Source organism: Epinephelus lanceolatus, chromosome 7 (genome assembly GCF_041903045.1).
Source record: "Epinephelus lanceolatus isolate andai-2023 chromosome 7, ASM4190304v1, whole genome shotgun sequence".
NCBI lineage: Eukaryota > Metazoa > Chordata > Actinopteri > Perciformes > Serranidae > Epinephelus > Epinephelus lanceolatus.
Window position 1 is genome coordinate 20992333 of NC_135740.1, and position 144179 is coordinate 21136511.

Consider the following 144179-nt stretch of genomic DNA (forward strand, 5'->3'; position numbering starts at 1 on the left):
AAATTTCTTTAATAATATCAGATGTATCTCAACCGTAACCTGTCAACTCTGTAGCCCTACTAAATCAAAACTAAATAAGAGTGATGGTTTAAAATGAATATTTTGATTAGCATTAAAATAATTCTTAGCAACTTTCAAAAAACGAAATGGCTACTCACTACGACGGCTGTGAAATTAATAAATATATAACTTTGTATTTGAAAGACGTCAGCTCCATCAGAACTTACCTCTGACGTCCGTCATCAGATCAGATCACTGAGAGGTTGGCCCATTACAAGGACAAGAGTCAACTTTTTGATCTTTTAAAATATATTTCCCAGCCTAATTGAAGAGTAAAAATCAAATAAGGTTTTGTCCCAGTTTGTTAGAATGAGTGATACAGTTTTTTTTTTCAGTGCAGCAATACCATTTGCTGTGCTTCATGCACCATATCAAGGCTACACCTGCAGCACACAATGAGCACAGGCAGAGTAACTGATGATTGATGAGTAATCTAATGACTAAAAAAATTAAAATGTCCACAGTTTTCGTTCACTAAATAATTAAGGTTGTTCTAGGACTAAACTGCCCAGACTTTTAGTCGACTAAGGCCTTGTTACACAGACACCGATGCAAGTAAAAACAGATTTTAATTTATCTTGTATAAAAAAATTCTGGGTTTACAAGATCAGTTGTGAAAACGCAAAAAAGGCAGCTTTTTGCTGCAGTTAGCATGCCAGGCTAGTAGGTGGCGATACGCCATATGTCAAACACTATAGAAGAACATTCTGGGCATGCACAGTGATTTGTTTTCCTCTTGGCGGTAGTGATAAAAACAATGATAAACTACATTTTAACATTATGTAGCATAGTTAGCTGCTATGCACTCACTAATATTGGGCACAGCAGACGTCTTTGTGCGCCGATGTAGCGGTGATGTTGATGCAGCAGTGCTAAGTTCATCTGTCAGCTCATAAGTAGTCCCAAAAGTGCGAACAAAACGTAAACAATCTGGCATATATCCGCCATTGTTGTTGTGGTTCCCGGGCGCTTAATGGGCATGCACAAACTGGGTTGCAACGTCATCGCTTTCCAAAATCTCTGTTTATCCTGTTTCCACATCTCCACAGAAATGGATATTTTTAAAAACTTTCACTTTGGAACCGTTTTATAAAAATCTTGCGCCGGTTACGTGTAAATGATAGGTGCAAATGCAAAGATAAATACCAGTTTTCAGAAATATACAGAACCGTATAAACAGGCTCTAAAACTTGAAAAAAAAATGCAGTTGACTAAGAAAACTAAGAAGAGCATTTGACACAGGACTGAGACTAAATAAAACAATAGCTGAGAAAATTAACACTGAGCCTCACTCTTCAATTCTCTTAGCAACATGCCGTCTGCCCATGATATATAGGTTCCACTCAAATCTACTTTGTTTCTCGTATGACACCGGCACACTGCCAGCCTGAGACTGCAAAGCTGTGAAGTAATTTTTGAATAATTAGTTAATGGAAAATGCATGCATGTTTTCCTTTAATGTGTTCAATGAAGAAAACATGACCGTGACAGAAAAAATGATTTAAATTTCCCTTTAAAGTGCTTGTTTCCATGTTTTAAATTGAGCCCTGACATTCAAAGTGCACCCTGCTTCCATTTAATTTGCAGCAAAGTCCAGAAAGACATCTGCTTGTTGTGTTTGAGCTCTTCTCAGTTTAACTGCCTTCAGTGATGCTGGTGACCCGCTCGCTCTCTTCCTCACTTTGCCTTTTGTGTAGCGCTGGAAATGGCTGCCAAAAACTCAAACCAGACACTTTTCCGTCAATGGCTGAAACCTTGTTGTGGGCTCATGCTTCATTGCTTATTGATCGGCCATCTGTGCATTCGTGTTGACAATAAACTTCTGTTGCCCTCAGACAGACAGGCAAACAGACAGACAGACAGACAGACAGACAGATGTTTCCTGGTAAACATAAATCAGTAAAGTGACAAGTTAAGTCCTGCACCTGCTTGCTCTCTCTGTCTCTCTGTCTCTCTCTCTCACAAACACACACACGCACACACACAGGGGAAACGCAGCAGACTGAGGAAAAGGAATTAAAAGAGAGTAAGAGGATGGACAGTAGACAGGCAGCAGGGTGTGAAATAAAGTTCTAGACACAAACAATCACAAATTAACACATGTCCACTCACACACACATGTACACACACACACACACACACACACACTGACATCCACACGTCAACCTGAGGCACACACACACACACACACACACACACACACACACACACACACACTTGTTTTTCCTACAGTCATGTCTCTCTGGATGATTACCTCTTGATACACAGCAGTAGAGCAGCGGTGCGGCTTCACTGCTTCACAGCATCTTGGCATGGCTGGAGTGGTGATGGTGGTGTTTGTGGCTGCCAGGGAAAATGTGTGTGTGTGAGTGTGTGTCAGACGGCTTCAAGCCCAGAAGTCATGAGCAAAGGTATAGAGGTAGAGCACTGTATAACATGTGTGGATGTAAAGAGCTATATGAATGGTGAGAAAAGCTGTGACAAGGATGAGCAATGATGTACGGTGAAGGAATACTTCACGATCATTTGTATATCCAGTGATAATGATAATAATACATTTTATTTATAGGCGCCTTTTACAAAACTCAAGGTCACCTTACAGGCGAAGATAGAGAAAATGGCAGCAGATTAAAAAGTCAACATAACAACAAATAAATATTCAGCAAAGAAAGTCTGGGGCGGGATTTGAAAGTAGAGAGAGTTGATGCTCTAGACCCCATGGTGGACAGGTGGGCTGGCGGGACAGTGAGGTGGATGGAAGAGGAAGACCTGAGAGTGCAGGTGGGGGTGTGGATATGCAACAGTTTGGAGAGGTACAGAGGTTGTGGATGGCCTTAAAGGTGAGGAGTAAGATCTTGAAGTCAGTGTGGTATTGAATTGGGAGCCAGTGAAGCTGCTGAAGGACAGGAGTGATGTGGCTGATGGAGGGAGTTCTGGTGATGATACAAGTCTGTGGATGGACTTGAGGGGGAGACCAAAAAGGAGCGAGTTACAGTAATCTATATGGGATGTAACCAGGGTGTGGACATGAATGACAGTACAGTACTCACCCTGTTGCACCTTGGATTCATAAAGTAAACTTTGTTTGCCATGCATGCCTCAACGGTGAGCGAAGAATCCAAAAACAGCAAACATTCTCAGTGAGTTAAGTAAAGGGGGACCGTGTTTAACAGCAGCAAAACTATATCAAAAATCGGTTTAAAGACTCTCATACAACCAGTGCAGTATAATTCAAGCCTCACTTATCCAGTCGTGCGCTCAATACATCCCAAACACATGCATTTTAAATAAAACCATACTACTCAAAGTACTTCCGCATCCAGACAGTGTTGCCAACCTGACTTAATCAGACCATCAGGGTAATCACAGTCCACAGCTCTGCCGCCGACAGCCTGGGGTCTCTCACCCTCCCTCCTCGCTGTGTAGTAGGTCTGGCAGAGGCAGAAGGACAGGGGACGCTCTTGCTCTCTGGATTGGTGGCATGAGATTGTGGTGCACTATAATATAAGTGGCATAGCTCTTGCGCCATTCAAATGTTTTGTTGAGAAGTTTTATGCGGCATTAATGCACGATGATGTCACCAATATGCGAATGACTGCAGTGATATCATCTGGCAACTTTTAGCACGTTTTAGAGCTAGTGCTATCTACTTTTATCGAAAGAGGGGTGGCAACACTGCAACTAAGTATTGTGTGTGGGCAGTAGCGGATCCTGATATGGGTCGAATGGGCGTTTGTCACGACATGTGGGTGGGCGGCATGCTTGCTTTGGTGCGGCCCACTTGACATGCTGCTGTGTTGTGCTATGGCCTATTCAAGTGCTTGAGTTTGTTATTTATTATTTATTTATTAATGCTTGAACGCAACACAGGCTCCACTCCTTAGAGTGTTCAGTGCTGTGCTGTGCTGCTGTGCGAGCAGTGTGTTACACACTGTCCATAACAATAACTATGTCAGGTAACAAACTGCGTCAGACTTGGGTCGGGTTCGACAGAGGGGGGTGTCGCTCAGGGCGCCATTTAGGCTAGAACCGCCATTGTGTGTGGGCAAGCACATGTGTTTGAGCTCGTACATTTCCTTGAGTTTCCCAGACACGCTACTCATTCGTGTGAGACTGTTTATGTAGAAATGTTCTTGATAGTATGGTTTTGAAAATTACTCAACATACAACTGGAAAAATGAGACTTAGATTATACTGTACAAGTTGTGTGAGTTTATAAGTGTATGTTTCGATGTTGTTATGCTGCTGCTAAATGGCGACATCAGTTCTTTAAGAATTCTTCATTCACTCGGGAGGAATGTGAGAAAAACAAAGGTTTCCTCACAAATTCAAGGTAACACGGGATGAGTAATTGATACACAAACAATAATTTTGTGGGTGAAGTATTCCTTTAAAGATAAAAGTCAAATAGAGGAATGTGAAGTGAACCCAGGAAGATGGATGAGGTGTATTTGGGAACAATGCAGAAAGTAAACAACCATTCATTTAACTGCAATTTCTCCTCATTTTAATGCTTTAGAGAAAGAGAGCAACCCTCGTCTCATCCCCACAGCAACTTTTAGCCCGCTGGTCTGGATAGAATAACAGAATAGGGCTGGGGTCATTACTCACAATGGAGGACTCTATTAAGCGGCAGTGTACAGAGCTAAATGCACACACACACACACACACACACACCCCCTGAGGTGTAGAGGGAGCACTCTGACGTGTGTGTGTGTGTGTGTGTGTGTGTGTGTGTGTGTATGTACGGGTCAAATGTGTGGCCCCTCTGTGTGTGAATTATACTTATCTGCGGGGATATTTCCGAGCTGTAAAAAACCACACGCGCACACACAGGCTACGTGCGCTCTTTGTAATCTAGCACCATTACTGGCAGCTTCACGTACATTAGAGGATGAAAATGATGTAGGGCAGGAGGAGATAGGGCCGCTGAAGGGGTAATTTCACTGAGGGGGCATCTGAGGTATTTATAGCCAAACGATTGAAGCGTTGAAAGCGTGATCTGATCACAGATGTATCCTAATGGAAACAGGATAGCCAGGATGCAGTAATGCACAGTGTACTCTGGGCTGGATGTTTGAGTCTTCTGTATAGAAAACTTTGCTTGTCTCACCTTGTCAAAGCATTTCAGCGCTGAGCCAAAATTTTCCCGGGTTAAAGTTGGGTTATAGCTGTGGTCAAGGCTCATGACTTCACTTTGGCAGTAATAACCTGTCAACTGTTCCACATTAGGAAGCGTAAAAGCCTACATATACACTTGACAGAGCTGACAGATGCTGACATGCCACTGCATGCAGTCACAGGCCCTAAATGAGGACCTATCGTTGTGGATGTGACAGAGATGTGGCTATGCTCGGCTCGCCACAGCACACACTGCTTACTGTTAACTAGCTGTTAGGAGGGCAGACGAGGAGAGACAGACAGAGAGAGAAAGAGGAAAAGGGGATGGATGGCTTGGATTTATATTTGTATAAATCAGCAGAAAATTAGATCACATTAAAGGACTAGTTCGACATTTTGGGAGATGCACTTAGTCTGCTTTTATTGCTGAGAAATAGACAAGGAGATTGATGCCATTGTCATGTCTTTGCGTTAAATATGAAGTGGTGGATTTTGTTGGAAAGAGCGGGGCTACCACTGGTATCTTCATATTTACTCTATAAACATAACAGTGGTATCGATCTTCATCTAACAAGAAAGCCAATCCCAAAATGCCGAACTATTCCTTTAAACATCAGCAGACCCTTGGAGAGTGCTGACCTGAGAGTTTCCCCCCAAGAACATTAGGTATAAAACAAGCGAGTTGATGAGTTGATGTAAGTCATTTATACATGCGCTGGTGGACAACAGGGGCTCCCAGCAGGTATCCCGACTGCTCCCACCCTCCTGCTCCCCAGGCGCAGCACACTGATGACATCAGCTGGTGTGAAAGTGGCCATTAGTTCCACCTCATCACTGTGGGACAAATATAGCAGTGCGAGGCTTTCATCAGATGTGGAGGACAGCTGTAGTGAGGGGGCGGAAAAGGAAACCTGGACAGATGATGATACACATTCACCGTATCCCTCCGCCTCCCTAAATCTCACTTCTCCCACTCCCTTGCGATCACGCTGTCACCCCTGAGACTGATAACACCTTATGGCTGCAGCGTATAGGCACATGTGGCATACACACACACACACACACACACACACACACACACCTGTTTACCTAATTCTACATTCTGTCCACACAGGAATCTCCTATTTTTTTTTTTTTTTTTTTTGTATGTGATTATGGCTCAGCCTTTAAATGAGGCTTAGCAGCAGCCGGATGACAAGCGCTGCTTTTGTAATACCTGGTGCTGCATTATGAAAGCACAGCAGCGACAGTACACACCAGCATTGTCAGTGTGAGTCAAAAAAACTATAAAACACCAATACAAAGGGTGTCTCTTGCCACCGCTGTTAGTCCTGATTCTATTATCTTTGGCCCTGAACCAGTGATATTGTTTTTTCCTCTTTCAGTTGTGTGACTAAAGCTTCATTTCTGTGGCAGATTACATTAGTTATTATCATTCCACAGGTACAATCTAAGAAATGGGTTCAGGATTATTTTTGGCAGTACATAGACACAATGCAGATTGAGCTGTGGTCAGTGCTAATGTACTGTGGAAAAGCAGCGCACTTACAGGACTGTGTGTGTGTGTGTGTGTGTGTGTGTGTGTGTGAGCGTGTGTGGTGCATCTCAGAACAGGTGGCTGTGGTGTCGGATCAGACACCTGGCCTCCGCCTTTTGAGTGACAGGTGGTGAAGTCACTGCAGGGCACATCTGGAGGGAGGGGAGAGACACAAATTTCCTATTAGGTCTCTGCCTCTCTCTCCCTCTCTGTCAGCTTTTGATATATCAGAGTAAGACACAGGAAGCCCTGATCTGATCACGAGAGGCAGTTCGTTGGTTTTGTTTCAACTTTATTATTATAATCTTGTAGCTTCTCTGCATTCTTTATGATTTAGTGGGTTGGACATCAATGACCACTTGCAGAAAACAGCACTGGTATATTTTCTATCTGCAGAACAGTATAAGGTAAACTTCCAGCCTGTCTCTGTCTTAGCTCTGCCAGTTTTCAGCTACACTCCTCCAAGTGGTTGCTTTTTAATGCATCCCATCTGTTTTGGGGAAAACTGCATTTTCCCACGGTACACTTTAGGCATGGAGTAATCTGTAAAAAGATCTAAAATTAGAAACTTTTATTCATTTCCACTGATGAATTAAGGGCATCACAAAGAATGTGTTTTTTTTCTTGAGGCCACTGTTGTGAATGTTTGTATATCATGTTTTAATATGTTGTGATTTTGCACGGCTGCTACCTCAGCCAGGTCTTTCTTGTAAAAGAGATTTTTCATCTCAATGGGACTTCCTAGTAACCACCCTAGTAAAATAGAAAAAAAAAGCAGTGTTGCTTGTGAAAATATGCAAATGCCTCAGTGGCCAGGAACATGTAAATAAAGACCAAACTATACAGTGGTGGAAAAAAGTTTTCGGACACCCCATGCATTTGTGAAATATTGCATTAAGAATCACTCTTAGGTCTTCAAGTGCAATTTCTTTTAGTACAGTCACAGCCAAAATACTAAATAAATCCTAAAAAAGCCATTAAAAACTTAAAATTGATTGGTTCCATAAAAATACATAAGAAATTTTGAGTATTGGGTCATTTTGGTACCAGTGATGAAGGTCGTTCTTTTTATTAAAAGACACAATTTTTGTTGCCAAGCTTCGTGTCTACATAAAGCCAGCACATTTGAAAGTTCTTCAGACACAAAAATGGCTAAAACAAGGAATCTAAGGCAGGAAACACGCCTGAAGATAAAGATTCTCAGCCAGGAAGGGTATAGCTGCCGCCAGATAGCCAGGAAGTGCAGATGCAGTCCTTCAGCAGTTGGATACACTCTGCAGAAATACAGACGAACCAACAGCTTGGAAGACAAACCAAGATCTGGGCGTCCAAGGGTTTCTTCAGCAAGAAATGACCGCATCCTGATCCGCATGTGCAGGCAAAACCGCCGAATGACATCACAGGAGCTTCAGCAGCAGTGGTCAAACCAAACTGGTGTCCAGTGTTCCACCCGCACTGTACGTGGCCGACTTTTAGATCATGGCTTAAGGTCCTACAAGGCTATCAAGAAGCCCCTGATCAATGAGAGACAGAGGTTAGCCCGGCGTCGTTGGGCCCAGGCACACAAGAACTGGACAGCCAGGAATTGGAAGATGAGTCCAGTTTCCAGCTTTATCTTCCTCCTACTAATGAGGGTACGCAGAAGGCCAGGCGAAGCATTATCTCCAGCATGTACAGTACCTACTGTCAAGCATGGTGGAGGCAGTATCATGGTTTGGGGATGCATGAGTGCTGCTGGTGTTGGTCATCTCACTGTCTGTGATGGCACATTGAACTCTACCAAGTATTGTACCATTCTCAAAACCCACATGCTCCCTTCTGCGCGTACACTGTTCCGTCGAGGTAAAAACTGGATGTTTCAACAAGATAATGCCCCTTGTCACACATCCAGGGCCAGTAGAACTTTGCTGCAGGAGCACAGTATCCAGGTCTTAGAGTGGCCAGCTCAATCCCCGGACATGAGCCTCATTGAAAATCTGTGGTGGATTATCAAAAGGTCTGTTTCAAAGCATAAACCAAAGAATTTAGAAGAATTAAAAGCAGTAATTCAAGAAGAATGGGACAAGATTACCCCTCAACAGTGTGAAAGGCTCGTGGGGAACATGCCAGCCTGGATTAGAGCTCTACTACGTGCCAATGGCAGGACCACTAAATATTAATTTGATGATGTGATGGTTTATTTATTTTTTGTTCAGTTTTGAACACATTCTCTCTTATTTGTTGACTTTGATACCGACAATGTTGAGAACTGACATATTGAAACTGTCAAGAATTTAGTTTTGTTCGTTTTTCTTGTAAACAATAAACAAAAAAAATATAATTTGTATTTGTTTGTATCTGTCTAATGCAGCTACACCTTTTGAAACACAAAAAAGATTTTTCCACAAATATTTCATGATAATATTTGAGATTGTGTAAAATTTTAAGGGTGTCTGAAAACTTTTTTCCACCACTGTATATTGTAAATTTGGTTTGAGTTATATTCAGTCTCAGTGCCTGCAGAGACACACACACACATGCACACTCACAGCACAGCACAGTACAGCACAGCGGCTCTCACCTCTAATCTGGGCTGTTGTGACAACTGGGTGGTTGTTCTGAACTCTTGAACTGCAGTTCAAGCAAAAACCAGTGACCCTGAAATGCATCCTTACCGCTTCATGTGGAATAAAATGGATCATAGAAACAGGCAGATGTATGAGAAAACAAGCAGGACAAGCTATCAATGATAGTTTTGTAGCCAGTCTACTACTATTTAATAAAGACAATTATAATACCTTCTGTTAGCTAGTTTTTATACTCTGAATCTTAAAAACCTGTTAGACATCAGACCACCTGTCTGCAGGCCCTCCTAAGGTTTTATTTGATTATGTAATATAAACCACTGCTGTATCTGTTAGTATTTTAAGTGGTTAACTCATAACGACCTATTGTTTGAAAGCTACGCTCCTCATGGTAGCGTTCAACCCTAACCCCTAACCCTAACCCTCCTGACCACTACAAGATACAACCACCACATCTGGGTTAATATATGCCTCTGACAGACAAAAAACAAACAGTTATGACTCACCTGTGAAGCAAAACTTGAATCCACAAATCAATATCATCCAGACTTAAGTTCTCACACACTGCCAGTGGTCCAGATGATTTATATCCAGTGAAATATTTAGTCTGAACACATTATTACATACATAAATATCCGCAAATGTTCATATTTCTCCACATATTATCCATAATTTCTGCCGTTCTGCATGTAATCAACCGACATCCTGGATGCCAACATGGACGCAAAGTCCTGGCCTTTTTATTGACACCTCTCTTGAGCCAATAGGAGCTTCCAGTACTGTTGCTATGGCCTTGATAGCCATTGAGGGTCTCTCACATTCTGGGGTTATAGCCAATCAAATAGCTGGCGATTGGCATGATGGCTAATGGGTCTTGTAGTCAATGATACCTCAGAGCTCTTTACAGGCACCATAGACTGTCACAAGTATATAGAAATAAGGACAAAAAAAACAATCTTTCTTATCAATTTAGGTTTTATGAAAGTGTTTTTATATACGACAAGCTCCCAATTGACATTTTTGTCTGTGTTGATTCGTTTTTTCACTCATAATCACACATTCAGTAAATTGTTTTACTCTGTTTTTTGAAAAGCACATGGACCAACTTTTAGAAAAAACATGTGTCAAATGATTATTTTCTGTGATAGTGTTATCTTACAATATAATGATGAAAACTCTGTCTGTCTGTGTGTCTGTTCCACATTTTTCTCCTCACTGACTTGGTCAATCCATGTGAAATTTGGCACAGTGGTAGGGGGTCATGGGAGGATGGGAATGAAGCATTATTACATCAATTGGCCAAAGGGGGCGCTATAGCAACCGATTGAAATTGCAAACTTTGAATGGGCATATCTCATGCCCCGTATGTCGCAGAGACATGAAACTTTGCACAGAGATGCCTCTCCTCATGAGGAACAAATTTGCCTCAAGGACCCATAACTTCCGGTTACATAGATTTTCCACCATTTTTAATTTTTTGAAAAACACTTAAAATTGATCTCTTCCTAGGAAGTTTGACCGATCTGCATGAAACTGGGTGAACATAATCTAGGGACCAATATCTAAAGTTGCCTCTTGGCAAAAGTTGGAAAACTTACTAAAACTGAGCTTCTATAAGGCAATGAATATTGCGGAGGGCGTGGCTCATCACATAAAGGTGTATAACATCTCAAGGGTTTCACCGATCACCACGCAACTTTGTAGGCATATGACCACACATAATCTGAGGGGACCCCTCCATTTTTGACCCCATCAAACAAAATGGGGGCGCTAGAGAGCTAATTTCTTATCTAGGCCTAACCGCCATATGGATTTTTACTAAACTTGGTAGATATGTAGAACAGGACGCCTCAAGGTGGCTGGAGAAATTTAACTCTAATTGGTAACTGGGTGGCGCTATAACAACAGAAAAATGCTTAAAAATGGCTACAATGCGACCGATCGCTGTGGCTCCCCCTGTGGCCGAATGTTGGGTTTTTTTTCTAATTTTTGTTATGACTAAGTCATGGTATGGTATGCTGTACATAATCACAGAAACTGTCAGTGTGTCATTCTCTCAGTCAGTCATTCTGTCTGTTCCACGTTTTTCTACTCACTGATGTGGTCAATCATGAAACTGCACATAGGCATTGAGGATTGGCATAGGTAGAAGGTGACAAAGCTACCAATGGGTATGGACTAGTCTACTTTAAATTTGGACTAGGTGAGGCTTCATGATATGGCCCCATTGAGTTTACAGCTCATACCTACCAGTTTTAGACATTTGCAGTATCCTTTTTGAGCAAATATTCAGGCAAAGATAAAAAAAAAAAAATGTATATTTCAGTGTGCTGAAACGTGTACAACTCAATGACAGAAGCACTTAAAGTGAATCTGACTGGTGGGAGAAAAACTTCAGTGTTACCATGCATGTCCATGAACTAACAATGGGACAAGAACAGCATTCAGTTTACTTTGGGTGTGGCTTTAATAGATGCTTTAGTTGAATTTTACAGGACCATTAATTTAACTTGTTAGCTAGTTTTTATATTTTGCACCTTACTGTTATCCAGGTTTGTATTTATCTTCGCTTATCTTAGCTTAACTTAACTTATCGTATCTCGTCTTATCTCATCTTAAATATCCACCGTAATAGTATTTATATTTTTTGTGTGTGAATTATTGTTATATAGGAATTGATGTCTTGCAAGGTGCCGTCAGAAGCCTCTAATTTGCAGCAGGAAACCATCTGCCACAGAACATGCATCCCTCTGATAAAAACAGACAAGTCTCTGAGAGGCATGACTGCATTTATTTACCCAGCTTCAGAGACCCTGCTCGGGGATTGCATATGATAGGCAGACTCACAGACAGAAAAGAAAACAACTCGAGCCCACTTACTAGCCTTAACACATAAAGACTTATGAGGGCCTGTTTGCATTTCAGAGCCACCCAGGTGCCTTTTGTGAAGCTGTAGTGTACTTGATGCTGAGTTGAAGAGGTGTCATATTTGGAGGTACTTAAGCATGCACTGTTTTGTTGTCTGTTCAAAGCCATGTACTTCAAACAAGCATGGCTTATTAAGTCGAGCGAAAGTTGCCAGGACACCTGTAGATTATTGTGGAAGTGATACGTCAAAAAATCTCTTTTGTGTGCCACAAATAATTTCAAAGCTGCTTGTGAGTTGTGCTGCTCTCACATCTGCCGTGTTCTGAACGGGTACACAGCTGACACGCACGCAAAATATTCACACATCTTAACCCAGAAATGGAGAGCAAATTTGTGACATATCAATAATCTTTTATGTGCTTGTGTCTCTTTATGTGCGAAGCTCAGCATCTGTTGTTCTGTCTGTGTTTCATTTACAGCGTGAGGAGATGATTGGAGGGAGATGGACCGCTACAATTTGTCCAGGTTTGTCATGCTCACACTTTCTGACTGATGTTTGTTTCAAACCGTAATATGCCAAGCACGTCTCCTGATCGACGTGTCTGTGTAAATGTTGCAATCTACCTGAAATGTAACTGTGAGGAGGCTGGAAATCAAGCAGTTTAAATATAACCTACTTATCCCAAAAGGCTCAACAGGTGTCGAGTGCAAGGCACAGAACAGAAGAAAGCACCTGACGACTGTATCAGCATTCCCTATTGGCAAGATTTTAAAAAAAAAATCATCCCAGCGAGGCAAAGCGAGGCTCTGAACATTAGATCAATGGAGCATATTTAAAAGACATTAGAGAGCAGTCCTCCTGTCACATCCCTGTGATAAAGTACAGGAATCTAGCCTTCCAGCATACAGTACCATGTCTCTATGAAGGCGATTCTCCAGTGTCTTTCCTCCCGTGCTTAATCTCCATGTGGAGATGAAGCATGGAGGATGGCCAGTGGTGCCTACGTGCTAAACTGGGCTCTGGGTCGTCGCACCCGACACTGGTCCCTCCCCAGTGGCCCGGGAGATGTCAAGGGGTGAGGGCAGAGGAGAACGGATAGCTGCCGGCCCCGGAGCCCCTCATTCACTCTCTAACTTGCTCACATTAAAGAGATCTCTAATCACTGCAGGGACTTGGCCAATGATGTGCTTATCAAACGGCATATTTCAAAAAGGCATCTTAAAAGGCCCGAGGGCGAAGAGGCAATAAGAGCACATTTGTATGTGGATGAAAGGGAAAAGTGTAGACAGACCTTGCATCAGAATACAGAGGGGGTAGATCATTAGCATCTGCAGCAAAATATGCACTACCAAAAAGGGAGAGCGAGGTAGAGACAGACAGGGAGAGTGAGGGAGAGAGGTGGTAGTGGGGTGGGGTTGAAGGGCTGGGAGAGAGGGAACGGTTCTTTTCGCCATTCGTCCTTTTTTGTTTTACACAGTTCCCAAAAAGAATAAGAGAACAAATACATTTTTAAACAAAGGCAGGGCTCTTGAAGTGGAAGCCCGTTGGGGGTCGTGAGGTGGCTCTGTTGTGGGTTACAACAGAGTGAAGCCACGACGCAACTGTACTCCCAACTCCTCTCGCGCTCCTCTCGCACCTCCCTAAACAGAACAGGCTCAGTGCGCCAGCTTTGATATGCAAGGAAGAGCCTTGAATCGGAGCAGGAGATGGGCTACACAATTCCCTCGTACTTTGAGGGATATTGGTCGTCTGTCTTTCTAGCATTTGGGTTATGGACTGTGACAACACTGGTTGAAATATTGTCTCTTAACATGAGAAAGGGCTGAGAGAAGCACAGTCTGTGGTTTTCATATTGAGCAAAAGTGTTTCCTAAAAGCATGGCAGTTTGAGAAAGTTTTGATTCAAAAGCTGCTGAATGGCTCTTGATTTGCAGCCAGGGACCAAAATAATGCCGTAAACAATGACAGGAAATGACAGATTTCAGGATTTTAAGCAACACAAGGAGGTTTGAGATTTGCCAAGAAAAGCTAGATGTGGGACTGAGTGGAGAACATCATTTTTCAGACATCAAGATTATTTAAACTCGGAGATCTACCACTGTGCTGATTAGTGTTTCTCTGTAGCATATCCTCTTACGTGTGTGTGTTTGCTTTATTTATTGAATTGTAGCGGTGATGCAGATTCATCTGAGAAAATGGACCATTGTTACCTTCCGTTGCTATTTTTTGCTGCCTTTGCTGTATCATTTGGGAGTGCTTACACGTACTCAAGCAGACATGCACCCAAGGGCATAGATTTTGTTTTAACGTTGGGTGGGACACAGATGAAATGGGGGGTTTGTGGGTGCTCCATTAGAAAATTTGAGCGTCAAACACTTTATATCCTGTATTCTGGTGAATTTTCATCCACCAATTTTTGCCTTCTCTGCAACAATTTATGCTGTAAATTTCTAATTTTGTCAAAACAAAAGCTCCTCTGTTGGGACATGTCCTCTGTGTCGCCCCTGAAATTTACACCTATGCATACACCTGCAAACTGTGTCAGCAGATGAGAGGGTTGGTGTCCAGGTAGATTGTTTCACGGGGACGCTGAGCTTTAACCAAGGAAACGCAGAGCGGAACAACGGCTGTCTACACGGCAAATTTCACACAATTACAACCTGAAACATCTCCGTAGCAGCATGCAGACACACAGCAGGAAACAACTACATTAGTCGGAGTCTATAGACAGTCACTGTGTATATGGCACACAAATGCCTGCATACATGTGCGCACAAACACACACACCTCACCAGGCCCAATTTAGAAAGTCAATTTGGGATCAGGAGACCAATTATCTTAATTATTTTCCTTTTCCCTCCTTCACTCTCTTCTACTTGTTTTCCTGCTTTCTATTTTAGCTGTGTTTGCATTTGTGAGTATTTTGGTTTAGTGCATTTCACAACACAAAATTACTCCAAAGCTCCGAGAGAAAAAAAAGGAGGGTTCTTGTCTACATAGGCTTAAAAAAACCAAGCTGTTTTATTTTCATACTCAAACATGTAGCAAGAATTTCTTGCCTAGGGAACAGTGGCAGATGAATAATGACGGTGCAAAGAGGCTGTTATTATATTCTGCTTGAAAAACCAAAAGAAACAGCGGTTAAACCTTCAGGGCCAGTCTGCTCAGCTGCACCCGTGCAACAATTCAGCCTAACCTACACAGATATTGCCCAATTGTGTGTTACAGCTCATTCGCTACGGGGTGACAGCATCTCGCCAAGCACATTTGCAGAAAAGAAGGTAATTATCATGTGATGGATTTCACCTGCGCTCTGTGAAAATAACCCCGTGCATGTCTAAGCACAGTCGGTTTAAAATATCCCTCTCAAAAAAAAAAAAAAAGAAGAAGAAAGAAAAATTTTCCAACAGCTTACAGAAGAGGAGGGTTTTTGCCTAAAGATTAAATTGCTGGAAGTCTGTGCACTCAACAGTAAGGGCCAGTGTGTATCATGAAATCTAAAATGAAATGGAAATTGAGATAAGCTTAATATCTTCAAGAGCATGTTGGATCTAGATAAGAATTCCTCATCTTCAGTGTTTATAGGCATGGGAGTCATGCGTTAGAACAGTGATTGAAACGGAGGGTTTCTATAAGATCATGCTGTGCACATTTTCCTCAAATGAAAGGATGGCTCTCTGTGATGTGAAGTCGTGGTTTAAATCCACTGATAATCTGCATACAATTAACATATACGATGATGGGATATGATGTGCATGTATGAGGGATGTACATGATGAAATGAAGGGGTCAGATGTAATGTATGAAATGGTTTGAAGCACCAATGGAAATATTTGAAAACGCAGAAGTTGGACAATAAAGCATGAGAACAGATATACATATATATTCATATTTTTATTTATATTTCATTTCTGGGAGGATATCTTGTACACCAAATATCCCATTGGCAGTTAAGCGCATTCAATGTGTTTAGAAGCCAGAAACAGTCACTTGTTTTAACAAACACAAATACAAAATAAAGATAACCACAAAATAATGAACTGCATGTATATAACATACAAAAGAATCCCATGCCTACTCAGTAGGTAACTTCAACATTCCAGCTCTTGAAGATGTGGATATTTACACTTAAGTTTTACAAAAATATACTTTATAGTTTTTCTCCTTTTTTGCTTACATTCTAATGAAATGAAGCGGTGCCCTCGTAGCTCGTCCCTTTTCCTCCCTCTGAGTATGACTTACATTCTGTAACAAAAATATTCCCTCAACCCTTAAGGCGAGATGCAGTGCATCCTCTCTCGCGCGCAGCCGAGTCACAACATCAGCAAGGCTTCACAAAAAGGCACCAAATAACGGGAGCGTTTGTCTTGTTTAGTTTTTTTTTTTTCCTTTTTTGAATGTTTTTTTTTCTTTTCTCTATTTTTCCATATAACCGAGCGATATGTCACATGTGAGAAAGAGAGAAAGAGATAGTACCAGTGGATGATATTTACAAACAGAAACTAACATCACTCTTACTCATGCTTGAATACTTAAGTGCTTTTTTTCAAACAATGTCAAAACGTATCACAGCATCATCACTACATAATAGAGAAAGTATGTAGAAAATATGGCCCTGCTCACTTCAAATAATACAATGCAAATATGCAAATAATTTTTCACATCAATGGTACCAAAGAATGATAAAAACAAAACATGGCACATGTACAATATACATATATGGTAGCTTATGTATATCATTCAATGTCTTTTACTGTATGAGTGCCTGCAAGGGCGAACGTGCCTTAGCACCACAACTGCTGGCAATCTGTTTGTCTCTTGGTTTCTGTGTACCTAATAGTAGAGACCCGTCAGTGCTGGTTTCTACGCTCTATCTGTTGAGTCCCTTATGCATTTGAAGTGCTGCATTTGTTTTACAGAGACAGAAAGAAATCCCTTTTCATCTTCTATTGTCTTTGCCCAGTCCTTGACATGTGTCTTTTTCTCTCTTTCAGGTAAATCTCAAGATTCACCTAACACTGCACAGGGAGCAGACAGAAAAGTGCTTTTTGGAGGGGAAAACAAAGTCTTTTGATGCTGATTTCTTTCCCCTCAAAGAACCTTAAGGAAGGAGAAGTGCGGAGAGACTATAAAAAGTTTTTCTCTTTGCTCTTTCTTAGCAGATTTCGATTGTCCTTGGGGAGAGAGTGGTCTGCATGTCTGATAGCGGGGTGGGGACGGGGGAGCTGTAGATGTTGGAGGCAACTGAGGAGGGGAAGGAAGAGGCGACCTGGGACTGAAAGGTGCTGGACATGGACACCGATGGGTAGGTGGTGGCAATGGAAGGAGATGGATAGGAAGTGTGGACCGGAGAGGAGTAGCAGGAGGTGACAGGAGAGGGGTAAGAAGACACTGGAGAGGGATAGGAGGTGATTGGAGAGGGGTAGCTGGAGGCGGGTGAAGCGGCTGATACCGGCGCTGCCGTCACCACCACTGCTCCTGCCTTCTCTGCTTTCTTGTCCTTCTGCCGTAGGTGGATCTTTGTGTGCCTCTTCCTTTCGTCACTGCGGGCAAACTTGCGTCCGCAGATCTCACAGGCGAAGGGTTTCTCGCCGGTGTGAGTGCGGATGTGTGTTGTCAGGTGGTCGCTGCGGCTGAAGTTGCGCATGCAAATACGGCACTGGAAGGGTTTCTGGCCCGTGTGGATGCGGATGTGACGTGTCAGCTCATCCGAACGGGAGAAACGCCGATCGCAGGTCTCCACGGGGCAGGCGTAGGGCCTCTCGTGTGGAGGCGTCTTGCTCGGCCGGGTGGGGTACTTGCGCATGCGGCTGGGCTTAATCAGCTGAGACTGGTAGACACTTTTTAAGTCCTGGGAACCAGTCTGGGTGGCAAAGGCCTTGATGGTGGACAGAGGGGTGAGGGAGGGCTGGCTTGACTGACTCTGGAAGGGCTTTTGGTCAGGGGGCACCAGGCTGATCTCTCCCTGCTGCTGAGGGAAGAGGTAGTCAGGAATCATGGGCACAGGGAAGCTAGTGTTGCAGGTCTTGCCGTTGGGGTAGGCAGGTGGAGGGTACTGCACTGCTCCAGCCGAGCTGGGAAAAGCCTGGCCCTGGTCCGGGAAGATGTCAGAGTTGGGGCTGGAGTAGGTAGGTGCGGCTGAGTAGATGGGGTTGGGCTCGCTGTGGTGAATGGAGGAACTGAGGCTCTGAGATGAGGAGGAGGTAGAAGAGGAGGAAGTGGAGGATGGGACGGATGAAGAGGAGGACGTGGTGGTCTGTGAAGCAGCAGCAGAAGAGCTGGGGGCAATATTGCCCATCAGACCAGTAAACAGGCCCAAGATGGGCTCCGCCCAGAGGCTGTTGCTGCAGGTTGTGGCGGGCTCCAAGGTGAAGCGGCCTGTGTAGGAGATGGGGGGCAGCCTCTGGGTGGGGTAGGTCTGCTCTCCCACTGACTTCTCACAGTTGAAGGGGATATCAGGTAACGTATCTGCAGGGAGCACAGAGAAAGAGGAGACATTAATCAAACTGTCAATATCCAGAGGGAGGGAGAGGGGGAATCCTGCCAGAGCGGTGGACAGTGTGTCACCCCTCTCTTTTGAAACAGATCAGTCAGGTGCCCACGCAGAGAAACCCCCTCCAACAAAACTCTTTCCCCCTAAACTCTAAAACTGTCTCTTGCAAACCTCAACAAGAGCTGCTGTGCAAGCTTTCTACGCTCGCATTTTCCTCTGCTCACGCTCTCTCGATCTTTCTTTCATTCTTCCTGTCTTGCATACACACACACACACACACGCACAAACGCACACATTCTTGAAGCCCATCACAGAGCCCGAGGCAATTGATTACCGAAACTGCAGTTCAGCTGGTTTTAGGAATGCAATTTGAATTGAGCTGTAGGAGTGTCTAGAGGCATACGGTGACTGAGCAGTGTTTGAGTCCTCCGAGAGTCGACAGGAATACAGAGCTATCAATAAACTGATATTGAGTCAGTGTTGTTGTTTTTTTTTTTTAAATTTCCCTCTTTCTGTTAATTTGTAGAATTTTGTTGTATGAATGTATTGTGTCAGATCAGCTAAAATTCAAATTTACTTGTAGCCTGCAATTTCACTTTCAAATTTCTCATCACAAGCCATAATGAAGCAAATTAATATAGACTTGTAACTTATGTCAGCTGTTATATGATCAGTTACTAATGTGAATTAATAAGACACAGGGAAACATAAATAATAATTAAAGTTATGCAGCTGTTTAACTCTTTTCTTGGTTTAGTGTAGCTCAGCAGATGTGCTGTATCTATAGTTCAGTTTTAGGTCAGAAGCAAAAGAGGCAAATCTCCAGATCTTACCTCCAGCAAGGTGATCGTACTGTTCTCCTGGCTCTCCGGAGCCAAAGCCTGCACCTTCGGGTGCGGAGGCGGTGAGGAAGGGGGTCCCTGCAGAGCTCAGCATCATCACCTCCTCCAGCTTGGGGTAGTTATCCATGGGGGAGTGAGGGAAACTCAGAGGCTCTGAGATCTGCAGGGCTGGGAGGATCATCTCGGTCTTGGCTGCAGCCATCCTCTGCTGGTGCTCGAGCTGTGTTAGTGGCTGGTGAGGAGTGCAGGGAGGCTGGGTGCACGCTGGCAGAGCGGTGCCTCGCAGGTGGAGGGAATCACTTAGCCCAGCTCAGGGAGCGCTGCACACTTCTGCTGATGTCGAGGAAGATGCAGTTTTCTGTGTCGCTCCGTCTCTCTTGCTCTCCAGTTGTCCTGTTGTTTTCCTTTTTCTCTCAGAGATGAGTAAAGATCCACTTGTCTTTTCAGAAAAAATCAAAAGTGTCCTTTATACTCATTCCCTAAGATCCATCGAAATGAATCAACAGATCAAACTTGACTTTGTATCTATGTATTAAATGGCTTATCCAAGCAGGTTTTGACCCTTTTGGATGGATGTTGTTTTGAATTGACTTTGTACTTTTGTTGTGATATTTCTCAGTAAGGGAGTTCTATGTGTTTGTCTATCTATCTCTGCTCTAACAGTTGCTCTTGTGGGCTCTCAGGGCTCTCTCTGAGCTGAGAGGTTTCCCCGCTCCTTTTATACCCTCTTGCCGTGACGTAGATGTCCATATTTGGAGCGGAGGAAGCCCATATTTAGGCACTGCAGTGGAGGACACATGACGCTGGCCTGGGGGGAAAGCAGAGAGGAGAGACTTTATATTAAGCTCTCGCAGTAAATTGCGAAGACAACGCCGCTCTTCCTCTGCCCCGAATCAATGTATCTTCATAGCAGAACAGCTCCGTGAGACAGCAGCATAATTCTTGCTCTCTCCCCGTCGCCCCATAGATTTGATTTGGATTTCCCATCTGTGCAGCAGGCTGCGCTGCTGCCGGAAAGCCCGGCTCCGCCGTGCCTTATAAGGTCGTGACTACATAAGGACCTATTCCGGTGGGTTTCCATTTCCCTGTCCTTATTTGGAACTTCCTGAGGCAGCGCTGATCGCTGCTTGGCAGTGAATGAGAGGCTGGAGTGCAAATCATGTCCAGCGCTCACAATAACTAATGTCAGCAGCAGACTGCTTCTCTGTTTTAAAGCAGGGCTTCAACTCAACTATTAGGCTGTGGCAGACTTTGTGCAACAGTGGGACTGCGCTACATTTCTCATGTTAATGTTTTAAACGTGAGCACCGTGCACTTGTGCCCAAATACAAACGAAACACGTTTTAACTCTTCATGCAGCAGCTCGCTGTTTTTATGATGCACACACATCTTAAACTGAAACAAGCAAAAACAACTTAAAAGTGACCTTAAACTTTCTTTTTTTAGGCAGGAGTATAATTTTCTCGGTGTGAAGATACACTGACATACATCAGTCTATATGCTTATTGATTATGAATAATTAACTGCCATGTTAAATCAATTTTGTCAGTCAATGTAATATAATGTCATTTAATATAACCCACATAACATAGCTGAGTGTATTTCTAAGGCTATGAAAATATAAGGCTGTGCAAACTCTGCTGGCTGGTAGCAAACTTCCTCTAAATTAACTTTCCGTCTCTCCCGGCTGTGTCATTGATTAATGAGAACAGATAGCCGCGGATGCTGACGAGGTGCGGGGCGATCCGTCTAATTGAGGGGTGTCCCCGGCTCAATATTCGGGGAATCTCTCTGCCACTCAGCGGCCTAATGGGCCGCATTAACAACGCTGCGCACAGCTGCCAGGACGCCTGCGGGATACCGATGTTCCCCCCGGCTGCTCCAGCTTCGGCTGGCGCGCCAGCACTCCTCGGTGGATGCTGACGGGAAATCAATGTGTTTCCCTTGCTGCTGACTGGATCTATATGCGAACAACCTCATTGGGAAACATCGTGGGCAGGACACTTTGGGGTGGCCTGGGAGAGGAAGGAGAGAAAGAGAGACAGAGGAGAGATGCTGCTGATGCGTTGGAGAGGGCAGCGCAGGTGAGACTCACCGTTCTTGAAATATCATTTGATTTAGGCTCAAAATACTGATTGCATAGCTCTTAAATCATATTCAACTGCTCTCCACCTACAGGAGCTGGTGCCACAATGATATAATCACAGTCAGCTTAATCCAGGATGAAGTGACATTTTACTGCACTAGATAGATAGATAGATAGATAGATAGATAGATAGATAGATAGATAGATACAACATAATTCAGGTGCACACAGTGGGTTTTAGGTCTTTACTGGATTGCATTCTCTCCCAGGCGTTTCCCATTCAGCCTCTGGCAAATCTCTCTGTTTACCCCCATTAGACTGATAGCAAAATTCTGTCATATATTATGGATGATCTGGAGCAGAGGCTCCTTCACAAAATCCAAATAAGCCTGAAGTAGAGGGCGCAGCTGGAGAATGTGTAATGTTGTTTATTCATACAGTCAGATACGTATAAACGCTCAAATCTAATCACTTTTGAAGGTATGTGGCACTGCACAGCGGTGCTGTATTTTAGGAGTAAAGCGATGCTCCCACTGCACACACACGCTCCAAAAACTTAACTTTACATTTGGTTTTTCAGCAAGGGAGATGCCACTGTGTCCCCAGACCCGAGGAAAACAAAGACCAGAAGCTCAGGGCACGATGATGGTGAGTTGCCCAGGGTGACTGTAACTGTGTGGTGATGTGGTGATACCAAATCCAAACTCCTGTCTGCATCCGCCGCCACTGTCATGCATCAGTTACCAAGGTCGATAAATTTGTGGCAAAGCAAAGAAGAAAGAACAGAGAGAGCAGATGAGAGAACTCATCATCTGATGACAATGTAATAAAATCAGGTTAGGGAAAACTGTCGGAAAAGTAATAAAGTAATAAAGATGATAAACAGTTCACAGTGGCTGTTTGGGCCTCCCTTCACTCTGATGCATGGAGGGGGTGGAAGCAGATGCTGTAAGGGCAGGGGAAGGAGAATTAGTCTGTGCGTGTGAGTGTGTGTGTGGATGTAGATGTAGATGTGTACATGATGTGTGCACTGTTGCATGTTTGTGTGTGTGTGTGTGTGTGTGTGTGTGTGTGTTTGGGTCAGCCAGTTCATCCTCCTCGGTGTGTTCCCCATTGCTGCCCACACAAACCAGCCAGAGGAGTCCTCGCCTGATGAAACTCCAACGCTCTGCCAGCCGGCGAGAAAGAGAGACTCTCCCTTTACCTACGCAGCCACCACGCCCCTGTTCACACAAACACAAACACACCCAGCAAGAGCGCTGGTTGATATTTAATCATGCCCCAATCTGCCACAAAGAAAGGAGGAGGAAGTAGATAGGGAAGCCAAAAAAAGGAGAGAGGAGGTGGACGAGAGGAGAGGAGTTGGAACATAAAAATAAAGAGAGAGGGGAGAGAGAGAAGAAATAGAGATGTATAGATCTCGAGGAGATGGAGGCAGGTTGAGAAAAAGAGATGGTGGGAAGGAAGGGTGAGGGCGATAGAAAAATAGAAAGCGGAGAGACCGAGAGAGAATCCTCACACCCACATACTGTACGTGGGAGCAAATACCAAGCTTTATGCTGGCATTTGTCAGCAGCCAATGCCAGGCAGTCAGTCAGGGAGACAGGACAGACAGGCAGACACACAGACAGGCACTCCTGCTCCTCCGTCACTCCTCCTCTCCTGGGCCGCCCACATCCACCAGCGGTGCAATCCCTCCCTATTAGCATACAGGTGTGTTCAGCCTTGTGTGCTCCCATGATAGGCGGACCAAGATTAAGAGGGTGGACGATGACAGTTACCAAAGCCTGCACGTTACATAATGTAGCAGAGAGAAAGGGGAGGAGGGAATAATGTAAGAGAGAGGACCTGGTTATTTTGGAGCACAGAATGCAGCTATCATAGTTTTATTTTGCCAAGCGGGATGGGGATAGAGTGGTGCATTTTTAAGATGATAAAAAATGAAATCTGGCATTGATGTGTTGAGGCCTATAACACACAGGGAAAGATGATAATTAAATGGGAGAGAGGACCGGAGGCCTGATCGTCTCAGGCAGAGTGACAGGCTGAATATTAGCCCATAGCCTCACAGAGTGATGGGGAGAGGAGCAGAGAACATGATAGGAGGGTATTTGATAAATGTCATTTTTCTCCCAGCTTTTAAAGTGACGCCAGCAGGAGTGTGCGGCCTGACCTTTTACACGCAGAGTGAGTGCGCCTGGGAAAAGACAAACTGGCGCGAGAGGGATAAAAATCTGTCGGAAACGTCGAGGAAACTGGCAGTGCAGAGGGGTCGCGGAAAATCTCTGGACTAATTGACATGCATGAAAAGCCAAATGGATCTAATGCGATTCTGGAAACCACCGTCGATGAAGACATCCATTACTGTATGTCTGTTTGAATACTTGACACCTCGACTCAGCGCCCCAGTCATCATAAACCTTGGCTCCCTTCTTGAAATCTAAGACAGCCCATTACAATACAATGCAGAAGATTACAGCACACCACCTGTTGCATCGCTGAAGCAGCCAGACAGTTTTATACTCTGTTCAGAGGAGTCCAGGAATGCTGCTCTGGAATGCTGGCCTTGTGTCACTGGCGTATGGCTATGTGGGTAAGATCACAAGTTTACTGTGGGAGCTGACCTACTAAAGCTTTAGGCCCCGGTGACCACGTTTAAAAAGAAATAAATCTTGCACTTCACAGTCACTGCAGGCGGCTCTCCCAGTTGTATTACCCCCCAGGCTGTGGAGCAGGAAAGGTGTTCGCGTATCACAAAGAAACAGGGCCCCGGCATCGAATAGCCGCTCTATCTGCTTATCTGCCTGTTGCTGCCTCCCGAAGGTGGTAGGTGACAGAGAGACAATTACCAAACACGGCACAAAGCCCACCCCGCCGTGTCCCAGAGGACGTGTGACTCACTGAGCCCTCGGCCTGTTTGTTTGATGCTCGTGACAAAGAAGCTGACCTCTGACCTTTCAGCTCCCGATGAGTCACCGGTAGCGCACTGGAAGACGGGGCTTCCCCACACCATGTGGCGGTCACAGCACAGCGACGGGTAACATTTAAAGGTTGTCACAAAACACTTTTCTGTGTTTGTCTGAGCTGTGTATACCATAATCCGTGGGTGGCAAGACCCCAGCATGTTGACAGAGCTGATGTATTATAGGTCAGCTGTGTGTGTTACAGTCCTTTTTACAGGCCTTTCTGAAAGGGAGTACCACCTAACATAAGAATTCCAATGTGTTATTTCCAAGACCTAATTGATATTAATTGATATTTGTGAACATGAGCTGCTCTCTATCAAAGCCAGAAAGTAGAGGCGCAAGTCTAAAACTTGTGGTGTCGTCAAGTATAAAGTCTGGAGCTGCTCCATAGAGAATGAATCAGAGACAGATTTTGTGGACACACAAAATGAGCTTCATTATATTGTAGTGTTCTCACTTCTGAAACAAAAACATGTAGCCATGTAATCAGAACATTTCCCAGGTTGCTCTCAGTGTCATCTATAACATCTCTCCCAATTCATTCTCTGTGGAGCAGCTCCAGACTTTATACAATGACATCACAAATTTCAGTTGTAGCACTCTCGTTTTTGGATTTTGGAGAGAGTTGTTCATGTATACTAATACTTTCAGACTGTCCTAAACCACAGGAATGACTAGTATTATTTTTAAAATGGACGTAGTTCCCTTTGAACTTTTTTGGCATTTCAGAAGCAAGTGCATTAGCTTGGCAGATCAGTAGTCAATGACTATTGAAGCCACTGCTCAAAATAACATATTCCTTTTTAAAATGCTATTGAATTCTCCCTGCCTAGATGAGTAGAGGCACCCATTGTGCTGTTATTGATCGTGAGATAAGATGTGGCGTATTTACTTAAGTTGTTTTCATAAGCCCCTTTTACACTGCCAGATTTTCCGTGAATGTTGGGCCGTTTTGCCGGCAAGCTGCGGGCATTTAGACACACACAGCCGGATTGGCGAGTTAATTGGAGGTGCCCAATTTTCCGCCTCGTAGGGTAGTCATATTGGCGGAACCGTTTTAGTTTAAACAGACCGAGGCGGCCTTCGGCAACGGGAGGGGCTGTTGAAGACTTGTGGGAGGAGCTGTTGATGACACGGCATGTGCGAGCCACTGGCGGTGGATAAACAGGAAACAGCTGATAGCAGGAATTAGCGAGCAGCTAGTAGCAAGAGGGAAACGCAAACCTGACAGACACTGTTAAAATGAGCAACTGGGGAGACAAGGCATTGTGCGCCCTCCTTGTCCTCGCAAATGAAGAGGCCATTAACGGTCAGATGACGGGAGCGCTGAAGAACGGGCTGATTTACGAGAGAATTGTCGAAGGACTGACCAGCCGCGGCTTCCCTGCCACGTCACTGTTTACGTCACACGCTGAGCTACACGTTTTGTTACTTGCTCTCGCCCCCCATTGCCCTGAAAAAGGTGCATAATGTATAATCAAAAGTAGGCGGCATTTTGCTGCACTCCTCAATTTTGTTTTTATACTGCCAATGCTGAAAAAAGACTGATTGGGCTTTCCTGCAGATTTGCACAACTCCTATCTAAAAAGGGCTCTATAGAAGCATTTCACTGCTATAAAACTGGGCTGTCTATTCAGTACAAAGACCAAATACTTTTGACAATAGCGCCACATGACCGGAGAAAACAGAGCTCTTGCTCAAGAGGCAGAAAAACTACAACTATGAGAATGCGCTGCAACACACGAAACCAGTAAACTGGTGGGTGACATAATGCGAGTTTGACTCTTTTGACCCAGGAAACAATATGGTGGCCAGCTGCTAACAAACTAATCTCAAACTACACTGAAACAGTGAGCTAAAATATGTTTCTCAAAACATCTGAGGCAAGAAATAGGTCACATAGTAACATAATCTTGGCTCATGTTTTATCAGCATTGCTTAGTTTTACTGCTTACAATACAGAAAACAGTATGGCACCCACTTCCTGTTCACAGATTCTCATATCACAGCCAAACAGTGCACTTAAATATGTTTCTGAAGACATTTTAGGCAAGAAATAGGCAATACAGGGACAGAATCTCAGTTTATAATTGATCAGCATTGCTAAGTGTTAAGGTTTAATCTGACTGTGGTCTGAATTTGAGGGGGTGGAGGGGCTGTCTCACTCTCTCAATCCGCCTCTGTACTCTTTGTGTGTGTGCTGGTGGGCATACAAAAATGTGTGAGTAGAATCTGTATTGAGTAACAGCTTTAGAGCCAGCGAAAATCTGCCTGAGAGATTTGAGCTGAGAGATGAGCAGGGAGATCTGGCTGCTGGTAAGACTGAGGGAAGTTTACTGTAGTTCATTTACACATACTACACACATTGTTATATTACAAAGCTGGTTGAAAATCGACAAGTTTTCCTGTACCTCAAGTATGTCCATTTTACACCGCTTAATACTTCTACTCTATTTATCTCACAGCTGTGGATACTTTTCAGATGAAGGTTTTAGTTAAAAAAAAAGGTAATTATTTGTGTAGCAGAGCTTTGTTTTTTCCTCCATCCTGCCCCATTAATCATCACACAACCCTGTGAAATTTATCTTGTGACCTTTTCGAGGGGCCCGACCTCTAGATTGGTAACCACTTAACTAAACCTAACTCCCTCGCCACCTCAAAGTGACTACAAGAGTAAAGTGCTGCTAATGTAATCACAGTCTTATAATATTATCAGTTAAAGAGGCTGTTTTTCTACAGAATGAGCACTTTTGATCATTTAAAAACTAATAATACATTTGCACTTTTACGTGAGTTAGACTTGGAATGTAATATTTTTACTTGTAATCCAGTATTTTTTACATTGATTTACTCAAGTCCTCAGCCGTCCAGTCCAGCACAGGCCAGACCAGAAACATTTTAAGTTTATTCCAAAGCTGCCCCGATGTTGCGCCTTGTTGCACAAAGCTCCTCATTGGCTGATTGACTGAGCTGACTAAAACCAACTGCTCTCCTCACTGCTGACGTCTTCATGTGGACGGAGAGACAGACAGGAAGAGACAAGGAGCGAGGGAGGCAGAAAGATGTGGCCTCAGCGTCCAGACTGAGCAGCAACTGGTTTGTTGTCTTTAGCGAACACGTTTGGGTGTGACTCATGCGCATACGTGCTCGGGGCAGACAGAAAACATCCAAACTCACAGACCTGTTTTTATTCTACTACAGTCTTCAGATTTTTCATCGGGAATTTAAACTTTGCTTTAGTCCACAGTCATGTGGAGCTCTGCCAGTCCACATCTGTTTATGTGGAAGAGCGGCTTTATGCAGCGTGGGTTTATTATTGCATCAGACAGACACGCCATCACCCTTGCTCACTCCTTGGCCCTTGACGTTTTTTCAGAGAATAGCAAGAAAGGGGAGATAGTTTGGTTTTTATTTTTTCCTCTTTGAACTCAGAACTATAAACACAAAGCCTGAGCTACTGAAAATTTGGTAAACTTACCCTGAAATCACCTTCTCTCTCAAAGGATGACCTGTCTAAACCTGGTGTTATACAAACAGGCAAGGCATGCGCACATTACACACACACACACACACACACACACACACACACACACAAACCTTTAAGTTGTTCTCCAGAGTTTATTTGAGTTTTGAGTCAGATCAGAAGTTGCCAAGACAAATAGTCTCCTTGGGTCCAATGGCCAAAGCTTTTCCCAATAACTTGCTGTGAAGTGAAAATGACAGTCAGAGAGAGGCACGTCTGCTCAGGTGAGAGTTATTTGTTTTGTAGTGTCGGAGCTGAAGTAAAGTGAAGGAGTAGAGAGGGTGAGAGGCAGAGAGATAAATGGGTAAGGAGAGATACAGAGGCAGAGGAAGTGATGGAAAGGTAGAGCCAGAAAGTGACTGAGACAGAGAGTGAAAGAGAAAGCGACTGTCGCTGGGTTGTTGACAGGTGGGCCTCAGGGCAGGTACGACAGGTTGATTCAGGTAAGCCCCTCTCCCTCCTCCCCCCTTCTCTCCTTCCTCTCCCCCACCCTCCAACCCTCCCCTCTCCCCCAGCTGGAGACTGCCGATGTGGGATAGCCTACAGGGCTGAGGAGACAGGTCTCCATCAGAAAGCCCTGCAACCCTTTACAATCATACGATAATCATTTAACTCTGCGTGCCATATGTCAACAAGCATGACGGCTGACGAGGCAGACAGACAAGACGACAAACAACAGTAACTGCAACACTCGTATGCTTCCAAGGAAAAAGAAAAAAAAGGAATGGAAGGAGGGAGAAATGAATAAATGAATAACTGTCAGAAGCGTTTGGCTTCTGGGACAATGGTTTTTTAAAGAGTTGAGGCTTGGGGGCCAAATGTCACTTTGGGTCACTTGGATTGAACCTTCAGTGACAGATTTTCTTAAACTTAAACTCTGCAGCAGCCAGACAATAAAGCATCTGAAGTGAGAAGTAATTATAAGTAATCTAATTTGCCGTAATGCTTTAAATTTGGTTTATCTATTACAAATTACCCGGGTCAGAGTCGTCTCTCTTTCTCTCTCTTCATGCGAGGACTTGGAAGTGACTGGGTGTGCAGGTTAATGGCGCAACTGGATTAAGGAGACTAGATTCATACATAATGCAGGCATTTACCTTAATGGGAGAAACGTGACTGAGGAGCGGTGTTTACATTAAAGGAGGGTGAGAGTTCAGCTGAGCCGAGGGAATATTTTTCTGCCTACGCTGGCGGCAGACAGTGTAATGAATTTCTATAAAGCGCACTGCAAATAAAAATAAAGACACACAAAGGAGATTGCATGTTGATGGTTGTCGGGTGATGCTGACAGGGAGAAATGGGTGAGGACAGTGTTGAGACTTGCAGTAGTGTACAGTTTGTGAAAGACATCCAGTAGCCTCAGTCTACTTTAAAAAAAACTCTTTTTGAGCTGCCAGAGTCAATACTACGGAACAATAATCTCAATTAAGTCCAGGATTTTAACACATGTATGAGGCGGAGTGATCAAACAGGAAGTAAAAAAGCTTTTCTTTATCTCCCACTTCTCGACCAGAACACACACACAGGTTGCTACAAAGACACACACCAACGTGTTCCATTATTTGTGTTTGTCTTGCTATCCAAACACAGCATGCACGTGGCGTATTGAACACAAACACCCACTTACACACACACATGATCATGTCCGAGGGGCCGACGTGAGTGCATGTATCCACAAGTGTGCTGACAGCACACACCCAGCATATAGCCTGACGTCCTCTTGGCCGCAATACACCACACAATTAAAATAAATCTCCTCCAAAGGCCACATGGTGCTGCTTTTTTCTAACAGCCAAACAGGGGAACAACTCCATAGCAACACCAGAGAAATGTTTACGTGTGAGAATATTTGGATATGCACTGTTGGAAACATAAACAGGCTTGGTGTCATAATTTAGTTAGGAACAGGAATTTTCTCTGTATTGACTTAAAGAGTCAAAGAAAGAAAATAACGTGAGTTGGAAAGTCATGAACTCCCATTTTTCTCGCAGTGGGATTGTGACAGTGTGTGTTCTCATTACGAGCACACAGACAGCCCTCCATGGGTCTCACTCTCTGAGTCTCTCTCTCTCTCTCTCCCCATCTATCTCTGCATTCCCAGACAGCTTTAGCAGTTCAAACCCTCGCACTGCGGCATTGTCACACACCACACTGGTTGCCATGGAGAAATAGTCCTCCTGGTCTCCAAGGTACCCGAGTCTATTGTCTTTGGCTTCTTTATTTAGATGAAAACATGATTTGTTGGAAGAGATCTACTTGTTTTTTCGCGGCTTCTCTTTGCTGCCTTTTCTTTCTTCTTCTTCTTCCTCCTCACGAGCATCAATGCAGCGTCGCATGATGTGTATTGTTTCATTCTTCTCCTTTCCAGGAGTTTGACTACGTGCATGTGTGCGTCAAGCTCGCCTGATGTTTTGTAGCAATTAATTTCAGTGTGTCTGCATGTCAGAGCCCCAGGAGGGGGGCTGTATAAAAGTTTTCCCCATTGCCACAGCTCTCGCCAGGGCTTATAATTGCCTTCTATTACCAGGGCTGGGTGTCACAGCCTGTCTGTCACCAGGAGACTCTCAACTAGAGACAGATGATGAGGAAAAGGAGTTGCAGTTTTCTTACTGCTGCTCTTTTTGGCAGAATAGATAATACAGGATATATATATGAATATATATATATATATATATATATATATATATATATATATATATATATACATATATATATATACAGTAAACAGGGCCAGAAAAAGTGGGACTGATTACCCGTGGATCTGTGGGGGTCTCTGGGTAATCAGTCCTACTGATTATCGGGCACTTATTAATTAGTGCCATAGCTAAATTAGAACTGGCTTAATAAATTGGTTAAAAGACTAAACTTTGAAAAAAAAAAAAAAAAAAAAGAAGCTCTCTGAGGCCCCTCTAACCCCGTAAAGGCATAAAATGGTTTAGTCCGCCCCTGCACCAGGCTACGTCTCTAAAAGCAGCTAGAGCTGAGTGAGTGACTGCTTATGCTGCTGGAGCACCAGCGTATACTCTCACGATGGGGAGAACGTGATTACGGATGAAGGAAAGAAAAGGGAAAGAGAAGGGAAAGACAGGAAACTGACTTTCCCTTCCTGTAAAAGAAAACTTCAAAAGATGCGTGAGAGCATGGGCAGGTTATGAGACAGTGGGTCCCTGGGCACGGATATGCAAAGGACCCCAACACCTCTCTGACATAAAACACACAGACTTTGTGGTGGTTTTGCATTTCTTTGTAGTCGTTAAGCATCTTTTTGTGGGTTTGTGTCTCTTTGTGGTCATTTGCTGTCTTTTCCTGGTTAGTATATGTTGATTTGACATTTTGTAAGTGAAGGCCAGAGGGTCCCCTGATGCTTTGGGCCCCTGGGCTTGTGGCTGGTAGGCCTGTTCAGTAATACTTGAGAGAGACATGGATCAAGAAAGGAAGGGTGGAATTTGGTGCTACGCTCCTGACAGTAAATAAGAGCACTTTCCTCTAGCTATGTGGCCTTGCTTGTTGTGTTATACAAAAATTCACCTTGAGTGATTTGTGCACCTGTATTGTTTGAGAGGTTGATTAGAAGACACTTGGTGCACTCACAGAAAGCAAGTTTAAGGTGAGCCACATACCAAACAAACATGAAAACAATGTTCAGGGGCTCTAATGTGGCTTTAAAAAGCAGCTGTGAGGGCTTACTAACACTTACAATCAGCGAGCTGTAACCTTTGACCCCGTTTATTTGCATGTTTCCAGCTCCACTCACAGCTGTCAGCAAGCTGCTACTTCTGTAGTCACAGGCAGCGCGACTGAAAACCAAACAGGAAGTGACATCACATCCGCTGCTCCGTGATATCACCAGGCTGAGTCGGAGAAAACGATAGAGTGAAAGGAAGAAAAAAAAAAGAGAGACAGAGAGGAGTGCGGCCGAGCGGCTGATGGGTGGAAAGAGGAAGCTGTCTGTGTTTCGTTCTCATTCAGTTGCTGTGGCTCAGACGTCCCAGACTCTGTGGTCTTGTTTAAGGCCAGCCAGACAAATAAACCGATCCAATTTAAGTCACTTATCTACTTAATCAGAGGGGCTGCAAACACACAGTCTTCATCTTCTGCTTTACCCTTACATGACCGTCTTGAATCACCACATATAAAGGGTTTTTTTGGAAACTTTATAATCACACATAAATATTTTTGGGCTAGACTGTGCTGACGTCAGTAGTTGCTAGACATTTGCAGTTAATTCTTATATCTGCCTCTTGTCTCTTGCACTCTGTGTAACTTTTAAATAGCTGCCATTTAATTCAGTTTCACTTGTGTTGATTTCAATAACTAGAATCTGGATAAGAAGAAATATGTCTCATTTCTACTTTTAAAAGGCAAATAGATCAAAGAGAATATGTGTGTTTGTGATACAATATCCTCTGTACAGTGCTGTAATGTACTGTATGTAACCATAAAACTCAGTCTTCTTTTAAAGATCCGGTGTGTGTGCTGGTTCACATACATACACTTACAGTACTGGGTTTTTTTTTTGCATGCAAGGTGATGCAAAAGTGGAAGGAGAGGTTTCGGAAACTGTGACGCTGTGCTTTGTCAGCACAGGGTGCAAGGTAGGGTGAGTTACTGTTGTGTGCCTTTGTAGCAGAAGCGTGCAGCGGCTTGTTCCTCTGGCACGAAGGCCAAACGCTGAATGGAGTGGGTGCAGGTAAACATGCTAAAACAGGCCCTCTTGGTTATTGTGCTGCCTTGTTAACATGTTTCATGTTCGTACACCCACTTTTTCTCGATAGCTGACGTCATTCCATCTCTGACTTTTCTGTGTTTGGGATCAGGCGGTTAGAGGATTTTAGGGTGAAAAATCGGCAATACAAAAGAACTGAAACTGGATCTGACCATAAATGTTGAGTACTCAGAGCTGAACTTTTGAATCATCTGAAACGAGAAATAGGTGTCTTTCTCTTCAGTACCTGAATCATGTGTTACTGTAAATCTCTTTGAAGGGATTTTTTTTTTTTTTTTTTGAAAGCCCACCTTGACAATCCCCCTCAGGAGATGCACACTTTGAGCCGCTGTGTTTCATCACCCGTTACCCAACATTTGTTGCTATGATGATGATGACGATTGTGTTGATGATGGTACTCTGACTGGGCTTGGTCAGAGCCACAAATAGGCACAAATTGTTTTGAAAGCAGGCTCCATTTCTCATTTTCGGAATGGGGAACTAGAGAAAATGAGTCAGAGCAGATGTGTTGACATGCTGACACTGACTCTAGATCAGTTCTACGTAATGGTTTAATGGGAAGATTACAGAGAGCCTACAGGGGTTAATAAAAAGACGGTCCGACAGAAGTGTTCAGAGGAAGGGTGATGTTGAAAACACTAAAAAAAAAGTCAAAAGGAGGCGACCTGCTGTGAACAGGATAAATAAACCAGCAGTTGTACTGTACAGGCTGTTGGGAATAGCCAAGCATGTCCACACACACACACAAAAACATGCATGAACCCATATCTCTCCTCTGTGAAAAAGCCGGCGGGGAGAAAGGGAAGCGGGTGGGTGAGAGGGGAGAAGGAGGGGAGGACTGTGGGAGAGAGGCAGGAGGGAAGGGAGAGGAGGTCTGGAGCGAGTCCAGGGGAACTCCAGACTGCTGTTACCCAACGTGCTCTCTCTCCACAGGGGCTGGGAGAGTGACTGCTGCTGCTGCTGCTGCTGCTGCTGGAGAGACCCGGAGAACAAGGAGGTGGGGCACGCGCACACACACACACACACACACGATCTCATGTACACCCTCACCCCCTGACACACACACTGCCGTGGCTGTGTCGCCATAGTAACACACTGACCCCGGCCTTAAAGTTGCACTCCCAAGTCTGATCTCCTGCCGAGCTCTGAGTAGTGGGGTGGACTAAATCTGCCTATTTATAGCAGGCCCTTTGGCTCACTTTCTACCAGTGACAAAAAGAGCTAATCTTCTTTCGCCAAAGCCCCACCACATCTACCTTACATCAACTTATCTGTAGGCCCACACTAACAGAGGGACAGGGATGGTACGAGTTAGGGATGGAGAAACAGAGCTGGGAATAAATGAGAGGGAATGAGTAGGAGGCAGGAAGTAACAGAGAAAAAAAAAGAAAGACAATGAAATAGAGACCAAGAGACTGACGCCTTGCTGCTTATGATTACGTGTTCATCCTTTCTTTAACCCCTTAAATCAAAATGACACTGGGCCCGTCACTGAAGTTAGAGACAGTCACTCCTCTGAGGGACTATAAAGTTGTACTTACTGATTTTTGTTGGGGATTTTTTAAATCTTTGTGTGTGCGGGAGTGTGTATAATGCTCTCAGGTTTCTCATGTGAAAGAGATCTTGATCTCAGTGACACTTCCTGGTTAACTGAAGCCTAACTTTTACAAGTATATGTTTTGTCGCCAAACATGATTCAGACCCACAGAACTCAAATTCCAGGAGAGATCCCAAAGTTTGCAAAGATACCAGAGGCGTAAATATATCGCAGGCGGTTATATTGGGGCCCATCCGGTGGAGGGGGTGGGTGAGTAGAAAGAGCGGGCCCTCCAATAATGTGTTGGGTGGAGGATGTAAAATAGTTAGTATTAATCTATGACAACTATAAAAACAATAAATAAAAAAATATTCAATCAATAGTTTCTTATTTTTTTGTGGGATTTTTATCATACCATGGCGGTACGGTGGTGCAGTGGTTAGCATTGTCAACTCACAGCAAGAGGGTTCCTGGTTTGAACCCGAGGTAGGGGGCTAGAACCTTGGGGTGGGGGAGCCCTTTTGCGTGGAGTCTGCATGTTCTCCCCGTGTCAGCATGGGTTTTCTCTGGGTACTCCGGCTTCCTCCCACAGTCCAAAGACTGCTGCTTAGATGCTGGTTAATTAGTGACTCTAAATTGTCCATAGGTGTGAATGTGAGCGTGACTGGTTGTCTGTCTCTATGTGTCAGCCCTGTGATAGTCTGGCGACCTGTCCAAGGTGTACCCCGCCTCTCGCCCAATGTCAGCTCAGATAAGCCCCAGCCCCTCCGCGACCCCTAATAGGATAAGCGGTTCCGGAAAATGAATGAATGAACAGATATGCAGTGATGATTGCTGCGTAATGTATGTTGATGTCCAATGTCCAGTTGTCCAATGTCATGTCCGTCTGATCGTGTGATGATATAATACATGGCAGCCAGTTAAGATGCCTGTGTTAACTAGTAACCAGCATGCACCACAGTGCTCATCGTAACCCCCTTACCCTAAAATAAAATGTGTACAAAATTATGCTCAAGATATGTAGCAAATTTTCCATTGTACAGATAAGTGAAGCCAGAAAGAAAAAGGGTTTGTATATTTTATTCGGTGTGAACATTATATAGCTTGAATGAAAAGCTAAGCTGATACAGAATTTAAAATGTGCTACTGTCAGAGAGTGGAGAATATAAGGATTTCTCCTGTCTGAAAGGAATACTTCAGCCACAAAATGACCATTTATAATTGAATTAGTCATGCAGCGTTACCTTGACTTGAGAGAGAAAATGTTTTTCTTACATGCCTTCACAGGAAACAAGAAACATATTGATTTACTGATTGATTGGGGACCAGGTTTAACAGCAGGAAAACTATATGAATTTAAGGTAACACAGCATGCCTAACTGATAAACAAATGGTCATTTTGTGGGTGAAGTGTTCCCTTAAAGAGACTTAAGGGGAAACAAAGTGAAAAAGGTGAAGGGGTTAAAACAGATTCTCAGTTTTGTACCAATCAGCATATGTGTAGTGAGTGTATATGTGTGTGTGTGTGTGTGTGTGTGTGTGTGTGTGTGTGGCTGAACTTACACCCACATGGACACAGACCAGACTTTGGCCAACGTGACTCGGCAGTGCTGAGGGTAATTGTCCCGCTATTGGCTTCTGCTCCCCGCCAGACTGAGTTGGCGGAGCCAGTCACAGTGAGCAGTGCGTAACTTTAGCCAGAGTTAAACCCACTCTGGCCCTGGCTGCAGTCCAAGTCCACTGGCCTCTTTCTCAACCCCCTCATCTCCACTGCGCTGATACTGAGCATACACTGGCAGCGCACAGAGGTGGGTTCAGTCAAGGCCTCACAATACCCTCAACACAAAGACAGAGTGGAGCGAGGAGCTGCTCCAGATAAAGGGGCTGATATTGATACTGTCGGTCCTTTATAGATATATTCCCGGACATGATTTGAAGGCGTTCAGCAGTGTTACACGACTTCAGTCATGTCTTCTCTCAGTGTGATTGATCTGTTGATCTTTCACATTTTTCTCCCTCTAGCTTGTTGGCTTCTTTTTTTTTTTTTTTTTAAATCTTTCACATATTTATTTTTCCGCTCGTTCTCTTTCATTTTTGCATTTTCCATGCAGCAAACGTCTTTTTTCCCCCTTCCTCTTTTTTGCGGTACGAAGCCCGTGAGCTTTTTATGTCATTAAAATAGCTGATCATTTTCTATTTTTACACCAACATGTGATTCCAGATCTAACAGGTTTTGAGGTGGCGGGTATTTCAGTTCCTCAAATTTGACTGCTGGTGACGAGGGCTGACCTGAACTCTGTAATGTGGCATGTTTGTAAGTACTTTCTGTGATACGTGCAGTTGTGTTCTCATTTGTCTGAGGCACACTTTTAGCTGTAGTAAAGGACTAATCCGATAAACCGATCGATGACGACCACATCTGCGTCAAAACTATGAGCTGGCTCTCAGTCAGTGTGTCAGATTGACACATGTCGGTGCCAATCAGTCTATTTTCTGACCAGACTTCATTCATGTGATCATCATGGGCAGTTAAGCTTTAGCGGCTAACTGTCCTGACTTGACTAGCTCCTCTCTAACCCCAAGGCTTGCTAATTGGCTTGGTCTGTTTCCTTTGTGGCAGACTGCGTCACACAGTAAACTTAACCTCAGCCCAGACATAAGTATATTAACATGGTTAAGTATAAATAGCTCAGAGTAGTTAAATTAAACCTCTGTGTGTGTGGAAGTGAGTATTTTGGGCACCTGTGATCTTGTTATTTGCTGTTAAATTTAGCTCTGTGGTCCTCAGTGAGGAGTGGAAACAGTGACAGGGACCTGTTTTGCCACAACACACTTCCTGTGCACTGTGAGTAGTGAGAAAACCACGACCCAGTGACGCAACATTCGGAAAAAAGAGAAAGAGACCAACAGAGAGGCGTGGAAAATCAGCAATGAGGAAGTTGTGGCTTCATTTGAAAAAGGAAAAAATTGTTGACTGAACTGTAACTGGATACTGTAAGTGAACTGTAAAGTTTCCTGTGTGCGGACTTTCCCCTTTAAGATAACACGATAGGCAGTGGTGATAGGATGAGCAACAGACTGAATACTGCTGCGATTATTGCCGCTGCTACTTTGACTAACTGTGGACTGATTTATATTTCTTTGTTGTACATAATGTTCGACACCCAAATTGATTTCAGCATACACACACATATAGATCTTTTTCTCCCCCTCTTTTATATTCTCAAGCTCTCGTGCCTTTGTAGCCGCTCTCACTTCCCGTGGGCTATTGTTTGCTGTGACCTCTGCTAAGCACACGGTGCACAGCAGAACACAGAAAAAAGGACTTTATCCTTTGTACTATAGTCGCAAATGTGCTGCAGCGTTTCCTGATAAAGCACAGCGGAGCATCGAATTAAGAGACAGATTTCTGAAAGTAATCTGTTATATAAAATGCTTATTTTATATGAATGAATTTATAAGACACCACTGAGTAAATCTTGCCTATTGTTATGTGATTATGATATTTATAACCACAATCATGAGCTGCTAGTCAGAGGAAGTGCGAAATGAGTGCATGTTAAAGATATTTTTGGTTCATTTGTGTCAGTTACCCCAAAAAGCATAAACGAAGATGCACTCATTTTGTCTGTTTGTGTGGGAGTTGGAACACTGTAACGAAGCAGCGCCAGAGTGTGTGTGTTGTGTGTGCGTGTGTGTGTGTGTGCGCGTGTACATCTCTGAGTGTGACATAGAGTGTTGGAAAGAGACAAATTTATAGTGTGAATTTTCTCTCTCTGAAACAACACTGAAAGTCATGAATCATCTCTGCTGCATAGACATAACCACAGGAAGTACCCATGGAACACACACACACACACACATCTACATACACACCCAGTATACCAAAGCATAACCAAATAGACTGAGATCCACTGGAACATACAGGAGGCTAGAAATAACACATAAACACAGCCCATAAAGTGAATATCTCAAGAGTATAAATTCATCAAGTTTGTTTCCAGGGATTTTTCTTATCGATCGCAAGTCTCAACAACGCAGAACACGATTTTTCTTTGAAACAGGCACCAAATCTTGTGGATCAATAAACTTTGGTCAAGACCCCATCACAGCATCCCGGCCATTTGCTGCAGAAGACAAGGTTACCATGGTGACCCCTACACACTGGGGACATACGCAAGAAAGTGGAAGTCATAAAGAAATGTGTGTGTGTGTGTGGCTTATCTAAGACAGGGAGAGGGAGCCAGCGCTCAGCCTTGACCCCCGGAGTCCTTGTTCTTTGTAAACCTTGTTTGGTTCGCTGCGACAGAGCAGAATAGCTGCTCATTATTCGTGTTGTATGAGTCTGGTCCTGGGGGTGACAGCCATACTGAAAGAGTCCTCTCACTGACCACACACACATACGCACAAACGGTGAGCGAGAGATATGGGAGAGGATCTCAAGGTTAGAAGAAATCCAGGCATGGACAGAGAAACACACACAGTACAAAGTGTTTCATTTGTCCCTGACCTTTTCTGACATCTTGTTATGAGCAGTGATGGAATTAATCAGTCAGAAGGTAGTCTGACTCACAGGATGAAGACTGTGCATATAAGCTCATGACTATGGGTATAAGCCGACCATTGGCGGCCTATTTCAGACAGAATTCTCCTCCCCTTACGCCATCTGCGTGTTAAGATTTTGCAAGGGCATCCTGGGCTTACTGCTGTCCAAGAGGACTGTGATTGGTTTAAAAAAATACAAACAACGCAGAGCATCTTTTCCCTTTAGCATGGAGTTACGATGGATTCAGCAAGACCTTTCTCTAGCACATGCAACAAAGTGCAACAGAGTGCGGATATAGGTCTGGCTCATAGACTGTATACAAATAATGGTCACAATGACATCACCCATTGATTTGTCGGCTCAATACATGTATAATAATAACTAGATATTGGACCCCAAGATGGCGCCTAATCAATCCAACAGAACTGCTAGGCCGATACATACACCAGAAAGAATTTCTCTAGCTTCTGTGTTTAGTTCCACGATATGCAGCCCAGTGAATATGCGCAGTGGTTTCTCCCACTGTGAGTTCCAGTGATGATGTCACAGATTTTTAAATCGAGGGAAGTTTGACAAATATGAAACCTCCATGGATCAATTCACAATATGAAGAGTCATAATTGACCTTGTTTACAGTTCGATGTGTCCTGGCTCTTTTACAGTGGCGCCCTATGGAGAAAATGCTTGTTGGGCTGCAGGGTATTTTTTGCTGCATTATTGTGAGTGGCCACTGAAAAAAAAAATGCCGGCAAAGCTAAGCTGCTTTTCTGGGAGACTGGTGGACTCATAGTTTTAAAGAACTGGATACAGCGTCAAAGGCAGGATCCCATTTATTCATGTAAAAGTTGCTCAGTGGCACATGAAGACAAGAATGTTCCATTACCGCATGTAAAATGACCCAGATGATCAGAACTACATAACTTGGGTGTTTCTGGGGGCCTGGGTCTGACTCCCACTTTGGGGCCTTGGGTTTGGCATTTCGGCTGTCGCCATCTTGGAGCCAGGGGTGATCATATTTGGACAAGAGGGTGGAGCTGTGGAGGAGACAGCCACGCAGTCACGCAAAGTGGCCTCAACCTTAAATATGTGTAACTTTAAGCCTTAATAAAGTTAAAACGGGTGAGTTATATAAAAATTCCCCTCCTGTACAGTTGTCATGATGCAGGAAATCAGCTACAGAGACCAAAGCCATTTTTTGTACCAGGCTGTAGACATGTTTATTTCTGCTGTAAAGTATAGTCAAGCATATGGACATAGCGGTCTACGAGGATCACCTCACTCTTGGAGCCAGCCTCTAGTGGCCATTCAGAGAACTGCAGTTTTTATCTCCTCAGCATGGGCTTAATTTTTCAGCCCTGGAGGTTGCCATTTGGATTCGCTATGCTAAAATAATAAGAAGGTAGTTTTGTGCCTCTTTGTGTTTAACAGCATAGATTTGCAGTAACATTTTGAATGTACAGTATAATTCCACCCAATTTGCTATGTGGTTTTCCCAGTAAAGTCTGGCACAAGGGAACAAGATGTAAACTGGGCACTTAATTAACTAATGAGTATGTAGTCTAATATTAGAGGGTACAATAAGACCTACTATGTAACAATCTGTCATTTCAGAGAAACATAAAGAGAAATTATACTCTACTTCTTCTAATAATATGAAGTACAAAACACTATGAAGCACTTACCAACACTGTAGGTAAGGGAGGTAAATTGAGAAGTACTGCGCTTTACGTTGTGGGCCGTTATCTTGAGCGCAACCATTCATGTGCGCAGTTTGTACATTTGAGTGTGCTGTAAAGCAGGTGGAGAAAGAAAACATCCCTGGCCTCGTACTTGCTGCCAGTTTATGCCGTTACTCCGATCCCTCAGATGTGGCCACAGACTTGGCACGCTTGGTTTTCCAGGTGATGGCTACCGTGGAGACAGAGGGCCTGACCGGTCTTGGCCCACTCTGTTACACCAACTGTGCCAACTTACCGTCAACTGGACACTAAACATCGGCGACACATACCGCACCTTCCTCTGCTGTGGAGCGCGAGCACGTGCTGAAACCTGAGAAAAGATAAACTAAAAGGGTGCACAGCCATTTGGAATCTGAAATCAGATTTGCCACCATCAACTCCACACATCAGTGTGAAGACTGTTGAAATATCTGACCTGGCATCAGCGGTGTAGGGGGTTGATTTTGTTGCTGGTGGGCTGTAAGCAACACACAGAAGAGATTTGCAGAGACAGCCCATAACAGCTCCCTTGGAACCAATGACTCAGATATGCAGATGTGTTTACTTCCCTTCTGTTTCCCACCTCAACCAGCACACAAAAGGCAGGGGGAATGAAAGTGCCTGATAATGTCTTTAAGTGTTTCATTTATATATTTATATGCCGTTATAAAGAACTCATTTTTTACTAAAACTTAGACAGGCACTTCAAATGGTCTCTTTGCCTCTTCCCTCTATTCCCTCCCTCCCTTCTGAGGGTATTCATCTTTTGTCTAATGCGTAGCGCTGCTCTCTGTTAGTTTCTTTCTGACACCATGCCAGCAGAGTCATCTGCAAAGGGACTCATGTAGGGATTAAAAACCATCAACAGCTCCCCTTTAACAGTGAGGTAGAAAAGAAAAAAAAAAAAAAACGTTGAAAAATGAAATACAAAAAAAAAAAAATAATAAAATAAAAAAAAAAAATAAAAAAAAAAACTCCAGACAGTTTTGAGAAAACTTGTAGAAAGAGAATGCAGATTGTCACCTGACCCTGAGGCAAGGCAGCCCTAAATATAATAAAGAGAAGACAACAGAAGAAGACGAGGCGACACGACACGGGTAATGTGTTTTCTCTGCTGGTGTCGTCTGGCAGATCTGGGATGATTGAGTGCTGATGCCTGCCTGGGCCGCTTCAGAGAAGATCGTCTACCCCCCCCCTTCGGCGCGTACACACATCCACACACGTGCACAGCCTCTCTCATGATGCACACTAACACATGTGCGCACACACACACACAAAGCCTTTCTGTTTTATGAGTGACAAAAACATCAAGGCGTATTAACTGTCATCATCTCAGCATCTCTTTGTCTCTCTTTTTGGTCGAGGGAATATTTCAAGGTAACACTTTTATATTGTGATATGTGTGTGTGTGTGTGTGTGTGTGTGTGTGTGTGTGTGTGGTTTTCTCCATGGTGGATGTGTGTCTTAATTATAACAGGGTTTAGTGAATTAGGGCAGGATGTGTAATAGACTCAAATTTGCATAATCTCTGTTGAATAAACCTCAGTGACAAACATGCAAGCAGAAAATCATACATACTTACTGTACTGCATAACTTAAAAAAAAAATACGAAGAAAGGCATGGCCGTGACAGTAATCTATTGCATTTACTTACAGAATGTGTGTATTAATCTTTGTGTATTTTCATAATCACTTCGTATTGTGAAATTGTCAGCAGCAGATAAAGACAAACAGGTGCTGGCTACGGAGGAAGTTGATTGGCCTGATTCCATGATCCATTTTCCCAAGGCTTCCACACCCCTGCAGCTGTCCTCCAGAATATGAGAACTGTGTGTGTGTGTGTGTGTGTGTGTGCGTGTGTGTGTTTGCAGTGCATGCTTGCGGTTATGACAAATTCACTCCTTGTTGCTTGCCAATAAGCGAGACAATGATCTTCATTGACAAAGAAAAATAAAACGGCAAACAAACAAAAAAAAAAAATCTGGACCAAAAAATAAAAAGTACCGCCGTAAATTTAACGTCCCTTAACTGACTCTTTGATTTTGAAATTTCTCAAAGTTGGAAAGAGTCTGACCTGCTTGTGAATGAGTTTCCCCGATGTTCAAAGTGAAGTCATATAGCAGGTTTCAGGGGCTTTTTGGGCTGTTTTGCATGGCAGAATGTTTTGAACTGAGCAGTGACAGCCTCAGCCCGACTGAAGAGTCTACTTCGACTCGCCTCATTTCTATTGGAAAACACTTCTCTTTCTCCCTCTCCCTCCTTCTCTCGCTGTGTGTGTGTGTCTCTCTCTCACCCTTCTCTCTCTGAAGCTGCAGATCACTTGAAAAAGAAAGGGGAAGGAACATGAATAAAAACTGAAGGCACTTCTCTTAGATATGTCTCTTGATGCTCTTCAGATCTTTAAGACTTCATCACAGGGAAATGCAGGGTTACTCTAAGAAAACTGAAGGACTCTGACTTCCTAATCTACCGTACAAGACCTGAATTTGAGAACACAACGCCTTTTTAGAGCAGCGTCTTTTTTCTCGCTCACAATTTTGATCTTTCCTATTTGGTTCTTATTTATTGATGGAGAGGTAGAGGTGCAGCATCACTTAATCAGGACTTTTTAATTTGGATGAAAAGGGAAAAAAAAACAAAAAACGGGGACCATATTGTCGAAACGAAAGACTTGGTCTGTCTGTCTTTGATCATTTCAGACTCTCGTGCCTCAAGAAAAAATTCACAGGGAATAAACTTCAGTGCAAGAAAAATTAGAGGAGAATTTTCTATCACTTTGCCCTTCTCACTCCAAAGTGGCTCCATTGTATCATTTGTTCAAGTAAAAGTAAATATTACTTGGCAATCAAATGAAACAAATTAATTGATGAGATGATGAAAAGAAGGCTTAGTTAAAAAAGAACTTTTAGAAAATTAATTTCAGATATAACTGCTTCAGTAATTATTACTACCTCCAAACTGGGAGAAAGTTTTCTTTAAAGATCTGTGAGAGGATCTGTCTCCTGACTCCTGGTCAGTTCTGTGGATCATCTGCGGGTTGAAAAGTTCTACGTTTGCAGGAGTGAGAGCTGAACCTGGGTCTGCAGCAAAAGTGCTACTGTATCTCCCTGAGCAGGAGCCAGGCCAGACATATTGACTGATGTTCCAGGCATAATGAAAACATCCCCTGCAAATTGAATCTGATTGGATATCAGCTATCAGCCGTCGTTCAACAACAGCAGGGCAAATGAGCCGCCAGCAGCGTCCCCCCCCCGCCCCACGCTCCCTGCCTATCTCATTAATCACACATTAAACTGCACCAGGTTTGACCTTACTAAGTGTAGATCTCATGGGTGTCCCTGATTGTCCTTTACGTGATCTTAACATGATTATTATCTTTCAAACAGGAAGATGCTTCACAGAATAAAATTCAGCCAACACTGCAATTTACGGTGAGTGACGCTACTCTAGTAACAGCAACAAATGTTGTCACTTTCTTTAAGTTTTGCATGTTTATGATACGTTTCTTGTGTGGAAAATTGTAGTTTGGGTTCTGGTAGATTAAGATTTTTCGGGGGATACACTGGGGAAACGTCCCCTTTAATATTTAGAACATGTGACAACCAATAAACACACAAACACACCCTCAATAAAACAAAAAATAAGATGTTTCCACCACATATTGATGCAAAAGAGGCACAAATCTGTGAATAAAAAAATTATTTCTTGCTCAAACCGCTCATTTCACGTGTCCCCCCTCTCCTCATGTTGAAACGAAACCTACGCCCTTTTTTATAGCACATTATGTTTGTTACACGTCTAAATAGTTGAGCACAGCAGCAGCAAATCACCACTGAACTTTCCATTTCTGTCTGCAGCCATTTTAAGAAAACTAAAAAGAGGTTGGCTCATTAGACGAATACCAAACCCTGCACCTGCACTGACACCACAGCAGCTTATTCACACCATTATTCTCCCTGTATATATATATATATATATATATATATATATAATGTCCAATTTAATGGGATGAGTAGAAGAAAAGGACAGAAATTTAGGCATGACTCACGCTGCGTTTTGGGGGCTGGTACATTTGGGAGGGTCACTCGGACTGAGGCCGCCAGCTCCAGTGCTCTCTGCCTCTAATTGAGCATCCCACTCACACAGTTCACCCACAGGAGAAGACAGGAAACAGCACCCCCTATTGGAGAGCAACAGCATGTCTTTGAGGGGCAGCCCCCCCAAAAAATGAGCCCGTGAGTTCTGCTGACTGTTTGATGGTCTGCATCTGCACCAGTAATATTAAGTGGCAGTTTTAACTTTGTAGATTTAAGTCACAAGTGTTCTGTCACCCTTGTGGGAACGGACAAAAAATAATTAAAAAATCTCTGACCCCTGAAGCTCTTTACACCGAACGCCCTGCTATTAATTGTCCCCTTCTGTTGCTCAAAATAACAGGATTATACAACACCCCAGTGAAGAAGTGTCAGACTGAAATTTCTATTGTTCTTGTCTCTGGTTGTCGCTGCGGCTCCTCATCCCTCCCTCCACTCCCTGGACATCGCCGAGCCAACAGATTAATTAGACAACTGATAGCAGTGTTCTCTCTTAGTGCTGGCCCACTGAGTTTTGTTTTTCTTTTTCACTTCTTGTAAGCCTCTAATTTCTCTCTTTACATTAATGGGGCTTGACCCAGGGGAAAAGAAAATGAAGTCTCTTGTCCTCCGGGGGTGCTGCAGCTTATCCCAAAAAAATCTAGTTTGCTTCATCCGTTTGGCGAGGGAAAATATTATACCAGGCACTTTCGTTAGGCCTGAATAAAAATAGATCCTGAATTAAAAAAAAAAAAAAAAAAAAGTTTGCAGTATCACTTTTGCTAACTGGCTCTTTATATCACACTGCAGGTAATGTTGCAACATTTTAATAAAAGGTATTGGCGTTTTGTGAGAGCAGCCTCTGTTTCATGTTCTTCCATTCAACGTCTGTCAACCCTCCCTGGACACAGGTCCTGGTTGGTTGCCTTGGAAACGAGGATATGACTATTCTGAGAGCCACGGTAGTGAGGGAGAGGGAAGAAGCGAGCGTAGTAAAGGTAAGCCACACAAGGACTCTCTGGTCAACCTGATAAAGTGTGATGAAAATCAAAGGCCAAGACTCCGCAGCGACGCCTGCGATTCAGGAGAGAGGAAAATATAAGTTGCTTCTTTTCTGAAAGCTTAGGAATCAACAGCGGAAAGATTCTCCTGTTCTTCTCATGCACAAACATATTCACAAGATGCTGTCTGATTGGCTCCTTCAGTCATTACTTCTTTTGCATACACACAGTTTTACACACACACATTCTCTCAGCCCTCTGCACTATCAATGCCTTAATCTCTGCATTAATTACATGTGTCTGAAGTGTGAGCCACACGTTTTTTTTTTTCCCCCTGGCACTCATTGCACTAAACCATTATGCATGAGTCCAGGTCTGGGGCTCCACGCTTTTTATTCATGTTCTGTGAGGAGGCTGTCAGGCCTAATTAAGACAACATGCTTCTAACCAGCCTGTTTGGATAGCCTCTGCCTCCCTGCCCCCCTCACACCATCTCCGCCTCAATTTACCGCTGCGTACGTCTATCTGTGCATTTGTGCATATGAGTCTCTTTGTGTCTGCGCTTTGTATGTACCACAGAGAATATGTTTGTAGAGATGAAAGCGATTTAGAGTGCAACAGAGATTATATCTGCTTTTACAGTTAGAGCAAAGGCAACAGATGGCGGGAAAATACTCCATTTGTTAATCTCTGCTGTCTAATTGAGTGAGCAGAATTAGAAGGATTTGAGAACTTGTTGTAGCTTTGCAGGCCAAAGTCAAGCTAGGTGTGGAAATTTGGGGCGAGAAAGACAATAACAGGGTGTCTACAGGAATCAGACACTTAAATTTAATGCTTTTTAAGACCTTTATGAGATAAATTTTAACCAAATTTGCATCAGACAGAGGTAGGTTTTATGTAGGAATATGGTTATTAGAGTGAGTTAGCTTCATCTACATTTTGCCACCAGGTGAATTCAAGTATAGAGTAAAAGACAGTATCAGGTTTAGTGGGAGGTTTGCAGATTTGTAACGTCAGAAATGTGGACTTTGGATGTTGCTCTACTATTTTACATCCCTGATAACAACAACCACACCACTTCTCTATTCCTGCCACATCTCATAGATTTACACACATAAATGTTCCAGGCAAAGAAGCTGCCATGAGGTCAGTGTTTGTTTTCTTTCCTCTTGTCCTTCTTTTCATTCTTCACTCTGTGATCCGAGGTGACAGGGCAGAGCTGGGGTGGTCAGGGTGCGCAAGCATATAGTGCAAAGGCAGAGAGAGCGGCCTGGGCAGCATGGAGGGGAGATGTAGGTCTGTTGGTGACAGCACAGGAGACTATAGAGCCACTCCAGAGGCCATAATTCAATCATAACACAACCGTGATGAAGACACAGAGACAGAGTTGGGGAATAAACCGGGAGAGTTAGGGGCAGAGGAGAAGAGAGCGGATAAAGGCATGAGTAGAAAGAATCAGATTACCATGCTCTTAAAGGGGAGGGGAGGATGACACTCATCCGACCTGATTTAAACGACAGAAGCGTAAGGAATGAAGTCCTCGGCTCGTCTGTCCCCTGACCTCGCCGGGGAGAGACGAGTGTGTGAGAGGGGAGCAGAAGAATCGGTCATGCTTGGAGTGAGATGGTGCCTAATCGTCCAGAGGCCGGGATTGAGTAACTGTGACTGGGTGCATCCGCTGCCGAGCGAGGGGCAGGGAGAATCTGAAAAGCTAAAAAGTCATAATCAGGTTTTTTACGCAAGCAGGAGAACGGGGTTTGCATGCAGGCCGCTCGGGGCTGTGTGTGATGAGGCCGTCAGCCACTAGTGGTCCTGCAGACCTGACACAAGTCATTTCACCTCAGCTCCACTGCGGTCATGCACATTCACAGGATGGTAATCGTGCCCTGCACTCTCTGGCTGATGCTGTCTGTGTGAATCTGTGCAGCTGGTTGGCTGCATTGATGATTTTTAGTCCACCTATCTCCCTGCTTTTTTTTTGCTTTTCACCCTCAATTCCAGTCACTCCCCCCCCCATAGCTGTCTACTTTTTTTAGATGCTGTAATTATATCAAACATCGGTGAGAAACAGTTTTATCCCTACAGTAAGAGCCCATGTGATTATAGTTGAAGGGCCCAGATATTTTCCTTTAATGTGTGTGGTTTGGTCCTTTCCCTGCATGTACATCAGTGTGCATGTGTGTATGTGTTTATGTCTGTGCATGTTTGTCTTAGACTATTGATCCGGTCAGCCCACAGCAGACATTAAATGAGAAGAGTAGAGGCTGAGGCCGACAGGGAGAGAGACGGTGAGAGTGATGGATGGCAATAAAAGAGGTAGGAGCTGGAGGCAGGCAGAAAATGTTGCCTTCAACTGCGTATAACGTGAACAAGGCCAAACATTTTCAAGTGTATAAGGTAGAGGATGCATTGAAAGATTTAACTAAGAAGGGGAAAATTAAAGCTCCATACATTTTCAAATGATTTTTTTCTGTAAGCCATGGTGGAAGAAGTATTCAGACACTTACTTAGTAAATGTACTATCACCACACTGTGAAAACACTCCACTACAAGTAAAAGCCCTGCATTCAAAACTGTACTTAAGTAAAAGTATTATAAAAAGTAAAAGTTCTCATTAAGCAGTTAATGTTACATGTCGGTTTTTTACTATAATATATGATGTTTTTTGATTTGATTACTGCTGCATTAATGCATATGTTGCATTTTATTGCTGTAGATGCATCATGTTCTATAAGATCATCATATATTTGTAGCTCTGAGAACCACACATCTCCCTGTTGTAAGCTTTGTGACGATGGATTTTCCAGCTCGTCCAAGAGGGTTTAAAGAGTTTACAGGTATCTCCATACATGGTTTTCACTGGACAGGAAGAGTATATTTGAATAGTTAGTATAGGCCCTGACACTACAAGCCGACCATTAGCCATCAGTCAGCATCGGGCTGTTGGCGAGCATCTGTCACACTATAGCATTTGCGGTGTGTCCGGCAATAGTCGGCCCATGTAGGCTGTTTTTCGGCTAATTCAGCATGTTAAATTGGTGTCTCAGGTGTGAATGAGATCACTCTGATTGGCACTTGTGCACGAGAGGAGAAATTGAGGAGGCAAACAAACATCCTTTTGCTCTTTTAAACATCGCCAGTGTTAATATCGCTCATGACCGTAACCTAAAGCTGCATTACATCAACTCAACTCAAATGTATTTATAAAGCACATTTAAAAACAACTCACGTCGACCAAAGTGCTGCACAAAAGGAATAAAATGCTAAAAAGAAATGCATAAATAAGAGGCAACATAACTGTCAAGTACATAGCTCACACATTTTGAGACACAACACATAGGCACGCGTCAGGGAAAACCACATCAGTGGGACTCCAACGCTAATGAATAAAAATAGATTTTGTGCCTGGACTTAAACGAGTCAATGGTGGGGGCAGATCTGATTGGGAGGGGGAGTCTGGGGCGTGGGACAGCCAGGAGCCCCAGGTCAGCCGACATGAGGGGCCTTCTTCTTCTTGGGCAAAAGTACTTAGTTACATTCCACCACTGACGTTAAGGATGCATGTACGTGTGCTACTAGTTTTTCCAGCGTTTCCCAGTTCAGTCAGAGCTGGTGGCGCCCACCTATGACTGTGGGATAAAGGAGATAACATGAGAGAGAGACAGAAAGAAAGATATGGACATTGAGGGGGGGCGGGGGGGGCACGCTACATGACCCAGAATACACAACAGTGACTCACATACTCTATATTGTATAAGAACACACACAGAGATGCATGCATGCACACAATACTTCCATAAAGCTCTACTATACAGACGCAGCCAGACTGAAGGAAGTGGCTTGGAAATATCAAAACAACCTTGGGGAGCGTGAACTCGCTGCGAACGCTGTGCACCTCCACTACATGGGCTCTTTATATATCTCCTATTCAATAAATCTGTTCTCTTTCATCCATTAGTTTGGGCTCTCTCTCCCTCTCCACGCATGTTATTTGTGTCATTGTACTGTTTGTCCTGTTCAGTGGGTACCATAAAAGCAGCGGGGAAGACACACACACACACACACACACACACACACACAGAGTCACAAATTCATGTGTGTGATGCACACAGAGCAGGCAGTGGAAATGTCACAATGTTGTCGGTATGATGGCTTATTAACTGCCTAACTGAGGGGGACAGCAAATGAACAGGTTCTCTACATCTGTCAGTTTATGAATCATACTATGATTACACGCCATAAGCCATACACACACGCACACACAGGAATGTACATACACATGGAAAACATAAATACAATAGTGCGGCCTTGCCATCCAGAGTGAATGCCATTGTTCAAGTCTATACAGTAGCATGTAGACACACCCAGGTACTGTATGTTCACATGCAATCAGAGACACGTTTGTCAGTTGTTGCAGCATATACATACAACGCACCGCACTCACAGGAGGTCAAGAGCACCATCTGTGCATGTTCAATACTTAATTAGATTCACAGCCACTGAATAATGTATTTGCAGGACAGAAATAGATCGGAGGTGGAGAATACCTGAGATTACGACGTGGGGCCAATTTTGACACATTTTTCATCAACATCCTTGAAATCATCATGTTTTTCTTTTCCCTTTCCCGCACAGCTTGGCTGGTCACATGCCAATTAGTCAGTCTCATTAACCCAAGGCTTCTTAGGTTATTGACCCAAAATTTATTATCAGACTTTCTTTCTCTCACTTCCACAGTGAAAAATAGGGAATCAACAGCAGCATAGAAACGTCTAGAACAACTCCTGTGGCATAATCTATGTGTCTGCTGCTCATCTGACTGCATAGTTTTTCTACATATGCTGTAAACGTGTCATATGATGGAGCTTTGGAGAATTGGGGAGGGCAATAACTTGACATTGTTGTGTGTTTTGCCGTATTTAAGTGCAAGTGAAAATTTGTTCTGAGCTTAGAGATAAAAATGGGTGGAGCAGGAGTTTATAAAGGCATTTTTTATTTTTTTTTTGTATTTTATGTAACACTAACAACAACAACAATAATAATAATAATTATAATAATAATAATGATAGGCGACACAGTGGTGTGATGGTTAGCACTGTCACCTCACAGCAAGAAGGTTCCTGGTTTGATCCCGGGTGTGGGAGCCCTTCTGTGCAGAGTTTGCATGTTCTCCCTGTGTCAGCGTGGGTTTTCTCCAGGTACTCCGGCTTCCTCCCACAGTCCAAAGACATGCAGGATAATTGGTGACTCTAAATTACCCGTAGGTGTGAATGTGAGCGTGAATGGTTGTCTGTCTCTGTGTGTCAGCCCTGCGATAGTCTGGTGACCTGTCCAGGGTGTACCCTGCCTCTCGCCCAATGTCAACTGGGATAGGCTCCAGCACCCCCGCGACCCTCAACAGGATAAGCGGTTAGAAAATGGATGGATGATGATAATAATAATAAACTTTATTAATAGCACCTTTCATACAAGAAATGCAGCACAACATGCTTTACGATAAGGGCAGTATAATCACTGAGTGCTTCACATGAAAAAAGAATGAACATAAAACAGAACTGATTCATAAAATCATAGAGTTGTAAAACTATAAACCATAAAATCAAGTAAGATTCGGAAAGAGTTGCGGCAGCGTGAAGCATAAAAAGAAAATAAAAGCCTAAAAAGAAAAGAGTTTCAGACTTGTATCAGGAAAGTCAGAGCTAGGTAAAGGCTAAAATGAACGGATACGTTTTTAGCTTTGTTTTGATGGCTCTAGGGCTGTTGCTCCAACCACAGATTTAACCTCTGCCTGCCACCATGGACACAGAGAGAAGAGAAGCGGATCGAGAGAGAGGCCCGCCCCTCTCAAATCAAACGGTATAACTAGGCAGTGCTGATCAAATATAAACCAAACTTCTGTCATTATATTGCCTATTTCTCACCTAAAATGTCCTCAGAAACATATCTTAGTGCACTGTTTAGCTGTATTACAAGAATTTGTGAACAGGAAGTGGGCGACATACTGTGTCTTGTAATGTAAAAATGGAGGCTGAAAAAAATGTGATTAAATGGTAAAACTAAGCAGCGCTAATCAGATATAAACTGAGATTCTGTTGCTGCGTTGCCTATTTATTGCCTAAACTTTTTTCAGAAACATTATTTAACTTACTTTTTAACTGTAATTTGAGACTGTTTGTTACCAGCAGGCTGCCATGTTGTTTCCTGTGAAAAGCTGACAAAGCTCACATTATGGGTGGGGGAGTTTATTGGTCTGGTGCTGTGCAGTGCATTTTTTTTTTTACTACAAGGTTGTTAAAGTGACTGATGACCAACAGCACAATAATGCTTATTTGTGTGGTGAAAAAGTTGATTCATTCCCACCAAAGTCAAGTGTGTCACAGAGTGTAAGTACAGGTTATGTAAAAACTGTGTCAGCCTTGTACATCTGTTCCAACTACACAGAAGACAATGCCGAGCTGTGCTGATATTGTACTGAAATTCAAAAAGGAGGAGCTTTGTAATGCCGGCGTATCTCCTTGCTGTCAACACTGACGTGCTCATAAAACACGAGGCCTCATTTTAAGTCAAACAGGAAATAGCCTGCACAATCCTGGGAACAAACAAGAGAGGACAGCGGTGCAGTTTGATTGGGCCGTGAACGGTCGCTGTCGTTACAAAGCACCACTGTAAGCTCCATCGATTATCAAAGGGCTCCGAGCTCAGACGGGGAGTCTACTGATCTTTCCCAAGCTCAGACATGAAAAGCCTCCAGTGACAGCTCATAGCCTGGGCTAGATCACGCCGCTGTGCTGGTGGGGAGGTGGGGGGCTTCTGTGGTGCCTGTTTTCTAACCACCTGCTCCACAGGCCATGGTTTTGTTTTCTTGTTTTCTCTCTCTTAACGCAGCGCTCTGTCAGGGGCGACAAGGATGTGTTTTCATGGAACTCGGGGCCAGCGATGACATAGGTGTGTGAGAGACACTTGGTAAAACAATGCAAGACAACCTTTTATTATGGCAGCGCCTCATTACTTTTTAACCAGTGTAATCGTATGTGCTGCTCCTCATGAATTATTCACAGGTGAGTTCCCGTCACAAAATGACAGGGGGAGATAGCAGAGCACTCCGAGTTAGAAAACAAGCACAAAAATAGGCGAAGGCAAACGTCGAGAAAGTGATGCAGTGATACGTTTCTTGATACCATCCGTTAGCTTATAAAGACTTTCACTCAAAGGCCATTGATTATGTATGTGAGCCCATAACCCTGTACCAGAGTGTACAGTCGGGGCTTTGAGCATATGGATTGCACATTGAGAGTTTCTTTTATCTTGTACATGAAAAACTTACTTTCAACTGAATTAAACCAATTTGAAAAGTGGTACAAGGTTTGAGCCCCAGTGTGTCCTCCTTTCATCACCAGTATTCGACGGAGTAAAGGAAATATAAAAAGGAAGAGAGGTCAAAACATCGAGTCAGGAGCCTCTTTCTCCATTAGACCACCTGAGAGTTTTTCCTGCAGCTGAGGAGTTTGTTTGTTTGTGTGTGAGAGAGAGAAAGAAGAGGAAAAGAGAGAGTGCATGAAAATAGACGACACCTCTGTCACTGTTCTTTCCTCTAGCTGCTCCTCACACCATTTCTTTGCTCACATTTTCCCTCTTTAACTTCCTGTTTCATGGTGACTAAACGCTCTGATCAGATTGAAATGAACCGGGCCTTTATGAATCACTGTATCGTAGAAACCAAATCTGGAGGTTCTGTTACTTTACTGACAGAACTGAAACTGAGGGCTACATTCAGACTACAGGCAAAGTGGCCATAATTTGATTTTTTTTTTTTCCTCATATGTGACTCAGATCTGTTTTTTTTTTTCCGTAGACTGCATAAAGTCATGGAAGAAATCACAGTGACATCACTCATTAGTTTGTGAATTCTCATTTTGAAGCCTTGAGTTGTGCCATCTTGGATTTTTGGAGCCAAAAGTGACGATATTTGTAAAAGAGGATGGAGATAACCCTAACATTGGCAGGTACCATGATGCGTGTGCAGCTATTGTTAATGATGATAATACTAATGCTAATTTTCACTAACCAAAACACAGGCTTGAAACCATTAGAACAAAACATGATTACTGGAAATACTACACATCCGACTCTTTAGAGTCATTTAGTACACCAAACTTTTTTCAGGCAACCAAAATGTTAATAAACTTTCATGAGCTGAAAACACACCGAAATAGTGACAGCTATGGCTACGCCCATACTCTGTAGCAACCTATCAATGGATGGCCCCTACTTGTCACTCAAAGTGGCAATGCATGCCCTTAATTATGTGTAACTTTAAGCCTTAATAAAATGTGAACGGGTGAGTTATATAGAAATTAACTCCTTGTACAGTTGTCCTGAATGTTGAAATTAGCTATAGAGACCAGAACTGGCTGTAAACATGTTTATTTCTGTTGTTAAGTTGGGCATTTTAACATGGTGGTCTACGAGGATTGTCTCACTCTTGGAGCCAGCCCCAAGTGGCCATTAGAGGAACTGCAGTTTTTAGCACTTCTGTTTTGGCTCCATTTTTAACCCCTGAGGTTACAACTTGGACTGTCTATGCAAAACTCATCGGGAGGTAGCTGTCGTACCTCTTTTTGTTTAACTGCAGTAACGTTTCAGATGTACAGTGTAATTCCTAATTTACTGTCATTATTTGTACCAATGGTGTACCAGTGTAATGTGTGTCAATAAATACTGTATGTGTAGGTACAAGGAAACAAGATGCAGACTGGGCACTTGAAGATAAACCATGCATAACTTGTTGATTATTGTTTGTGAACAATATTACCACCAAAAGAAAAAAATAAAAGCCAACCCCGGTTTCACTCTTGTTTACTGTTGTTACTTCTCTCTCAGTGAAAGCTTACTGGGTCCAAACCGCAGTTGGGACCACACTGGCTTATTTGCATTAATTTAGCTTGGCTCATTATTAGCTGGTGACTAGCTTCTAGCGGTCCAGACCACTCTGCAGAGGGAAGAGTGGCGAGGCGTTTGGTAGCTGTTCACCAACAATGGCTTAATTGCAGTCTTCACCACACAACAATAAACATGGCCTTCACATGGGGTCTAACAGTAGCTCTGAGCTTATCTAGACCCTTAATTGTCGCTCTTTTATGCCTGCCGTCTTCATCATGACACCCCAGAGAGAGTTGCTTCCCTTCACACGCACACCATGAAGTACACGTCACACCCTCACAGGTTACCCACAAGGCCACCACCCTTAAAGGGGAAAAAGAGTGAGCTGCTAACACTACATTTGTGTTACTTTAAGGCTGTGATTTACTAGCTTCCTCTTAGATGCATGCTGCTACTACCTGAGCATTTTAACGTGGGGGTCTATGGGGATTGATTCGCTCTTGGAGCCAGCCTCAAGTGGCCATTCAAGGAACTACAGTTTTTGGCACTTCTGCATTGGCTTCATTTTCCAGCCCTGAAGGTTGCTGCTTGTTGTTTTTTTTCATAACACTGATAAGCAGCACAAATCACATGGAATCTGATCTTTCAATTTACATTTGGGCCACTTTCATATGTGGTCCTCAATGAGATACAGGTCTGAAGTTTTTCATCATGACCTCAGTCTGAACAGTCATATTTGAATTTATGCAATTTTGCACTGGCAAAAGTCAGTTGATGAATAAAAACTAAATAAAAAAATGGCTGAGATGAACAGACGTTGTTAAAAGTAGCCCTTGATATTCTGAAATTTGTGAAGCCATCCATGCCACGATCCTACTACTCCTGACTAGGGCTCTGAATCCACACACACCTCCGTATGGACGTAGCAGTCATTGCTCCACAAGAAGCCGTTAGTAACAATTTGTCTCTCGTCATCATCTGCACACAAATTCACTGATGTCAGCTTTTAACCTTTGAATCTGCCTACTCCACTGAGTTCGAGTTGACTGATTCTGGTTGGATTAGCAGCGTGCTGTGTGTGACATCTTTGTTATTGTTCTTTTTCGCATGCGGGTCAGTTCATGACCGTGACCATGGCTGCATTCAGCCCCAAGAGAACGTAGCCGAGTGTTTATATACCCGAAAACAGTGGTGCGTTGAACACCCTCTTGTGTTACGCAAGCTCACTGCCTTTTAGTATGGTCGGAGGGGTTAAGGGTTTTTTTGGTATAAAAAACATATTTTTACATTGCGAAAGTAAAAAATATGTTAAATATAAACAAAAAAATGTAAGGATTATAAGAAAAGATAACTTGATATTTATTTTTACATGTCACTGCTGATTGGGTAACACCGCGGACACACCCACCAAATGGGAGAAAATGTACCTCAAAGCCCGTCGCACACATCTTATTCAACCCAGCTGCTGTAGCAAAATGCTTCACACGGTTTTGAGACTGAACATACCCCTGTTCACGCTGGAGTCTGATATTGGCAAAATTTAAGAAATACAGTCCAACAACAACAACAACAACAAAAAAAAAAATCAGATCCGAGCAATAAATCTGAAATGAGCACTAAGGTTTCCAGTGTGAATGTAGCCTCAGGTTTTTAAGTTAAAGTTTTCGCTGGGTGGTCCACACAGCAGTGTGGCACAGAATCGACATTGCGAGTCTATTCATAGACTTAAATCGACTCCGTGGTTCCCCTGAGAGTCTGCCGATGCCGCCACACGTTCCTGAAGTTCACAGCTTTACAAAACATCCATGATCAATTAGACACCAATTAAACAACGTGTTAATGAGCTGCCTAATGACTTAACAGCCATATTTCCTCTGTGAGGTTTCTCAGCAATAGCTCAGTTCTGCTGTGGGCGAGACCGGGTAACAGGAGTCATGGAGTGGGTGTGCACTATGACTCAGTTTTACTGTCAGTGTGTCTCTTGACCTCACTGTTTTTTTTTTTGGCGGTAGGGGGGACACGCAGTCAGGTGCACAAACTTCTAGATAAGATCAGTCTCTTGCAAAACTGGTGATAAGATAACTATTAAACCTTGCTAGATTTGAGTTGAGGCTGCTGTTACCGTGGCAACCATTTGATTCCTTTCATTGTCTAATAGTTGATTTAAGTGTTTTGTTACTCTGTGAAATTGCTTGTAAAGAATCTGAGAAACATGCTGTAACCATTTTGTAGTACCACTGGAATAAAATATTGGCATTTGTTACATAATCTGGCCCACTTTGCTGCATTTGCTACCAGCATGACTTGTGATATATTATGTTCTAACTCAGCATTAGTAGTTCCACTGACCAGCGATGCCCACACGGGTTAAAACAGCCAGGGCAACACACACAAGTTTGTGTGACTCAGAGCTCGAATGTGTGAGAAAGTAAAATAAAATTAAAGGTGAGTCTGAATACCTCTAGTTCAACCCTGCTATTCTCTCGCTCCACTCCTCCACTTTCTGAGTCAACCGCCTGCTTTTCAAGGCTTTCATCCACAGAATGCAGAGTGAATCACGACGTTTATATCATTAGATTTTTGCCAAACTTTGTTTAAGAAGTTGAAAATGCTAATACCATGTAGGGAGAGAGAAAAGAAAGGGAGCTCAGGAGGAGATGACCCACTTAGTGTAATTATCGCTAACGAAGAGACGGGAGGGTTGCGAGCTGGGGAAAACACACAGGCCTAAATGCGTTAAATTAATCCAGATAATTCAATAAGCGATGATGAAACGCCACAATCAAGCCCCCTCTGGCTCTAGTGTTTGACTGATAATGCACTGGGCTGTTTTATGTGAATAGTTTTCCATAACCTTGCTCTGTGGTCGCTGCTACTGGGTTTGTCTGTTTGTCTGCGGAAAGTGACACACTAGCACACAAGCACATTTGCATGCGTGCATTGACACACACACACACACACACACACACACACATATGGGTAAACACACTGCTGTATATTGTCACCCTTGGACATTTCCCGAGCCTCATGTGAGATTCATGCAATGCGTTCAACCATGGCTTCCCTCCGGGTGTATGCAAGTGCAGCGTCTGAGGTTTAGTAACAAGATCATTAAAATAATCAAATTATGATAAGAGAGAGTCAGTCGTGCTGAAACTAGTTGTTTTGAGTCCATCAGAGGCGATGCTGTTATTGTGTGGAGCGACGACCGAGGGGAGGGCATCATCAACATTAGCTGACAGCATGGGAAAAAGCCTGCGGTGGATCTGAGCAATAATATTACCGCCGCTTTCTCACAATAATAACATTGCAGGAATAAAAGAAAAGTTCCTTTTTTTTCTGTAAGTTAAGTGTCCCACTTTTTAGCCTCGGAGCAAAACAATCCTCACTCATCACATTGTGTCTTAATATCTTGTCAGAGAAGACGTCTGAGCGGCTCACCTCCTGTTAGCAGGCTGCTAGTCTGTTTCTGGAGGCGATGCAAAGCAGCATCTCCTCTAATTCATCGCTATAGAAAGAAAGAGAGAGAAGAGCACCAGACCTACAAGTGTCTTCAGAATGGCACCTTTATCTCCTGCGCAAATATTTGTTTAATGAGAAAAAAAATATTATTCCACCTTTAATTACGAATGTGTCTTTCCTCCCTGCTTACAAACATCTTCTTTGAGACGTCGTCTTATTACAATTGCAGTTTAATCTGAAAAGGAATTAAAGCAGCAGTAATTAGTTTATAGAGGAGTCTAATTGTCTTATTGTGTTTTTAAAAACATTGCTTCATCTCCTCGGGAACTTTGAAAGTAGGATAGTGTTTCCCCCCGTCCTCCCTCCTCATCAACTTCTCTCTTCCACCGCAGCTGTACAACAAAACTATTCATTTAAACCAATAATCTCCAAGTCATTACCACTTATCAAAAGGACTGCAAATTAATTATGTTAACTGCAAGAATTTTCATTAGATCTTTAAATTTGTACACTTCATCAGTTCTGAAAACTCAGCAATTTGATTACAGTTGATTTCTCTCTATTTAATGAGGCAAGCGTCTCTTTTTTCCCTGTCCTTTTTGTCCGTTTCTCTCTCTTCTTTTTTTTTTTTCATTAATTGGATTATGATCAATGCAAGCTTTAATGTTATGGAAAACTTAACCGAAGCCTCTATCTACTATGACACAGTTTTGCGGTGGAAGATTAGAGAATGCCATATCTTCATTCGTCAAATATCAAACTGTCTTTCCTTAACGATGTTAGAATGAAACGTTGCTAATCACTGCTGACGAACGCACACTGCTGTTCTACAAAGATAATGAGTCTGCCAGAGTCAAGGGGAGAAACAAACAGCCGAGGAGAGAGGAGGGAGACGGCGAGGAGAGGAGGAGATGAAATGTGACAGATCAACAAAACGCAGATACTCTAAGTGCAACTACAGACTGACAACTAATGCAGAAAAAAGAAACGCAGCTAGAGGAGAAAAGACAGGGGCAACACAGGAAATGAAGGAAAGAACGATATGTAAAAAGGTGTGAAGGGGGACCGTCACTTTGTTTCAGGTTAGAGAGTTGACCTAAAATGGAGCTGAGAGGCAGAGCGAGAGAGACAGAGTCGGAGACATTACAGAGGCACATGTCAACCACCATGGGATGTAAGGTGTGAAACAGAGTGAAAGAGGGTGAGAAAGGAGGGAAGCAGAGTGAAGAGGAGAAGGAAAGGATGAAGACGAATGCAGAACACTTTGACGTGAAGGAAGAGAGCCAAGTGATCCTCATGTGGCGTGTCCACTTCTGCAAACTTTAGTATCACGCTGAGACTAAAATTGAGTATTTCCCACCTGAAATGATGCGTTTAATTGCCCCTGCTCAGCACTTATGTTTGCAGCATTTTGGATGAAGACTATGACTGGTGCAAGAACTTTACAAAAAAAAAAACCTGATGATTTATACCTTCCACATCCTCGCAACCCACAAAGACGATTTATAGACATGTGAAATGTACCTGTGCGCTTTCGCCTCCTCCACCTTGGACCCAAAATGTCACACATGCAGACACGTACGCACACACACACAGGTGCTGCTGGGTGGACCGTGGGGAAGAGGTGAGAGCGCTCTCGCTCCACTGAGTGGAAAACCTGATCTTCTTACCTCAGCAACTTCAGATGGAGGGACTCAGTGGAGAGACATCTGTGTGAGGAGTGTGTGTGTGTTGTGAGAAGGAGAGCCAGAGCGAGAGCCTCACCAGCAGAGGAGTAAGCATAGAGATTGAGGAGGAAGTGAGAAAGAGACAGACAGAGCTGGAGACGCTGGGTCCTTGGCTGTTGTCATGGCAACATATTAACAGGCCGTAGGGTAAACAGGTGTCTCCTTTTAACTTAATCAATCCAGCTAAATGAGCTAATCCGCACTTGTGATATGATCCTCAGGGCTGAGAAGGAGCTGCATGAGCCCCCAACCTCGCCCTCTCACCAGCATGTCCAGCGCCGGCACGTCCGGGGTCAAACGGATTTACCCAGCGGTGCGCCATTCAATTGGCTCATCACTGAACCAGGAGAGCCATTGCTGTTTGTGTGCATGACCACCCACTATCATCATTAGCATCTGACAGAGAGAGAGACAGCACCGGTTGTGTGGATTATCACAGCCGTGCGTGCTATTATCATAACAGTTACGATAGCTACGCCTTCGTTGAATGGATAATCAGCAAGGTATTATGTGCTGGGATAATAGCACCGTGTGAAAACTGGAGATGCACTCCCGGCTAACGTGCCTGCACAACCGTACCAATTATTATGAGCAGGGTTCATGCTGCATTTCGTTAAAGCTGTGTACCGACGCAGATCTGATTACGATAACAACAGTGTATCTTGTGATGATGATTATTAGGACGATTGCGGCGATGATGAGGGTGTTATTTCCAGGGCCGAGCTTACCTATGTGTGTTCAGCAGCTGTGTGTGTGTGCATGTGCGTTAGTGTTGGTGTGAGAGAAAGAAAGTGAGCAAATGGTTGTAACGGAAAGTGGTTTTTACCCACTGAAAATCATTTTATGTGTGAAAGAGACATCATCTGTCCCATTTCACACAAAGGTAGCATTATCGCTCCAATACTACAGTTTGTCCTGATGCTTGAATTATTTAGTTAAAGAAACTAGCGAGGAGATTATCTCACTTTGCAAACTGTACGAATTTCAGTTTCTCCGATGACACACCTGCGTCTGTGGGACTTGTTACTAATGTTAGCAGTTGTCATTAGGAGAGACTTTGTACTAATTATCTCATCACTGTCTGTCTCGCTGGATTCACACCCTGCAAAAGCTAAGGAAGCAAAAGGGAGGAATTCAATACAAGTGCATATTCATTTGAAGTCTTTATCACTTTCAATCTCTATCAAAAAGGTGCAGAAATGCTTAATGATGACAAAAACATGACAGGGAACAAAAGTGATTAGCGGGTGAAATCAAAGGCACGCTGTTTTACAATTAAATCTGCTGAAACCAGAAGTTTGCTCTGCTCCGGCATTTCCCCGTCTCATTTTAAGAGGGCAGCATTTTTGTTGCCTTATATCCCCCCGTCGCTGTGGGCATGTACACATTATTAAGCTGCTCAGGCCTCTCACCAGCACCAGGCCCCCACCCCTCTTCCACCCCCACCGTCCTCCCACCCAGCTCCCCAAAGATAATCAGGGTATTACAAATGAAAAGTCAGAGCCATAAATCAGAAACCCACCCCCCCACCTCCTCAGCCACTTTCCTCCTGACTTCCCTCACTCTCCCCTCCCGTCTTCATCTAACCTGGACAAACGGTGGCTCTGGCTGTCCTGCCTGTGAGAACAGACAGAAAGAGAGATGGAAAGAAAGACGGACGAGATATGGACAGATGGGGGGGGCTGAGTAATCCGGGATTTCCACCGGATAACGTCAGCAGTTGGCCCATGTCATCCATCAAACTCACATCTGTGTCACAAACATTCCTCTGTGTGTGTGTGTGTGTGTGTGTGTAATTGTGTAATTGTGTAATTGTGTAATTGTGTGTGTGTGTGTTGCAATCCTACATGACTCAGATGCAGCTGGTGTGCTCTGTGCTGCAGAAGTGGACATGCAGGGGCAGCGAAGGGTGGAGAAAAACAATAAATGAAGCCAATTTCAGGAATCTAACGACTGATGTTCTGTTTAGAAATCATTCATTATGATATTTTGGGGAAATGAAACAGAAAGAGTGAGAAATTAGGGAGTCATACATTATAAAATGCTTCTCACAGTCCATGTTGTAAAATCTGCCAAATGAAAATGTCTTCCTCTCCCTCAGCACAGCAGACACAAGATGATGAGAAACTGATGTAGACTGGGTGAAGTCCCCAAGACGTCCCTGGCAACAGATGAAAAGTTGCTGCCGTTGTGTCAAACAGACGAGGACAGAGGGAGTGACATGCAGCCTGATCCAGGTGTCAGACTGTACAGTACAACAGCTAATGGAAAGAGGGAAGGAGAGGAGAAGGAGGGAGGGATAGAAGGAGGGAGGGAGGGATGTCTCTCCCCCTCCCCGGCCTGTCAGTCAGTCACAGAGGGGGAGAACGACAGGCCACAATGGGGCCCTTCAGCGCTTGGCTGAAAGTTGTAATTTAGCATGAAGAGCCATCGAGGGGCGAGCCTAAATATAGCTCCACATATACATTGTGTCTTGTAGAGAGAATAGCAATTAACAGCCAATTAAATGAATGACTGGGGTCAGCAGCAGCAGCAAACTAATGGTGGGTGTGTTGCTGCGCTACCGGATAATCCGAAGAGACAAAGGGAGAGGTTGGGGAGCGAGAGGGGGCAAATTTCTCCATGTTTTCTCTTTTCTTTTGAGCAAGGCAGCGTAATGAGATTTGAAGGGTTCCAATTATCTGTGTCACCTGTGCTTCACATACTGTGTGTGGCTGCCATGTAAAGCACTCAGACATATAATAACTATACTGTGTGTCATCCTGCGCACATGCACGCAAACATCGATGCGTGCGTGTTATCTTTATTGAGATGAGAAAGAGAGACTATGTGTGTTTAAAGAGTGTGTTTGCACAGGAAAAGCTTGCTCAGATATGTATGTAAGTACACCATATATGTGTGTGTGTGTGTGTGTGTGTGTGTGTGTGTGTGTGTGTATGTGTGTGTGTGTATAGCGCAGCCATTGCATCATATTGCTGTGTGTGTATATTTCACCAGTCGCTCCTGTCCAGCATTGATTGGCCGGTAGGTGACAGCTTTACTAAGTCACTGCAGTAGCCCAAGCACAACAGAACAAGTCCCCTTCTAATTGCCTTGCCTTTGAAAAGGCAACTCCTCGCTTCAAAAAACAAGGCGAGTCATTAACGCAGTTCTGGCAGCCAACCCCCCCCCCCCCCCCCCCCCCCCCCCCACCCCCCACCTCTCTCTGTGCTGCAGCTGATAACACCTTGTTCAGAGCCAGTGATCAAGGCAGAATCATCTCCTCCTCACTCCCATCTCCTCTGCAACTCCACCTGCATAATTGCCGCACCTAACCTTTTCAGTGCTGCCTCCGCTGGGAGTCAGCCAGCCAGCCCAATTGGGCTGCGGGTATTAATAGAATCTCATTTCATGCCTCCATCGAATAAAACAAAGGTTGGGTTTCACCGAGCAAGTTTGATCTTATTACTGCGACTGTCGAGAAGGTAAAGGTGCAATGTGAATTCAGGAAGGTGTGTGTTTGCGTGTGTGTATGTGCCAGCAGAGCCATATTATGGAGAGGCGATAACCAACAGGGTGGAAGATCATGTTAACAACCAATCAACAAGTTCCCTCAAGTAAGAGACAAAATGCGTTGCCTGCCCTCTAGAGTGACAAGCGACACATTTTCTCATCTGACCCTCCTCTCTTCCACCACTGGTTCAGGTTTGGTTAAGGCCCTGTCTACACATTTACAGATAACTAATATAAAACAATATTTTCCCCCTCTATTTTAAAAATTGATTCTGTCTACACAACCTTTAGTTTGCAAAATATCTCCGTCCACACTAGAAAAAACGACCTTAAATACTCACCGATGTTAGCTGTCTTCAGCAGTCTCCACTCAACACACAGGAAGTTTTCCTCCCATTCTTCATCAACAACAATCTCACCCTGGAAACTGTCCAACCGCCTGGATTATCCAAAACCATTGTTTCTAGTTGACTTTAAACCTTAGGGGGCGATCACACAGAAATGAGACGCTAGAGACACGGACGCTTCAAAGATGCTTGAAACGCTGGAAGCACTTATTCAATGCGTCTGACGCTCCAAAAGTTGAAAATATTTTAACTTTTCAGCATCTACGCGCATCTAAAAACACGCGTCTAAAAAGAAGCGTCTACAAAAACACGCGTCTAAAAAGACGCTTGAATGCCAGTCAGACACGCCGCATCATAGGAAAACAATGGTTTTACTGGCATCGCGTTTCCAGCGTTTCATTAGGTGTGATCGCTCCTTAGACACTGAGACTGCGCAAAAACAATGGGTGCCTCCATTTCAATCAGGAGAGACTTGTCTTTATAGTAAAAAAATATTTATTAACATGCACATATGAATGAAAAAGTAAAAACTCTTTGGCAATTAGACCCCACTGAGATGGTATCATTTAAGAAGGGTGATAAATCTGTAGTCGAATAGGGAACCCCCCGGGGTCTAGACACTGGTGGTGGTAGAGGTGGTGAAGATGAGATGAGAGGAAGATGGAGAAGCGCAGATGATCTGGATGAGTAGAGGAATGACCCTTTGTTGAGCTGGTCCTGGACTCTGGATACGATGGCTGGAGGTGAACGGGGTGGAGGAGGGCGCAACAATTCTGCCTAAAATGAGCAGCAGAGGAAAGAGCAGATTTAAAATTTTGCAGTAGCATCCTGATTGGCTGATAGAGATGGTAGTGAAGTTTGATTGGATAACTAAAAGAGTGAACACCCATAGTCAGCTGATTAGAGGAAGCAGTGGGAGTGAGAGGGAGAGAATTGTGATTGGATGAGCACAAAGAAAGTCTTCCTGGTTGAACTTGAGCTTGAGGGTGCTTTCAGACCTCGAGTTGTCTTGCTTTGGTTCGAATCAGGGACTAATTTTGTTACAAAGTTGCATAATTGCCTAGAGTTGGTTCGTGTTCTCACGGCAGCATTTAGACGCGGACCAGATAAAATGCCTTGCGCGAGAAAGCTGCTCAAAACTCACCTGTTCCGTTCTGCTTTTAATGTTTAGCTACTTTTATTCATTTACTTATTTACTTGTTTTTTCACTCCCATTACTATTCCTCTTTGTCTTCGATGTCTTTGCTGAAAATTGTTGTTTTATTTGATGTGTTTGAACTGTCTCTGTAAAGTGACTTTGAGAACTTTGAAAAGTCCTTTTTAAATAAAATGTATTGTTATTATTATTATTATTTGATTGGTCAGAATTTCCTTGCTGGAAAAATCCAGGAAGAAGAAACAAAATGTTGAAGAAGAGTACACTTGCAAGATAAAAGCGACACTTTCTAATGTCACAATGGAGGGACGACTACGCAGGTTGATTTTAGCGCTGGTCATCGTGGACTATATTGCTGTCATTGTTCATTTTAGGCAAAACATACAGTTTGAAAATGAGGCGCGGCTCCAACTAGAAAACAATGTTTTGATGCATTGGATGTGCTGAATGTGCATATTAAGGCAGTACAGGAGGAGGTGCACATTAATAATCCTCCAGGACTGTAACATGCTCATGTTTAACCCAAACAATGTGTCATGTGACTGCAGCTGGTTCGGATCAAGGTTGGAACCACACCAGAGTTCATTCACACCTGCCCAAATGAACCGCACTTAGGGGGCAATGAACCTGAGTTCGACTGAACCAAACCAAACAGCACAGGTGTGAATGCACCCTAAGTGTAAAGTAGGCATTAGACCAAGCAGTGCTGACAAAACATTCACCATTGTTGTTGTTGTTTCTAGCATATGCTCATTACAAAAGCAACAATGGGAATGCACGTATCGAGGAGAGAGAAAATCTGCACCTTAGAGGGCGTTTAAAAAGTCTCCTAGTGACCTTACACTCTGTTTGTGTGTGGACGAGAGGCCAAAACATAAAGGCTAATATCCATTTTCAAAAATATCTTTACATGTGTAGACCAAGGCAAAAGTTTAGGCACAAACACAGGTTTAGAGAAATGTTGTGGTTTGGGATAAAATGACAACATTGATAAGGTGAGGCAAGGGGGCATGAATGTCTGACAGGCGCTGGTACAAATTGTTTGTCCTTCAAAGATTCACAACCTTTGTAAAGAATGTCTGTCTCAGCTTTCTAAAAGTCCAAAGTGACTCGCTGAATGCCTTGTTTTGGCCGACCAACAGTGGGAAAAAAATCTCTGTACAATATAAAAACTGAAAAAATGAAGATTCCCAACATGGAGAAGCAAGAATATGCAAACTTAAAGCATGTTTCCTTGCAGGGAAAAAAAAACTTGGAACAGTTAATAATGAAAATTGCCAATTAGTTGTCAGTAACTATGTTCACAGAAGCACTCAGCATGTTTGTGACTCCTCCTTGTTTATATAAACTGTGCACAAATTTTCAATCATTGGACATTGTTGTCCACGACTAATGTCTTTACATTTACATTGCATTTCTCCAGCAGAGTTTTTGAAAGGTTTAATGGATGATGTACAAGCACACACTCACTGATCATCATTTGAAAAAAAATCTCAAATTTTGTGACCATAGAAAACTAATTTGAGACAACTAGACAACTATTTATATAATAATCATATAATAATATTTATTTGTATAGCACTTATCTAAAACAGGGTTATAAAGTGCTTCACAAAGTGCATGAAAATAACAAAAACAAAAATACAATATTTTAAGAGAACAGTTTTAGAGAACAAAAGGAAATAAAACACAAAAATCAAAAAATACAAATCAGGCATTAAAAGGGAATGCTTTCCTATAAAAAGATGTTTTGAGTAATGCTTTAAAAGCAGGTAATGTGCTAGTCAGCCTAATCTCCCTAGGCAGAGAATTCCAGAGCCTCGGGGCCTTGATCTAGGGATGACTAGTGAGGGTAGGGCTGAGGAACTCAGGTCACGATTCGGAGCATAGGTAGTCAGAGGCTCAGCTATATAACTGGGGGCTGAACCATATAGAGTTTTAAAAGTTAATCAAAAGAATGTTAAAATCAGGGGCGTCAGTAGTGTAGTGAATAGTGCCGGCGCCCCATGTACAGAGGCATTGCCTTGCTGCAGTGGCCGTGGGTTCGGTTCTGGCTTGTGGCCCTTTGCTGCGTGTCAGTCCCCACTCTCCCTCTGTCTCCCCATTTCACTCACTGTCCTGTCCATTAAAAGCAAAAAGCCCACAAAAATAATCATTAAAAAAAAAATCATTTTTTTTTTAAATCAATTATGAAGCTAACTGGCAACCAATGAAGGAAGGCCAGAAATGGGGTGATGTGTGACTTACAGTTTATCCCAGTTAAAATACGATCTGCAGCATTCCGTACTAATTGATGCCGACTTACTGTACACAGGTTCACTATAAACTCTGACTTATTGGTCTTACTGTTAGGAAGCAGGAAAATTACTTTATTTCAGACAGAATTCTTTCTAAATCTGCAGCATGTTAGTCATGGAGGTTTAGACTCATGTCCTCTCATAGAGTTAGCATCTTAAACTTGACTTTCAGCTCTGTCACGCAACACCCTGCTAAGTTCACACTGTTTACATACAGCACTTCAAACAAACCTTTTCCAGTCCCGACCTATGTGGAGTCCTGCAGCTGCTCACTCTGCCTGCATGCTGCTGCTGCAGTTCACCAGCTAACAAGCAGAGCTAGCTGCTAACAGCCACCACTGCAACCAACAAACTCCACAAATCCATTCAGCAGCTCCACCATCCACAGGCTGAGACACACGGCTGCTCATTCACTGCCAAATTACAGCTCAGAACTTGTGCTATTGGCTGACGCTGCTCCGAGTGTTTTGCAGGCAAACACTCTGGCACCAACTATTTCCTGGCATTAACCAACTTGTTGGTGCTCCAAGCTTATATGGCATTATAAAATAACTGCAGGCACAGCCATTCTCAGCTTCTTAGTTTGAAACATTTTTTTTTTTTACAAAATCCATCATTCTGACTATTTTATTCATGTAGGCTACTTTTTTCAAGGACTAAATGTTTGATTTTCAAGATATTCCAGTACTTACATTTCTGAGTGCTACATTCAAGTGCATTAAGCACCTTTTACAAACCCTGTAATACATTTTTCAGTGCAAAATTCAAGTCCATCAAGCACCTTGTACGAACATTGGAATAAGCTATTTTAAAAAACCCAACACACAACACAGGTTGGATCAAATAAAATGCATAAGTATAACAGGTAGGTATATGAATCATTGTGTAAATACATATATATAGATGATCAGTGTATTTCTGGTGTGATCAGGTGAACTGGTAGGTGTGAACAGGTAAGTAGAATTTTCAGAGGCTGGTATTTAGCCCTAAAATACAGTAAATTTATGTCTGTACTACTGACAAGTGTATTTGAGATAATAAGAGGTAAGTAGTTGCAATTATTAAAATCATCGATCATCTAATAAAAATCTGTGATCACATGTATTTTATCTGCAGGTTGGCGGCTCATCTAGAGGGAGTAGCGGAAAGCAGCAGCAGGACTTTCAGTCTACGAAGAGGTAAGAGGTGGCACAAGTACGACACAACGTAAGATGGCTGGGGCTAGGGGAGTTTTGTTGTCATGGTTACAATAATAAACACATTTCCAATCCACAACTGACTTTTGGTTGGAGACAGGAAACAAACATCAGTCCACTGTGTTAAATAGTTCTGACCAAAAACTGACGATCAAGTCTTTTCTACCTTTGTACTGATTCTGCGCTAGTCAACACATTCTCACTCTGACCTCGTCACATATGGACATGCTTGGTCATGGACTTTCCATGTCCACATATGACGTGCAAGGTACCCTGGGTGCGTTGGTTGTTGACACTCTGGGATGCTGTGTCAAGTTCTGCCTGTTACATACATTGGCTTCTTTCAAATTATATTTCCGTTTTCACAGGAAATAGAAAGTTTACATATAGTCTCTTTAAAAACAAATGCACTACGTCTGTGAAACGCCGTAAATTGACGTTTTTTTCCCTTCAACGACAAAAACACGTGGTTAGGTTTAGGGAAAAAGAACAGGGTTTGTGTTTAGAATCTTACAGGAAGCAAACTAATGCAGACTAATTTACCACCGGAGCAGCCTGCCCCACTTGGACTTTTGCCGCCTTAACTTTTGTCCTTGTCCTGCAGCATTTCCCCCTAAAACTATAATGGCAACCAACCATGTATGACGCAAACATCAAAGGACGCCTGTTTTTGTTGGTTTCTGACGCCACAAGTCATTTCCCAAGTGCCAGAATTCGACAACTTCGGAGTAAGACCAGGCTCCACTGGTATGTACTGCTTCCAGGAAATAGCCATATGACTCTAGAGTCAGACACTGACAAAAGTTCTGTGTAAGCTATAACAAATGGATTCATTACAACCTTGAATAATGTGACAAACTCACCCAGCACTGTGTGACAGTTTAACTTGCTTTAAGCAGTGCATGTGATGACTGTTTCCCCCTCAGTGCTTAGCTGTGTACTCAGCCTGACTCCAACAGGCTGCTACCAATGCAGCAGCAGTACAGTACATAGCGCTGCCCATATCAAACTGTAGCCTGTATGTTAACATACATTATTGTTTATATACTTAAAAAAACAACCCACACATAGCATCAGATAAATAATTAGAGTACACTGAGTAAAGACACATCTTGATTTCATTAGTTATCAGCTTTATGTAGCCTACAGCTTGATCATTTGGGAGGGTAATGAAGCATATTGCTTAACTTCCACTTGATAGCTGTATACCCCTAAAAGGTGCTCAACACCCAGTACACAACACTTCAACTTGATACATTTAGATCCAGGCTTTGCATTAAGTTAATACTCAAATCTCCTGGCAATGGTGTTCAAGTCCAATGTTTTGTTTTGGTTTTTTTTAGCCATCCATCCACCCCACAACCCAATCGCTAAAATGCATTTTTCACATTGTTTGTTTCTGCAAAATATACTACATTTGTATGTTTCATATGAGGCGGATATGTTAAACCTTTAGGTTTTTTTCATTTCAATCTTCAATTTTATGTGGTGACAGCATTGTGACTAACGTAGATTTATACTCAGGCACAAAAACCACTTGGTTAGGACTAGGAAAACATCATGTTTTCAACGTATTCCCAGTGGTTAATATAACATCTTAAGAAAATGAACATACAACGGTTTGTATGATGTCTAACAAATTAAAACCCGATGATTGGTGTCATCACATTATGTAATAAATGTTAAGTTCGTTTAGGTTTAGGAAAGAAACAGCGATGGCGTATTTTAAAATGACTCAAAGCTCACTTGGTTTTGCGCGGGCCTGAACACTGGTTTCCTGGAGAAAGTCCCATGTTGTTTGACCCTTCCACCACCCCAACCTGTCTTCTTGTGTGGACTTTCACTCTTTATACTCCTTCCTTCTGTCCCATTATCACACTTGTCAGGTGATCTTAGCTTTCCTGATTATGTGGGTTATACACAAATTACTGGTTTGTTTTGATTACGTGAGTTTTATATGAATTGTGGTGCATTACTTTGTGTTTTTACTTTATGTATATTTATGGACAGTACATGAGAACAGCCTGATGTTTAGGTTTAAAATACTGGGTTTGGTTGTTACAAACAAAGCTGGAGATATTTCAAAATCTTATTTAAAATGCCCACTTTTGTTGGTCTCAAACAGAAGTCTGTTGCTGTGCTTAGCACACCTTAGCAGCCGTCTCGCCTAGGTGTGATGGCACTGTCCCCTCCTCCTGAGAAACTCAGCTCATGTACAGTACACATAATCTGAACTACGTCATATGTGGCTGCGTGTATCAGGTCAGCATCCATAACTGATAGCAGAGGAGACGCAGCACCACCTGTGTCAGAGTAGTACAACAGTAAAAATTTAATCACCTAGTCCACTAATATTTCAATAATAACACAGTTGCAGGGTTTATTTTTTTTATAATGTTTTAATGATTATTTAATTAACCGTTATTTAACTAGGAAGTCCCAATGAGATTGAAAATCTCTTTTACTAGTCCATACCCATTGGTAGCTTTGTCACCTTCTACCTATGCCAATCCTCAATGCCTATGTGCAGTTTCACGATTGACCACATCAGTGAGTAGAAAAACGTGGGACAGACAGAATGACTGACAGACAGAATGACACACTGACCATTTCCGTGATTATGTACAGCATACCATACCATGACTTAGTCATACCAAAAATTAGAAAAACAAAACAAAACATTCAGCCACAGGGGGAGCCACAGCGATCGGTCGCATTGTAGCCATTTTTAAGCATTTTTCTGTTGTTATAGCGCCACCCAGTTGCCAATTAGAGTTAAATTTCTCCAGTCACCTTGAGGCGTCCTGTTCTACATATCTACCAAGTTTAGTAAAAATCCATATGGCGGTTAGGCCTAGATAAGAAATTAGCTCTGTAGCGCCCCCATTTTGTTTGATGGGATCAATAATGGAGGGGTCCCCTCAGATTATGTGTGGTCATATGCCTACAAAGTTGTGTGATTGGTGAAACCCTTGAGATGTTATACACCTTTATGTGATGAGCCACGCCCTCCGCAATATTCATTGCCTTATAGAAGCTCAGTTTTAGTAAGTTTTCCAACTTTTGCCAAGAGGGAACTTTAGATATTGGTCCCTAGATTATGTTCACCGAGTTTCATGCAGATCGGTCAAACTTCCTAGGAAGAGATCGATTTTAAATGTTTTTCAAAAAGATCAAAATGGTGGAAAATCTGTATACCTGGAAGTTATGGGTTCTTGAGGCAAATTTGTTCCTCACGAGGAGAGGCATCTCTGTGCAAAGTTTCATGTCTCTACGACTTACGGGGCATGAGATATGCCCATTCAAAGTTTGCCATTTTAATCGGTTGTTATAGCGCCCCCCTTTGGCCAATTGATGTAATATTGCTTCATTCGCATCCTCCCATGACCCTCTACCACTGTGCCAAATTTCACATGGATTGACCAAGTCAGTGAAGAGAAAAACGTGGGACAGACACACAGACAGAGTTTTCGTCATTATATACTGTAGTAAGATAAGATAAGATAAGATAAGAGAGACCTGGCCACAGTAGCAGCCAATCAAAAGCATTTAAAATGCAACAAATATAACATAATGATACAAAAATCCACAATAAAACAACAACTATTCAAACATAGTGGCCTCTCAAGAAAAACAAGCACATGTCTCTGTCACCACATTCTTTATGATGCCCTTAAATTAATTGATGGATATGAGTGTTTCTAATTTTAGATCTTTTTTAAGATTGTTGCATGACCGAGATAGATGCAGAGTAGGAGAATGCAGTTTTCCTCAGATCTGTTACAACCCAGGGGACATTAAAAAGCAATCACTTAAAGGAGCGTAGCTGGTAACTACCAGAGCTGACACACAGAAGGGTGTCTGCCGGAAGTTTGTCCAGTATTGCTTTATAGATAAAAATATACCAGTGCTGTTGTCTGCGAATGGTCAGTGACGTCCAACCCACCAAATCATAAAGAATGCAGTGGTGAGTAAGTGACTTTGCATTTATAATTGTTCTTAAAATGGAGGAGGTTGCATACAGTATGCCACCATAATCAGTCAAAGACAGAAAAGTGGTAAATGATGTAAACATGCTTTGACGTGTCAGTGTTTAAAAAAAGTTTCAACTAAATTAGAGCCAAACATCAGTGGTGTTCCGTCTTTGGTCAGAATATGGCCTCATAGCAGTTCTCTATGTTGCACTGCAGGTCCACGCTTACTCAAACTTGTGTACATGAGTTGAAACATGACATGAGATTTGATTGTTCTTGTCCACATTGATAAATGTCGAGCTTTGCGTGGAAATGACTGTACACCCAGTTTTCTGTCATGCGTGCGTTTCTTACATGAGGGCCATGTTGTTTTTGGGCATTTGCTGAAACAGTGTAAGCTGACAATCTCCGACCCATATATGTTTTACCATCATGTCCAATGGTTAGTAGAAATGGCTTCGCTAGTTAAGCACTCACACAGTCGTGATTTTGGAAACAACATGATGTGTGGAGGAGAGAGTGTAGGGAGTCACATTCATTAGATGTTTCACTGTGAGTGCGTCCACCCTAAGTCACATGTTTTTTATTTGATCTTATTTTCATGGCCTAATTTTGTATATTCCACTCTGCGATTTTATTATAAATCCTGAATCTCCACAGCGGTTGAAAATCAATCTGCGCAGTGATTTTATGGTCAAATGGACCCATGTGGAGGTTCATGACCTTTCAGTGCTGCAGTTAAATGATACTCATTAGTGGCTAAAAACTCGATGAATTATTCTCCGAGTTAACATATTCTCCACTTTTTGTCAGTGCAGCTTCTTCATGTTGACTTCCTTTAATTAAATCCCAAATTAGAGCCTGATTGTCCAGTTTGTAACGTGCCACAGAAAGCTTCTCCCGCTCATGAATCATGTATGATTTGTAAAAGATTGCGACATCACAAATTAAGTTTAAAGGTGAATTGTTGTCCATGGGGAATTTTCAGGTGACATGACATGTTATTTTATTCAAATTGCCCTTCTGGACACACGCTGAATCTCAGTTATGTATCAACTGCTGTAGGTGTGAGCTGCACAGAGCAGCATGCTGTTTGAGAGCTCTCGGGAGCTGAACATGAAGCTCCTTAAATGTGCTTTATCTGACATAGGGCCTTTTGACATGCCACATTTTAATAGTATTGTCCTACCATTTAGAGATCAACGCGAGCCTCACCACGCACACACTGATATGAGCGGCTCATGGATGAGATGCATCTTGGGAAATCTCTTAAATGAATGCACAGTATAGAGAGCGACAGAGCGAGCTTTCTGCTTAACAGCCAAATCACTAACATCCTGAGGAATGCATGGCCACATTGGCATTTAAAATGTTAGCCTTTTATCATTAGCCTCTCTTTTTCACCCTTTGTCTTTCTCTCTGCTTTGTCTTCCTGCTTCCCGCTCGTCTTTATGTCTTTTAGCTCTGTAACCAAGGCTGTGGCAGACACTTTGCAGGCTGTTTTTCTAGCCTTAATAATGCATAGTTGTTGTGGGTGATGTGGCGAAGGCAACTTTGTTCAGGGAATCCCTGGTGTGACACAAATTGATGGAGATCTATGAGAATCCAGCTTGTTACGAGGGAGCCGGGGCCATTTATGAGGAAGGGGGGACTGGTGGGGAGGTGTAAGGGGGCAGATAGAAGGCAGAGGAGGAGGGAGGGGCGCAGCAGGTCACCGAAGACCAGCCACCAACTCTCATTTAAAAAACGATCGAGAATGACAAAGGTTTGCTTTCATCCTGGGTTGGGGAAAGGAACAGAGAAGCGATCATTATACAACATACACCCCCACGTGCGCGAGCACACACACACACACACACACACACACACACACACACACACACGCACACACATTCACACAGTTCAGTGAGTCTGCTAGCCTCAGCTCAAACCTTTGTAAATTAAAAGTCTGACCAGAAAAACCATTTATGTGCAATATGTGCAATAAGGAGGTGTGTGGGTGGGTGGGCTGCTGTCTTAATTGGGAATTAATGAGGGGGGCAGGGTGAGGTGGGGGCTGGGGGAGGGTACAGCAAGAGGGAGAGGGAGAGAAGGAGGATGGGATCACCTTGCAACAGTATGGTGAGTGGGAGGGATTCTCTCTGGTGGACCGATGGGACAGGGATGTCCCTGGAAACAGCTGCCACACCCTCCCCGGGCACACACATAGAAAGATGCACTCACATCCTAAAGACTTTTGAACAAGTAAGACATCATAAAAAAAAATCACAGGAACCCCAAGATATCAAAACAGGAGGTGCAGTAAAATTGTTGCCTGAACAGTTCTCACTGTTTTGTGAACAAACCTTCAAGTGTCTCTGCAATAAAAAGGTTTCTCCTCTGAGTTGTGGGGATTTACTTGCGGCACTGCTGCAAGTCTGTAGGGACTGCTCCACTTTCACCCATAATCTCTCATTTTCATTCGCATCAGAATACATTAATGAGAAATGAGACCCTGCCATATACTTCATGGGCCTTTCAGAGAATACTAAATATAGTAGGCTGTCGTTCTTTCTTTCTTTCTTTCTTTCTTTCCTTCCTTCTTTCTTTTTCTTTCTTCGTCTCTGTTTCCACACCATCTCCGTCGGTTCCTTTCTCTCATCTATATTTATGTACTCCATATTGAAAAGTTCTTTTGCGTTCAGAGCGAAGCTGTGCGTGGCTCCTCACTGCAATTACTGATTAATTACAGGGAATTAAAGCAATTAGAACTGCAGAGATATACAATTAACGAACACACGCTTCATGACGCCACACACAGGCTGTGCAATCACTAGATTGCAATGCAAATACCTCTCTCTTTTAATCTCTCACACAGTTTTTCTTTCATTTTCTCCTCCTGCTCTCCACACACACACACACACACACACACACACACACACACACGACAGGGTGGGGGCAGGTTTTCCAGTTCATTAGATAGTATTTAATTTGAAAACACCTCTGTGTTGAGGGAGATGTGAGTGCTCCCGGGGGATGAAAGCTGAAGAAGGGGTGGGCAATGAGAAAGGGATTCCTCTATCTGTCCCCCTAAGTCCCACAAACTGAAGACAGCAGACACCAACAGCTCCTCAACAGCCTGTGGAAAAGGTGAATTGATCTTTGTGATGGCATTTAGGCTGACATTGTAAACATAGAGCAGCGACAAACAAAATAATTTAAAAAATAAAATTGTACCCTAAACTCACACAGACAAACAACATCCATCTTTCCACGAGATAGTTTAGAGGAAACTAACCGTCAATTAAAAAAAACATTAAGCTCTTATTTCTATCAGAGTAATGACATTAAAGGCATAGTTTGACATTTTGGGAAATACATTTACCTTCAAAGAGTTATATAAGAAGATCACGAACTGTCATGTTTATGTAAATACTAAAGTGAGACTTAATGTTCCTTTTGCAGACAGGATGTTGGCGCATTTTTGTCAACAATTCAAAATTTTTGGAGGCCCATGAACAATTTAACGGGTGAGTACTCCGAAGTCGTTGAAATCAGGCACTTAGGTAGTGACTTGCAGCATCAGAAACCAACGAAGAAAGGCATCTTTTACCATCGGCATGATACGCAGCCAGTTGCAGTTATACTTTAACAGCACCTGGCGGTGTCAGGGGGAAACATGGTGTGACAAGGAAAAAAGTTACGGCAGCAAAAGTCTGAGTAGGGCAGGTGGGAGGGGTGATGGATGGGTCCAACAAACACCAACCTTCACCCTAGAGGGCGGTGTTAGCATCCCATAAGATTCTAAAAGCAAACCCTGTTCTTTTTTTCTAAACCCAACTACTTCCTTTTGTTCCTAACCACATGTTTTTGTTTTTGACGGGAAAAAAAACGTCAGTTTGTGTTGTTGTACCAACATAGTGCGTTTATTTTAAAAGAGACTGTATGTAAACGTTAAAATTCCTGTGAAAGAGGAAGTGTATCCTGAAAGAAGACAACTCGACGCGGTGCCACAGAACGTCAACAACCAACGCACACAGGGTAACTTGCAAGTCGTATGTGGACGTGGAAAGTCCATGACCAAAACGTCAATATGTGACGAGGTCAGAGTGAGAATGTGTTGGCCAACCACCCAATCACCCGATTGAGTAGCTGGCTAAAATTGTACCAAGTGAATGCTAACAAAATGTCAGCTAGTAATAATTACTCTACCGATATTTAGCAAAATGACACACATAACGTTAGCTACCTTTGTGTCTAGACTATAGTTACTATACTACATTTTGTATTTCAATGTTCTTCACTGAGTTGTGTTTTGTGTTTGTTCTGCAGTTCTTTTTGACTCTTACAGAAAGCAGCCAGCGGATGGTACTCTTATCCTTTCTAAATGGCCAACTGGCCATGATGATGATGATGATCATGATGATGCCACATTTCTATGTCCTATTCGAAGCAGAACAGACTTCAACACAAAACCAGGATGGAGAGGAAAGAAAACATATTGTCAAGTGAGGTGAGAAGACCTTACTTTACTCTGACAATTCTTGTTGTGCGTAATGTTGATCTGATTACTGTGACTGAAAAGAACACCAACAGCATTTGTGTGCTGAAATGTAGATGCTAGCAGCATTACTTACCAAAAGCCCACTGAGTGAGTGATGAACAAGAGATAACGGTCTCATCTTGGCGGGGGTTACAATTCAAGTGATGGCAAGATGCATTTACTGAGTTGCCCATTATGTAAATATGTTCCGTTATAATCCACATCATACTCGCACACTTCGGGAAAAAGGGCTACAGTCTGATGTCTGCCAGTGTCTAGCTTGATGTTGATAACAAGCATAGATACAAAATAGGTGAAAAGCCACAGTAAATCACAGCAGGGCTGATAAATGGTCATATCTAGCAATATGTGTGGTTACTATTAAGAAAACTGGTTGTGTGAGACTGATGGGACAGTTAGGTAGATAATATGAATTAAAACTGACTCTAGCATAAGGTTACTTGATAGCGTTCACCGTCCTGATGTAAGGATATCGAATCACAGCCACAAACAGTACTAATAAAAAATGTACTTCCCACAGGAAACTGCTACCTCAGTGTTGGAAGTTATACATTACCAGTCGAAGAAATCAGATGCCATCTCTGAGTTGGAAATGCTTGCCTCGCTTCCTTACATCTTATTTTTGTTTGACCAAGTTGTTATTCTTTACATTCATCACCTTTGTTTTTGGCCTGCTGGTCCTCTGCTGATACTTGCTCTGGTGGAAAGCGGCTGTTTCCTTCGATGTGTTTGTTGTGGTCACCTTCTGTCTAGTTCTTTAAATGTGTTTTTCAAGCAGTGAAGTGATACACTAGTGCTACTTACTACTATGGATTGTGTCTTTGGTGTCTTTACTTTCCCCTCAGAATATTTGTTGATCATATCCGACTAGGGTTGGGCGAAGTACGAATATATCGGCTAAGTACATTGTTAGTTATTTTGGGGGACACATTTTTTGGGGCGATTTTTAACATTTTATTTTGCCAATTTAATGCTCTGAAGAAGGAGTAAGAGCCGCAGATGGCACAGGACTCAAACCAAGTGTGGACATAGGTCTGGCAATGCGAGACCATGCAGCAACAGAATCTCATTCGGAATCTGGTGCTTGGGCAGTGACTCTTTTTACGTCGGCATGATACACAGCCGGTTGCCATTATAGTCTAACGATGCCCAGCGGCATCAGGGGGAAATGCAGAGGGACAAGGACGAAAGTTAGGATGGCGAAAGTCCGAGTGGGGCAGGCATGAGGGATGGTGGATGGGTCCAACAAACACCGACCTTCACCCAAGGGAGCGATGTTGTTGAAGGAAAAAAAACATCAATACGCTTTGTTGTACTAACGTAGTGTGTTTATTTTGAAAGAGACTGTATGTAAACGTTAAATTTCCTGTGAAAACGGAGGTGTATCTTGAAAGAAGACAACTTGACATGGTGTACCAGAACGTCACCTACCAGGGTACCTTGCACGTCATATGTGGACGTGGAAATTCCTTTACCAAAATGTCAATATGTGACGAGTTCAGAGTGAGTATGTGATGAAATTAAAGTGTTTTTTTTTTTTTGACAAGACCAGGGTTGGTGATTGTTGTAGCAGTGAAAAGACTTACCACGACAAATTTGGTGAGGTTTATTTTACTTCTGTCAAGTTTATATTAAGTGTGTTTATGATGAGTTAACAAGGCAATTAAGGTAGTCTCAGCTCTGTGAAAGAGAAAAAAGCATGAGAAAGAGAACATGGAGCTGCGACCAAAAATAAGGGAGGAGAAGGGAAATACTTTAGCGTCCAGACCCCCGACACAGGGACAGAGTTCACGGGCAGAGTCCGTTCAGAGAGACTCAGGTGAGGAATATCCTGACCATGGCATAGACAGTATAAGTGAATGTTGAGAGGCCCCCCTCCCCAGCTCGTTACACTTTACCTGCTCTCTGGGGGAGATGGGTGAATTATCCCCCGTCACGTCAACCCCGACCTAGAGCACCAAATGTGCTAGGGCCACCAGATCTTGAGCATTGGTTAATGTTACTTTTTTAAACTGCAATTGGTCATCGTTAGCTGTTATTTCAATAAACTGATTATTCACCTCATAAAGCATAACACACTGCTCTCCCCAACAGGAAAGTACATAAGTCACTTTTATTCATTCATTTTCCATAACCACTTGTCCTGTTGGGGGAGTTGGAGCCTAGCCCAGCTGACATTCGGCGAGAGGCGGAGTACACCCTGGACAGGTCGCCAGACTCTTGCATATGGAGACAGACAGCCATTCATGCTCACGTTCATACCTACGGGCAATTTGGAGTCATCAATTAACCTGCATGTCTTTGGACTGTGGGAGGAAGCCGGAGTACCCAAAGAATGCCTACACTGACACAAGAACATGCAAACTCCGCACAGAAGGGCTCCCCACCCTGGGTACAAACCAGGAACCCTCTTACTGTGAGGCAACAATGCTAACCACTGCACCATCGTGCCGCCATATAAGTCACTTATAATAATAAATAGCATTCTATCAGTATTAGAATTAGAATCAGTTTTGATATCGACAACTTTGGCCCTGTGTTACTTGGTGTTGGATCGAAACCATCGGCAACCTCTTGGTGACGATAACATTCCAAGAAATTACTGAGCCAAGAAATAGCCTGGCACATAATACTACATAAAAAAACAAACACGTTGTTTTTTTCCACTGAGATAATAATAATATTGTTCACTTTATTCACATACACAGATCACTGTACTTTTTCCAGCGACTAATTAAGAGGAAACAATCAGTTAAAAAGAAATGGACCAATTAGGCTGATTCTTGACTTTAACTTGTTATTATAACATGGTTTTAACAAGTCCTGCTGTGATGTCAGACAGGTGCTGGGTGACATGAAATTATAATACAGCCAACAAGTTAACAGCTTCATTTTAGTGTCACACAATGAAAAACATCCTAGAGGTAACAGCAACATAATAACAACAACAGGCTATTTTTCTGGTCTGCTCCAGCTTGAAAAACCGGCGATATATTTATTAACTAAATATATTCACTCATAAATGTGTCATGGTGGCTCAGCTGCTTCACAGTGCTCGATTCCCAGCCTGTGTGGAGTTTGCATGGGTTTCCTCATGATGCTGTTTCCCTCCCACACTCCAGGAAACGTCGTTAGGTAAGAATCTGAATGTGAATATGACTGAGAGAGAGCGTTTGTCTATCTGTGATGGCCCTGTGACTGACTGACTGGTGATCTTTTCAGAGTCCCCGCTGACTGTGAAAAGGATTGAGTGGGTAGAGACTATAAATGAATTCTTGACTTTCTCACCCAGTTCGACGGGAATGTGATTGTGCAAGAGTTTCTGAGGCTCCAGTAAGCGTGAATCACCGAGAGTTAGTGCTGCAGAAACTGATTTCCATCATCTGTTCTGTCGGGATACAACAAACAATTTCAAACGCAGAGAAAAATGGTGGCAGAAGCACAGAAGCGCTTGAAAAAGAGAGCATACAGTAGTAAACACACATTTCACTGAACTAATACAAGCATAAACTGTACTGTTATTGTACAGTAAATGAAAACTGACAGCGATAACTTTGACAGCCTAAAGACAAAAAGGGAGGTTTGGAGTTTGGGGGCCTCATTGTCCCCTCTCTTGAGTTTCCACAACAATAACGTGCACTCACACTGAGCGATGCATAATTTGAAAAGCAGGGAGGTTGAAGGAAAAACAATTTGTGTAAACAGGTGATGGGGAAAAAAAAGTAAAATAAATAAAACCTGAAGAGGTGAGATTGATAGGTGACAGGATGCTCCTCTACTTCTCTGTCTCTCTCTCTCTGGCACTCAGAGTGTGATGCCCTGCAGCAATGCCCACGGATACACTCTCCTTTTATCCCTCCACCCTCTTTGCCTTTATTTAACAAAAAAGCACACCATCTCCGTGACTCGTATGAACTTTGAGCTCCGTCTTTCTTTGCGTTTAAAAACTTTTTCTCACCTGCACAAATACATCCTGAGCATCTACACCTATCAAAACTGCATCACAATGAAACCTTCTTCTTTTTTTTCCATTTCCTTACAATGACTCCAAAACAGACCCTCAGAGTCTCTCAGAGCTTATATAAATGCTGAAATATTCATATACATACATATTCGTTCCCTTCATTTTTTGCCCATTTTCAAAAAGGAACATTTTTCTGCACTTTAGGGTTTGCTATATTTATGAGGAGGGCAGGAAGTGTCCCCACGGCAATACAGTGACTCATCCCAGGGTCCTGCTGCAGTGAGAAGACGAACCTCAGACCGTGCACTCACACCTGCAGCAACACACATATACAGACGCACAAACACACAGTGGAGGAAATAAAACATGCTGGAGAGGAGAGGTCACTGTTCTTAGAAAGAGGAACAGTCATCACTGCAGTCAGCAACACAGCAGAGGTCAAGATGTTTTCAAAATGATTCAATATGCGTTGCGTCAGGGTCCTGCATCACCCCGTTGGAATTTATTTCGCAATAATGCTCACATTATCCTGCTTATTACATGGCTACTTACTAAAGAAATCAATACTTTGACACAAAGTATTGATTTGGAAACCATTTTAATGATTGAAAAATGATGTAATTGCTTCCATTTAGCGTCAATGAGCAGAAATGTGTCCATAGCAGCGGTCTGCTATTCAGAATTAACAGACCTTAGAATGCTCTAATTGACCAATCGGAATCGAGTATTCACACAGCTGTGTAACAAAATAAAATGATGTGATTAGCCCAGTGTCCTCATTATGGGGACAAAGTGGAGGATTTGCCATCAAATCTAACTGAATCCTTTCCAGTGGACTCAGAGTCACAGAAGAGGGCAAATAACAACAATCAGCTAATGGAGATCAGCTCAGGTTAGTGTGCCACTGGTGGAAAACACAACTCATCTCACACTGACGCATTTAGTCACAAGACCAAGACGCTACAGTCATGCCTGTGGCTCTTTGAGGCTGTAATGCATGATGGTGCTTTGAGCTAAATGCTAACATCATCATATTGCTATTCGCACAATGACATTGCAAACATGTAAAGCTGCCATAAAGAGCCAAAGAGGAAAAAGAACTTTGCCAATTAAATGCAGCAGCTCGACAAAAGAGGCAAGTCAAAGGGCCATGGTTGGCTCAGATGTGCCTGTCATGGATGTATTGAGAAACCTTGAATACAGCATCACCTGCATTCCTGAAGCCCAAATCATTCTATTTTCATGATATGAAATTATCTGGATGACGGGTGTTGCTTCCGCATCATTTGGCCCATAGAGCAGGTGCACTAGAGATTTATGGCCGCCGAGCACGGCTGGGCGTGGCTGAGCGTAGCTGAGCAGCCAACTTCTGGTTAAGCGCTAACCCTGGCGCACTTCCTGGAGGCCTGGTGCCTGTCACTGTATAATAACGATAGACGATATGACAGATCCCCGTACGTGAAGCCAAAAACATCTCGATCTGGCTCCTGGTGGCTGACCCCGCCCCCTCCATGTTAGCAGATGGGACAAACCAACTTCCAAGGATGTGACTTCGATGTGAGCAGTGGAAAGTTTTTCTTAAAGAATGTACAAATCTAAGATGCAATGATGTAATAGGCCTACACATGCTTATGCCATTGTAGTTTTTTAAAGGAGTTGTAGTTTCTCTATTCTCACTAAGCAATTTTTATTTAATTTAAGAGGCTGCTACTGTGACAAAGGTTTCAATTTAGCAGGTACTGTGGTGGATGCTGATTTGTCTATAGACAGTAAACCCCAGTAAACAATACTGAATAAAAGATTGCATTGAGTTACAAAAGACAGTGATACAGCAGCCAGACAGGATGTGACATCATAACCTTGACCCTCCTTCTTTTATATCCGTTACCTTGAAGATAAAACAAACACCACTTACCGAGACGGAGATCAACCTGGAGAGCTCGGCTATTGTTACTTTGCAATGTGTGTAGTTTGACTTAAAAGTTATAACTGCACAGGCTGTAGATTGTAACATGATACTTGCAACAGTGAAATCACATCTGCACTTCTCTGTCGTTGTCATTTTTATAGTTGTCCTATTGTTGTTTGTGATATTTGTGATTATTTTGTTTACTTAAACAATTAATGAATGCGCTGTCATCTGCTTGCTGCTTAGTTGATGTGACGTATCGTCTGCTGAGCAGAGGATTTTGGGTCAGAATAGCTAGAAAAGCATGCTGGCTTGCATACTGCAAAATCAGACCGGATGTAGTAGGACATCCTGGTATTTCTGGCATACTGTATTTGACATGCTATGTATTAGGACATACTAAATCTTTTTATGGCATACTATATAGTATGGCAGTATGGGTATTGGAACGCATGGAATGTTTACCATGTTCCTCATATTAGTTTAGCATGTTAGCATGCTAACATTTGCTAATTGGCACTAACCACAATGTACAGCTGAGGCTGATACATAGACTGTATAAAATATTGGACGTAGCTACTGTGACGTCGTCCATTGGTTTGTGGCAGCCCTTTTTTTAGCCTTGAGTTTGGCATTTCAGTCATCACCATCTTGGTTTTTGGAGCCATAAGTGAGCATATTTGGATGAGATTTTGGAGCTGAAGAGAAGGGGGAGGGCTCTAACTAATAGACTGTAGCAACACCTCACAGACTCAAGCAGACCTGCCCCTAAATATGTGTAACTTTAAGCCTTAATAAAATGTAAATGGGGGAGTTATATAAATATTCACTCCACGTACAGTTGTCATGAATTTTTAAATTAGCTACAGAGACCAAAACTGTTTTTTGTACCAGGCTGTAAACATGTTTATTCCAGCTGTAAAGTTGGGCATTTTGACATGGGGGTCTATGGGGGTTGACTGACTTCTGGAGCCAGCCTCAAGTGGACATTAGAGGAACTGCAGTTTTTGCCACTTCTGCATTGGCCTCATTTTTCAGCCCCGGAGTATGACGCTTGGGTTGATGGGAATTTCATGAGTTTTGCAGTTATTTGGTCATACACCAAAGAATTGGTCAAATTTAAATTGTGACCTAATGATGGTGCATTATTTTACAAGACCCAGCCAAAATGGCAGCTTAGAGCAGATAACAGAGTCATGTAAAAAAGATGACATATAACATATAACACAATGATATTTGGACCTGAAAGGCATAAAAGAAAGAGCATTTAACACAGTTGCATTCTTAATAAACATGTTCTGAATGAGGCTTTGAAATGTCTGGTATGAAAGCAGTGATTCCAAAATGAGTTTGTCTTTTAAATTATTCTATGCCAAGGGCGTTTAGTATGAAAATGCCATTTTTCCAGGTCAAGAATAGATTTTGAGGGCACTGTAGATGATATATTTAGATATAAAGGATCTAGTCTGACTGCTAACGGTAACAAGAAAACATGAATATGTACACTTAAAGGCAATCTATCCAAAGTTGGCAGGGGATCACTGAAATCTTTAGGACTCATCGTCTGGGAACCATGAATGCTTGCACCAAATTTATTTGTCCGATACTTGTTGCAATATTTCTGTCTTGACCAAAGTATAGACCGATCAATCGACAGGCATTGCGAGGCTTTTCCCTAGACTTTGGCTGAATATGCACAAAGAGTGCTGACAGTTTAGGGAGAAAGGAAACAAATGAACCATGCCATCTACATTCTAACTGTAACTGTCTATGTCTGTCTCTGTTATGAACAGTCACTACATGAAGGTCGTGCCATCACACGCAGACCAGCCTCTGTCAGTTCAGTGGCTAAACACGCCACAATTGTGCAGCAGTGAATATTATAGGTAGGCAAAAAAAAAGAATGACAAGCAGCCATTTTCATTTCCTATTTTCATCTCCCCGTTAATCCTCGCTCCTCTTTGCACGCGTGCTGCACAATACCTTAACTGTACTGTAAATGGAATATAGTTTACCATCGCTCTCCCTCCCTCCTGTCCTCCTGTTTCCCACAGAACGGTTTAACACATAATGACCGCACAGCCGTGTACTCACACAAATGACATCTAATGCATTCAGCTCTGATAATGTGCGCCGTGGCACGTTGCATTTCCATACTGCTGCTTTGTACATCACCGTCACAAGAAGCCATTATGGTAATACGGCACCTGAGGGAAGGGAGACGGAAAGAGGAAAGAAGTTGCCAGAGAGATGGAGAGAAAGGGAAAGATGAGAGGAAGAGGTAGATGTGTGCACAGATAGGAAAAGGGTAAACGGGTACATAGTGGTGAAAATGGTGTGCAAGGACAAGGTTATGTGATTGTTTTGCTGTGCATGATGTTTGTTTACAGGCTTAATCGGAATTTCTCTAATGTGAGCATGTTTCGTTCGGACATAAAACTTAGGAATTCTATATTTATGTTAACCTCAAGTCCATTCTTGGCTTTTAGTCCGGTCTCAAGATGTCTTATTATCTCATACTTCACTTGGTCCAGTATGTATTTGGACAGTCTCCATCTTGGCCAAACATAGGAAAAAGACTTTTCAAGACCAGCTCGGTCTTTGGGTTCACCCAGCGTCACTTGCAGCTCTCAGCAGGCTGGACATGCTGCTCTGCTGCCTGTCAGCTGTCAGTTCCCCATACACAAATTACAGTAATATCATATGCCCTGTTCCTCACTGTCATTTACAAAAGCAGGTCTTTATAATACATAGTGTTTTATTGCCATGTACCAAAAAGTATCTTCATTTTAAATATGTTTTTGCACCAACATGTAGAAATAAGTGATATATAAATAGTAGGTTTGTAACATTTCAGGTGTTCAAAAAAGTACTTAAAATCCTTGACTTTAACTTGCCTGTGTCTGTATGAACCCTGTCCTTATACTTTCTTTTAGTTACAGGTTTTATTGACTTCTTTACCAAGGTTGTGAATTTTGTCGAGGAGCAGCTTGTGCCAGGGCCTTATGAACATTGAAGTCCTTTTATGTTGCATAACCTTAGCAGTGCTGTCATTTAAACCCAAACCATGATGTTTACCTAAACCTAGCCCAGCCATTTTTTGTGTACACATACAGTATAAAGATATTTTTAGAAATGAAGATTTTCCTCTACATTTGGCCTCTTGTCCACACTCGGCAAGAGTTTTTTGTTGCTTTGTGCAATGAGTAGGGGTGGGCGATATGGCCCTAGATAATATCAAGATTTTTTAGGGTATTTTTGCGATAAAGATATTATCAATAATATGATGGTTAAAGATAATATTCATAAAAATATTAATTATAGCCACATTACTTTACTGCATATCTGTTTTCCAGGCTGTTCTCATGTACTGTTCATACGTATACCTACGAAATGTAATGCACCACAATCTGTATATAATCCATGTAATCATGAGCCAGTATTTCATGTTTAATCTTTGTCATTGGGAAGGCTGCGTTCACATGACCAGTGCACTGATGGGAGTAAAGACGGAAGTAGCATAAAAATCAAAAGTCCATGTACGAGGCAGGTTGGATGGTGGATGGGTCAAACATGCACACGACTTTCTTCCAGGTGACCGATGTTCTGGACTGTGTGAAACCAAGTGAACTTTGGGTCATTTTAAAATACGTCGTCACCATGTTTCTTTTTCAAACCCATGACACAGAACTTTACTTTAAGCCTTACCTACATATTTTTACGTAAAGTACGAAGTATGAACTGTTGTATGAGGATACGTCACTGTTTTCATACCCAATAGCCCTGTTTCCACCGAGCAGTACGGTACGGTGCAGTTCAGTTCTGTACATTTTCTTTGCTGTTTCCACTCTGAAAAGTTGTGGATGCTACCAATGGAACTGTTCCGCACCGTCCCCATTTTCTGTCACCACTCTGTTGGGCTACCTAGCACACAGATCTGGGGCGGGGTCTGGTCGGGTTTGGACTTAAAAATCAGAAAGTCTGTCGGGTTCAGGCCGGGCTTGGTTATAATTGTCTCGTATGCGGGTCAGGTTCGGTCAGGGAAAATGCGACCCAAGCAACGCTCTAGTGTGCTCACCTGTGTGTGTGCGTGCATGTGAATGTGTGTGTGTTCAAAGGTACCATACTGTAAGCGTTTGGTGGAAACGGAGCGTTTGTAACTGGTATATTGCCTGCTGGTAGCTTGGTGATTTTGCATTATCCATCTGATCATTATCTGTCACTGATTATTTATTTGAGAATTAACTTTTACGCTCTTGCAGCTTTGTAAGATTTCTAATGTCATTGAGGCACCTTGTTTGTGAAAGGAAGCTATACAAAAAACAAGAAGAGAGATAACAAAGGTAACTTCTCAACTCTTACCAGCAAGAACTACATATTTGTCATACTGTACGTGTGTAAGGATCCTTCAGGCTCTGAAGGGCTTTTTACAAACTGTGACGTGTTTTATCCATGAAGGGCAGCTTACGACACCTTTAAGAGAAAATATAACTTTTTCACCTCTGTTGCGACATCACTCTACATGCCAGCAACTCACTCGTGATCCTTCGCTCCCCATCTTTCTCTCACTCGCTCTATCTGTTCGCCATTATCACAGTCTCACCTTTCCTCTCTCACTCTCTTTCTGTTGCTATCTCTCTCCTCCATCCCTCTCTCTTAGTCAATAACACACAGTGACAGCTTATGTAACATGCCAAGTTCCAAACTGAACTCAACTCTCCTTGATCTGCAGCCTTTTCCCTCTTCTAAATGACTCACTTCTGTTATAACACTTCAGCCTGAGTGAGAGACACAGCGGTGAGGGCGGGAGGAGGGGTGGCAGACAGAGACATGACATGAGAGGAGAGGAAACGCAGGTTTAATTATTCATACCTACTGCAGCAAAAAGAGAGCCAGTGAGGGAGAGAGCGACACCGGGAGAGGGATAGAAAGGGAGAGACAGAAAGAGAGAGAGAGAGAGATTGACCCAAATGGGGAGGTATTCCTAGGGCAGTAGTGCACTCTGGGAGCCAGAGCTGTGCCACCCAAGGGCCATGGATGTGAGGGAACTCCACCATTAGCTGCCAGAGGACCTCAGAGAGGAACGTACGGGGAGCGAGATATTCATGAATTCTGTGAAAACCAGCCCATTAGTTTTATTCTGCTTCCTTAACTCACTTTTGCTGTTATCTATGTTGAATTCACATTATACTTTCCCCGGAGTCTACCGCACCCTATGAACATGACTAATGCGGAGACTGGAAGTTTCATCCGTGATGCTCATTGCCCACGTCCTCCAAGGTGTGTGCGTCTTGTCTGTGTGTAAAAGTGTGTGTACGGCGCACTTATGAACGGGGGTGAACGTGAACCAGAGGACCCAACTCGTCGTCGCCCCACTCTGGAGATGCTTCATCCCAGAGATGGCGTGCCGCTGCGGGGGTGAGCGCTGACAGAGCGCAGGGCCTCCCCATTCGACGCTGGTGCTCCCCCGAGACCAGCTCCCTTTCATCTCCCCGTCTCCTCAGGGTGCCCAACAACAAACCACTGATGGAGGAAGCGGGGAAAGAAACATAGGAGAAGAAAAGTTTTGGCCAGGGGGGGACGACAGCAAAGTTTGTGCATTCCCAGCTAGGGGTCAACCTGTTCTGTTTATCTTCGTTTTGCTGGTGTGTTCGAGAACTGGGTGTCAACATAGCCTCTTTTTCCCCCTCTCTTACCACGGGTTAGGGATTTGGAACAGAGGAGGTTTTACGTACACGTCAAAGCACAATTGTCTTTATTCTATCTCTGATCCTTTCGCTGCAAGCAACAGCGGCTGCCTGCACGAGGATGTTGAAACTGTAACTTCTTAATATTTCAGAAGAAGAGGAAGAACGTGGGCCTGTGTGGTGGTAACCCAGCTGATTAGCAGTGATGTCTCTTTGTTGATGGTGGGAGTGAGGGAGGATGGGAATGGGAGGAAAAGGGAGGGAGTTTTACAGAGATGAGTTGTGGCAGGTGTTGGACAATGACGGGAACAAAAGAGAGATTTGAACATTGCACTTCAAAAAAAAACCCTTTCCCCTTTCTATTCTGTGTGAGCCCTGCCTCAGTCTTTCTTCCTCTCCCTCCTTCCTCTCTTAATTGCTGCTCCCCAAATCCCTTGTTCTTTCTTCTCATCCCCCCTGTGTTCTCCTTGTCTCCCTCCTCGGCTCCCTATGTCCCAGTCTGTCTCCTCTCTTTCGTTTTTAAAGTCGTCCTCTCAAAAACTCGCCCCCCCCCCCCCCCCCCCCCCTTCTCGTCTCCTCTGTTCTCTCTGTCTCCGCTCCCTCTCTCAGCTCCTTCATCCTTCTCTCCTTGGCTCTGCATTCTTCTGCGATGAGACACGTGGTTTTTGAGGAGGCAGCAAGTCGTCACGGACGCAGTGACTAAAACTTCCGATAAAATCAATGTTTAATTCAGATGACTGCAGGCCATTGACAGAAAAAGTGGAAGCCTTTCATCTATAAAAGGACTGAGAAAAAGAGGGGGATTGAGAGAGATGGAGGGAGAGGACTGACAGGATTAATGGAATTGTCATCAGTTGCATCTTTAGCAATGAGAAGGAACCATCAGCCCTCTGTTGCCATCCCTCCACAACCTGCATGTGTGTGTGAGAGCGAGTATGTAAATGATTTCTCCTTTCACCTGCTGTTCATTCTTCCTCCCGTCTTCCATCTGTATCATCCATCCCTCACATTTTTTTCTTGCATTCCTCGTGTCATTCATAATCGTCTTCTCCTTTTTATTACATCGCACATGCTTAGATCATCCGTCGTTATACAATACTGATCAAACATTGCTGCAAAAGCTAATAACAAACATTAAAATTGACAGTAGAGTAAAGCTGCAAATCTTGTCAAGCTCATATGTCAAATATGAACCAACACAAGTAGGTTGAGCCATTTCCTTAAGGTCACAGACATACACACAGAATCACACACAACATGCAGAAATGCCTGCTGCCTGCACGTGCGTGCGTGTGTGCGTGTACAAACGACGTCACGTGTACGTGAACATCAACCCTGCTGGCTCTGTGTTCAAATGTCAGACCTTTAACCTTTTGAATTTGACCTGAGGTGGCGTGTCAGTCTTTGACTTCCACGTGCAGGAGACAAGATTTAGACATGAAAAAAAAAAAAAAGACATAAAAGAAAAAAAAAATACCAACACTCAATCCTTGTATCTGCTGTAGAACAGATTGAAGTGTCATGCGGAGAGAGGAGAGAATCTGTTCCCGTACAGGTGGTGAACAGAAGGGGAAGGCTGAGGGGAGGACGGGGTGGAGAGAGGGAGGTGAGGAGAGGGAGGAGGGCTGTTACTCCCATTACATAATGAATGAGGTGAGAAGCCACATATTTGCTGTGGAGGCTTTATTCATTTTGTATGTTGTACGTTGGAGCCCCTGAGCACAGCACCTTTATGCACACAAACTTGTCTTACTACACTTGTGGGGGACATTGTTGGCCTGTAATAACCTTAACCTAGTCATAACTCTACCTTAAAACAGTTATAATCCTTTAAATAAATGGTTAACCTTGAGAAGATTTTTTCCTCTGTAAAACATGTTTAACAAATAACACATACTGTACACACTCATAAGTCATGGCGGTTAAAGGCATGTTGCATCTTAGCATTTTTTGCTCCGTGTTTGTGTGCCTAATTATCAGATGAGAGCAGACATGCGTGTGTATGTGCATGCTGCCGACATGTATGTGTGTGTTTCTGTATTCATGCACATGCAGCTGTGTCAGTACAAGTGATGAGCTAACAGGCAGCTCAAAGAATGACAGGTGACCACACTACAAAGATAGAAATGTCAAGCTGAACTGGGTGATTGGGGGGGTGGGGGGTGGGGGGGTTAGGGTCAGGAGAGGCGGTGGGGAGAGGCAGGAAGCCTGGAGTGATGAGTGCATCGCCGCAGCCCCTGTCACTTCCTATTAGTACCCAATACACACAAACACACTGGCTGTGATTGTAATTAATTCATTAGGCTGGTTTGGAATGTGTGTTTGTAAGTGTGTGCATGTGGCAGTGCATGTAGTGTGTCTGTGTGTGTGTGAGAACACATATGTGTGTGTGTGCGAAGGACGTGAGCATCATTGTAAAGAATGAGAGCTGACAGGATCTGTGATGGCATGCTGTGGGTTAAACCAATGGGATGCTGCTCCACACACTGTGACACCATTACCCCTCTATACCTTCTGTCACGGCCACTTATGAAGCGCGGCTTACTGACCGGCCGGCACTATAGCATCTACTGAGCATTTACCAAACAGAGTGTTTAGGTGGGTTAGTCAGGCCTTCATTTCAAACCCAGTCTTCTTTTTTTAAAAAAAATCTTACAAGCACACACTTTAATTCCACTTACTGCGTGTTTTTGTGATTTATTGTGTTGCTAGCAGGTGTTCAGACCGTATCAACAAGCATTCTCCCCGCTAAAGTGTTCATGAGTAGGACACTAAATACAGATCCAAGGAGCCAACAGCTACACCTCTGCTCCCAAACTGACCCTGTGCACACATTAAAGCTGCAAAAATGCACATACCACTTACTGAAACTTTTGCTCGGTTGTTACAGTTATTATCTACATTTGTATTTAAAATTCAGGAACCTCTTGGCGTTTATGTGTATCCATAGATTTCTTGTTTGTTGTTTTTATTGTGGTGGCTGGAGAATTGCCTTTGTTTTACTATCGCATTGCGCCATAGGAGACACTGAAAAGAATTGTCAAGGGACTGCATTGTTTTTGAGCTCTGCAGGCCTGGACAGAGCCCCAGAATGAGATAGGGACTACATGCAAAAGGCTTTTAGCACATAGCATTTAAATTTATATTTACATGTGCGATTTGGGCAGAGAGCTAAATCTCCTCTCCACTCACAGGGAATGCTGAAATTTAAAGCCCGAACAATATACGAACTAATACAACAGTCAGGTGCACACAAAGGTGACATGCCTGTTTTCAAGAGCTGGCGGAAACAATATGATATCACGGATGAGTGTGTCGCTCTGTAACAAAACAAAACCTCTGTGTCAGATCCAGGTCTGCCCAGAAACCTGTGGGTGGTGCTTCACGAGTGAGGCCCACTAATCTGAGAGCGGGCTCTGACCCAGATCTCACTGAGTGGGAACCACCCTGACCATCTGTGGGTCTCCACACCCTCCTGGCACCTCACACTGCACACACACACACACACACACACACACACACACACACACTTGCACAAAAATTGTAACACTAGAGACGCGGCAGAAGAAAGAGAGACAAGAAGGAAGAAGATGAACGTAAGGAAAAGACAAGAGGGCAGAAATATGAGCATGCGAAAGAAAACGAGGAAGAGGGCTTTCAAAAGAAATGCCATCACCGTGTGTGTTTCTCTGCTCAGTTTAACAGAAGGTCATTATTATATATGCACCTGCTTAATGACATAGATGGCACAAACTAGCTTTCAATGCCATTTTCTGGCTCTTATTCTTCCTCTGGCAGGGAGCTGTTGGTCTGGAAGGCGGCATCGCAGGGCAGGCGGGCGGCGCGGTCGAGTCGACCTTCTGCGGTGGCTGGGTGGGAGGGCAGGAGGACACCCTGTGCCCCGGCCCAGGCCTGCCGAGAGGCCATCTGGACGGGGGAAACACATGCAGAGTACCTGGCCAGACCTGGAGCTCAACTCTGACTCACACAATCTCACACACACACACACATGCGCTCATATACCAACACATGTATATACACATACAGCACGTGTAGCATAATTGGGAAAGGATACTTGGTTGTATCCTCATACAAAAAAATTACTCACCAAAATTTGTACATATCCCACATAATGGTGAGCCTGTAATTTGTGCATTATCTGCGTATTTTGCAAGGCTGTGGTCATGACCAATGTGCTGACGGGAGTAAAGTAGGAAGTGGTCCTGAGCTTTCCACTTAGGTGGCAGGTTTTGGCAGGGGATGGGTCACAAAACACAGCACTCTCCCCAGGAGACGGGTGCTCAGAACCGTGTGAACTGTGAGGGAACATTGAGTCATTATAAGATGCATCCTAACCATGTTTCTTTTCCTAAACCTAACCACAGTAACTTTACTTGCCTTGACCTAACCTCCTGTAGCTTTACGTTGATTATGTAACATTACATTAATGATGTAATGTCATCTGTGGACTGCTAGTTCATAGGATATCATACAAACCTTTGTATGAGGACACATAGGACATTACGTACATAAAGTCACGTAGGTTAGGTTTTCACTTGGTTTTACACAAACCTTAGCACTGGTGTCCTGGGTGAACATCCTGTGTTTTGTGACCCATCCACCGACCCAACCCGCCTCATTACACTGACTACTTCTTCTTTGCTCCCATCAGTATTTTGGTCATGTGATCGCAGCCCTCCTGATGACGTGGGTTATACACAAATTACTGGCTCATAATTACTTGGGTTGTAAACTCATTGCAGTGCATTACTTTTCATAGGCACGCGTTTGAACAGTGCATGAGAACAAAAACTGATGCGGAACACTGACAGCCGTCACACAGCGATGTATATCTGTGGGTGCGTATATGAGACACAAAATGATCTTTGTGCATTATATGTATAATCAAGACTACATCAGTAGACTATATCCAGCCTGAAACTCCCACTCAAACCCACACATGCCTTCCACACAGCACTTGTCGGTCTATGGTGATGTTAACGTTAAGCCCCTCTGATTCTGCCTGCAGATGAGTGTTTTACATTTGGTTAAAACAGATTCTGCCTGTGCTGCTTTGGAGAGTGTTACATTTGGTTAAAAGCCATTATTATGGTAATGTGAGGGTGCTTGAGATAATGGCAAGATGAGAGCAGCTCGACTGCCTCTGACATAACAACCCTACTCTATCCATCTCTTCAGCTTCTTCTCTCTCGCTCGCTCTATACTGTATTTTGCCCACCCCCCAACCCCCCTTCTTCGCTATACCTCGCAGTTTCTCTCCCTGACTCACCTCTCTGGCTGATCGCAAAGCTGTTGTTTTTTTTTTTCCTTCACAAGATACCTGCTTGCAGCACAGCTATTTTGTCATTAAAATCAAACATTATTGTACAAGAGCTTTTGCTGTGGCCACATTTCAACAGTGTTTAAGAGATTGCCTTTCATCTGTTGCTGTATATCTGCGGTATTGTTGAAAATTATATGGTATCCAGCTTCAATCTGTTGCCGTTAAGCCTGGGTGCTACCTGTGACATGAGCAGCTAACAGAGTTTGTCCCTGGGGAGAGGGTGGATGGCAGAATCACTACCGACGGCAGAAAACAGAGGATCAGCTCAGAGAAGAGGAAGCGACCGTATAAGTCACTGGCAACACATTTTTCAGGTCACTAGCATTGAAAAATCGGGAGGCGATGGTGATGATGACAGATAGAAAGAAGGACAGGAAGAAATGGAGTAAGAAAGTCAAAGAGAGAACGAGGGAGAGAGGAGCAGAAAGAGAAAAGAGGGGAGATTGAGAGCAATGTAATGCCATGCACATCGAATTTCCCTTAATATGATTTTGTGTTCTGTGTCTATTCAAGTCAGCCCTGATTTGGTTGTGTGTTATAATCGCATCAGAGCAGGGATTTGCTCTGGCTTTTTCACTGCTGTTGTGTTGTTTTTTTCCTCTTATTGGAGTTGGCATCAGCCTTCATGACACAAATCCCCTCTGATAAATTAAAAATGATTGATTCAGAGTCAAAGATGGAAACTGCACCGCAGGGAGCGAGAGAGTGTCCCCTACTTGTGTCCGCACACAAGTGCACATTTTAAGTGCATGCATGTGCACGAGCGCTGCACTGTACCGTCGAGTGCAAATCCTCAGTTCATGCAAGCGTGTAAGTGCTGTCGCTGGAGTGAATGCGTGAGTACAGTATACATGTACATTTGTGGGTACTGCAAGACGGAAGGATGGGCTTATTACATTGGATTCCTGACACTTTTAAAGAATGTGAGAAGATGGCAGATATCCGATGTGTGAACCTCAAAGCCATCAGCGTGCGTGTAATGCTCTAAGCTGCGTATCTTGCCAACATCAACTAAAAGCGTGAAATTCTGGACCCAGAAGTGTGAAAATCCACCAAGAACACGGAGTGAGCTGTGAATACCTACATTAGCGCTATTACATACATTTATCCACCAACATACAATGTGTAGGCTTAATTAAGTGAGCATATATAAGTCTACTTTGTCTTACATTCATTTACTCCTCCTAAAACAGATACACACTCTTTTTGACACACACACACACACACACACACCCTGGTTGTGGGCTCTGGCTCTCCCAATTAAGCAGAGGAGTGTTGTGGAGCATCGGTGTCGGGGGATTCTGCTTTCTTCTCCTCTGTCAGGTCCCATCACAAAGGCTCCTCATTAGTGTCAACCTCAGCTGTGCCACCACTTTCTCCTTCCCTCTTCCTCTCTCCCTCTCCCCTACCTCTTTGACTTTTCCTCTTTCTCTCTCCACATCTCCATCTCTCTGTCTTCCCCCTATTTGACTTATTCACATTGCATTTATTGCTGAATACCTTTCCTGAAAGCCGCTGCTGATCACCCTGTTGTCACTCCTGTTGCGTCCGGCATCGTTCCCTCTGCCTCTCGCTCTCATATTAGTGAGTCTCATCTCTCATGCAGCAGCTGCCGGCAGCGTCGCACTCACACGGTGAGAGCGGTTTGTCACATCGACAACAAACAGGTGCGTTTTTACAGCACTTTAATGACAATGAGACATTTCAACAAAAGGTTGCAAAGTTATTCTGATCATTAGACCAGCAGAAGGGATGGAAGGGAAGTTGATTTGTGACTCGACATGCAGTATCATAGACATATAATGATGTTAATGATCAACGTGCTGCGAACGCGGCAGCGGCAACAACATGTAAACAAGGCAACAGGGGAGTTGGCGTGGAAGCGCGGAGTTCAGAGATCACTAGATGCACGCAGAGGACGAGATGTGGAGGAAAGGCAGCGAGATAAAACAGATGATTGTTGTTTGTTTGTTGTTGCCGTTTTTCCCCTGAGCAACAGTTCCCTCTACCCCTTTACCCCCTGCTGTTACCCCTCTCTCTTCTATCCCTTCATTTGTTCACACCCTATTTTCCTCCCTGTAGTCCGTCTCTGTCTTTATCTCCGTGTGTGTGTGTGTGTGTGTGTCTCATTTTACTCTGTAATTAAGAAATTGAGCTTTGATTTCAAGGAAGGGTTATGGGTGCCATATTGGGATGCAGCGTAAGATCCTCCTCTCACCGAGTTCCACTCCCCAAGTCCCAAGTCCCAGTCTGAACCTCCCCATACACTGATTTCTCTCCCTCTTTCTCTCACTCTCTCTGGCTCGCTCCCTCTCTCACTCTCCTTTTTCTGCACAATTTGGTATCAAAGACATGATAATTAGGCTGAACAGAAGTTCATCTGGCTTCTATTATTTCTCTTTAATTAATAGTGTATAATAATGACATAGAGTTACTCCAATGCACCGTGTGACTGTGTGTGTGCGCGTGTGAGATAGAGAGAGAGTGAACTCTTGCGTGTGCGCTTGTGCATGAATATCTTTTAGAGCACACATAACTTTAAATCCTGAGATGCTGCACAGATAAAAGGCGCCAAGTGTCAAAAGCTTGCAAACTTTTCTCTCCTCTCCTCTCCTCTGCTCTCCTCTGCTCTCCTCTGCTCTCCTCTGCTCTCCTCTGCTCTCCTCTGCTCTCTTCTCCTCTCCTCTCCTCTCCTCTCCTCTCCTCCCCAGTGCAGCATGCCTCTCTTCACAGCATTTGTAGAGACCTAATGAGGACATTTCTGTCACGCTCCTCAATCACAAGCACAGCTGCCAGCCCCAGCCAGCTATAAGTCCCAGGTATCTGAGACTTCACTCCTTTTTCCCCCAGATGAAAAACAACAAATAAATAAATAAACAAATAAAAGCACATTTAATGCAGCGCAATGATGTGAAGAAGAAGAGGAAGGGGGAGTATGAGAGGGAAGACTTAAAAGGAGACACAGTGGGAACAGAGCAGGGCTGAATTCACTAATCTCCGAGGAGGCATAAAGTGAACATGCCAACCACCTTCGGCTCCAAGGAAAAATTCCATTGGTTTGGTGATAAATAGGATTTAAGTTAGGGTGACAGCTCTTCTGTATGTATGTGTGTGCATGTGTGCTTGAATGTAAGTGCGCGTTTGTGTGTTTTTGTGTGCCTAAGCACATTCGACTGATATGCAGCAATGGGCATCCTTCCAGCTAGCCCCAGATGCTTTGCTCTGCGCTCGTTGTGACTTATCTCTCAGAAACAAAGATGGATGTGTCAGTGCGCTTATTAAAACATGCTTTTAGCCCTGGCCGCCACTCTTCAGGAGGAAATCGCTTTCTGGCGGAGATTGACAGAACAGAAAAGAGAAAACAACATCCTCATTTAGACCCAACATCTCGGACATGATTGCTCGCTTTAAGCTGGATGTTCCTATTGAGGTTTTTTAATTGTTGTTTGCTTCTTTTGCTCATAGCTCCGTATTCACCAGCCAGGCGGCCATGGTTGGAATCTTTAATTACCTTCAATACTTGTCCCCTTATTTCAAACAATTGCATGATTAAATGGGCGCTCTGCAGTATGTATATGCTTTTTCCTTCCTGCGTCCTCAAAAACACCACAGTTAAGTCAACAATTTTTTTCCCCCCTTGTTTGTTAAACTGTCGAGCTTTTATTTTTAAAGCCACAGTGCACAAGCCCCACAAAGGCGCCACTTGTTCAGTGGCCGAGTGGCAGCCTGGTTTTTGAACGCACCCCGCTCAGATTCAATCCAGCTTCGCCTCTATCACATTATCGCGCAGACATGATGGTGTCAGCTTACAGAGGAAATGAAAAGATTGTTGTTGACAAATCAGCGCTGACAAGAGTAGCTGAAGAGATCCCTCCAGCTTCACACAGGATTAGCTGTGTGCCATCTTAAAGACAAACACAGTGGCCCATGTGTTGCTATTTCCATCAGAGATGAAAACAAAGGCAGGGGGGAGAGGAAGGCTTGTCTTAAGTCTTGGCGAGATGATGGGCTTTCTTCGTTCTGTATTAGCAGATTAGACATGTTTTATGAGCCAATCACTCTGGATGATATGCTGGTGTGTGCAGACGCAGGAACACAGTGGGGCAAAAGAAGAAAAAAAACAGGGGGGTTTGCTCTCTTATAGATTTATAATTAAAGACAGAAAACAATATGGAATGAGAAATGTTGTCATCTGTTATGATGTAGCTGTACAATAACGTATTTGCCTCAGCTCCATCTTCTGCTGGGCCTTTGAAGAGACTGTCAGCTGAACTGAAGTTCGCTGTACGTTTGATCTTAAACGGATACTTTATTCATGAACCGCGTGGCTAAACTGCCATTTGCGCACATATATCTGTCAGTCCTGTCAGTCCTTAGCGTTCACATGCATCTGTTATGTTCCAGGGGGGAAAAAAAAGAAGACAAAAAACAAAGAAAATAAAAAAGCAGAATCTATTATTTGACCAAAGTATACTCCACTCTGTGAGATGGCAGTTGCCCGCTAGCTACGATAAAGCCACACTTTCAGTCATGCAACAGTAATTCTTTGCTTTCTTTCTCCATGTTTCCTGATTTCCTTCTGATGTCTTGCCAGAGTAATCGAGGTAATCTCTGGGAGGAGAAGAGAGGGAAAGGAGAGGAGATGAGGAGTTTGGAGAAGTAGGCAGAGAGGGCCTGCCAGCACATCAGATCAGAGCTTACATAAGTGCAGCTAAAACTCTTGGGATTCACCTCTCTCTCACGCTCCTGGGCCACCGACAACTGAGAGTTTCCATGTGGTGCTCAGGTTTTGGGACTAATTAAATGCAAAGCTGTCTCACAGGTATGTATGGAATGAATGTAGCCTATGCTCATTCATTAATGTCACAAACACCAGAAATGCCTGATGTGCAAAACCTTCTATCTTCACTTGTCCCACCTTGTGTGATATCCACCAGTTTTTCCACACAACAGTAGAAACAATCTAGGAGACATGTTCTGCCACGCAAGGCTAAATCAATTCATTTAAGATTGACTGAAGTCCCGTCAGCCACAGTCCATAATGAATCCGTCAACCAATAAATCACTGATGGCTTTCAACACTGAATGCGTCTCAGACCATTATGTTTACAAGACAGTATCCCTTTGAAGCTGCAAGACATGGAAATGTACCCTGAATACGCGCAATCAAATAATTAAAAATACATAAATATTGGTCAGTGTAATACATTTTGGACAATGCAGACAATATGAATTTCACTTCACATTAATATGATCTTTCCTGAGGAATCCTGTCTGAAATCATGATTGGGTGAGGAGGGAGCTCATCAGTCTTTGTTGGTTTTGAAACTGTAAATGTTGCTGTAGAGGTGCTGATCAGAGCACACCCCTGACAAAAGATTTTACAAAGATCTGAAACGGAAGCTGCATGGAGAGGAAACAGTGCCGAGTTACTTCCAGAGCTTACTCTGAAAGGCTTTGTCCACTAGAGGGCACTGGTCTGGAGCCGAGATCGACAGTAACATGATAAAAAGGTGTGCTCAGTATCTATACAGCCCGACTTATTTGGTGAAGACAATTTGCTTGTGCCGTCAGGTTTGACAGACCCTGGCAGGAATCTGTAGAAACAGCTCCACAGACTTACTCTCAGACGCACGCTCTCTCTGTCACTTACACACACACACTTACACACATGCTTAAGTATCTGTGAGGACCCTTTGTATTCACTTTATATATCACCAACTTGAAGCACAGCAGTAATCTAACATTAACCATCCTATTCTTACCCTAAGGAGGACAGTTCACCCCAAAACCAAAAATTCCTTTTCCCCCATCTGTAGTGCTATTTATCAATTTAGATTATTTTTGGTGTGAGTTGTCGAGTGTTCGAGATATCGGCTGTACAGATCTGTACATAATGGAACTAGCTGGCACTCAGCTTGTGGCGCTCAAAGCACCAAAAAATACACTAGAAAAACTCGACAGCAATGTCTCTTTCCAGAAATCATGACCTGGTTACTCAAAAAAATCCAGAAAGCAGTTTGATGTAGGAACTATTTTCTTTCTACTAAACTACACACACCAAACTTATCAGTTCGCAGAAGGAAGGGTGCATCTCATCTTGGACAAGAGGCTCCTGCTTGTGCAAGTGCAAGATGTGAACATTAATGGCGTCCTCCTCGGCTGAGCTGTAACTTTCGCTAGCTCAGTGGTGCTAGGTGAGCTAGCAGTAGATGCACACTTCCATCTGTGCAGTGATACAGCTGGTGGGTGTAGATCAGAAGAAAGAAAATACTTCCCACATGAAACTGCTCACAACAAGGTCTGTGGATTATCTTGAGTAACCAGGTCATGATTTCTGGAAAGAGACACTGATGTTGATGGGGTTTGTTTTTGACGCTTTGAGCACCACAAGCCATCTAGTTCTATTATATTGGAGAGAAGGCAGACATCTCTACGGCTGATATCTCCACCCAAAATGATCTAGATTGATGAATAAAACTACAGGTAAGAGGGAAAATATGTATTTCTGATTTTGGGGTGATCTATCCCTTCAACTCTAAACCTAAATGGTGCCTTGAAGAAGTGACGTGTGAAGGTCTAACACTCACAATAGAGGAAAACACACACACATATGCACGCACGGCTCCACCAGGTCACTGCCGATATCAGCTCATAATCAGTTTTGTCAGCCTTTAATGTGGCTCTGAGTTTAAGCGTGGTACAGCTGTAGTGGGCGCAGTCTGCTGCCCATGATAGAAACGCCTCTGTCTGCTTCCTGCCATATCCAGGGGGGACAGCCTCTGCAAGCCAGTTCTGGCCTGTCCCATGCCCTCATGTGCCACCCTGCCTAGTCGTGTGGACATCTGCCATTCTGACTGGTGTCAGCGCCCGTTGCCTCTGTTTGGCTAACGGCTTCTGACACCCCTTCACCCTGGGGCGCCACGCTGCGCTGAGTGGTGGGCATCTCGTTTGTGTAGCGCATCTACAAACCAGCAGACACATTGACCTATTCTTTTGGCTTTAGCATCAATGTCAGACAGCGGCCCGCCGCTTGTTCACTCCAAACACCTCCAGATAGACCCGGATGCCAGATAACCCCTTCACTGGGAAACATCAAAGAGACAAATAAGCGTGCCGGCGAACACGTCTATCAGGGGAGCAGTAGAGTTAACCCTTTCAGCGAAGCACCTCTGGGACAACTTCAAACACTTAAGGATGCCAGGGGCAGGAACAGCTAGTGATTACCACAGCAACTGCCTACAGTGGTTGCTATAGAGACAGCTCAGGATCCAAAGAAAGTCTAAGCATGCAGGCCTGTTCCTAGCTGGTGCTGTTCTGGCACTCAAGAACCGAATATAAACTTTTGTAGAAGTGCTATCAGCACAAGTTTCTTCTAAACTTTGAGGCAGTGGAAAATACTGTGGGATGCATATGCACATCAGCACATCAGGCTCCTACAGGCCTGTATTAAATGACTCTACTGTTGACCAACAACAGTATGGATCCTCTGTGTGCTATATATCCTAGACATATTGTTATATAAGTGTTAGCTTGGGGGCAGCGCTCTCTCCTGTCTGTCTGCCCGTCCTGCTTTCATGCTCACCCTAAGCGCACATTTTGTATCAAACGACATAGCGTGCTTCTATTTCTGTGCACGCCGCTATGAAGACATGGTTTTAATGCTTCTGTGCTCTGAAGCTATTCCTCGGTGTAAACACACAGAAAGATGAGGAAAATATGCTACAGTTGCACTGTTCGTCCTGCACCGCTGAGGTCTGCCACACAAATGTGACACAGTCAAGAGACTGAAAATAGCATTGGGTCATTGAATATTCCCACTGGTGTCAGGACTATCAAGCCCTGGCCTGCAGCCTCTATATTAGATCATTGTATACACATTATAAAAGAAAAGGGGCCAAGGTGTATTTGTATGAGTCCCAGGTATGGCAAGTTATGATTACCTATGGTGGGATAATTCTCAGCTTCATAAAGATGGAGGGTGCAGAGCAACGTCCAGAGGAGCGCGAGTGTGTGTACACGCGCTTTTGTGAGTGTGTAAGCACGCATGTATGCATCAGTTTGTGTGCGTGTGCGAGAGAGAGAGCTAGGAGGGCATCGCCGCACCAAAAGATCCATTTAGAGGTAATATGGTCTTTCTTTCTAAAGGTGAGAAGGAGGGAGGGAGGTAACGGAGTACGAGGAGAGAGATGAGAGAACGTGTGGACTTAAAAGCCTCTGGGCCTTTAAGAGATTACTGCCTTATTGCTTTGAGACTGTCCAATCTGACATCAGCTGTGTAGCTCAAGAACAGCTGACCACACACACACACATACACACACACACACACACACACACACACACAGATCCAGCAATAAAGATAGCAACACAAAACTCAGTGAAAAACAAGCATAAAGCAATGACGCACAAAGTGATGGTCAGAGGAAGCAAAGCAAGAAGAGAGAAACATGAGAAGAGGTGATAAAGGAGGAAAAAGTCAGTGACATTATAATGTATACCCACACATATGCGAACTGTGGCTGTTAGTGTGTGGTGGGATCGATACGGAAAAGAAAGCTGGCAGGTGGGGAAAAAGTACATAGTGAAGAAAGCGACAGGTAAGGGGTTCAGGAAGGTAGGTGGTGCGGTGCTGAAAAGGTCTTTCCTCAGACCACCGCGAGGTTCAGAAACCTCCATTCAAGACCAGAGGGTGGGGGGCCGGCGTGGGAGAAAAGACTGAGGAAAACCCATAAAGAAAGTGAGCGGAGGGGCCGCGACATGCAGGAACTGATGTCGGAGGAAAGTCAAAAGATTGTGTTGGTGGGAGAGAAGAGGGAAAAAAGAGTAGAAAGGACAACGGGAAGGGGGCGTGGAGTATGAGTTGAAGAGACAGCGCGAGGCAGAGAGAGAGGTAGTCCCGTCCATCGCCCCCTCAGCCCAGTGACAGTGTCATGAGGAGAGAGGAGAGCCTGGTTGCCGGTAGCCACCCACAGAGCAACAGTAACCAGGGGAGCCCTGCTTCTGCCTGCCTGCCTCCCACTCTACATCCAATAACAGCCAGTACCTTTCCTCCCACCACACTGCTACTTACAGACTCTACTTATTACCTCACCCACACACGCACACACACACACACACACACACACACATTACACTCTGTATCACTCCACACACAGGCACACGGCTGATTAGTCAATAATGGTGAGAATGAATTCAGAAACAAATGGTGTGAATGCTGTCATATGACATGGAGGTGTACTGATCCTCCATGGGGTTTCCTCTGGCATTTTATAAAGTGGGTGTCACACTGACATGCTGATTCTGGAGTCATGTTTTTGATGCAGGTAGGATGAAGATGCAGCTCCGTTAGTTTCAGCCCACTGGACAGCTCCACAGCCTCACACACTGGTTACAACTGTAAAAAATAGGATTAGAGGGGATGATACTGTAGATATTGATCAGTGATGATAAGAGTGTATATCTTTAGAGGAATGCATGACATGGACATCCGTACAATACACTACAAATGAAGCAATGAGTAGGGTTTGATATTTGTTGAGAGCGTGCGAGAGAAGTGTTGGCCCGTGTCTGGTGTTTTTGTAATAAGGGCTTCAGTGGTCTTTTAAAGGCAATGTTCTTTTTTGGAAAGTGAGTTTTTCACAATTTCTTTTGTGAGATATTTGGAATTGGTTGTGTCCTTGTATGAATATCTTTTCCCTAAAAAGAGAGCATGCAATAAATTCCAGACACATAAATTCATGTAATCCAATGTACAGAGTAGGAGTAAGAAACCTCAGTGCGCTCTAAACTCAAGCATTGTAAAAATATTCAGTAAAGCAAGACTCAAAGCTCTTACTTTGCATCCAAGCAGTCCGTAAGCTGCATTTCTAAAAAAAAAAAAAAAAAGAAAGAAAAAAATATGTTTCTTGGTTTACATATAACCACTGCAGCAGAATGAAAATGTTACATGATGCTTATGAGTCATAGCTCAACTAATACTGTCTTTACCAGAGGAGCGATATGCCCTTAAAGGCAAGTGAAATTGGATTTAAACAAGACTACAGTCTGCTAGAGGCACTGTGAGGCTGCATTTGCGGACGCAAGTGTTTTAAGCTAAATACTAACGTTGGAATGCTAGCATGTCTGCAGTAACAGTGACTTTATTTATATGCACACTAAAATTCCACTATTTTCTAAATATAACAATATTCCAAATTTGATACGAGTCCTGAAACAGCATGTTCCCTTTATAGGCCATTTTTCAAATGAAGCATTTTCCGATTAAGACGTGGGATATGCCAGTGTTATTCCTGATTGAGGAGCTTTCTTTGAACTGTGTACACAGGGCATACGCATCAATAAATAGTAACTGGTGGCCATCTTCATACATATATATTAGTGGTGGGATGCAATTTAAAAAAATAATCAAATTAATTAGAGGCTTTATAATTAATTAATCTCGATTATATATAGCAATATTTGGCACATTTTTCAATTCAAATACACTTTGGTTGACGACTGAATCAATGAATAGACATATACGTGAACTTAAACAACAAAAATGATTGTTTTTCACTTTGCCAGAGAATTTGTTAATTTGTCAGACGTAGACTTGGCTCTGGCTCTGAACCCCGTCATCTGGTCTATTGTGGGTGGCTGCACAGTTACCTATACCAGGACTGATGTAGCTAATGTTAGCTCTGGTGTCCGTGCTCGCAGCAACATGTTTTGCATTGAGGTGATACCATTGGCTTGAAGTGCTGCCGTGATAAGAAAACTCTTTGCGCCACAATTTGCACGCAACCATGCTCTTATCCAAGCTGCCATCGAGAATTTTTTTTTTTTTCAAAAAAAAAACAAACAAAACTTTATGCCAGTCTCGTCTTCCATCACTGTTCACCAAATTTCCTTGTGCGCTGATGTCACTCAATGCATCCTGTGCATCTTCTTCGCGACTGGCAAACGAACTTTAGGTGCATTACTGCCACCTATCGGGCTGGAGTGTGTCAGTGTCACCGGTGTGCCAGGAATTAGGGAACTGAGAAAGGCGCGATTAAATGCATTTTTTTTTTTTAACGCGATATTTTTTCTGTAATTAACTAATCAAAATTAATGCGTTAAAGTCCCAACCATACATATATATATACATATACATATATATATATATATATATATATTAGGGCTGGGACTTTAACTTTAATACTTATTATCATTAGCCATGTAAACGGCATAGTGAGACTATAATCTTTTTCGGAATAAAGGCAAAAACGTAACCATAGTCAATGTCAACGTGATGTTTAGCAGGTGTAACGTTTTACCATGTTCACCCTCTCTGTTTGGCATGCTAACATTTGCTAATTAGCCCTGAACACTAAGTACAGTTAAAGATGGTGTGACTTTAGTGCAGGTACAGGACACAAACCAGACTACTGGACAAAATGAAATATTGACCTAATGGTGGTGCAAAATGAACAGTTGAGGAATCAACAAAGTTGCTACAATTTGAAATGAAATCGTACACCTGGAGAGCCTTATCCCCAAACCATTTTTACAAACTATGTTGTTATATGTCTGTAGCCAGTCTAATGGCAATTCATTCAAATGTAGATGAAATATTTCAACCAACTAAACAACCTCAAGGTGGCACTAGAGAAGAAGTCAGGGATCACCACTCACTCATGCATAGCCTTCCTTTGAAAAGTGATGCACCACAATTTATAAATAAAACATGCAATCATGAGCCAGTAATGCAGGTATATTCCATGAAATCGGGAAGGCTGCTATCATGTGACCAATGCGCTGATTGGGATAAAGAGGGAAGTAATATAACAACCCGAAGTCCATGTAAGGACGCAGATTGGGTTGGTGGATGGGTCAAACAGCACAGGACTTTCACCAATGAGGCCAATGTTTGGAACCATGTGAAACACAGTGAACTTTGAGTCGCTTTAAGGGACGTCATCACCATGTGTCTTTTACTAAACCTAAACAAAGTATCTTAATTTGCCTAAGACTAACGTATGTAACATTACTTGCCTAAACCTGATTTTATGTTAAGTGGGTAACGTCATGCATGGGGCAATAATTTGATAGACATCATATAAACCATCATATGCACATTTTTCTAAGATATCATACAAACCCTTGTATCAGGATACGTGGCAGTCACAGGGCTTTATCGTCTGGGCACAATGGATGCCTGTAGAAAATGTCAAAGCAATCCATGAAAAGTTGTTCAGATATTCAGTGGTCCACACTGAACCAATACCGTAGAGCTGCACCATTAGAGTGGATAAAAATATTAATGAAAAAAATAATAATAAGTGATAGTAAAAAGGAAAAAAAATGTAAGTTTGGAAGACACAAACACACCTGATATATTTAAACCAAAAGCAATTACACAGTTAATGCTGTGGAGAGGTGTGTATTGAAAATAAAACAGTGTCTCAAGGTCCTCATAGCTGTTTGCAGCAAAGCATCTCTTACTCTTTTTGTTTTGTTTTTGAACACATTAGCTAAGGGAAGGAAGCAAATGGATTCTGATTTTACTGAGTGGATAAAAACATTCATTTGGCCTCACATATTCGCTGCTTACAAATATAAGTGGCTCAAGCCTGCGTCAGGTTTGCGAATATGGTGTGTACACAAGAATCTCTCTTTTCATAGCTCCTCAGGTGTTTCAGAGAGGCCTTACTAGAACTCCATGCTCACACAAACATGTCAGCCCTCGCCGATCATACTTAGGCTCCGCAGGAAGACATCAGAGCTCAAGCCTTGTCTGCGCCCTTGGGTTGTTGAGTACAGTGGTGAGAGCAAGTGAGGGAGCGAAAACATACAGCTGATAAAGATTTTAAGAAAAGGGCAGAGAGAGAGAGAAAGGGAGAAATAAGAGACAGAGAGAAAAAGAACGAGACTGAGAGAGTGAGAAATCCAGAGGCCAATCCGTTTTGATAGGGCGAGCATAACCCCTGAAACACACACACACACACACACACACACACATACACATAGAAACAGAGAGGGAGACGCAGTGATGCACAGAGAGGTATCCAGAAACAGTGAGTGGGTGGAGGTTAGCCCTTGGGCTTTCCCCAGAAACCAGCAGCCTCATTACAAAAGCAAACACACACACACACACAAGTTCACACAGATGTACAAAGGGCTTCCCCCATGCTGTAACAGCTGTGAGGCCTGTGATCACTGAGACATCAGAGCAAACAACAACACCTGTAGATGGCAGGTAGCAGGTAAAACATGTATTATTCACTGTCCTTAATGCTCAACATACAATGTGCAATTACTATAATGATGCAGTGTGCGCTGTAAACAAATATATGTAGTAAACAAGGCTGTAATGTTGTTGTCTATAGGTCTTACAACATACAGCTGGAAGTGCAACCGGCGAGGTTCTGACTTTCCAGGAGTTTTTGTTTGTGTGGCTGCTTTGAACAAATAAGAAGGCAGGATTACATGGAAGGAAAACCCATTAATGTCAGATTATTGATGTAATATTTATGAAGCCATATCAAGAGGGTCGTGTTTCATTATTCAAGGCGGCAGTTGTAGCTTGTGTGTGTGCGCGCTTGTGTGTGTGTGTGTGGACTCGGCTCTCGCTAACAGACTGCAACAGCGGATGTGGGTGGAAAAGGGCTTTCCCGATGCCATGGAACAGTGAAATGCCTGCTACTCTTATGTAAACATGGACTCAAAGGATCTTTACTGTACAGCACACGCCTACACACACATACACACCTACACACACAAACACACACATATGAAGGATGCATGTCAGCTGCTCAAGGCAGCTGTTACATAAAGACAAATAATGAAACGCTCCGCCTTAAATAATGCAGATTGGAATACTTTGAGCACAGAGTGATCACACACATATACACACACCGATGAACTCGTGCAAACAATGAACACGCAGGAGTTGAAACACAGGGCACTTGGGTAAATTCACAGTCACAAAGCTATGCACACACATACAAGAAGTGGCTAAACTGAAATGATCATTTTGTTACAATGCAATGTTGTGCTGGGAGACCTTTGGTCATGGCATTCATCCACCCACCCAAACACCACTGTGGGCTAAATAACCCCGCCTCACAGTGCCACACCACAAAAACTGCTGCTCCCTGAGGAATGTGACAAAGAGCTCAAGGTGTTGACCGGGCCTCTAAATCTCCCATGCCCCAATCTGATTGAGCATCTTGGGAAGTGCTGGTACCCAATCTCACAACTGACAGGTCTCAAATGATCTGAAGCTAGTGCCCTGGTGCCAGACACCACAGGACACCTTCCAGAGGTCATGTGTCCATGCCTTGACATGTTAGAGACAGGCCCGATATAGGGAGGCCCCATCGTGGATTAGGGGTACCTCTGAGGTACCAGTACGTCCCATGGATGCTCGATCAGATTTGGATCTGGGGAATTTGGAGGTCAGGTCGATGCCTTTAGCTTTTTGTCATGTTCCTTGGGCCATTCCTGAACAGTTTCTGTAGTGTGGCATGGTGCATTTTCCTGCTGGGGGGGCCGCTGACATCGGGGAGTTCTGCAGTCATGAGGAGAGCTACTTGATCTGTAGAGGTGTTAGGGTGAGTCGAGCACATCAAGTGGCATCCTCATGAATTTCTGGACCAAAAGTTCCCCAGGAGAACATTGTATTGGAACAAGATGATGAATGTTACTCACTTTACCCAACAGTGGTTCTAATTTTTTGGCTGATCTGTGTATATAAATATATCACTCTGCCAAAGTGATTGAGGCGGGGGTAGACCAGCAGCTCCCATGTTCAGCGAGGTCAAATTACTGTTTTTGTCAGTGGAGTCTGGCTTTGAAGAGAACATAGACAAGTTTAACATGTCGTTCAGTTCCTGCTTCGATAGGACTGTATGTTTTGGACGTACTGAGCATAAAACTAGATAAATAAGGCTTAGATTATACTGCCGAGTTGTGTGAGAGTTTCTTAAACGCGTGTTTTTATTACAGTTTTGCTGTTGTTAAACACAGACCCCTATGACTTAAATTCATCAAGAATTTTCTAAGTTTTTTGGATTTTTCATTCACAGGGGGCATGTGAGAAAAACAAAGTTTTCTTCATAAACTGAGTGTAACACAGGGTGAGTAATTGATGTACACATAATCATTTGGGGTGTGCAGCATTCCTTTAAGATTTTAAAAATAACAAGCAAAAAAAACAAATAACAGAAGTATTAATGGGCGAAAAGTTGTTGCCTAAACTGCAGGCGCATCAAATTTAATGAGCAAAAATGGCAACAAAAAAAAAGAAGAAGACATGGTCATATATCAGTGGTCATAGCTGGGATCTTATCTACTTCGAAAGGCAGACGTGTATAAGAAAATAATCACTACAACCTTTAAACCTTACAGCAGAATTTAATTAACACCTCAGTGACACAGTCTCAACAAGAGCTGCATGTCAGGAGCTTCACGAGGCCTTTAATCACAATACAGAGCAAGCAGCACAGAAACAAACTGGAGTCCTGAGCTGAGGAGAGCTTTTACTGCAACTAGATGAGCTGACATGGAGAAAGTGAAATGATGAAGAATGTCAACCGTTAGTGTTGAACACGATCTGGGCTGCCGTCAAATGGGGTTCATTTGCTCCGATGATTACTTTGCCCACTGCATATTCTGCAGCCACTGTAGACTACGGCTGGATTCATGAGCAGCATGACACGTTCCATGGTCTCCACAGTGAAAAATGAAACCCTACTTTAAATATAAACAACATTACTATAATCGATAATCGATAGTCAGCTACTTGCCAGGTTTGTCTGTCTACCGTTTGGAGCTGAGCAGTTGGTGTTCAGCGAGGTTTTAGAGCACCGAAAGCGACACTTTGAGAGCAGAACCAAAACAGTAAGGTTGCGAGCCAGACAGCTTAAACTCAGTATAAAGCTCTGTAAAGCTGAGGGAAGCTACAGATTTGGGTGTTTATCATCACAAGTGGTGTAGTGGTTAGCACTGTCGCCTTCAAACTCAGGGTTTGTGCGAAGTTTTCATGTTCTCCTGTGTCAGCGTGGGTTTTCTCCGGGTACTCCAGCTTCCTCACACAGTCCAAAGACATGCAGGTTAATTGGTGACTCTAAATTGGCTGTAGGTGTGAATGTGAGTGTGAATGGTTGTCTGTCTCTATGTGTTAGCCCTGTGATAGTCTGGTGACCTGTCCAGGGTGTACCCTGCCTCTCGCCCGATGTCAGCTGGGATAGGCTCCAGCTCCCACGCGACCCTCAAGAGGATAAGCGGTTACGGAGAATGAATGAATGGTTTAAAGTTGTTGTTTTTATATTTAAGGGGCTCAGTGTGAAATTCAGATCACATGAGTTGTCTGCACAGCTTTTAACATAGAAGTGGCTGAGTCGGCAGCCAGCAGCTCACAGTGTAACTCCATGAACATTGCAAAATAACGGTAACCATGCCAGCCCAATAATAATTTATTTAAAGGGACAGATCACCACAAAATCAAAACTACATGTTTTTCCTCTTACTTGTAGTGCTATTTATCAGTCAAGGCTGTTTTGGTGTAAGCTGCAGAGGGTTGGAGATATTAGCTGTGGAGATGTATAATGGAGATAGATGGCACTCGGCTTGTGGTGCTCAAAATAACATTTGAAAACCTCAACAGCAATGTCTCTTTCCAGAAATTATGATACTCAAGATATTCCACAGACTTTGCTGTGGGTAGTTTCATGTAGGAACTATTTTCCTTCTTTTTACTGAAGATGTAAACATTTAGGGCATCCTCCTTGGCTGAGCTGTAACTGTCATTTGCTCATTTGTGCTAGGTGAGCTAGCAGTAGATGCACCCTTCCTTCTGCGCAGTGATATGATTGGTAGGTGTAGTTCAAAGGCAAGAAAATAGTTCCTACATGAAACTGCTCACAACAAGGTCTGTGGATTATCTTGAATACCGGCTCATGATTTCTTTAAAGAGACATTGCTGTTGAGTTTTTCAAATGTATTTTTCTTTGCACTTTGAGCACCACAAACTGAGTGACATCTAGTTTCATTATATTGTAGAGAAGGCAGACATCTCTACAGCTGATATCTCCAACATTATGCAACTCACAACAAAACAATCTAGACTGATAAACAGCACGACAGGTAAGAATTTTGATTTTGGGGTGAACTGTCCCTTTAACTTGTTGCTGAAGCTGGTCTGTATGGCTGGCCTCGCTCTTTTTTGGTATTTCATGCTCATTTGTAATCTGGTTTGGTCATTTTGTCAGCTTTCCATGAACACATGCATGCACGCACACACACACACACACACACACCAGTGTTAATGCTACCATTTGTCCTGCCCTGTTCTTTGGACCAGTATGATTCATTTGTTCTGTTGTCTTCCAAATTCTCTCTTCTTCATTATTGATGAACGCTGCAGCACTTTCTTAGTTCGTGGTGCACTGTACATCGAGCTCAATGTGTGTGTGTGTGTGTGTGTGTGTGTGTGTGTGTGTGTGTGTGCGTCTTACATGCAAATTAAGTGTCCCCATAGTAATAACAGCCTTATTAAAGTGCAGATTATTTGAATGTTAATTAAAATCTGCCTTATGTTACATTATTATGTATTTATGCTCCAATCAAGCTACAGTATATCTCTCTTTGTACCCCTCCGTAATCATCTGCCACCTCACCAACCTGACTATCATCGCTCCCTTGTTGCCCCTCCTTTTCTTAACCTTGTCTGTTTTCCTCTGCCACCTCCAGCCTTTCTTCCCTCTCTCTTCTTGTTTCTCTCGTTCCTGTCTGTTCAGCACATTAAAGCTCAGCGGATGCCCAGAGTTCTCGTGACTCACCCCTCCTGTGTGCCTGCGTGTGTTTGTTTATGTGTGTGTGTCTGTATGCTCATTGGCCTGGCATGGGGAAACAAATTGGTTTGTTTTCACTCCTCTGCTCCGCACCCAGAGAGGTCTTCTAGGCAACTGTCAGGACGAGCCTGTGTCACTCATGCACGCCTCAGCAGGATTTCCTCATTCACTGTCTGTGTGTTCAGAGTACTACAAGCACGTCCAGAGCATCCGTGTGCCTCTGTGTACTGTATGCATGTTGGGGTGTGTGTGTGTGTGTGTGTGTGTGTGTGTGTGTGTGTGTGTCAGTATGTGAGGGGGGGGAGAAGAACCATGAAACATGCATGAAAAACAAGAGCTATAGGATAATCATTGCATAGCTTTCAGAAAAGGAATAAACAATATCAGAGTTTAATTCCAAATTACCATAATCTTTAATATAAGTTTTTATAAGTTTTTTGTTTTTTTAAAACAAAGTAACAAAGTGCGTTATAAAACTGTTAAAGCATGTTGTTGGGCTTTCTCCGTACTCAAAGGCAAGTCAAATCAGCTCCACTGCTGCAGTTGCTGAAACCTTCATGACACTTAAAGCCCTACTCGGACGGGATTAGTTTAACGTGGAGACGTGGGGTAAAATAAATATTACCAGGGATTTTAGTTCCGTTCCATGTCTGTAATCATTACGGATAATGTCAGTAAGAGTTACGGCGACTTTTACCTTCTGTAAAACAGTCCTGAGAAAATACCTTGGGTAATATTAATCCTGTGAGAACGCGATCCTCTGTAAAAATGTATGTAAATATTTCGTCACATCCTGTTTACAACCATTTTTCCACGTTTACAGCTAGTTTTCAGCTAGTTGATCATCAAATCTTGACCTTGGACTAACCAGGAGGAAATCATCCGCACGACTCAAGCAGCGAGGGCCCACACAATATGTTAACAACTCTTTGATATAACCTGCTTCAAAAGTTACAACCAAATTCAAAAATCAAAAGGCAACCAAGAACCAAGTGTAGGGATTCAAGGATCCAGTTAAGATGATGGCAGCTGAAATTTGAACAAGCTGCAGACAACAACTTTTTTTTTTTCTACCAGTGCCAGTAAGCAGGGTTTCACAGTCGTCAAGCTGGAGAGTAACGATTGCATAAACAACAGCTTCCAAATTTTTAGCAGAGACAAACAATCTAATCTTAGAGCTGTTCCTGAGCAAATAGAAACGAGACTGAACACTAGTTTAATGTAACATTAAGATTCTTGCAGTGTTGTGTTAAGGAATGAGCCAAGTCTATTTAAAAGCTGCCAGTTGATATGTGCGGCTATGAAAGGGCTTTACAAAATATTAAAATCCCTCTCCACACACATTTATGTAAAAAATGTATTCTTATATTTTGTTTAAAAAGTTTGAAAATGGCCTTGAAGCAGCTCTTTCTCCCTCATTAAGGTATTTATTAAGTTTTGCCTTCACTTTCCGAGTGCCACTCGAGCTAGTTTGAACAGTAAAAGAGCAGCGTACATCAAATGGCTAATGTTAGCGTTAGAGGAAATATTGGAGAGATTGAGGAGTCTGTTGTGCACCAAAATTAGTGACGAGCAGACAAATCAGAATGGTATAGTGAGCATCTTTTATTTATGTTGTCTGTTTGCTCATTAGCTTGCAGGTACTGACTGACACAGTGTTGAACATACAATAATATCTGCTATGATGAGGCTTTTGATAGATAGTTGGAGGAAGCTCCAGGGTCAAGTTTACACCCAAAAACTGCACACACTGCTGTGTTTGCGGCCAAAACTTTAACAATGCTAATGCTAACTCTGCTTTCTGTTCTGACAAGGAGGTTTCAGTTTCTTTGTCCGTGTTGTGTCGAGAGTCTGTTCCTCTGTCAATATGTTTCCTGTATTAAACAGCAATTTGCTTTCATATTCCCGATGTAGCTAATAGCTTTGAATCTCAGATTTTAGGGACGTGCACAGACATCACCCCCGTAAGGAGAGGAATGTGAAAACACCTCTCTAGTGAAAAACTTTGTTTAGCGGGATTTAGCTCTATGCACATGGCCTACGCTGTTGTGGGCATTTATACTGGTGCGTGGTGTGTCTGTGTCACTCTGCAGTTACACCTCCAAACCACTAGTCGGTGGTGGAGTTTCTGTGAGGTTGAGTTGTTTCAAAACACACATTAAATATGGCTTAATAGAGACAATTTCAAACATAAGTACACAAATCGGCTTCACTATAACTGGCAGCATTCACAGACAAAGCACTTGTCTTTGCTGAACACATTTTTTTTTGCCCACAAATACAACATGCTAATGGCCTATGGCATTTTACATTGTATTAATTAGCTTCATGGCTAGCAGACTTTTTCTCTACTCATATGAAGGACAACAGCAACGTTTAACAAAGGTAACATTAAAGCACAAAATTCAGTACAATTACAGCTCACAAGGTTCACTGACACAACAACTGTCTTATACTAAACACGTTTTCCAAACAAATATAACATGCTAACGTTATTAGCACACTTTACTGTCTTCACAATTTATTGTTTCTTATCTGTGAAATAAAAGAAAATAAAAGCTTTCTTTCCACTGATGGAAATGGTTTCAGCTTACAAAAACAGACAGGAGGTCTGCCTCGCTACGACATGTAGCCTAGTTACATTTCTTGGGAGGTGCACGTCAGGCTGTGGTGTGGGGTACGCCGTCAATTCAACGCAGAAGTATAAATCCCGCTTTGCAAGTCAGTATAGACAAGGTCAGACATTTAAGGGGGCATGAAAATAAGAAAAACACATTTTAGAGTAGAGGGGGGCTTTAAGTTAGTTTGTTATTAAATTTTTGGATCCATATCATATCAAAAGGCGACTGCTGCTTCTCAGCTGTATTTCCACATTGCTCCCAGCATAAACTAGAAATGGGAACCTCAGCGTGGCCCCTTGTTAAACCTCCCCATGTGTACACCACTCAGCAGCAAGGGAGAGGATATCCTCTTGTCTGCGCACACACACATTAGATTACACACCACCCCCCACCCATGGCCAACCTGCCCAACCCACCCCCCCCAAATCTGTGTCGGTTATGTAAAACGCGGGACGAGGAGTATGGGAAAGGTCCCCGGAGAGCAACGTTGTCATCATACATTAAACAGCACCCCAGGTCTGACTAAACACCCGCTCATTAATAAACAATGAGGAGAGTGGTTAAATATAGATCCTCTCTCCCTCTCCTCCCTGGTTCTCCCCCTCTGACAGGAGCCTCTCCATAAGGAGAGCAGAGGAGGAGGCCTGCCCCATTCTGCTCCGCGCTGGGCTCCTTCATGTTGGGTTCAGCACCATGGAGAGCTGCTCTGAGTGTATGTGTGTGCGTGTGCATGTGTGTTGACAGCTCACCAGGTGTCCTCTCAGTATGAGTTCCTCCGTAAACAGGAGCCAAGCGGTAAACACAAGCCCTGCTGACGGTAATGATGTCAAACCCACATCTCACCTTATCTCCCCTCTTCCAGCTCTCTGATCGCTCACCCCGTCCATCCTCTTCCTCATCAATCTCCCCAGCTCCTTTTTCACACTGTTCTCTCTTCTATCTGCATCTAACACTTTCCCCTGACCTCTCTTTCACCACACCTTTGACACCTTTGCCCTCCTTCCTTTCTCCCTCTCCGTCCATATGTAATGTCGACAGCTCACTCTTTTTTTTTTTTATCACCAAACATTTCAATGTTTCCTCACCTCGGTGCTCCAGTGAACACTTTAGTTTCCACTTTCTACCTTTTTTTTCTTTCTTAAGGACCTCTATCCATTCTTCTGTCTGATTTAAGCTGCAGGACTATTTTTTACTCTTTCCCCTAAAGGGCAGATGGATTTCTTTTCATGAGCCAGGAGAACAAGAAAGATGAGGAGAATTTGAAACCCCAAGGAGCGATGGAGGGGATAGGATAGAAGAGGTGGATGACGCGTAGAAAGAAGCAGACACCTTGGCAACATTCAGCTCTTTGCCAGAGCAGAGGAAAGACATGGGCAGTCCAGAATGCAGAATAGATGTATTTTTAAAGACACATACAGCAAGATTTGTATGTCAGAGTGTCAAAAGACAAAAATCAGATACATCTACTGCATGGAAATGTTTTGATATTCCATTTTTCCCTTTAGCGTGAATGGTTCTCTCAAACAAGGATGAACCCATTTGTGTTTTTCATTCAAAACTCAGGAAAATGGAGCGAAATACAGGTCGAGGAGGAGAGGCAGAGGACAGAGAGCTCTGACAGGATTTAATCCCTGGCCAGCAGTGGCAGATGTAGTGCCAGAGGTGAGGGACTAAGTCATTCCAGGCCTACTATCTGTGGACACATGATTAAAATATTAAGTTTGTCCCCAAGTCACCTGCAATGTCTTCAAATCGCATCACCTCAAACTGTGAGCTGATCTGTGAGTTATTTTACAGCTTATGATGAAGTGACTTCCTGTTTAGATAGTTGATAGCTTGTAGAGAGGGCAACAGATGTCACCTAGCAACGATTTTCACATTACTCAAGTCTTTATTAACTACAGCCCTGATCACACAGAAAGCATTTTGTCAGCTGGAGGCAGCTTTTTGTAATTGTTTTTAATGAGAATTAGGCTTTTTGCTTGCGGCTTTTGCGTTGCGACGCACCTTGCGTGTCTGCACTCTAGGCACGTGGCGTTGCTGCCAGAGTGCTCTGAATCCCTTGAGATGAAAAAACAGCTTAGAGTGGAAAGCGTCCCATGTCATCTCCTTTTCATCATCTTTTTTCCCATTGTCCAATCAGATGATTTGGGATGCGAGCCTTCTGTGGTGGTCACGACAACAATGGAGCAGTAACTGCTGGTAGCGGGTGCTAGATACCCAGAGCTATACGGCCCGACTTTAGATAGCAGGTTGTCAAACTGCCCCTGTGTCATCCTACCTGGAAATGGCCATCATCAAGGCGAAGCTCCTGGACCAACTGGTGGTACTCCCTGTGATCCACCCTCTTTTTTAGGGTCTCATGTACCCCACACCCGCACAGTTTCCTTGTGCCCAACAAACTAGTAGGCTAACTGCCAGCCTCTCGCCCTCAACCAGAGCTACAGTAAGTCCCCTCTGCCCGAATATTTTAGGACCTAGATACTACTGTAGTTACCGTGCAATTTAAAAAAAAAAAGAAAAAAAGGTGGATTAATTTCACAGGAAGGTTAGTGATGGGGCGATTGCCTGACATCAATAACAAGGCACAGCAAGCTTTTTTTTTTTTTTAACTAGTGGCATTCAATAAAAAAAAAGAGGCAGTGCGGCGCGCCTTTCTGTGTGATCAGGGTCTTAAACATGTATTAATATTCTGGCCACTTGGGGGCAGTAGAAACAAGTTGTGAACACAACAATGACATACCATCTCATTTTAGACAAGTTTTTTGCTTTAACTTGCTGGAAAAAAAAGTTGATTGCTCAATGTAATGGCTATAGAGTAATGGCACCATTGGCATTTAGACTGGTTCTATAAGCCTTGCTTTTACTGTGCAGCTCTGTCTGTCAGCGGGTACAATCTCTAGGAAAAATAAAGGCTCGATTTATGTCACAAAGGAAGTGTGTCAACCGTCACACTACCAAAACTGTAGGAGGATAATGCTTAGCTATCACCAGTTACGAAAGAGTGTCAGTGAAAGTTTTTTGCAGTTACAGTCCCCAGTAGTGGACATGGCAGACGGTGGAACAACCGATGTGCAGCCCAATCGAGTTTATAAATGTAGCTTGAGCTTACAGCTACAGTTGCTAACTTTTATGACAATAACTTTCTGTCATATTTGCTGAAGCTGTCACTATATTCTGAAAGAAGTGCATGTGACAGAACCCTCCCCCTGTCCCTCCTACTGCCTCTGATTGCATTCACTACAATCGACCAAAAACAACCAATTAGAGCCGAAGAGTCTCTAACGCAGTTGTCAGTCATGTCAGTCACTGTCAAACTAGGCAGCGCTGATCAAATGTAAATCAAGATTCTGTCACGGCATTGTCTATTTCTCACCTCAGCTGTTTTCAGAAACATATCTTAAGGCAGTGTTTAGCTGTAAAATGAGATGAGTTCGTGATCTGGTCGCCAAGTTGAATACAGTTGACTGAGGTAGCATGCACTGCCCTCCGGCTGGCTCAGCTTTCTCATTTTACAGCTAAACAGTACACTAAATTATGTGTCTTAACACATTTGAGGCGAGCAACAGAATCTTGATTCATATTTGTTCAGCACTGACCAAAGATCATGAGTAGTGATTGGTTGGTTGTTTTCGCTCACATGAGGTAAGGACATTAGTAGCATTACAAGGCAAAAGAATAGGCTGAGGAGCAGATTTTTTTCCACAGATTGTCTGTCTCATTTAGTGGTGTGTGAATATAGTGACCATTTCAGCAAATATGGAAAAAGTATTTTTTTTTTATAAAAGTTACCAACCACAGCTTTAATTCTTGTAAACATTAAAGAAATGTATTTATATTTGACAGCAGAAATAAGGCACAGGACGAGCCATTTTTCATGTTTAAGAGTACAAACACTCCTGTTTATTGCTGCCTTCTAAAGGCACAAAATATTTTAGGTAAGTTAATCAGATGCTGCTGTGGGCTCCTGGAGGCTGTGAAGGTCAAAAGCTCCACCCCTGGTTGTCAGCCAGCTGTCAGTCTGCCCAATCAGGTGGAGCGGGTAAGGGAGGGAGGGAGGGCGGACTTTTTAGGGATGGCAGCCAAAGATGTTGTGATAATGCTCCCATCCAAAACAACAACACCAAGAAGTCACCGAGAGATGAGAGCAATAGTCCCTTTGGTGCTAAAGTGACTCAAGGAGGCTGAGAGGAAGGTATGAAAAAGAGAAAGGGCGAAAGAGAGGCAGGGAGGACAGGAGGGAAGGAGGGTGAGATACAGGGGTGAAGGTGGAGTAGCGAAGTTGTCAGCGGAGGAGGAAAGGAGCGAGGGATGGAAGAGGATAGGTTGGTGGATGATGCAGGAAGGTGAGCCAATCGTCCTGCTCACTTGACCCCTCCAATTACCACGGCGACGGTTAATTAGTGCCGAGGTAAGCTCTGGTAATTACCGCGTTGTGTCTCGGACAAGAGGCTACACATGCAGATCTCTCTCTCTCTCTCACACACACACACACACACACACACACACTTTCTCACACAACACACTCGCAAACATGTTGCTATGGATACCTGCAATCCTTTCTATCACTGTGCTGTAAAAAAATACAGAGAAAAAGAAGATAGAAATAGATAAAAGAGAAGAGAGGAAATAACAAGAGCAGAAACAAGAAACGTGGAGAAAGCAAACAAAAGCTCTACAAAGGCAAAGGAAGTAGGAACAGTGTTTAGTTCAGAGAGGGTGGTTGGCTCTGTGTTTGTCGGCCACATTGTCGGAGACGCACTTTAACAGCAAACTCTCTGTCTAGGAATGACAGTTGAAAAGAAAAGCTACAAATCGGTCAGCGAGCACACACATTAGCATTAAAGACTGTTGAATCTAAAGTACAGATCTCTTCTCAGGGACGGAACAGGGCGCGTAAGCAAGCAATGATGCAGCATGATGTTTCCTGATATAAGGAAAAAAGAAGGGTGGATGCAAATGACACCACATGTCCATTATCGTCTTGGAATTATCAATCCATTTTATAGCCTCTTGGTGACATTTCTCACCTCTGCAACTCCACACCAGAAGCCTGTGCGGATGTTTCTAACAGTAACCCTGTTGTAGGATCTGACATACTGACCCCTAACACTGCGCCACCACACACACACACCTGCACACACGATACAGTACATCCATGCACATAATCACACATGCATGCAGGTGCACTTGTAACAGCACGTGGACTTCAAACACAAACAGATAGGACAGATAGGTCCCGACACTCTGACCCGACTCCTTGCCCCTGCCAACACCTTCAACCCTCTGAAACACTGATATTGTATGTCCTGAAACACACGCGTGCGCACACACACACACACACACACACACAGAAATGTCTCCCGTGTTTAGCTGACATGTTACATAAGCTGTCGAAAACTATATATCTCAGAGGCAGAGTGTAGTAGGAACAGTAGTGGGAACAGTAGCCTCGTTACACCTCAGTAGTGATGCTGCAAAGCAGCCTCTGACAGGCTAGTTTAAGAGGCCATGTTTGGGTTAAAAGACATCACCTTACTTGTGATACCTGTGAGGAGAACAAAGTGTGTGTCATGAGCACTGCAAAGCAAACTGACTTTGGAAAAGGTTGCATGTGGAATTAATGTGCACTCTCAAATGAATGCTTATTTAGTGAAAGTAATTTGTGAATTTCCTGTAAACCTCCTTTTTTTTTTCTTTTTTAATTTTCAATTAGAACAGGTATCATATTACGCCAGCTGTACTCCAAAGAGTGTGGCTGCCCCCTTCAGCTCAGAGCTGTCTCTGGGTTTTGTGCGGATAATGACTCACCCTGCTCCCCTCTCTTTCTTTGTTGGGCAGACAGCTCCGCCAAGTGTTGAGTGGCTGTGTTACATCTGCTCTGCACATTAAGCACCTGTCATTGTCTTATTTGTGTAAAAATCTTATGAAATGATGAATTTTCACTGGTGCAGTATCAAATTACAATGTCCACTTGTGCCATTTGATTAGTACAAATGCTTTTGTAACACAGACAGAGGGGTTTCTCTGGTCTGAAAGTTGATGTATCAAGCAGACCCAACCTGGCTCCCTCCTCCCACCATCTGAAGCACAAACAAAATGAAATGAAATTTTGTTTGATGTTGCTCTCTGGGCAAATTATTTGGGAGGAAGAGAAAACTTATGTCACATACTGTACTTAGAGGTGCTGCAGTGAGAAGCACACATGTATCATCAGTATTGCTGTATTTCACTGCTGGGAAGATGGTCTTTTTCAGAAAGCCATGCTGTCTATGCAGAAGACAGACACACGTACTTTTGAAATTGGTGCAACATGACCAGAGAAAACAGGGAAAAGGGGTTGTGGCATTTGCTTTTGCTCAAGAGGTAGAAAACCTACAACATCCAGAAAACACTCCGCCACATGAGACTGGTAAACACTCCTGCTGGCGGGTGATGTAATGCAAGCATGGCTGTTTTTTCCACAGTTAACAATGTGGTGTTGTGATATATGGCTGTTACGAACTATCTCAAATTACAGTTAAATTGTGAGCTAAATATGTTTCTGAAGTTCAAGTATTTTAAGCCTCCGGTTTTACACTTCCTGTTCACAAATTCTGTTGCAACAGTGCACTGAAAAATGTTTTTGACGACCTTTTAAGCAAGAACTATGAAAATTCAAAATCACAATCTGTAGTTTGATCAACAGCCCTATAGCCAGAGAAAATCTGCTGGATGATTTGAGCTGAGGTATGAGCAGGGAGAACTGCAACACATTCACACCCTCGACTCGTCAAACACTGATGCTTGGCCAGTGGCCTGTCACGTTAAATTAGGGCATGCTAGGTTTCCCTCCTGCGTCAGTTTTAGAAGTTCAAGGACGGCATGTCAATTTAGGCTGTTGCATGCCTCGTCTCTTTTCAAAGTAAACCGTACTTCGAGTTTCTTCTCCTTAAATGCCTACAGTCTTTTTTAAAATAAACTTAGAATGTAGGTAAAATCACCATTTTTAGGTTTACTTCCTTAGATTTAGGCAAAAAAAAAAAAAAAACGTTGTTAGGTTTAGAAAAAAAACTTGTTTCTAAAGTAATGTAATGTCACATGACATGGGTTATGCAAAATAACTCACGTGTCACAACACACAATCATGTCCCGTGTGAAAGTCCAGTGTCTGTTTGACCCCAGCACCCCCCACCCACCCTTGGTAGACTTTCTCACTCTTTTAATACTGTAGTTGTTTAACATAATAGCGTCAACTAATGCTGCCACCTGGGGTGTTTCATACTGCCACTTGAGTGTGCCTCTGTTCATGGGTGTCAGACACTGACAGGCCACTAAGTGTCAGTATTTTACGAGTTGGGAATGAGACTAGGTTGGCTGGTAAGATGGAGGAAAGTTTACCAAAGTTCATTTACACCTACTACACTGCTCAAAAAAGGAGGGAACACTTAATGGTCACAGTATAACAATACATCAGTTAAACTTCAGTCATATCAATCTGTCCATTTAGGAAGCACAAGTGATTGTGAATCAGTTTCAGCTGCTTTGGTGCAAATGAAAGTGACAACAGGTGCAATGGAGAGGCAAGAGCAAGACAATCCCTAAAAAGGGAATGGTTTCACATGTGGTGGCCACAGACAGTTGCTCTCTCCTTCTCCCTCCTGACTGATTCTTCTCTAGTTTTGTGTTCTGCTAGTGTCCTTGTCACTACTGGTAGCATGAGGCGGTACCTGCAGCCCAATCAGGTTGCACAGGTAGTCCAGCTCCTCCAGGATGGCACATCCATATGTGCGGTCGCAAGAAGGTTTGCTGTGTCTCCCAGCACAGTGTCAAGAGCATGGAGGAGACACCAGGAGACCAGCCGTTACACCGAGAGAGCTGGACAGGGCCATAGAAGGGCATCAACCCAGCAGCAGGACAGGTATCTGCTCCTTTGTGTGAGGAGGAACAGGAGGAGCACTGCCAGAGCCCTACAAAATGACCTCCAGCAGGCTACTGGTGTGCATGTTTCTGACCAAACAGTCAGAAACAGACTCCATGAGGGTGGCATGAGGGCCTGACGTCCTCTAGTCTGACCTGTGCTCACAGCCCGGCACTGTGCAGCTCGACTAGCATTTGCCAGAAAACACCAGCATTGGCATGTCCGCCATTGGCACCCCGTTCTCTTCACAGATGAGAGCAGGTTCACACTGAGCACATGTGACAGGCGTAAAGAGTCTAGAGACACCATGGTGAACTTTATGCTGCCTGTAACATCATCCAACATGACTGGTTTGAGGAGGCATATATCCTTGGAGGGTCACACAGACCTCCATGTCATAGCCAACAGTACTCTGACTGCTTTAGGTACCGGGATGAAATCCTCAGAGCGATTGCCAGACCTTACGCTGGTGCAGTGGGTCCTGGGTTCCTCTTGGTGCAAGACAATGCCTGGCCGCATGGGGGCAGAGTGTGTAGGCAGTTCCTGGATGATGAAGGCATTGATGCCATTGACTGGCCCCCTCGTTCCTATTACGTAAATCCAATTGAGCACCTATAGGACGTTATGTATCAGTACATCTGATACCGCCAGGTACCAACGCAGACTGTCCAGGAGCTCACTGATGCCCAGATCCAAGTCTGGAAGGAGATCTGCCAGAACACCATCCGCTGATTCATCAGGAGCATGCCCAGATGTTCTTGGGAGTGCACACAGGCAGGTAGGGGTCATACACACCACTGGGTCACATTATGAGTTGCTGTCCGTGATTTCAGTTTTTTACTTTGATTTTCAGTATCCTTGGGTTGATGTGAGCTGATGTGAGATTTTAGTGTTCCCATCATTGTTTGAGCAGTGTACCCACACTGTTATGATACAAAGCCGATTGAGTACGCCGTCAATGTCAGCATATCAAAGAGAGCAGGTGAAAGCAGGCCCGCTTTGAATCAGTCACCTCATTAGACTTATGATGACTCTTGCTGTTCTCGCACCCTCATTGTGAAGCTGAGGATGAGCACTGAACTGGGTGTTTTAATCCTACCTCAAGACATTTTTTAAGGCATTTCATTGATGTTTCCTTTCCTTTGTACTTTTGCTTGGTACAATATTGATTTTGATTTTGATTTATATATCCATTCAAGATATTTTTTCTTCCCCTTATCAGTTTGATTTTTTAACATTTAATACATAACGTTTTCTTTGGTATTCATTTGGAACTGTAAAGCGCTTTGTAATTCAAGTTTTAACCGGGTAAAGTAGCCTGCTATCAATAAGGTTTAACTTATTCACTGTAGAATAAATAGGGAGCCAGGAGGTGGCAGTGTACACCAGAGAATAGTCAATCATCCCTACACATAATAGACTATATTTCATTTCAAATGGCTCCATGTGGTGAGATAGGATGTGAAAAATCCTTCCATTTAATATCTCAGTATTTGGAATAAATTGCTCAAAGCAGCTATACTAATTGTTTGATTTCAACAGTTAAGATTTCTATAGTTAAATTTTCATGTAGATTCCTGTTTGAACCTTTTCTTGAATTAAGAGGGTGCAACATAATAGAAACTTTGTCACTCTTGGGTTCTTTCCGCAGGATGTAAGACTGCTTCCTAAGGGGAGGTGCGTCTCACACATTAGCAACATTTCATTCAATGAAGATACAGAAGACATAATACAAGCTGGCCTTGAGACAGAAGTTAGGGAGTGAGTAGAGGGAGAAATTAAAAAAGTTAATGGAAGCTTTGCACACCAAGCAAAGCGCTCCTGGTGAAGAATGACAGATTGATTTGATGTCTTTTGTCCAGTTTTACATTTTTCTTCAGAACTAGACTTAAACCACACCTTTTGTGACTGTTGTGTTTTTCTTTTGTTTACAGTTTTAGCTTTACATTTGTCCTTGAATACTAACACAGCATATAATACGTGTCCACACATAGGCTACCAACAGAACAGGAGAGAACTGTCCTTTTTATATGAACAGGATGCTCATTTTATTATGCCCCAGTGTGTTAAGTTCGAGTATGCAGTTTAATTTTTGGCATCATATTGTAATTCAAGTGGTCTGAGAAAACATTAAACTTCTGCGCCTCCTCTTGGCTCTGTTTTTTAGGATTCTGAAAATCTACTCATACACATCTCTTTGGTGAAGGCCTGATTCAAAAGGGGAGAATCCTGCAGAAAAGTTGCTGTTCCAGCATCAACCAACTGCCCACACTGCAATGCATCCCAAAAAAAGGAAGATGGACTTATCCAAAAGAGAGTCTCTAAGAGAATCTGACAAAAAAATAAAAATAAATAAACCACATGCCAGTATCGGCAAACCTTCTCCCAGGCTCATGGCTGCAGGTTCAGGTTTCCATTTATGTAGCTAATGTTAGCTAGAGCCTTGAATAAAAGTGTGTTCTCCGCCAAACTCCCCGCCACTACAGGCCACCTCAGAGCTGCCCTGAAGAGAGCGGGCAGCAACTCCAGACACAGACCTCCAGTCAGCGACGAGAGCAAAAGAAAAAAATAAACTAAAATAATTTATTATTTCATTGATCAGAGGTTTGCTAAATCAATAATAATTCTACATCAATAAAATCAGATAACCAGTGGTAGAAATTTAGGATTAGGCTCCATTTGGCCTACCCTCTTCACTGTACAAGGTGTTTTGTTCTTTTCTTTGTCTGTTCTTTGTGTGTGTATAGGCCTAATGAAGTGTACTTGTATTTTTTGAGTAGCCCTTATTCATCAAAATCAGAAGAAGAAGCCCCGGCAGAGAAGAACCTGCCCTAGATGTACACCGTGACTGGGGTGCAGTTGCAACCAGTCAGGGCCTGTCAGTTTGGAAGTACAAGCATGCAGGGTAATGAAGAATTACTATATTATTGTAGCATGACATGTTTTTTTTTTTCTTTTTGTTGTTGTTGCTTTAAAAGTTGCATCTACAGCAATATATCAGTGACTGATTGCACCACCCACAGAGCACAGCAACCAACAGGAGCATGCTGTCCAGCTTAACTTGCTTAATGCTAACACACTCATGCAGTCAACTTTTACCTTCAGTGAGGTCTGGGAGGACTTAGTGTTTATCACATGTGACTGCAAAGCCTCTTTCAGCTCAACACGGTTGCAAATTTTAAGGCAGTGGTTTCCAGCTGGTGGGTTACAGTCCAAAAGTGGATCACAGGCCTATTCTGAATGGACCGCAAGTGACTTGCAAACATGTCAAGTTTCTTAAAAAAGAAAAAGTTTATTTTTAAATAGTCTACAGTGAATTTCCAGCAAATAGCTTTTATTATGACGAGCCAGTTTCTGCTGTAGAGTGACTAACTGACAGCTACTTGACGGTGACAGCAAACTAACTCAATGACATGGCCATACATAAGTATGACGTGGATTGTATAGAACAGTGTGGACCTTAAACTTATGACTTAGGAGAAATCTGGACCCCTGGCTGGACCCGTTGGGAACCACTGCTTTAAGAAGTGCGGTTGGACAGAGAGGCTGAGTGAACTGGTTAATGTTACCTCTTTCAGTGACAGCTCCAAACTGTAGTTGGGAACATGCTGGCTTATTTGCATTAATTTAGGTTGTTTTGTTATTAGATGGTAACTAGCTTCTAGCAGTGGGGGGGTGACACCAAAACCAAAACCAATGACTGAATTTGAAAAAAATCGTTATGCTGTTGTTCTAAAGCCTTTAAAGTTTAGAAACACGACACTGAAGGCTGCAAGTATTTTTATGTAAACTATTTACATGTCTTTTCTGTTTTTGGCTACTTTGTTAGGATATTGTCTTTTCAAAAAAGCTTTATTAGCCTGTTGTTGTCTTTTTGCAAACACTTCCACAAAATCATCTAGATTCATAGCCTAAGCTCTTCTCGACTCTACATTCAACAACCCCAAGAGGCTGAGATGGAGGATTTCCTTGCAGCTGACTGTTCATACTCTGCCCATGCCAGCATAGCATGAGTGTGATTCAGATTTAGCATGGCTTACTACTCCACGATCTTCGTAAGTAGCTTTTTTTTTTTTTTTTCAATTTTTGAAACCCTCATCGGACATAAATACAGAATCTCCTGAAGTGGGGAGACTGAAGTGGCAGACTGGGGTGGTGGTTCCCATTGTCAACAAAGGGGACCGGAGGGTGTGCTCCAACTGTTGCAGTATCACACTGCTCAGCCTCCCGGGTAAAGTTTACTCCAGGGTGCTGGAAAGGAGGCTCCGACCAACTGTCTAACCTCAGATTCAGGAGGAGCAATGTGGATTCCGTCCTGGCCGTGGAACAGTGGACCAGCTCTTTACTCTTGCGAGGCTGACGGAGGGGTCGTGGGAGTTTGCCCATCCAGTCGACATGTGCTTTGTGGACTTGGAAAGGGCAGACCAAGAACACGCTGCAGGGATTACATGTCTCATATGGCCTGGGAGTGCCTTGAGGTCCCCCGGGAGGAACTGGAAAGCATTGCTGGGGAGAGAGATGTCTGGGGTGCTTTGCTTGGCCTGCTGCCCCCGTGACGCAGCCTGCATGAGCAGTTAAAAATGGATGGATGGATGGATGGATGGATGGATGGATGGATGGACAATCCCTGCTGATGACAAGAGAGCCTCGTGCACCAGCAGTGTCCACCAAGGTCTGGGAAAGACCCCATGATGGTAGCCGCAGGTCTTGCACTTCCCTGAAAGGCCACTCTTCTCCAGGGTTTGTAGCCTCCTCTCTGCGTGGTTAAACATCTCCATCTTTACAGGCTGTTTGGTGACCTGCGAGGAATGCGGTGAAGCTGCAGTGGGCTGCTGTTCCCCAGAAATGACTTTAACTGTTCTCTGAAATGATGAACTACAGCACAGTTGAATTTTTCAGACATGTATTCTCTGATGGGCGTCATTGAACTCTTGTTGACCATTTCTTTCTACTGCTCCTTTAATTTTTCACAAACTTTGTGCTGTACTGCTGGCAGAAAAGTCAAAGAATCAATCGTCTGCTTTCCCCGGTCCAAATGATCGCCACGCAGACCAAATGAAGTTTCTGCCAGGTTCACAAGGGTTTTTTGAGCAGATGTAATGCCCCTGCGGAGTGTGTTCTTATCCGTGTCTTTAACATGTGACAGAGTGTTGTGGTTATCACTCTTGTTGAAAATGTCCCTCAGATTCCAGTTCAATCCATATATCCCCCCATGGAGGTTGTGGTGTGTATTCCTCAGGTTGGGTCCTCTACCAGAGGGCTGGGAGTTCGAGGGTTCTGCGCAGTGTCTTAGCTGTTCCTCAGGCTGCACTCCTCTGGACAGAGACCTCAGATGTTGTACCTGGAATCTGCTGGAGCCAATCTGGAGCCATTACATGTTTGATCTGATGATGGGTTGATTAAAAAGTCAGGGGTTCACCAAAATTACAGAAACATGAATGTCTGAACAAGATTTCATGGCAGTTTATCCAACAGTTGTTGACCTCATGGTGCCACCGAAAGGATAGGTTGAAGGCTATAACCAAACATCCAAAATTGGATAAAAGTAGATGAATGCCGTTTAAGACATACAGTAAAAGGATATGCACTAGAAAGTGTGAGTGTTTTGTCAGTGTTAATGTACACAGAGGTGCAGTATCAGAGGTTCCAGTACTTCCAGTGAGTGTCAGCCCAATTGCATACAGGTAAGATCACCCACGCTTTAAACTTGACATTCCAGTCTCTATATACACAATGAAACTTACCAAGGATTTATACTCAGCCAGCACACAGTTCTTCTTCTAACATTCACAAACAGGAAAGGAGGAGGCAACAACTAAAGTAAAACCTGCCCAAAGCAGGAACTGAAACACCATATTATATACAGAAAAACACTGACCTTATTAATCCTATCAAACAGCAGATTGTTTTCATTTTCATTCCTTACATTTCAGCCACAGGCTTGACGATCTGTGCAGATAAATTGTAGTCTGACTGCACCCACAGTTGCACCAAAACTGTGCACCACACAAGTTGAATACAAAAGAGACACAATAAACAGAATTGACAGTATTTCCTAAATTATAACAAGGAAAGGAGCACGATTTACTATAAACAAATAATTAAACTTCCTGTAAGAATCTGAGTTCAGCTGCCTGTCACGTTCATGTACACTTTTGAAACTGTGAACAGTTAACAGCGTCATCCCTTTGTTTCTTGCATGCCTCCTTTCGATTGCTCTGTTCACACAGGATGTGCTGCAGCCCCAAGCCTCGTTGCAGGATCACAATCTGCAGCAACAGTTTTAGTGTCTGGTCTATTTTTTCTACGAGTCACAAGTAAACCTGACAAGAAAACACACCAATAATGTGTTAGAAAGGCTACAAAGACTATATTAGATATAAGTGATCTGATTAGGACTTTTTTTTATGATACTATATTTTTGACACACTACACTATGGCATTTTTTGATATACTATACTTTTTTATGACATACTGTAGTATGACTTTTTTTGACCAACTACACCATGATGTTTGCTATGATGCACTATACTATATTTACTATATTTTTTGATATACTATACAATGACATTTTTATGGCATATTATACTATGACATTTTTTATGATGCGCTATACTATATTTTTTGGCAAAATGCACTATGTATTTTTTTAATAACCTACTATACTATGGCTTTTTTTTTAAAAAATTACTATACTTTGGCATTTTTTATTACATACATACATACATTTTCATGGCATACATACAGTATGAAATATTTATTTGTGATATTTCTATCACATACTATACTATATTTTTTGACATACTACACAATGGCACTTTTTATGGCACATTGTACTATGAAACTTTTTTGACATACTATACTATGATTTTTTTTGTAACACACTATGGGCTACTATGACACTTTTTATGATGTACCATATTATAGCATTTTTATGACATACTATACTATGACATTTTTTGACATACTACACTTAAAATTTTAACCACTTAACAGCGTCATCTTCTTGTTTCTTAAAATAACAGTGTCATTTGACAATACATGTTTTACCAGGTAATAACAATCTTTTATGAAGTGTTACTGCAGTGACACATAGCGTGACTCTCTGCCTCACGCCTTAAACCTGAAAACCAGGCTTCCGGCCTGTGCAACAAAACTGGGCATGGTGACAACAGGAAAATGCAAAAGCACAAGTATTTAAACGCAGCCACACAGTGACAGCCTGTCTGTTTCTGATGTACTCTTCATCTCTAGAGCACACAAAACAGGAAAGCAGACTTAAAAAAACAGCAAAAAACAATTACCCCAAAGTAGGGGCTGGTTAACCCTGTTATCTACAGAAAATACATTTCTTGATAATAACGATCATTATTATCATAAATACTCATTACTTTTCTTAGAACTGTATTGAATTTTCTGTGGAGAACAAGCTTTGCCAGCCCCTGCTTTGGGGGGGACATTACTGCCACAGACCAAGTCTGGTAAGTCACAACAATTTGGTACAAATTTTCTGTCTGTTTTTTTTTTTTAAACCTTTATTTACATTGAAGTGTCAAACAATATTTAAAGCAACACAAACTTACTGAAAACTTGTGTTTTAATATCCTCTCATTTCTCTCTCTAGTGTGCAAAGCATCTGGCCATGGAGGTAAGATAGTTTTTCAAAGGGTAAAATAATCAATAACACCAACACTGACATTTAAACAATTTCATAATGGTGTGTTGTTTGTTAATCAACATCAAGAGAGAACACTTTCAGCTACATCTGAAAACATAATTTAGAAGATAATTTATAATTATTTTCTCTCACTAAGCCGGACAGTAGCAGACAACAAATTCCAGACATGCTTGAGAGAGAGGAGATGGCTTCTACCACTTCCTCTGAGCTACAGCTCCAATCACCCCAAAGGTACACTCTTTGTATAAAGATGTATTTACTCAGTGTAAACTGGTCCTCATAAAATGGGTCAAGTAAATGTAAAAAGACAGCTTTTAGGTCAAATGAGTCAAATATATTCAACTTTACTGTTTTCCTCAACTGACTTCTACATTTATTATATGACAGTTAAGTGACTTGCCACGTCATGACATGTTACCACTTCTTAATGTTTGACAGTTTATTCTCATCTATCTTTGTCTGCAGATCTCCAAAGAAATTGTTCCTTCGGCCCCGCTCCTCTAAACCGGACAAAGTCTCCCATCCTCCTCCATGGTAGGTGCTGATGTTATACATTTACTCCATTACATGTACCTCAGTATTTTTTTTTTTTTTTTTTTTAAAAACATTTTAGGAGCAGCCTACTTGTTTTACATACAAGTAGCCTCTCTTTCTCTCTATGACATCATACAACTTCCTTATTTGCTGTCATAGTTGCCACGGCTGCAGAGCACTTTGTCACGACAGTAAACGTTGCTGATGCAAATGATTATGTTATTTTCTTGTGAAGACAGTCTCCCTTGCCTGTAAATGGAACTCCATTATATTGAGCAGTATTGTTGTGCTTTGTTCCCATTTGCAACAAGAAGAGAGAAAATAAATATATTTTAATCTAACACGCCACCATTAGGTACACTTAACAGAGTTAAATTAGTCATTAACCATCTACAGCTCTATGTATGTGGCACATGGGAACTCTTCCAGCTTAGCAGTTAAATGATAACAATGGTAACAATAATAATAATAATAATAATAATAATAATATTTTAGGAATGATTTTGTCCTGTGAAAAATATTAAAGTCAAACTTTTTTACTCTCCAGGGAAGAAGACCTGCAGCCAGAGGATCATCCCTGTAGCCCGACAAAGAAGATTCTTAACTTGGAATCTCATGAATTTCAAAACAATGATTTTATTGAAAATGTTCAGTTCCAAAATATAACTAAGGACAAAAATCTAAATTTACACCCCATTGTAAATCCTGAAAAAGTGACATTCAGTACTCAGTCAGTGAAAGACAGTTTTGAAAAACAAACAAATATTTCTGACAAAACTGAACTTTTTACTAAAATGAAATCACATTTGACTTTAGACAAAGAGTCAAGTATTGACATAATGCCTCACGATGAACTCATGAAGTCTGTCCTTGCATATTACCGCACTAAACACAAAAGACAGGAAAAGCAATATGCATTTGCTGTTGCTTATTTGAAAAATGGTTATTGGATCATTTTTCCCACAGTTTATCCAGACCATTCAAAGAGGGGCGGACGGTCTGCTGTTCCCACTAAAAAACACAGTGAGGAAAAATTAATTCAACAGATTGACGATTTCTTAAAAAAAAATGGAACCCAAGTGATAAAACTTTTGGTGTTTTCTTATAACAGCCCATGTTTGAGGAGAGAGAACAATGCCATCTGCTGTATGTTTCTACTTTCACAGAAAGCTGTTCAGTGGCACAATATGTATGGATTTTTTACCAAAGTGGCGTTTACAAAACCTTGGGGACTAACTGGTCCAAATTTTTTTAAGCGTCTCACTTATTCTGACATCTCAGATCCGGGGAGTGTTTTTTTTTCATATATTGAAAAATGCAAGAACACGCCTTTCAAAGTCAATCAAAAAAAATTAAATGAAGTGAGAAATTTTTTTAGAAAACTAAGTAGTCTTACCAAATCCACTTTTCACAAACTGAATCAGCCAAAAACTTCATGTCACAATAAAAAAGACCATTTGGAGCGTGGAATTACAATTATTAAATCTGAATTTCCCCCTGAGGTCAGAGAAGAAAACATCACATTACTCAATCAATCAATCACACAGTGGGAGGATTTTATCAACGATGAATCAATGTCACCAATAAGAGAAAAAATAACCACGGATTTCAACAATGCAGTAGTTCAGCTTTTTGTAAAAGAGCTAAAGTTTTTTGGGGGGGACAGCAGCCCTCTAAAGCTTTATCAGGTCCCACAGAACATGGAGGGGGAGGGAGAATATGTTCAACAGATTAGAGAGCTTTTTAATCCGCCATCACTGCCTCACAGCAAGAGGGTTCCTGTTTCGATTCCGGGTGTAGGAGCCCTTCTGTGCGGAGTTTGCATGTACTCCCTGTGTCAGTGTGAGTTTTCTCCGGGTACTCCAGCTTCCTCCCACAGTCCAAAGACATGCTGGTTAATTGGTGACTCTAAATTGTCCTTGAGTGTGAATGGCCTCTATGTGGATAAGCAACAGCAAATGGATGGATGGATAGATTACATTTTTGAATAACTTAAAAACATGGATCATTACTTTTTGTACTTACACAAAAGTTTTGATCTTAAATAATGACTTAAAAAATACAGTTTTAACAATCTTAATGTGGGTACCAATTGTAATTAGAATACTAATTATTATTGTAACTCAAGCATATATTTTGTCTGGATCTTTGTTGTCTGCTCTGTCCTGAGTTTCTGGCAATAAAACCTTTACATTGAAGCTGTTTGTGTTTTATTTCATCTTCATCAACAAAATGTATCTGCCTGTGGTTAAACCATCAAAGCTCTCTGGCTCCTGTTTCAGAAAGTGTGTTCAGTGATACCTCTCTTTCTATAAAGTTTCCCTCATCTCAGGATTAACTAACTCAGACTCTGGGACAGTTTCTGTGGTAACTGACTCCTCCGTGAACCAAACCTGCTCCCTGACAGGGTTTCTTCAACAAACCCTGAGTTTCTTTCAAGCAGCGTTCAGAAAAAAACCCTCATCAGCTGCTTAAGTGTCTTCTTGGTCCTCTATTATTTTTATTGTTGTGTTTTTAAATTTATTTTAACAAGGACCTTTTCAGCACTGTTTTGTCAGTGTTAATGTACATACATTTACATGTGTTTCTTAAATAATTTTAACCCTTTAATGCCATTTTGGGAATATTAACCCACATGTTTTAAATACACAACATATGACATATTTACCATATACTCAGCTGCTATTTTCAGTTTCATTCAATATATTCTGAGTTTATACAGAGTTTACTATATTTACTATATTTTTTGACACACTATACTATGACATTGTTTGACATACTGAACTATGACATTTTTTGACAAAACTCCACTTTTAAAATTGTAACCACTTAATGGCGTCGTCTTATTGTTTCTTAAAATAACAGTGTCATTTGACAATACATGTTTTACCAGGTAATAACAATCTTTTATGAAGTGTTACTGCAGTGACACATAGCGTGACTCTCTGCCTCACGCCTTAAACCTGAAAACCAGGCTTCCGGCCTATGTAACGAAACTGAGCATGGTGACAACAGGAAAATGCAAAAGCACAAGTATTTAAATGCAGCCACACAGTGACAGCCTGTCTGTTTCTGATGTACTCTTCATCTCTAGAGCACACAAAACAGGAAAGGAGAAAGCAAAATAAAAAAACAGCAAAAAAACAAACAAAAAACACACACCCCAAAGTAAGGTTAATCCTGTTATCGACAGAAAAAACATAAATACTCATTACTATATTTCCAACTATGCAGGGGCGTGTTCAGACATTTTTGATAGGGGTGGCCCCAGTGGGGCAATGACTTTTGCAGGGGTGGCATGAAGTGTGAGCAGGAGCGCCTGTGCACACACATACACTCACATATTGCGCAAACGCAAACACACACCCACACACACACAGGTGTTGGCATAGCATTAATTTACCATTTTTGTCTCCACAACCCATATCTACTTCAATTACTAACACTGCAAGAAAACATAGACTTAAAAAAACCCCACAACCTTCCAAGATACGCTATATATACAAAAGAAGACAATGCACAATCAAACATATGGTCACTGTATAGCCACTGTAGTGTAGCCTAAGTGAAATATCCCAGTCCAAATCAATGCACATAATGCACGCTGAGGGTCTTTCATCTTCACCATCCACATGTGACTCTATAATAATACATACGCTGTGGTTAGAATTATAATAAAATCTGTCGTTTCCTAATTAACATACCTTAGTATGTAGTAGTATGCAATAGTAAACTAAGTGGTATGTTAGTCAATCCAGATAACCTAAATGAATTTAAGACTATTGCACCTTAACACATATAATAGACAAGTTTCTAAATTACCACAATATCATTGGTATTAGGGCAAGTGAGTTCATAAATTAAATAATAAGTTCAAACATGAGAAAAATATGGAACTATTCATTTAGAAATCGGTTTTAGACAGTACTGAGCACCAATTGCAGTATAAGAGTGATAAATTGTGCCAGATTTTGCAGTTCAACAGCCACATTTTAAGTGCTGATATGTCCGATTTCCACATAGCACTGTGAACGCAGCGTAGTGTCCGCTTTGCTTGTGATGATGGCGTCCGGTCGCTCGGGTCAATCTGCTGGAGCCCATACATCAGTGTTGTGGTTATCACTCTTGTTGAAAATGTCCCTCAGATTCTTAGGATCCGGTTTGAAAGGGACGTCCTCGCATTTCACAATATGTGAATGAAAAGGACTGTCGGGACATGAGATGGTAGAATAGTTGAGATATTTAAAATAATTTGGACCACTTAGTCCCCAAAACTTTGTAAATGCCACATCAGTACAAACGTCATAATGCTGACGCCATTCATGGGCTTTGTGTAAAAGCTGAAACATACAAGGGACAATTTGGTCTCCCCTTTTTAAACACGGGCTATTAAGTGTATAAATCAAAATGTGTTTCACCATGGTCCCATTGTGCTGTAGATAATCATCCAGTTGCTTGATTACAATCTCTTCACTGTGTGTTGCTGCTCTGATGGTCGGTCTGCTTTGGTCTGCTTTGGTGCGCAGGGCACCAGACTCTTTCTTCTGGTTCTGAAATTCTGGATGAACTGCCGCAAAATCCTTTCTGCTGTTGTCCTTCAAGAGGACCATGGCATATGCAAATTGTTTGTCTCTTTCAGGTTCTCTTCTCTTGAAATCTTTGATATGCCATTGCCGTACTGTATCAGAACACACAGCATCATTACCATCTTGCTCTCCCTTAGATGGAAGCAGTCCCATCAAGCGATTGTACATTTCTGTTTTGTCACAGCAGTTTGTCGTTTCTTCCCAACTGTCAGTTAACAACTGAATCCTCTTGGTCACATCTGAACAATCCAGATTTGCTGTGAAATTGGCACAAGAGTTTGCAATTTTTGAATGTCCAACCTCTTCCAAGCCTCGATTTTCTCCAGGATTCATGTCTTGTTTTTTTATACGTTGGTCCAGCTGTAAACTTTGACTTCCCTTCATTTGTTGTATCACTGTATGATTTACTCTCATTGTTAATATCTTGAATCTTGACATTCATTTCAGAGATGAAACAAGTTATCTTCGGGTGGCTCAGTCTGTTGGTGTGACCACACGCTGTATTTTATGAGTGTGTAACTTTGCTGATCTACTGAACTCTGATCACAGCACCTTAGTGGAGTTGTCATGGTCCAGGCTGGAGGGAATGTCCTTGCCGTCGCTGATTTTCCATGCCAAGGCTTCTGCTGTTGATAAGGGCACTTCACAGTTTAATAGTTGTGTTTTTACAAATGGAGACAGTAATTTGAGGGTCAGCAATGTATTGATGAGGTGAAGAATTCTGAGGTAGATAGAGATGAAGGGTTGTTGGGGAAGATTTATTATTGAATACACACTTTGTTGTTATTTCCAACGAGAGCTGGTGTTTTGTGGGTTTTGGTGGTTTAGGTAGAGTTTGAAAGTCAGTGGTGTTCAACATGAGTGAAATTTTTGGAAATGTCTGAGGCACTTCTTTACCGGTAGCTGGGCTCCAACCATCAAGCTTTTGGTTACAAGGCATAAATTTTCCCCACTGAACTATAAGAGTTACTGAGTCATGCAAATATTTCTAGCCTATAAATACCTTCCACTACTCTCTGTTGGATGTTGGATTACAGTGATCCACTTGTTTCTCAGAATGTTGAACAATCTTTACATCTACATCAGAGGTCACTCATAGGTGGACCACGATCCGGGTCCGGACATAGACACCGTCCAATCCGGACCCCAATCTATAACCAACTAGAAAAGCACTCAGAGAGTGCAGACCTCCCCCAAGTAGCTGATATTCCCTCCCCCTCTGTATCACATTTTGCAGCCTGCATCACAATTAGGTTATCTGCATCACTATCATTATTAGGTTATATATGCCTTCACCATGGAGACACTGTGGTGTATTTATTTCGTTTTAATTTTGTACCAACACAGAATATAGTATGTTTTTTTTTTTTTGTATTTTTCGCTTTCTTTTTTTCCCAACACAGAACATTCATTTCAACCTTAGAATTGCAACAATATTTAGCAAGTAGAACAAGACATGTTGTCCGGCCACCAGATGGTGGTATTGTCACAATCTTAATTGCTACTCAGGCTGTCAGACCATAGACTTTATTTATTATTATTTTATCCACTTTGCTTCAACCGATCACCACCAAAATTGTATCCTCTGTTCCTTGTCCCATTATCTACCTTTCCTGAAAATTTCATCAAAATCCGTTCATAACTTTTTGGGTTATTTTGCAGAAAAACAGACAAACAAACAAACAAACAGACCAACGCCGGCGAAAACATAACCCTCCTCGGCGGAGGTAATAAATGATTGAGTGTTACTAAACTTTGATGAAGCATTATTATTTTAACTGCCGCAGCCTTTCTGGCCTTTACGCCAACAGGTTTAGCTGCTCAGGAAACTCACAGACCAATTGCATGCATTGTAAATTGTTTCACATGATGCTCCTCAGCCAGTCAAATCTCTGCATTCTGTGAGTGAGTCAGTGACCCCTTTTTTTAATTCAGGATCAGGAAGTGAGACTCACACACGGGAGCCAGACGCCACAAGAGCCGGAGAATTAAGTGAGTGGCAGGAAACAATTTTCCAAAAAGAAAAGTAGTCACTTAGAGCTTTTAATCAAGAAGGGACAGGCTCTAACATGTTCATTCTTCCCACAGGCAGTTCAAACTCCCCCAGACTCTTGACGGGCTTCATGGTGACCTGAGAGGAATACGGTGAAGCTGCAGGCAGCTACTGTTGCCCAGAAATCACTTTAAGCTGTTCTCTGAAAAGATGTACTACAGCACTGTTGACTTCTTCAGCTCTCTGATGGGTGTCATTGAACTGTTGTTGACAGGGGGAAATGTGCAAACCCTTTATCATAGCACTCTGTGCACTCCTGCGCCATTTGAGTCTTGTTCCCAATTTACAGAAACAGTTTGTCCTGCATGTACACATTGTGTGTTGCTGTTGATTGTTGCTTAATTAAATGTATTTAAATACTTGTGTTTACATAATGATTATTTCTATGTTTTTACCTGTCTTCATTCAGCTGCATGTCTATTTCTGTTTTCCTGAAAATGTTGTGTATGTGTAAATACAGTGAGAGTCACTAATAGCCTGAGTCAAATGACTTGTTGACATTCACATGTGTCCACTAAAGCTGATTCTGACTCTAAGTAGGTGTTGTCTGAAGGTTCAGGGTGTGCACTCAGGAGAGAAGTAGCGTAGACTTAAAAAAAAAAATGTGGCTCACAGCCAAGATGTTGAGCAACTTCTTGCTTCTTGTTGCTTTCCTCACTTTCATTTCTCCTCTTGTGCACTGGGCTGAACTGTCTTCCAGAATGACTTTACTCACTGATGAGCTCCGCCTGCTCAGATACTGATTAAACTTGTTGACTTGCCCAAAAGAACAGGTGACAAGAGGTGACAAGTGCCAATGGTGCGAGACGCACCTTAAAAACTAAGGCCAGTGATGCTCACCAACGATGGCAGGACGTTGACCAGCTGCCAGCCCTCGGCGTGGTGTGTCAGGGCCCTAACATGTGGCTGTACATCTGATTAGTAGTCTTTCTATGAAAACACATATGACTTCAAGACCAGCATGTGTGAAAGTGTTGTTGAAAAAAAGAAATAGACAAATTTCCTTCACAGCTGGGACTTTAATGTACAATGATATATCATAAATTCATCAATGACAGATTATAAATTCATCAAATTCTCCTTCACATCAGAGGAGTGTGGTGAAGCTGCAGTGGGCTGCTGTTCCCCAGAAATGACTTTAACTGTTCTCTGAAATGATGAACTACAGCACAGTTGAATTCTTCAGCGATGTATTTTCTGTGGTGTACTGCTGGCAGAAAAGTCAAAGAATCAATCGTCTGCTTTCCCCGGTCCAAATGATCGCCACACAGACCAAATGAATTTTCTGCCAGGTTCACAAGGGTTTTTTGAGCAGATGTAATGCCCCTGCGGAGTGTGTTCTTATCTGTGTCTTTAACATGTGACAGAGTGTTGCGGATATCACTCTTGTTGAAAATGTCCCTCAGATTCTTAGGATCCGGTTTGAAAGGGACGTCGCATTTCACAATATGTGAATAAAAAGGACTGTCGGGACATGAGATGGTAGAATAGTTGAGATATTTAAAATAATTTGGACCACTTAGTCCCCAAAACTTTGTAAATGCCACATCAGTACAAACGTCATAATGCTGACGCCATTCATGGGCTTTGTGTAAAAGCTGAAACATACAAGGGACAATTTGGTCTCCCCTTTTTAAACACGGGCTATTAAGTGTATAAATCAAAATGTGTTTCACCATGGTCCCATTGTGCTGTAGATAATCATCCAGTTGCTTGATTACAATCTCTTCACTGTGTGTTGATGCTCTGATGGTCGGTCTGCTTTGGTCTGCTTTGGTGCGCAGGGCACCAGACTCTTTCTTCTTCTTCTGAAATTCTGGATGAACTGCCGCAAAATCCTTTCTGCTGTTGTCCTTCAAGAGGACCATGGCAAATGCACAGGGGCGAAAATCCCATTTCATAGTTGGGGGGGACAATAACCAGTAAAATTTTAGAGAATAATTCCAGGTTGGGGACAAGGAAAAAAAGTTGTAGCCTGTCTTTTATCCAGCATCTTTTACCGCAATGTGACGCTTTAATCTTCTCTCTATCTCTCCAACAGGCAGAGTGAATGTCTATACTTATGAGAAATGGCTTAACAACTAAACATTTCCTGCAATTAAACTGGTAAATTGGTTTATAAACAGTGTGCTTTCAGATCTGCCGCTGCGCACCTCACAACCGTGTGTAATAGTCGCCAAAATGACCGAACCTCATCCGTTAGACTGCACGTCTTTCATGTTTGTCTCACTGACAGGTGGAGAGCCTACAGACAGGTACCCATTAGCTACGCTCCGTCACAACCGTGCGTAATAGTCGAGCGTAATGACCGCTCCTCGTCATTTAGACTGCACGTCTCTCATGTTTGTCTCACTGACAGGTGGAGAGCCTACAGACAGGTACCCATTAGCTACGCTCCGTCACAACCGTGCGTAATAGTCGAGCGTAATGACCGCTCCTCGTCATTTAGACTGCACGTCTCTCATGTTTGTCTCACTGACAGGTGGAGAGCCTACAGACAGGTACCCATTAGCTACGAGCCGCCACAACCGTGCGTAATAGTCGAGCGTAATGACCGTGGTTAGACTGCACGTCTCTCATGTTTGTCTCACTGACAGGTGGAGAGCCTACAGACAGGTACCCATAGCTACGAGCCACAACTGTGCATAATAGCCGCGCGTAACGACCACGGTTAGACTGCACGTCTCTCATGTTTGTCTCACTGACAGGTGGAGAGCCTATAGACAGGTACCCATTGCTCCACCACTGACTAGTCTTGTCCTGTCCTCTCCCTCTTCTTTCTCTCCTGTCCTCTCTATCACTACACTCTGAGCTTAATCATTAGCTTTCAGTGTAGCAGCACTGGTAATTGAGTAGGCTTTTGAACAATGCAGGAGAAATGTTGCAGACAGTTTATATTATCAGCCTGGGCCTGGGGCTTGTTGTAACAGTAAATGGGATGTGTTGTAACTTGTGTAAGTTAAACTGTGTCTGTGTGATTGAACATCTTACCCTGCGCTGCTGCTGCCAAGTAGCCCCGCCCGTTGGAAAGAGTGTGGGATATACCACTACTAGGAATGGGAGGGGGGGACTAAATCTTTTAAGATTTAAATAGCACATTATTGCACGATTATAATGAGCACCGCTTACATTGTGCTTTCAATAAATACTACTGCATTGTTCAAAAATTATTAATTGTGTCTCAAATGATTCTAGGGGGGGACAGCTTTACTGAAGGGGGAGTCATGTCCCCCCGTTTCCGCCCCTGCATATGCAAATTGTTTGTCTCTTTCAGGTTCTCTTCTGTTGCCATACTGTATCAGAATACACAGCATCATTACCATCTTCCTCTCCCTTAGATGGAAGCAGTCCCATCAAGCGATTATACATTTCTGTTTTGTCACAGCAGTTTGTCGTTTCTTCCCAACTGTCAGTTAACAACTGAATCCTCTTGGTTACATCTGAACAATCCAGATTTGCTGTGAAACCTCCAGGATTCATGTCTTGTTTTTTTTATACGTTGGTCCAGCTGTAAACTTTGACTTTCATTCCTTTTTTTTCATCGTGGTATTATTAAATTTTATTGTTAATATCTTGAATCTTGACATTCATTTCACAGATGAAACAGTTATCTAGCAGTAGCTCAGTCTGTTGGTGTGACCACACGGTGTATATAACTGGAGATTAGTCCTGCCAGTTGGATTGTGCTTCTCCACTCATTCCACTTTTAGCCAATCCTTATAGCATGTTCACATGTTGACTTTGAAAGTGCTATTTTAAGTGTGTGAAGCTTCGACACCTGGAAACAACTTAATTCTGACCACACCCACAGCTGCACCACAACTATGCACCACACCTGTTGAAAACGAAAATGAAAATATGTCATGAACAATAGAAGTTCATACGTAATAGATCTTAACTGAAACAAGGAAAGGGAGGATGATTTACTGTAAATATGGACTGACACAGAAAAGAATACTACCACAGTAGCTCATCTTCCTGTCACATTCATGCACACTTTTTAAACTATTTTTAACTATTAAAATTTATCATCCCATTGTTCTCTTTTTCTTTGTTTGTATTGTTTTAGGAAAAGAAGCTTTGACATATTAATTATGTATTTGGGCAGAGTTTGGGGAATCATTCTCCCTCTCCGCAGTCATTTCCAGTTCATTTTCTTTAATTTTTCTGAATAAAATTCACTTTACGTTTCAAGCATGTTGCTGCCCTTCAATGAACCATTCTGCATGCCTTTTTTTAGTGGTGAACTTTCATTGATATTTGGCATTCACTATTTCCTGGTACATGTTTTTTCATGGGTTTAAAATTTCATACGTGGCTTAGTTGGGAACTTGAGTACTTTCCTCAGGTCTCATTGTATGCATCCGAGCAAATTCAACATTGACTAAAGCAAAGAAAGGAAAGGTTTTAAAATTTGACAGCAATAAAATGATTGGCTCACAGAGGTCATAGCATAAATCAGAGTTTCATTCCATATATTTTCATGTTTCGTTCAATATATTCTGAGTTTCTCTACATATATTTTCAAGTTTCATCCAATATATTCCGAGTTTCATTCCATATATCCCCCCATGGAGGTTGTGGTGTGTATTCCTCAGGTTGGGTCCTCTACCAGAGGGCTGGGAGTTTGAGGGTTCTACACAGTGTCTTAGCTGTTCCTCAGGCTGCACTCCTCTGGACAGAGACCTCAGATGTTGTACCTGGAATCTGCTGGAGCTGCTCCAATCTGGAGCCATTACATGTTTGACCTGATGATGGGTTGATGAAAAGTCAGGGGTTCACCAAAATTACAGAAACATGAATGTCTGAACAAGATTTCATGGCAGTTTATCCAACAGTTGTTGTGCCACCAAAAGGATAGGTTGAAGGCTATAACCAAACATTCAAAACTGGATACAAGTAGATGAATGTCATTTAAGACATACAGTAAAAGGATATGCACTCGAAAACTTTACAAGTGCGTGGTCTGTTAAATTCACACCTTGGAGATGAAAAAAACGCTGCAGGTTGACACACCCAGGTAAGCCAAGCCAAGCCAAGCCAGCATACGTGTATGGAAAATTCCTATGAATCATCTGCACTGCAATTTGCCACTTAAGACGCAGTCATAGTAACATTCAGAAAAAACCCTCATCAGCTGCTTAAGTGTCTTCTTGGTCCTCTGTTGTTTTTATTGTTGTGTTTTTATTTAATCCAACAAGGACATTTTCAGCACTGTTTTGTCAGTGTTAATGTACACAGAGGTGCAGTATCAGAGGTTCCAGTACTTCCAGTGAGTGTCAGCCCAATTGCATGCAGTTAAGATCACCCATGCTTTAAACTTGACATTCCAGTCTCTATATACACAGTGAAACTTGGGGACTGCTTGTCCACCATGATTGCCAAGGATTTATACTCAGCCAGCACACAGTTCTTTTTCTAACATTCACAAACAGGAAAGGAGGAGGCAACAACTAAAGTAAAACCTGCCCAAAGCAGGAACTGAAACACCATATTATATACAGAAAAACACTGACCTTATTAATCCTATCAAACGGCAGATTGTTTTTCCTTTTCATTCCTTACATTTCAGCCACAGGCTTGACGATCTGTGCAGATAAATTGTAGTCTGACTGCACCCACAGCTGCACCAAAACTGTGCACCACACAAGTTGAATACAAAAGAGACACAATAAACAGAATTGACAGTATTTCCTAAATTATAACAAGAAAAGGAGCATGATTTACTATAAACAAATAATTAAACTTCCTGTAAGAATCTGAGTTCAGCTGCCTGTCACGTTCATGTACACTTTTGAAACTGTAAATAGTTGACAGCGTCATACCATTGTTTCCTAAAATAACAGTGTCATATGACAATAGGCTACATGTTTTATCAGATAATAATCTTTTATTAAGTGTTACTTCAGTGACACATAGCATGACTCTCTGCCCCACACGTTAAACCTGGAAAACCAGCTTTTCGGCCTATGCAAAGAAACTGGGCATGGTGACAACAGAAAAATGCAAAATGATTTCAGAGCAAGTATTTAAACGCAGCCACACAGTGACAGCCAAGACTGTCTTTTTCTGATGTACTCTTCATCTCTAGAGCACACAAAACAGGAAAGGAGAAGGCAAGACTTAGAAAAACAACAAAAAAACAGTCTCCCCAAAGTAGGGGCTGGTTAATTCTGTTATCTACAGAAAATATATTTCTTGATAATAACGATCATTATTATCATAAATACTCATTACTTTTCTTAGAACTGTACTGAATTTTCTGTGGAGAACAAGCTTTGCCAGCCCCTGCTTTGGGGGGACATTACTGCCACAGACCAAGTCTGGTAAGTCACAACAATTTGGTACAAATTTTCTGTCTGTTTTTTTTGTTTTGTTTTGTTTTTATGTATATTTACATTGAAGTGTCAAACAATATTTAAAGCAACACTAACTTACTTAAAACTTATGTTTTAATATCCTCTCATTTCTCTCTCTAGTGTGCAGCATCTGACCATGGAGGTAAGTGGTTACTTTATCAAAAGATAGTTTTTCAAAGGGTAAAATAATCAATAACACCAACACTGACTGATTTAAACATTTTCATAATGATGTGTTGTTTGTTAATCAACATCAAGAGAGAACACTTTCAGCAACATTTGAAAACATAATTTAGAAGATAATTTATAATTATTTTCTCTCACTAAGCCGGACAGTGGCAGACAACGAATTCCAGACATGCTTGAGAGAGAGGAGACGCCTTCAACCACTTCCTCTGAGCTACAGCTCCAATCACCCCAAAGGTACACTCTTTGTATAAAGATGTATTTACTCAGTGTAAACTGGTCCTCATAAAATGGGTCAAGTAAATGTGAAAAGACAGCTTTTAGGTCAAATGAGTCAAATATATTCAACTTTACTGTTTTCTTCAACTGACTTTAATACGTCTACATTTATTATATGACGGTTAAGTGACTTGCCACGTCATGACATGTTACCACTTCTTAATGTTTGACAGCTTATTCTCATCTATCTTTGTCTGCAGATCTCCAAATAATTCGATCCTTTGGCCCAGCTCCTCTAAACCGGACAAAGTCTCCCATCCTCCTCCATGGTAGGTGCTGATGGTATACATTTACTCCATTACATGTATGTCACTATTTTAAAAAATACATTTTAGGAGCAGCCTACTTGTTTTACATACAAGTCTCTCTGTCTCTCTATTACATCATACAACTTCCTTATTTGCTGTCATAGTTGCCACGGCTGCAGAGCACTTTGTCACGACAGTAAACGTTGCTGATGCAAATGATTATGTTATTTTCTTGTGAAGACAGTCTCCCTTGCCTGTAAATGGAACTCCATTATATTGA

At 42.7% G+C, this 144179-nt stretch overlaps 3 protein-coding genes and 1 long non-coding RNA gene across 4 annotated transcripts in view; 3 read left to right on the forward strand and 1 right to left on the reverse strand.

The window, feature by feature from the left end:
• Window positions 1-16025: 16025 nt before the first annotated feature.
• egr1 (early growth response 1) lies at window positions 16026-20213 on the reverse strand. Its single transcript, XM_033633577.2, has 2 exons — window positions 19477-20213; window positions 16026-18618 (listed from the first exon to the last, which is right to left on the reverse strand). The coding sequence occupies exons 1-2, from the start codon at window positions 19685-19687 to the stop codon at window positions 17306-17308; spliced, it is 1524 nt and encodes a 507-aa protein (XP_033489468.1). The 5' UTR covers window positions 19688-20213; the 3' UTR covers window positions 16026-17305.
• A 13441-nt stretch (window positions 20214-33654) lies between these two features.
• LOC144463888 (uncharacterized) lies at window positions 33655-93614 on the forward strand. The gene is made up of 6 exons (XM_078169653.1): window positions 33655-33783; window positions 43974-44018; window positions 45572-45658; window positions 68139-68200; window positions 76523-76684; window positions 92094-93614. The coding sequence occupies exons 3-6, from the start codon at window positions 45602-45604 to the stop codon at window positions 92275-92277; spliced, it is 465 nt and encodes a 154-aa protein (XP_078025779.1). The 5' UTR covers window positions 33655-33783; window positions 43974-44018; window positions 45572-45601; the 3' UTR covers window positions 92278-93614.
• A 35584-nt stretch (window positions 93615-129198) lies between these two features.
• Window positions 129199-132386, forward strand: LOC117260659 (uncharacterized). The gene is made up of 5 exons (XM_033632681.2): window positions 129199-129457; window positions 129601-129624; window positions 129791-129885; window positions 130120-130188; window positions 130736-132386. Exons 2-5 carry the CDS (start codon window positions 129619-129621, stop codon window positions 132177-132179), a joined length of 1614 nt encoding a protein of 537 aa, XP_033488572.2. The 5' UTR covers window positions 129199-129457; window positions 129601-129618; the 3' UTR covers window positions 132180-132386.
• A 10919-nt stretch (window positions 132387-143305) lies between these two features.
• Window positions 143306-144179, forward strand: part of LOC144463797 (uncharacterized) — a 2975-nt gene continuing 2101 nt past the window's right edge. Inside the window, exons 1-3 of the long non-coding RNA XR_013491796.1 lie at window positions 143306-143328; window positions 143515-143609; window positions 143852-143920. This is a non-coding gene — a long non-coding RNA (uncharacterized LOC144463797). The remainder of the gene's footprint in view (window positions 143329-143514; window positions 143610-143851; window positions 143921-144179) is intronic.

What these genes read in the sequence shown, in the direction of transcription:
- egr1 (XM_033633577.2), bottom strand. Translation starts at nt 19,687, where the DNA reads ATGGCTGCAGCCAAGACCGAGATGATCCTCCCAGCCCTGCAGATCTCA. An exon ending in GTACGATCACCTTGCTGGAG is followed by an intron (nt 18,619 to 19,476) that starts GTAAGATCTGGA and finishes TGCTCCCTGCAG; the next exon opens with ATACGTTACCTGATATCCCC.
- LOC144463888 (XM_078169653.1), top strand. Translation starts at nt 45,602, where the DNA reads ATGACTATTCTGAGAGCCACGGTAGTGAGGGAGAGGGAAGAAGCGAGC. An exon ending in AAGAAGCGAGCGTAGTAAAG is followed by an intron (nt 45,659 to 68,138) that starts GTAAGCCACACA and finishes TTTTATCTGCAG; the next exon opens with GTTGGCGGCTCATCTAGAGG. An exon ending in AAAACATATTGTCAAGTGAG is followed by an intron (nt 76,685 to 92,093) that starts GTGAGAAGACCT and finishes TTCCTCTGGCAG; the next exon opens with GGAGCTGTTGGTCTGGAAGG.
- LOC117260659 (XM_033632681.2), top strand. An exon ending in CAGCTCCAATCACCCCAAAG is followed by an intron (nt 129,886 to 130,119) that starts GTACACTCTTTG and finishes CTTTGTCTGCAG; the next exon opens with ATCTCCAAAGAAATTGTTCC. An exon ending in GTCTCCCATCCTCCTCCATG is followed by an intron (nt 130,189 to 130,735) that starts GTAGGTGCTGAT and finishes TTTACTCTCCAG; the next exon opens with GGAAGAAGACCTGCAGCCAG.